Source organism: Mustela nivalis (assembly GCF_964662115.1).
Source record: "Mustela nivalis genome assembly, chromosome: 15".
Lineage (NCBI taxonomy): Eukaryota > Metazoa > Chordata > Mammalia > Carnivora > Mustelidae > Mustela > Mustela nivalis.
The window spans coordinates 88,820,731-88,957,893 of NC_139034.1; the positions used below are offsets into that span (position 1 = coordinate 88,820,731).

Genomic DNA, 137,163 nt, shown 5'->3' on the forward strand with positions numbered 1-137,163 from the left:
CTCTTAACCAGAGAGTCTGGGGACACGAATCCAACAGATCCGCCCGAAGTCTCCACATGTGTGAGCAGAGCAGGGGACATGCTCCCACCCTGTGGCCAGCAGCGGCAGGAGCCGGGGCCTGTCCCCGAGGGCTTGGGGCTGCCGATGCTGCCCAGCACGGTCGGCTTGGCTGCGGACCCGAGCCCCAGCTTCCGAGCCCGTGCGCCCACGTGCCGTGCCAGTGGAGCATAGAGGGGACGCCCTGCACTGCGGGAGGACGCGCCCCTGCCTGAGCCCCGCACGCAGGGGTGCGAAGCCGCGGGCTATGGGGGACGTGACGTCCCTGCTGGAGGGGCCCGCATTGCCTCGGGAACGGGACAACCGAGGGACTGGACCACAGTGCCCAAGAAACCGTAGTGGCCAAAAGGACGGGGTCCCAAAATGCCAAAAGGGTGTGCGCGCGTGCGCGTGTTGGAAACGATCCCGCAGGACACGCGCGAGGCGGCTTCCAGGGCCACGTGAGGGGTCTGGGAGCGCGACCGCGGCTGGGGCCTCCGGCTCTCCACACAGCGCCCCGGGCGCACGGCTCGGGGATGTTGGAAGCCTAGGGCGTCACCTCTGCGGGAGCGCGGGTCAGACCCGCAGGGCTGAGACCCCCTCACCACGCCGTGGCCTCGTCTTCCGCGCGTGCAAGTCTCTGCAGCAAGACGGGGACACGGTCTCCTCCTCTCGGGGGCCCTGGGAATCTGTGCTGTTTAGCCGGCGGGCTGCGAATAGACCCCCTTCCTGACCCTCAAGGACGGCTAGAGTCCTGGCGCCGGACGGGCCGGCCCTGGGCCGCCGCGGTGGACGAGCCCGCTTACCTCCACGGCCTGCGCTCCCGGCGGTCCGGCCGCCAGGCCCCCTGCACGCGGCTTCCTGCCTTTCCCCCCGAAAAAAAACAAAACAGCGGCAGCGGCAGCGGGCGTTAGTCCGTGACTCGGAGACCTTCCTCGCCAGCGCCTCCCGCGTCCGTCGCCTGCCAGCTCGCGCCAAGCCTTCGCGCCCTCCTGGGAAGCGAGGGGTGACCCCGCGGGCCCCGGAGCCCCCTGAAGAGAGCGCCGCCACAGCCGGGCCGGCCCAGCCAAGCTGCCGAAGCCATGTTAAGCGCGAGACGCCGCCGGCTTTTATTCACACCAGATGCTACTTCCGAAAGACGGTGCGGGACGCTGCTGTCGGCCGGAGCAGGTGCGCTCGTTCTCTGCGCTCGCGGGCAGGGACCGGCCACGTCCTGAGCAGCGAGCCCGGTGGAGCCTGCAGTGGCCCAGGCCAGGCCCGGCAGGCCGCGTGACAGCCGCAGACCACACCGAAGGAGGTGCAGGGACGCACGAGGACCCTTTATTTCCCGGTTTTCTCAGGCACTCGTTCCAAAGGGGTTGGTTTTTTAAGATCTAAGATCTAGTGTGATTAAAAATGCCGGCGGAGGTGAAGCGCGTGCTTCCGGCTGCTGCGCCCAGGCCAGGAGCAGGCGGGGCCGCGCGCAGCCGTCCTGGTTAGTGTGGTCGGCACCAGGGAGCGAGCAGCGTTAGTGGTGCACCCAGTGAGACACTCCGACTGTCCCCGAGGCTGTTTGTGCTGCCGCGCTGGGAGGCTTGGGGCCTCTGGCGGGGGCAGTGATGTCCCGGGGCCGCGCGAGGGCAGGACAAACATCCTCGTGGGACGGCAGGTGGGGTTCTGACACTGGGGAGGGGAGGGTTAGATGTGATTCTGGCCGGGGAGGCGTGGCGCACACCAGGAGGGCCGTGGGCCCCGACGGACGGCGGCGGGAGGCTTTACTTCTCCTCCGTGGACAGGCGGTACAGGGCCTCGCCCAGGCGCGACAGCTCCTCCCTGTGCTCCAGGTCCTCGTACAGGCCCGCGGGAACCCCGTCCAGGCCATGCAGCAGCCCGAACAGGCAGCCCGCAATGGTCCCCGTGGCCCCGCTCTCGCCTGGAACGAGAAACACAGGTCCTCAGGGACCTCGGGGTCGAGGCAGGCAGCCATGGCTCAGGGACCGGGCACTAGCCAGAGCCTGCCAGTCCCCCTTGCCAAGGGCTCGTGTCAGAGACCCCCTGGGCAGCTCCCCGGACCCGACCCCATCTTTGCTCCGGGTGCCCGACCTGAGGGGTTTGCTGCCCCTCCCACCCTCCCTCCTTGCACACCCGGACACGCGCGATTGTGTACGGATGCCCGTGCTGTCCTGGGGGCCGGGTGCACCGGGAGCCCGCGTTTGCGGGCGGCACCGGCCCTCACCACCTCAGCCTCGGCACCAGGAACCGAGGGGCTCTGATGCCCATGGAGACTCTGTGCCCCGTGCGAGCTGGTGTTTGCCAGGAACCCCTCATTTCACACCTGCAGGAGAGAGTGGGCACCGGGGGGCGGGGAGATCCCGCACGGCCTCGGGACCGTGACAGCTGCCCCTGCGAGGCTCAAACCCGCAGTGCTGATGCAGAGTCCCACAGAACCCTGTCTGGCCACAGGGTCGGCAGAACCATATGGGGCTGTCGCAGCAGGATGCCCACTCTTCGCCCAGTGGCCTTGGAGGGGAGGGGCGCGGACCCCGTCTTCCCCAAAAGCCCTTTCCTCGTGAGCTCAGGAAAACGGCCACGCGAGGCAGCACCCGCCCCGAGAAGGACACACGTTCTGGGGGCAGGAGGCCGGGCCCTTGGAGACCCTGGGAGGACACTTTGGGGTGAGAACAGGGTGCTGGTCGCCCAGAACCCAAGACCATTAAAGAAGGCAGTCCCACCTCCGTGACACATGGCCCGGTGGCAGAGCTCGGTCCAGCTGTCCCCAGCTCCGAGGAGAGCGTCGTAGGCAATCATGGGAGCATCGTGGCCCCGCCGGCCCCCGCGGCCTTCCGAGCTCCATTTCCGGTAAGCCTGGAGGAAGAGTGGGGTCAAGGTCACGCGGCAGCAAACCAGCGTTGGCTGGGGCACGAGCTCCCGGTTTCTTCCAGGTCACAGGTGTTTACCTGCTGGCTGTGCACTTATGGGGCGCCATGTGTTTGCCAGGCACGGTCCCAGCACTGGGCTGACCGTGCACAGGAAAGACCCATCTTTGGAGGCTCCCATGAATGCAGGCCTTCCCGTGACAAACCAGCCTGGCCACGAGTTGGGGCAACTGCCAAGTCTACGGTGACAGAGCCTACGCGGCCCTCGTCTGAGCAGAGCACGGGCCCAGCGGGCGCCAAGGCCCTGAGGCAGGGTGGGGTGGGGGCTCTGCATGAAGCCCCGTGGGGTGTGCCGCACGTGGTCAGGCTGGCGAGAGCAGGGAGCGGGCAGGGGCCAGGAGGGGGGGATGGGCTGTCACAGCCCCATGCCTTGGGGACCGTCAGCCTTGGTCTGGGGCAGCCGTACCATCTGTAGGACTGCCCACCGGGGCCTTCCTGCATCCAAGCGAGGTCCGCGGGGGCACACAGAGGGGCGGTAAGGACACCCAAGCAGGACGGGTGGCCCCCCTCTTCTCTGACACCGTCCTGACATCGTCCTCACAGCTGGAACGCAGACGCGCTGGCTGGGGCTGGGGCAGCCGGCTGGGACCACAGGGGCGCCCTCGGCAGGCAGAGGGGCCGCCCACAAGTGTGCTCAGCGCCTGACTGCAAGGGGCTTCAGCTTAGCTATGGGATCCCTGCACGTATGGACGACACGTGCGGATCTCGGCCACGCCGCAGTGACTCAGGTCTCTCCCCGCACTACCGCCCCCGGTGCCGACAGCGTCCGCCGGCTGCAGTGTTGGCAGCCCGAGGCAGGGTGATGGCGTGCACAGCCTTGCTCATCAGCCTCGACTTGAAGTCGTAACCCCAGAGAACATGAAGGGAACAGAACGTCTTTAACAACCCTATTTTCAAATTTTCTAGCACATACCATGCTTTTAGTGAGAGAAAGTGGAAGATGAACTTTTATCTGTTCAAACATGCTTCCTCCAGGAAGGTTTGCAACACACACCGCCCCCCGCCGCCGCCACGGCTGCTCTGGGCCCCTCGTTTCCGGGGGGGGGGGAGCCTCCCCGGCCGGGCTCCACACAGAGCTGGAACACAGCCGGGCTGCCGTGGCCCCTCGGCGGGGACCCCGGCCATGACCGTCCCCACCCTTGGACGCGCCAGACTTACCTTGTCCCTCTCCTCTGCGTCATAGCGGTCAGGGAAGACGGCTTTGCTCCCCGAGTCGTCGCTGATCTTTCTCTCCTCCAAGTAAAACTGCCACTTCGCTTCAAAGTAAAACCAGTGCTCCTGGTACTCTGCAGAGAGAGCAGGTGCGCTATGCCAAGGGCCGCCGGCGGGTGGGGGCCGGGCGGGCGGCCGGAGGTGGAGGGCTGAGCCCACCCCGGCCACGGCTTCGTGGCTCCCGCTGGCGTCCACCACTGCTTTGAAACCACCGCGGGGAACGTGGAGACGAGGGACAAAGCAACCCTAAGCCTTGCTCGACTCTGTCTGGGACCCAGGGCCCAGCCTGCGGCCCCAAGACTGTTCTCCTGTGTGTTCTGAGCCTGTACCCCTGCCCTGACACATGCAGCTGGGGTGCAGGTGCCAACAGTGAGCCCCTGGGCGTCCCTCTGGCTGGCGGCTGACACCGCGGCACCTCCTCGCCAGCTTGGGGAGCCCCGGCTCAGGGGCACAGCCGACACCCGTGGGATGGGGGACGGCTCGGAGTCACAGATAGGCCCTAGGACAGGTGTTGGTGGGGCTCTGGGTCCTGAGGGACCTGCAGGCTCCCAGGAAAGCTGGCCAGAGTCCACTTTACAAAACTAACAGCAAAGCCACCGAAGGCCGGGGCAAGGTGACCAGGCCAGACAGGAAGGCTCTGAGGACACCCGGGCGCGGCCCGCGTGGGGCCACTTCTCTCCCGGCCGCTGGGCAGCAAGTCTGGGGACAGATGTCCAAGCAGAGAGACGGGGAACAGAGTTGCTAGTGTCGGTACTACCCACGGGTTTTGTCACCACTAATCAGAAAGCCCTGTACACGATTTTCTCCAGACGGTTTTGGGTTTCTACGGAAAAGGGTGTGTGTCCTAGAAGGTCATAAAACTCTAGGTTGAACACGTTTAAAATTAAACAGAAAGATCCAAGTCCTCCCTGTTCCTGACCAGGAGTGCCCTGACGGCTGCTCTGCGGAAAAGCCTGTGGAGCTCTGGGGACTGCCCCCATGTAGCGGGAACACACCGCGTGGCCCGCACTTGGCCTCATGGACCTGTCTCTCCCTGTGGAAGGACGCGGCCCCAGGCAGCCTCGCCACTGCAGAGAGCCCGGGCCGAGTGACTCAAGCCAGGCAAAATAAGGCAAGTGTGGAGCTCTGTTCTATGATTAGGGTTATAGGGGACACTTGAGTTCATGGTGGACAAGAGGTTCTCTGCTTCCCTCTGGAATGGGCTGGTGGGCAAGTTTCCCAGCTCTACGAGCTGGCAGAAGCAGAGGCAAAGCTCTCCTGGTCACGTTGGTCTGGAAGCTTCTCCAGAAGCATTTATAATGAGTCCCCACTTGTCAAAGGGTGACAGTGGGTTTCCTGTCTCAAGACCTCGGCCTCGGGCAGCCCAGAAGACCACAGCCTGCTCCTGCACCCACACCCCGAGGGCCCTCTGCCCCAGGAGGAACACATACAACTTCAGAACAGCCACGCAGAGCTCCGGGCCCTCCCAAAGGGGGAGAGCCCTGCGTGGGGCCAGCTGCCCGAGGAGAAGCCGTGGGCTTTCTGGCCCTGCGCCTGCTTCTCTGTCTGGTCTGTCAGGTGCCATTTCCCCGACGCCAGAGACACCATGATCCCGAGAGCCTCTGCCGGACAAGCCAGTGGACGCCACATGGGCAGCCAAGGGGGGTGTCTTCTGACCACGGGTTTGGGTAACTGGGACAGACAGACATTTCTGGGTGTTTATGTCCCCAGCGGGCACAGATACCCGTCTGGGCTCTGGGTCCGGCCGTCCGTAAGCTTTGGGAGCAGTGTGGACGTCGGTGTGGGCGCCCCTCTTCCCGGGGACGGGCTACTTTAGGACCATCCGGAATGCCGAAGCCCGGTGTGCACCCTCTCGTCTCTCTGGCTGCTGTCAGACAGCAGGACGCTGGGGTCGGGGTGTGGAGCTCCAACTGCTCTACTGTTCCTGGTCTCCTGGCTACAGGAGTCCCCTGGGCAGGTGTTGCCCTCTGCCAGGGGTGCCTTGGCCCGCTTGGCGGGGTCAGGCCCCCGTCTCAGCTGAGCTGTCTGGGAACACCGCGAGCTGTCTGGGAACCTGCTCTGAATGTGCCCTGAGTGTGCACCAGGCCCGCCTGAGGGGGAGCGGCAGGAAGGGCTGGGCTCACCTGCCAGGTGCCGGATGGTCTTCTTACAGTACTCCTCGGCCAGCGGGACTGTCCGCACCATGTCCCTGCCCCACTGCTCCAGCGGCTTGCCCTGGGCAGCGTACGATGCAAACAGGGCCGTGCACAGGGACCCGAGGAAGCCTGCGGGGCAGAGCGCAGAACAACAGAACAACCATGGCTCTGGGCTCGGGGTCCGGGGCCGTGGCTCCGGGCACACTGCACAAAGGGCTGTGGTGGGGACACAGGAGTGCCCGCCAGGCCTGCCCGAGTCTCACGGGAAGCACAACCGCTCAGAGAGAGGCACGGCCGTCTCGGAACTGCCCTTGGGGGCTCGCTGGCCGCTCTGGGAGGCACTGCTGCAGGCTGGGAGTCCGTGTCCGGTTCTCAGACCTGTCACCACCCTGACCCCCTGCCGTGGCCCTCGCCCCAGGGGTATTCAGCCTCCAGGCCGGGCACCGCAATCCGACACGATGCCTGCAGCCCGCAGTGTCCGGAACACTGGACGGGAGCCCCTGCCTTCCCGGAGTTGCCTGCGTGCCCTCAGACCCTCCGTGTCTCATCGGGGCTTTCCGCAGAAACACACTGTGTCACGCGTTTCCTTCATTCGAGCGGACAGTCCGTCAGCCAATGCTGTAGAGGTTGGGGCTGCAGACCTGGAGTCCTGTGGACCTCGGACTGTCGGCAGACACGCGGCTCTGTCACGCCTGGAGGCTTCCCGGGCTCAGCCCGCCTCCACCTGCACCACGGGCCAGCGGGCACTCAGCACGGAGCCCTCCCCAGCCGCCCAGGACAGCGCCAGCCGCTCCACATGTCTGCCTGCCGTGAGTGCCCCACGCGGGTGCTGCCAGGGGGGCACAGGGCAGCCACACCAGCTACAGCAACATTGAAAGTGGCTTGGAGGACGCCTGGGGGGCTCAGTGGGTGAAGCGTCTGCCTTCGGCTCAGGTCATGATCTTGGGGTCCTGGGATTGAGCCCCGCATCGGGCTCCCTGCTCAGCGAGGAGCCTGCTTCTCCCTCTGCCTCCCCCGTTCACGCACCTGCTCTCTCTCTCTCAAATAAATAAAGTCTTTCAGGAAAAAAGAAAGTGGCCTTGAAAGAGGGAAGTCTCAGGGCAGCGGCGGGCTAAGCAGGCGCGTCCCCTGCCCTGATTAATGCGTGGTTACAGGTTTGCGAGTTTCATGTCATTCTTTTTTTTTTTTTTTTTTAATGTATTTACTTGACAGAGACACAGCGAGAGGGAACACAAGCGGGGGGTGGGGAGAAAGCTCCCTGACTATCAGGGGCCTGACGGGGGGCTCAATCCCAGGACCCCGGGATCCTGACCCGAGCTGAAGGCAGACATTTAACGACGGAGATTCTGAGGCGCCCACGTCAATCTTTCTTGAGCCGACAGCCCTTCTAGGTCGTGACTCATGGTCAGCGCTGGGGCCCCGCCTGCCCTCATGCTGTGTGACAGACCTGCGGTGGGAAACCCCGGGAGCAGCCGGCGTCACGGCTCCAGGAGGACAAGCCCAGAGCTCGGGGCTCCATGTTCTGTCCTCCTGTGCAAGTTGGCCTGGCTCCCAGTGCCACAGTCATCCCCGCAACCGGTGGGGAAACAGAGGCACGGCGGGGATGGGCGCGGCACTCAGCAGAGGATGCCCGACTTCTGTGACACAAAGTGTCCGCCCGAGATGTCAGCCCAGGGCGCAGCTTCCTTTCCCTCCCCCGGCGCACACGGCGCCACACATGCCGGGTTCACCCTCTCCAGAGCTGCCACGTTCAACGCCGAGCCGGCTCTTAGGTCGACCACAGAGCGTGCGCGGTGCGTGCCGGCCGACAGGCAAGCGACCCCGGGGACAGCGTCACCTGTGGGGTGGTTGTGTGTCATTCTGCCGCACTCGACGCTCACTTCCACCAGTGTCTCCAGGCGCTCTGGCTTCCAGTACCGCATGCCGACGCACATGGCTTTGGTGGCGGCCCCGAACCCTGACCCTGGGAGGAACACACAGTACACCCAGTTTCAGACTTGGCTCCGAGAACCCCGCCTCTGGCAGCCGGACTTCCACGGGTGACCGGACACGGACACACACTTAGGGAGCACCGATCCAGTCTCATGAAGGGAGTGGCAGACAGGCCCACGACCCAAGTGCCTGACGCACAGAGAGGACGCGGACGGCAAAGCTTCCGCTTGTCGGAAGGTTGCTCCGGCATCGGACACAGAATTCTGGGTGGCTTGGGACGCACTCCCGCACTCTCCCGGGAAGACGTTGGGCACAGACCCGCAGAGACTGCGTGCTGTAGCCAGACACGTTGGCTCGCTGTGAAGCCAGCTCTGCTGAGCGGCCTGCCACAGAGCGAGGGCGCCGTCCCGGGGTCCCGGGGTCCCAGGGTGTGACGACAAGCCACCGCACTGCCCTCCCACATGCTGACGGACGCCTGGGCCATTTCCCCCGGTGGGGGTGGTGACAGCACCATGAACTCTCCTAACCAAACCTTGGTCCTGGCACATGCTTTCTTTTCTCTGGGGTGGACACCCCGGAGGGACCGTTCAGCTCCTCCGAGCAGTGAGCAGTCACCTCGGAAGGAGCTGGGTGGTCGTGTCCTGTGTCCCCCCGATGGGCCTCACGGTCAGTCTTTCCACACCCTCGCCGACACCTGTCGTTTCCTGACTTAATTCCAGCCCTTCTGGCTGGCGTGAGGGGGGATCTCACTGCGGTTCTGACTGGGGTTTCCCTGACGCCGAGTGCTGTGGAGCGACTTTTCCCGTGTCTGCTGGCGTCGGAAGTCTCCTCGGAGAAGAGTCTGCTCCCGTCTCTGAGACTTGACCACTATTCCTTCACATCGTTTCTCTGCTGCCCTTCGCTCTACGGGGCCCTGCCACAGGCACATGAGGTCACTGTGAGTCGCCCGTGCTTTTGTCCTATTTGCGAATTCTTTTTCTCTGTGTCCCACTGTCGGTTGTTTTTACTGCTGTGCCTTCAGACTCACTACGTTTTTCTTCTGAAAAATACAATTTCACCCAGTGCATTTAGAAACTCAGACGTCGTAATGTTTTTCTGAAAATGTGATTTGTGTACATCTGTGTCCTTAACTAACTGTTTCAGCCTGTGGAATACCTACAACTTTACACCCGTTCCATGACTCGAACAGCTGCCTCAGGCTTCGTGGGTTCTGATGATTGACTTTTCTCTCCATGATCGATTCTGTTTCCTTTCTTTCATGCCGCGTTAGATGCCGTGATAAGGATTAGCCGACAGTGGGTTCTGTCCCCCAGTATGAGTCCAGATGGGGGCACCTGTCCTTAGTATAAGCCTAGAGTGGGGTCCGTCCTCAGTAGAAGCAGAGACAGGGGGACCCCTCCTCAGTAGAAGCCCAGAGTGGGGTCTGTCCTCAGTAGAAGCAGAGACAGGGGGACCCCTCCTCAGTAGAAGCCCAGATGGGGGGACCCATCCCCAGTATAAGCCCAGAGTGGGGTCTGTCCCCAGTATAAACCCAAAGGGGCACGTTTGTCCTCTATAAACCTGGCGGGGCAGGCCCAGGACCCAGGAGCTGGTGCCGTGGAGGCAGAGATCTGGTCACGTAAATATAGCCCCTCTGAACACATTGGAGCATCCCGGGGACAGACCACATGCTGCTAGTACGTGTTTTCCTGACTTTGGTGAAATACAAGCTTAAAGGGAAGGCAGTCGAGAGTGATCCTTAAGATGAACCCAGGACTGGTGTGGATGGATGCCCGGGTGTCGGCCGCAGCACCCGGGAGCCCCAGCTGTCCCCCTGTGCTGCGCAAACCTGCGGTGTTGCTGGTTAGTGGACGGCACACGGGTTAGTGTCCAGGCTGCTGTCCCACATGCACTTTACAGGGAGACGAAAGCGCTCCCTGACCTTTCTCGTTGAAAGGCGTGTGCCAGGCGAGGAGGTAGTTATCTGGCTTCAGCTGCGAGCAGCCTTCCAGGGTGGCCGGGTCCGCCCAGTGTTCTGGAAGCTTCTCGAGGACCTCCACGTAGCGCCTCACCATCTCCCGGTACAGGTCGTCCAGGCACCAGTAGTCTGGGAATGAAAGAGCAGGAGGACAGGGTCAGGCTGAGCAGGAAGGGCAGCGGCCTTGTGAGCCCCAGGGCAGCAGGGACAAGGCCGGTGGCAGTAAGCTTCGTGGCCCCACGTGCGTGGAAGAGGAGGAAGCTTCTGGCGATCTACCGCCCACAGTCGTGGCTCCCTGGGGACATGTAGCCTGCACAGGGTTCACTCTGGCTACACAGCAGAGTCGAGACAAAACCCACAGTTCTACCCACGTGAGGACTGGCCCGAAATCTGCCTGTTCCCTGGGCTTCTGCGAGCCGGTATCTCTGTGCAGCAGGCAGAGCCTCCGTACTCCGTCGGCCGTCTCCCTCCTGGGAAGCAGCCCAGGGCAGCCCCAGCTTGTCCCAAGCTGTCCCCAGTGTGTGAGGGCGTCCCTTGAGGATGGCGGACACGGAGGGCAGGGTAACTAAAGCGCTGCCCAGCAGCTGTCGGGGGGCCGTTGCCCCTGGACAGTTGCAGGTGCCCCCAGCACCGCCAGCTTGTCTTGTTGGGTCACGGGGAAGGCTTCGTGGGTTACGCGACCTGCCCGAACCCACAGATGATGGTAACCAGAGGTCGAGGGCAAGGTCCGAGCACCGCTGTCATTAAAAGCCCAGCCTGGTGGGTAGAGGCCACAGAGCTCCAAATGTGGGGTCCAGTTTCTTTGTTCCATCAGAGAGCAGGGCGGGGTGGTGGAGAGGCCGCTGTGCCAGGCCAGCTGGGCAGGGGCAAGGCGCCAGTGGGACTTGCACAGCTACCAACAGACTCACTCTGTACCCAGACTGCATGTCCGCCCCTCTCCTGGGTGCACACCCCAACGTGGGGTGGTGTCAGGAGGGAGCCCTGACCCCGTCCTGGTCACCCCGGCTCCAGGGAGACAGGTGCACTCGGCAAGCCCCTCCCTGCGCCAGGAGGGAAGCTCCTGCTGCCCTCGCGCCCGAGCTGTGGCTCCGAGACGGGACCTGGTCCTCAGTCCTCCTGCCCCCAGCTGCACACGGCAGGCGGCCTGTGGGACGCGCCACGCATGGCCGCAGTCTGGTGGGGTGTGTAGAGAGTGTGTGGCCAGCCGGGTTGGGGGGGTAGTGGGCTTCGCAGGGCACACGGCTGCCGGGGTCATCCAGATGACCTCCCTTACAAACAAACAGCCTTCCTTAACTCGAAGTGGGGTGAGGGAGCCGGCCTTCCACAATCCCTCAGATAATCCGTTCTATTCTGGAATCGCATCCTTCTGAAGGAAAAAAAACCCTTAAAAACAAAATAACAACAGTCTTGTGTTTCAGCCTAGAATCCAAACCAGAAACAGGTTTTCCGGAGCCGCCGTGCTGCCTCGTCGGACTCTCGCCACCTTGTGACACGGCCTGTGGGCTCACCCTTCTCCGCCCTCCCGCTCTGTCTCTGCAAAGACAAGTCCACTCACGAAACCCCTGCACGGGTCCCAGCCCACGTCAGCGTGAAGAAGACAGAATGCCCACAGCAACTCGTTTTGTAGTAAAAATGTCAGCTTTTCAAAACGCTGTTCCCACCAGGGAGCCGGCGACGGAGAGGACAGAGAGCTGGGTCTGGACAGGCCGGGTGCGTCACACGTGGGCCAGGCCCCCCGTTCCCCTGCGGGTACACACATGCTCAAGACACCTGCTGTGGTCCCCGGTGGGCTCACGCCCCTGTTCCTCCTGCGCAGCCATGGCCGTTGGAGCTGCTGACCCCCAGACCAAGACACTGAGAAAGACAGGTGTCATCTACCCTGCCACGAGCCACCGTCCCTTAATAACTTACGACGCGCCCCGTGCCCTCGCTCCCCACCTCGTCGACGTAAGCCTGTGCCGGAGGCGTCGTCGTCTCAAAGAGCAGGAGGGAAACCAAGCTCGTGAGTTTGAGGCCCGGGAGTGGCAGGCCCCAGGGCCCCCGAGGCGCCCTTGGGCGACGGGCACAGGGCCGCACACACAAGGCAGCTTTGGTGAGTGCGGGCCGTGAGCCCGCCAGCGTGCTGTGGACACCGATTGCCCGCCCGGCCTGCAGGGAGCGCCACGCTGCTCCAGGGCCAGGACTGATCTCATCCGGTTCTGCACATTCCGGAGACGCGGCCCAAAGGAGCAGGTCACACGGGCCGTCTGTGACCCTGTGTCTCCCTCACGACAACAGGAAGGACCTCGCGGCCCCACAGCGCAGAATGGTGGACGCACTGGAAAATGCCAAGCCATGGTCCCAGTTTGTGTGTGGGTCTGAGGAATCAGCGTCCACAGGGTCCTGGAGGTCCCCGTGCGGCCGCTGGCTGCAGGCGGAGGGCATGGCGCGAGGAACTTGTGTGTTGGAAGCAAGTTACTTGGTCTCGTCCCTGCTCAGACCTCACGTGGCTGTGGGGCCCTGGGGCGAGTCAGCTGACCTTTCTGTGTCTGTCCCTCTTCTGTAGAGCAGTGGTAAGGACGTCAGCTTTTGGGGTGACATGAGGGTCAGACGGTGACACAGGCGGGGTCAGCACACAGCACGCCGTGCTCAGCGCCACGTCGGGGCTGGTGGGGCCCGTGGACAGGCCTCAGAGGCTCCATTTTGGCTATAATTTGTTATTTTTTTTTATCTCTCTTTTTTTTTTCAATTTGCTATTTTTTTTTTAATAAAGATTTTATTTGTTTCACGAAGACTGGGCACAAGCAGGGGGAGTGAGAGAGGGGGAAGCAGGCTCCCCGCTGAGCAGGGAGCCCGACCTGGCTCGATCCCTGGACCCTGGAATCATGACCTGAGTCAAAGGCAAAAGCTTCCCCAACGGAGCCCCCAGGCGTCCCACAGTTCGCTATTCATTGATAAAAGATCCAGCTGCTAGACTAAATTTGAATAAATTTCCCCTTAGATTGTTAGTGACTTGAACAAGAACGACGCTGCGCTTTGCGGAGGTTCCGGGCCGGGCGCTCTTCTCCAGCGACCCCTGGAGACCGGCAGGCCAGGCGGTGCTGGGCACGCAGCAGCCCCCGGTGCCCCGGCCGGAGGCGGGGGCTTGTCTCGGCTCAGAAACGAAGCCCCGAACGCCCCTCCCCCTCCATTTCACATCAGGCAGATCCTGCCGTTTCTGTCAAGAGGGCTCAGGCGAATCTCGGAGAGCCCGTCGGTCCGGGGGCGGCTGCAGACGCGCGGCGGGTGGGCTCCACCGTCACGAGACACAGGGGCGGGCGTGGAGAGGACACGGGGACCACGCGGGGCGCCCGGCCACAGGCGCCACGGAGGGAGCCGCGTTTGGGAGCAAGGCCCAGCCGCGCCGCCCGAACCCGGGGGCCGGGGCTGGCCCGGGCGCGGCTTCCTGAGGAGGGTGGGCGTCCTGCTCCGGGTCAGCCCAAGGACAGACACCGGAGACACGGAGACACCCGACGTCCCTGCTGCGCAGACTCAGGGAGGTGCCCCCCGCTCGGCGCCCCTGAGCTATCTTATCTGTGCGGCTCCAGGCCTTGCCTGGGCTATTTTGGATCCAGCGGCAGACGGCATTCCTGCCCGGTGAGCGCAGAGCTAAGCTGGGCGAGCCCCCGGCACGGGCCTGAGGCCTCCTTGTCTCTCTGCCGCCCAACTTGCACCCTGTTAGCCGGAACCGGCCCAGGAGCTGTGCTCACCCCCCGCTGCTTCCCTGAAAGTCGTGCAGACACGCGCCCCCGTCCACCTGCTGCCCAGAGAACACGTCACGCCCCCGGCCCCAGCGGCCAGACTCACCTCGTAGCCTCCAGACAAGCGGTTTAGGCAGATACCTGAGTCCTATTTTGGGAGATGGCATTTAGACTCAAACTCTTTGGGATTATAAGTAATCCCCAAACAATGTTATCTTAATGGGCCCAAATTTCCAGTGGGCTTATTGTTTTTCTCTTCCTTCAGAGTAAAACTGGAGGGCTGACTGCCTACAGGGAGAAGCTGGACCCTCTCGCGAAACAGCCCGAAGCGAGACATTCAGTTGGTTTAACTCTGGAGACACGTTTACAGACGTGAACCAAGAGTCAGATTTCGGAGGCCGACCGCAGACCGGCAGAGTGACACAACCTGGAGAGGCGGCGAGAAGGGGTGCTGGTGGCAAGGGTTGGGGTCGTTGCGGTGGAGACGCTCGGCGCCCGCAGGACCACGGCTGAAGGCGGGTGGCCGGCTTACCTGTGGTCAAGGCCCCGGCTGTCGTCAGGTGCATGATGGTGTTGTCACTCACCGGCCACGTCTCCGGGGAGAGTGGCCGCTGGTCCAGGCTCCCGCTTGTCTGCAGCCCCTCCGGGACCTTCTGTCTGGAGGCACTGTTGTCCTTGTGGGCATTTCTGTGTCCGAGCGCGTCCCCCACGGCCCCCAGCAGCATCGCAGCCTTGAACTTCTCCATCGCGGAGGCCGCTCCTCTGGCCGTTCGGCTGCCCCACGCCCAGCCTTGGTGCTTCACGACCGTGGCCTTCAGTGCCCCCCAACCCCCGCCCCGCATGGTGGTCACAGTGCTGCTGGGAGGAGCCCCGAATGGCCAGGCACGCCCCTCTGTCTCGGCAGGTGGCACCAATGAGAACCTCTCCGGCCCTGCTGCTCCGGGCGCCTGTGCAGGAGCCGTGTGGTCACAGCCCTCCCTTAGGCGTCAGCAGGGCAGGAGCTCTGAGCCGTGACAGCTGCAGCCGCCTCCCCACGGAGCGACAACTCTCCGTGCTCAGCCGGAGCCAGGGCTGGGGAAGGCGAGCACCGGCCTCCACAACTTGGGGTGGAGTCCCAGGGCAGTGTTTCGGGCGCGCCGGGCTCAGGCTTGGGCTGGCAGCCTCCTGCTCCGTGCACCTGCTCCTGCGGGCTCTGCCCCGACAGCCTGGTTTTTTCTCGCATTTCAGGGAAATGGAATCGTGGACTCTGGCCTGACAGCATCATGTCGCGTTCCATTCTTTCCATGCAGTTTCACTTTTTGGAAAACTATTTTGATGACACAGTGTTTGTCAGAAAACCTAGGGAATGTGCAGGCCAAGGAGAGAAGCGCCTGGCATGTCTGTGGGTGCGGGTCTCGCCCTTGGCTCTCGCGCGGCAGCCGGGCTCCAGACCCCAGCCTGTGCGCAGACGTACCCAGGTCTGCGGGGCGGATGCACTACAGGAGGGGAGGCTGCGGTGCGAGTGTGCGAACCAGGCCCTGGGGTTGAAGCCGGGAGTTCAGAAGCAGTGTCCCTGCCCGCCGCTGGCCCCGGGACTGGGTCAGTCATCGGACCAGATGTAGGGCCCATCAGCCCTGGATCCAAGGAGCGCGTCTTGAGAACCAGAGCACTCCTTCCACTAACAAGACACTGAGCCACATCTGAGCCCGGGGACGGTTCAGTCAGCACTTGGGACCCAGGAGGCTGTGGAACATTCTTCCAGCGAGCAGGGTCCTGGGGGGTGAAGCCTGTGCGCTCCCTACCTAGCGGGACCGGACATCCCAGACATGCAGGCCAAGGAACGTCCTTAGAGGGCAGCATGGTCCGTGGCCCATCCCTTCTGCTGGCTCTGAAGCCGTGGGAACCTTCTGTGAAGCAGCCAGGAGCGGCCCCACGCTGTCCGGCCTGTGTGGGCACTGCCCACCGCCTGCGGCAGCTCACGAAACCGCAGGCACCCCCCCCCCCATGCAGCCGGACTGCCGCGCTCAGTCGTGCCTCCGACTGGGAAGACGCGCCCGTGTCCTCTGTGTCTTCCCTACGCCTCTTACACGCGGCTGCTCGCTGCATTCCCGTCCGCTCACAGTGCACGCTCCTGGGGTTCTGGTACAGGAGCCCATAGCTCAGGGAAAGCCTCTCTCATCTTCAATGGAAACAAGCACTTAGTGGGCACACTCTGGTGACAGAAAGGGGAGCAGCTGGCCTGGCTGTCCGCTGTGGGACACGACCATCTAAGCAGGGGTGCAGGCCGCACACGGGGGGTGTCCTGAGAGGGGCTGGGCTCCTGGGGGTCCCGGGGCACCCAGCATCTGAGCAATCGAGAACAGACCTCCCCACACCAGAGAAAATAATTTATTTTAATGTTTCTGAAGCTCCTGGCACTTGCACACAAGCATGCCTTAAATACACAGAAGAAAAAGCTGCCGGCTCTCTGCAGAGCCTCTGCCTGAGCCCCAGGGTTCGGCTGCGTCCCCACAAGCGGCCACGGGAGCCCTGCCACGCTGAGTCTTGAGAAGTAGCAGCTGCCGTGGACCCCAGGGTCTGTGCGAGATGACCATGCTCCGCGGCCTCGTCGGAGCAGAACATTTACCTGGTAGGAAGCCGTGACCCCAAAGGATGCCTTAAACTTGAGGAGGTGATAATTCTACAAAACCAGGGCTCTCTCAGAAACCCCGGCTCACAAGCAGAGACGACCCTGTCTGTCCCCGGGCAGCGGCAGATGTGCAGGCCCAGGAGAAGCTGCATGACTCGGTCGTGAGTCTCACGAGGGGCCACCCCGGCCCTGACGTTGGCGTCCAGGCCCCGAGCCCTCTTTCCTCCCCTCCACAGCCTGCTGTCTCTGTGAAAGACTCCTCTCCCAAAGTACACCCAGTCCACACACAGCAGGTGTGCAAACCCCCGCTGGCCCGGATGCTTCTGGAAACGCCAACTCAAGCACACATGGCAGGACACTGTCCACATACGGAAGACCCGAAGCGAATGTCCTCCCTCCTGTGAAGTGACACCAACTCGTCTGTCCCACGAACTTGTGACGCGAAGCTCCTTCTGCACGAGGCAGGGTCCACACTGTGATTTTTAGAACACGCAGCTTTCTCCAGACGGGCCTTCCACGTTCGGCCGGCCGGCTGTGGGCCCCGTGGGACAGTCTCCTCTGCCAGCAGACAACGAAGAGTCAGACCGTGCTTGCCGAGCTCGGGCTTCTGGCGGAAACGAGGTGGAGGTCTCCACACGGGTGACAGGTGACGAGACGTTGGCAACACGCACGCGGCCCTGGGGTGGGCAGCGGGCCTCCCAGACCGCAGCCAGGAAACAACCCTCGTGCCGTTCCAACGTATAACCCATTGCTTGTGAAAGAAAAGATTTATATGGAAAAATGTCTTTTTAAATGTTATAAAATACATTTGTTTAAAAAACATACTTTACAAAACTTTTTAGGAAACTCATTCAAATGACGTTGGAAGGAAAAGACCCACGACTTGTCAGCAGTTGACAACTGCGTCCCTGGAGTCACAGCCCATGTGTGCGTCACACACCGAGAACCACCGAGTGACTTTCATGTGAGCATCTATGGGGAATTAGAATAAAAATAGATCTAATAAATCTAGATATTTGGTAATTCAGAAAATAGAAATCTTGAATTCCCGGCACCAGGTAGGTTTATAAAATGTTGGCAGCCCTGCCAGAGGCTCGTAAGGGCAGCCGGGCACCAGCTCTGACTAGCAGAAGTGCACGGCACCGCCGAGGACACGGTCGCACGTCTTCAGGAGGTGACAGGGGTGACGGGCAGCCGGTGGGAGCCGCAGTCACCGCTGGCAATACGGTACATCACGAACACAGCAGAAGGCCTGGCCACTCTGCAAACAGCTCCAGTTCCTTTTTCTCAAGTAGCATACAGACCATGCAGCGGTCCCCTCATCGGACGGACGGGGACTGACTAACTGGACTCCTAAAGCGGGCTGGACGCCACGGCTGGCGTCCAAAGCAGCGTCTTCTGAGGTGCTCCTTCCGGCATCCGGCTCAGCCCTTTCTGCAGCCCGGGGAGGTCAATCCAGCACCCTGGCTGGTGAGAGCGACTGCCAGGGCCAGCGTCCTGGGCACAGTGACCGGCGAAGCGTCCCCGTGCGGGAAGCACCTCCTCTCGGCATCTCGACGGATCGTACTCTTCTGCCTAGAAAGGGCTGCGTTTGGCGTCCGTGATGACCGGCCGTGCGTACTCCACGAAATCATCAATGAGCACAGGCCATGCTCCTACATGAAAGCAAACACACAGGCTTTTTTTTTTTTCTTTTTAAATCAACAGTTTAGACCAACAGCTCTATATTCAGACCATTCTCTTACAGTCGATGTCTGCATTCCAAGAGCTCAAGTGAGTTTAAGTGTCCCAGCCTGTTACTCTGAAGGAATCGGCCAGTGAAACCCACTTTTCCTGCTCTGGCCAGAGCTGGGTGTCCTTTTCTCCCGGGGCCGCCCTCCAGCCCGGGCCGCCCCCCAGCCCGGGCCGCCCCCATATCCCCCGTGGCCCGGACCACTTCAGATTCTGGGACCCCCCCGCCGGCAGACACGCGCTCACTGTAAGCTCCTTCTCTGCACATGAGCCACGTCTCGCCACTGCAGCTAAGCTCCCGGGAGCTGGGCTTCTGCCTATGGCCAACCATGCACCCATCCACTCACACACGGTCGACAAGCGGCCGCTCTGTGCCCGGGCGGAGGACAACCACAGACATGCACGCCTGGGCGGTGAGCCTTCACTGAGCAGCCCCGAGAGCAGGGACGTGAGGAGGCGCCCCAGAGGCCGCCCCCAGGTTGGACGCCGAGACTGTGCCTCCCTCCCCAGTGTGGCACGGCACCCGGGATGGCGGGCCCGCAAGCGCTCCCTGATGGGCTGTCCTGAGACAGGTGGCGGAGGCACCACGAGATACGGAGTCGTGGGTGTGTCAAGTTCCCGCTGGAATCTTTAGACCCACGTCAGCAGCATGAGGGGAGGTAAGACAGGATGGTGTGGTGGTCGGGGGGGTGCAGCTTGGCCACAGGACCCCCCGCACGGCCCCCTTGGAAATGCTTTAGTTTAGGGGACGCTCTCCTCTGGATTGAAACCGCATCTGAAGCCCTCTTCTTCCTTTGTGAGGCTGACAGACGCACGAGAGTGGGGCTATCATTACTGCCGTCACCCCCACTGCACGGAGCCCGCGGGCCTGGAGCCGGGGGTGGGGGGGGCACTGGCCGGCACCCCGGGGGCAGGGACGGGCAGCCCGCACGGCCGCGGTTCTGGCCACCATCTGAAACTGCAGGACGTCCCGTACCTTCTTCGTCATAGTTAGACATGTCATCTGCAATCATGTTTCCAAAATCCAGCAGAAGGTTCCAAGTGTCCCTTGGGATTGATCGTTTGTGATGTTCCTAATACGTGAGAGAAAGAACCGCAGATGTGAGAAACAGACCTGACCCTGCAGAGTCCGACCGTCCAGTTGGCCGGGCCCGCAGTCTGGCGCGGACCAAGCAGCACCACATGCGCTGCTGGATGTTAGGGACAGTGGAGGCTTCCGGATGAATCTGGAACTGCACAGGGCCGGCGGGCAAACAGGCAAGAGCAGACTTAGTTAAAACAGAATAAAATGTAAAATGCCAAGATTATATTTCAATCAGATCCTTTCCATGCCTACCTCACGCCCACTGGTTCAGACCCAGTGCAGGACAAGAGGCAACTGCAGTTGAACACGATTTATTTCCCTCTATGCCAGGATGGGGGATGGTCGAAAAGCACGAGATTCACTACCTGAGCTGCAGGCGGCCCCCGGGGGTCCTGCCCACACGCCCGGCAGGCATGGTCCTCTCCGACCCCCCAGGGCTGCATAGCGCTCCTCTCTCAAGGGACCCCGCACCCCACTCAACCAGTCTTTGTGCATTTCTCTAAAGCCACACGTCAGGCCTGGACTCAGCAGCGGCCCCCGTGCCCTGGGACATTCCACCGAGATTCTACCTGCTCTCCTGTCAGGGCTCTGGGGACGTTCCTAAGGTGCCGCCTGCCACCCCATCTCTGGGAACGTCGGCCATGGAGGTCGCGGGTCCCAAACTAGTAATTGGCGGAGCAGAGTCAACGTGATGGGCGCCTTGGCTTCCCCACGCCGCTTCAAGGAGGCCCCTAATCACACGGGACCCCTAGGGGAGGCTGGGCCCCGGCTGGGCCGGGGTCTGTGCTGCAAGAAGGCCCGCCCCCTCACACGTTCATGGAGGAAGTGACACGGTAGGTCTGGGCACAGTGACGTCATGGACTATCCTGCAGCAAGACCCCAGGCTCCACACGCTTCGCACCAGGACACCTGCTTGCCGTGCTCCTCCCGGCGAGGAGAGGCCGCCCCGCTGAGGCCCAGCGCTGCTCAGAGGCCCGCCTGCAGCACAGACAGGCCGTCTCCCAAGGGCCCAGCTAGTCCTCCTTTTTCCTTCTGGGCTTCAAAACCACGTTTAAAAATGTGTCAGACTACGAGCGTGCTGCACACCGGGTAACAGCCCAGTCTGGGCCCAGGGTCATTGTCCAGGGCGTGTGTGCCTGATGCGTTCTTCAGCGATTCCAGGCTTCTCGGAGGAAGCACAGGATTAGTTCGTGCCCCTCAGAAAAGGTGGCGGATGGGGGACGGCCCAGGTCTGTAGGGCATCTGAAAGCCTGCCTGGGGCGTCTGTGCGTGGCTCTCTGAACTGATCGGACACCGGCCTTGGGACAGCCCTGCCTGGAGCTCCGTGGCTCTGCACGGCAGCGTGGCCTTGTGGCCACTGTTCGGAACTCCCATGACCCAGCACCCGTCCGGAACACCTCAATCAGACAACACAGCCTCGTGATCGGCTAACCCCTCCCACTGGGCACACACAGCAAGGGCCAGGAGGACACTTACCAATAAGAAGGAGTTCCAGAGATCTAAAAATTTAAACCTCCCAGGTAAGACTAAATTCCAGTATGCAACAGCCATCTCTAAATCTGGCAAAAAAGAGAAAGAGCAGTTAATAAATCCCAATTTCTCTTTCCACTGCCCAAAACATGACCACTTCCTACCACACTGGTACTCACTCAATCACTAAAACGCCGCACTCTCCCCCAAGGGTGAGATGAGGCCCAACCCCTACAGAACAGATGTTCCTGCAACGGTGATGTGAGAGCTCGGGGGTCTACGCGTCCGTGACTCAGACGTGCGAACGGTCGTCACACCGGTGCCAGAGACACGCATCCTCGTATACGTCAGGCTTTCCTCACACCGGACTGGACCGGCCTGGACACCGTTTGCACACGTTGTTTATTACCAGGGCCTCCCAAGTGGCCCTGCCATTCGCCACCACAGGAGCGGAAAGAGTCAGACTCAGAGGTCAGCCGCACGCTACGAGGTCTCCACCTTTCTCAAGGCCACGGCTGGGGAGAAAATGTCCACTGACGGACACTTAGCTCCAGCCTGGGTATCAGAGTTCACACTGTCCGTCTTCCCCGACACGGACCCTCACTGCACGGCTCAGGGGAAGACGGTGTCTTACAGAACAGGGTTGCTGGAGTTTAGGACTGTAGGAAATGCTATCCTAAGCCCCAGTTTTTGGAATACTGACTCATTCTCTGCTTACTGTAACTTAAACATCTTTTCTTCCTGCACGCTTGACGTAGCAAGTGCATTAAGAGGCTGAGCTGAGCCTGCCCGTTGGAGCGGAAAACCTTTCATCTCAGGTGCACAACAAAGCACAGTCGTGATGAAACGGTTTCCTAATTACGTGTTTACGTCCAAACATCAGGACGCACTAATGTGAAAAACAGACAAATAAAAACTTAAGGTAATGGATTCTTTTAAATGCAAAATACCGAACTAGCCACTTTTCAGAAAATTTTCATCTAATTCTTGGTTGGTCCCACAAGGGCAACTGACTGAAGCAGGAGTGCAGGGACACCTGGACGGCGCAGTCGGTTGAACGTGCGACTCCTGGTCTCAGGGCTGCGAGTCTGAGCGCCACGCGGGGTGCAGGGGTTAAACAAGAGTCAGACAGGAAAGTGAAGCCGTCACCTGAGATGCCCAGGAAAACCGCAGAAGCAAAGCAAAGTATGAGTAGCACCAACTTTAAATAAAATGCCTACATTCCCCCCGTTTAAAGTCAATACAGACTTTCTCAGTCTTAAATACGCTGGAGTCTTAATGAGAAAGAGATGGCCAGGAAGTCTGCAGACTGGCCGCACGGGACAGAGGAGATGGCTTGCTAGCCCTGCCTGCTGCCCTCGGTCGAACACGGAGACCCTCGTGACTCTGAAAGATTGTCAACAGAGATGCACCCCCCTACCCCGGGCCCTGCCCTGCCTCCATCTCTGCCCCTTCCCCTCGGGGAGGGCCTGCAGGCCAGGAGACCACTCCGTGAACTCCTCACCAACGCTGGCACAGAAGAGCCGTGGGCGGAGTTCTGCCTAAATCTGTGGCCCAGAGAATCCGGCAGAACAAGAGATGACCGCTGCAGGAGGCCACCACGCTCTGAGGAGCTGGGCACGTGTGAGGCACAGGGCGAGAGCCCGCACTCCCGGCGGACCCCCAGGTGATGCCGGCTTGCGGGTCTGCGGATCTCGCTGTGCATGGCCCAAGATAAAAAGTCACGCTGGGCGAGTTCCATCCTGGTTCTCCGCCCCGGCAAGGTGGCCCGGCAATCGTCAGACAGACGTTCTCGCAAGCGGCACCTGCCCTGCCCGTGAACGCAGCCGTTTTCCTTCGAACATCAAAAGGGAAGAATCCCGTATGTTGCAAAGTATCAACACGTACAAATAAACATTTCTAATGGAAACTTAGCTACGCTGAAGACCCTACGGTGACAGAATGAAGCAGACACAAGGGCCACCATTTCACAGCCAAGAGTAACTGCTGCCATTTTGAAATTTGGATCAAACTAATCATCACTTTGAAAACCGAAATGAAATAAGATCCAAGAATTAAGCTGCTCCAAACAAAGCACTACCAAAGCTTCCCTTTGGAAGCATAATAATTAGCTCAGACCTGAATTAGCCAAATTTGAGGAGCGCACGGAAGGAGCATTTCTGGTTCCGGTAGTATGACACAGGGAAAAGCAGGAAACAGAAGTCAGGAGAAGAAAAGCAGCTTAGGAAGAAATCCTGCCCGACAGCAGAAAGGGTGCCAGTCCTTCCCAATCGAGGGCCTTCTTACAGGTGCCCGCGGGCAGAGCACGAGCCCAGCCAGACCCTCCAGCACCGAGCGTCGGTCTCCAGAAAAGCCCGGCAACGCCGGGCCCGATGCACTCACAGCACCGCTAGCCACAGTCTGTAAACTCTAACAGTTGCTTCGCCTCAGCCTCCGAGAAAGGAATGGATCGGAACAGAGATGGTAAAGCAAAAGTTTTAGTTCCACAAGTAAAATGTCAGCCCATAAAAGAGTAGTCTTGGGCATACCTATTAGGGCTACCGTAAAAACTGGGAAAACCCCATCGAAACCCCCAGAAAGTAACCGGTGAGGGCAAAGGCGTGGAGACGGCGCCACTGCTCGGCCAGCGTCAAGGTCAAGAGGGCCCGGTGGAAACAGTCCAGCGGCTCCTCGGGAACCTCAGCACGGCCTCGCGGCACAGCCCGCAGTCACCCGTGTGCCAACAAGGCCCGGAGCGGAGAAGCAGGGGCTCGAGCAGCCAAGCGACAAGCTGCGTGCACGGCAGCGCTCCTCACGGCGGGTGAGAGTCGGACGCGACCCGAGTGTCGCCGTGGAGAAGCGTGTGAGCAAAACGTGGCATGCGTGGGGACCGTCTTTCAGCCTCAGAAGGAGGGACACCACGCAGCCATGCGGAGTCTGGAGAACACTGTCGTAAGAGGAATTAAGTCGACCCGGCACAGACCAGGCGCGGGAGAACAGCCACGTGCGCGGAGACGCGGGCGAGGACGAAGCTCGGGAACCGGAAGCGGGAGCGGCGGCTTCGGAAAGAGCTAGGTCAGGAGGAGGACCCGGCAAGGAGGCCCGACGGGCAGGGGCTCGAGGGAAAGCGGCGGACGGGGAAGGCAGCTCGTGCGGCAGAGCGAGCCGCGAGCTGCGAGGCTTTTCCCAAGGACGCCGGGGAAACGGCCCGCGATCTCGGCCTGGGAAAGAGGCACAGAAGCAAGCGCTTGTCCGGCCGTCCCTAGATGAGCCGTGCCGCTGGGAGTGACGCATCGCCTCGCCAGCGTCCTCCACGTCAGACGTGACAGAACGACAGAGGTGGCCACGGCAGGCAGACGGATGTGGGCAGTCGCAGAAGCAGCAGCGGGCGTCCCCAACAGAAGCTGGCCGAGGCGAGCCGACGCAGACGGCCCTCACGGCCTACAGTCTCCCCAGAGGCCGGAAGGCGCGTCTGCGCCGGCCAGGGACAGCCCCAGGCAAGCACCAGCACCACGGCACAGCGGACCAGCCACCTTATGGGGTGTCATGGAGGCAGTTAGTGTTTTACCCATTTTTCTTAGCTGTCCTAACATAATTAAAATGCACTACTCCTTCTGCTGGATAAACCAGAGGCTGGCCGTCCAGGCCTGCTAGCCCAGATGGCAGGGCAGGTGATTCAGGAAGCGGCCTGGGACCCCGGCCTTCGCCCAGCCTCTGCCTCTTTTGCAGACGGCCCCTCTGAGGGCCATGCACACCTCGGAAGCCATCCATATACACCACACTACCTTCCCTGGCGGCCCCCTGACCCTGCCACGGTGCCACGGTGGTAACAGCCACGAGGATGGAATTTTCCGGGTGTGTAAGTCTGTACCGCTGGGAACAGAGCCGCAATCTTTCAGACGAAAGCAAAGCGGAGGTGCAAAGTGTCCTCAGACAGCCAGGGCCGCGGACGGAGTCTTTCCAGCCGGCTCTGAGGCAGGCAGGTAGGAGGCGGACGTTGTCTGTGTCAGAGCGAGAGCAAAAGGCAGGGGCTGATGTCATCGAGACCCCACCGCACAGGGCAAGACCACGTTCCAATCAGCCAATGGTCACAGTGAGCTTGACCAAAGTCACACCACTCCACTCCCCCGGGGGACCGAAGAGCCTGCCCGCCCTCCCCCGCCCGGTCCTGTTCTGAGACAGAAAAGCCTGCCACCCCCATTCTGAGACAGAAGAGCCTCACCCCTCCCCAACTCTGGGACAGAGTAGCTTGTTCCCCGCCCCGGCTCTGGCACAGAAGAGCGCCCCCCATTCTTGGACAGAAACCCTCTCAACGTGCACCTGCATTTCATGTGCTGAAAGAAGGAAGAGCGTCCGAGACAGAAGGGGCCAGGAGGCTCACACGCACGGGGTCAGGAGGCTCACACGCACGGGGTCAGGAGGCTCACACGCACGGGGTCAGGAGGCTCACACACACGGGGCCAGGAGGCTCACACGCACGGGGTCAGGAGGCTCACACGCACGGGGTCAGGAGGCTCACACGCACGGGGCCAGGAGGCTCACACGCACGGGGCCAGGAGGCTCACACGCACGGGGTCAGGAGGCTCACACACACGGGGCCAGGAGGCTCACACGCACGGGGTCAGGAGGCTCACACGCACGGGGTCAGGAGGCTCACACACACGGGGCCAGGAGGCTCACACGCACGGGGCCAGGAGGCTCACACGCACGGGGTCAGAAGGCTCACATGCACATGGCTCACACGCCTGCAAACGTGCATGAGTGAAATTGGGCCCTGAGATCAGCGGTCTCCAGTGGGATTTTCTATCCATCGATTCTCAAGCCTCTTTTGGTTTCCTACTTAAATCTGGTTACTTTATAATAGTGCTTTATATTTGAGAGCGGCTTCTTCAAAACATTCTAATGCACCTGCTGAAGCCTATTTAAAGACCATGTAAGGCCCGGCTCTAAACCTGTAAGACATTTTACTGAACTAACCATATCTGTTACATTAAACAGAAATAAATTATATGGTACTCAGGAGGATAAATAAATGAAAATAAGCAGAATAAAGCCCTCAAAAAAACCAAAACAGACTGAAAATTTAAGTTAGGAATTTCCCAAAATAAGTTATATTACAGCACAACTGTTCGACTTGGCAAGAAGCATGGACATGTGACCCGGGGCCCATCAGAACCGTGTTCTGCCTCCAGACCAGGACAGGACTCCTGGGTCCTGGACTCCGCGGGTCACGCACCTCCTGAGGCAAACACTCTGTCAACACGATTGATTTCTCTGACCTGTGAGTCAATGCAACAGAACAGGGAGCATTTGCAAATCAGTTTACATTTTGACATTTAAACACTGACACCCAGAAGTGGAGAGTGACCACTGCGTGGCGGGGGTGGAGGGCGGCCCGGCCCGGCGGGCCAGGAGGAGACCGCTACGGCGGAGCCCTGCGGGGCAGGACCGACACGGGGCTGGTCAGACCCCTCTCGGTCTCACGAGGATGTGACTTCTCGTGACGGTGGACTTTACACTCACCTAAACCCTTCTGCCCGGGGTTTTTAGCGAAGGAAAAGGTAAACTGATAAAAGTCCTTAAACTTGACCGGGTCCTTCAGCTCCTGCTCCAGTCTTGGCAGAAGGGCCCGCAGCTTCTCCGTGCTGTCGCACCTGCGGGGAGAGACAGAGCGCGCCGTGGCCGAGGCAGCCGCGCCTTCCCACGGGCTGCAGCGGCCCGAGGCTCGGGTCCGGGAGGCAGACCACTGGCGGGCTTCCTGACCCCGCAAAATGGACCCCAGCATTCCAGAACCGCCTGTGGTGACGGCCACACAGCTCTGCTCAGACACCGACCCTCCAACCTGTAGGTGGTCGGTGGGTGAACTCTACACTACGTGTTACACCCTAACTAGAAATAAAGGAAAAAACAAAGCCCACGACTGCTTGCCTTCCCTGTGCGAGCTGGAGCACAGGCCCGCTTTCACCCACACGCAGGCCCAGGCCCTGATGACAGACAGGCACATCGGGCGGACCCCTCTGCCCCCCCCCCCGTGGCACCGAGCCCCTGGGCCGGCCTGCGAGCTCCTCCGCTTGGGGTCACTTCCTTCCGGCTCAGCTCAAAACTCCGAGCAAGATGGGACACAGAGCCGCTGCTGGAAAACCGGCTTTTCCAGGTGGGGACGGGGTGAGACCACGGGCACTTATCAGGAGGAGCGCTGAGTCAGGTGCACGACTGTTTAATCGCTCCGTGGTTCACCTGAAACTACTAGAATAATACATCAATTAGACTGGATTTTAAAAAATAAATTACCTTAAAATAAGTAAATAGATAAATAATAAAACTGGATTTTCCTCCAAGAAGTCAACAACCTTTAAAATATTAAAAAGTGGGGACGCCTGGGTGGCTCAGTGGGTTAAAGCCTCTGCCTTCGGCTCAGGTCATGATCCCAGAGTCCTGGGATCGAGCCCCGCATCGGGCTCTCTGCTCAGCGGGGAGCCTGCTTCCTCCTCTCTCTCGACCTGCCTTTCTGCCTACTTGTGATTTCTGTCTGTCAAATAAATAAATAAAATCTTTAAAAAAAAAAAAAAAAAATTAAAAAGTGGGGCGCCTAGGGGGCTTAGTGAAGCGTCTGCCTTCGGCTCAGGTCATGGTCTCAGGGTCCTGGGATCGAGCCCCGCATCGGGCTCCCTGTGGGGCGGGGAGCTGCTTCCCCCTCTCTTTGCCCCTCCCCCGCTCCTGTTCTCCCTGTCCCATGTGCATGCTCTCTCTCTCTCAAATAAACAAAATCTTTTTTTTTTAAATTATAAGAGTATTAAAAAAGCCTTTAGAGCAGAAGTCTAGAATAAGAAACCGTAAAAGATGTCTTTGTAGCTCGACTCCGCGGCACAGAAAAGTACGAGCAGGCCGCGGAGATGCGTGGCCCCACTTGGCGGGGCTTCGCAGGGGGCAGAACGCCGGACGGCAGTGGCCGTGAGCCCAGGAGGTGCAGGCCTACAGCTCCCGGGACCCCCAAGGAGGGTGGTTGGGGCAGCGCCTTTCCCAGCACTGGCCTTCCCTCTGGGGGGCTGCTCCGGGCCCTCCCACGTGCCTGCATCACCCCCAAACGAGCAGTGCTTAACAGTTAGCTGCCCCGACTCTGTCAGTCACGGAACTCACGGTGTGATTTCCGTGCTGAGTCTATGAGGCCCCGGTCTGCCGGCTCAGGGAAGTCCTCTGTGCTGAGGCGCACGGCCCTGCATTCAGATTTCCTAACTTACGTGTCCCACTGGTGGTAACTATTCTGGCTGTTTCTAGTTTTCTGATAACAAAGACGGCTGTTAAAAGGGTCTCCGTACATGCATCCTGGCGCACACGTACGTGTGCTGGGTTAGGCACAAGCCCCACTGGGCCGGCTGGGTCACCAGGTCCACAAACCTCCAGGGATGTGGTATCACACTGTCTCCAGAAACTGTCCGCCTCACGTCCCCACCAGCAGGACAGCAGGGCTCCTGTTCACCCCGTTTCCGCTGTTACATGTGATTGTCTTACCTTAGCCGTTTCAGTCGGCTGTAGTTTTAACCTCTACTTCCCATACGTCAGTAAGCCTTGTGCTGTGATTGGCTATTTGGAAATTCTCTTTTGTGAAGTGCCTATCAAGCCTCCTGCCCATTTTCAGTTAGGTATCTTTTTCCTATTGTTTCCCAGGCTTTCTTTACATATGAAGGATACAAGCCTTTGTCAGCTAAGCTTGGTTGACGTTCTCTCTCCCAGAACACGGACTGCCTTTTCACTTCCTTGGTGGTGTTTCTTGACGATCAGTTCTTTTAGCATACATCCTATCAGTCTTCCTTTCCACAGTGTTTGCTTGCTGTGTTCAGATTTTCCCTATAGCATGGTCATCAAAAGATATTCTCCTCCTTGATTTTCCCAGAGGCTTCTTTTGCCTTTAGGCTTTCACACAGACAACTACGATCCACTGGGAACTGATTTTTTACACACGGCGTGAGGTAGGGATCAGGGTAAGTTTTCCTCCGCGTGAGTAGCCAAGGCTCACAGAAATGTGTACTGAAAAGGTTTCTTTCCTCACTGCTCTGAAGTGCTGCCTTGGCGATACGTCTGGGTGCCTGTGTACATGGATTTGTTTCTTGTTCCCTGCCCTGTCCCACTGGCCCAATTACCTCCGCAGTAGTGCCCTGTAGTCTTAATTACTGTAGCTTGAAAAGTCCTAATCAGCTTAGAGAGTAAACCCTCCCCTTGCTAAGAACTGCTGGCTAGTCCTGCCTGCATTTTCATACACATTCCAAATCCATCTGTCAAATTACACAAACTACTACTTATTGGGGTTTTGACTGATAGTTCACTGAGTTCAAAGACAAATTTAGGGATAAAATACTGACTGTTCCAATCTACGAATGAGTTCATGTCCCTATTTATTCAGGTTTCCTGTGTCTCATTGAGTTATTTATTCTCTGGAGGTAGCACACATCTTTAATCAGATTTATCCTAGGAGTTTTGTATTTCTGATGCTACTGAAAACAATTTAAAAATTTTTTAAAATTCACTTTGCTTCGTTGTGTTGTTGCATTCAGCATTCTTAAAATAAGACTGATTTTTGTTTGCTGATCTTTGGTCCTGCAGTCTGGCTAAACTCACTTATTGATTCGAACATTCTACCTATGGATCAGACCAGCTAACACCTCCTGTTCAACGCTGATAAAAGTAGGCATTCATGTTCCAGTTACATATATATCCTGTAGGATCTGGCAGGAATTGGAGGTCAGCTTAAGGACAGTCCCTTGTATTCCTGGTTTGTGCCAAATTCTCTCTTTTTTTAAATTAAAAAAATTTTTTTTCAATTTTTCAAGTAAAAAAATTATGAATGGAATTGAATTTTATCAAACCCATTTTATGGATTTGAGATAACTCTCCCTTTTCTGTTGTTAATACAGGACACTGATTGATTTTGTAATGTTAAACAAATCTCACAATCCTGGGCTATAACAAACTTTGTCATGACAAAGTTGGTGGTATTCTCTTCATTAAGTGTTTTGTAGGATGTGCTGGTGCACCAATCCTGGCCATTTGTTTTCTTTTTGAGAAGGTTTTAAATTACAAGTTCAAATTTAAGAGCTACAGAACTACTTATGTGTCCATTTCAGTAAATTGTATTTTTAAGAGAACTCCTCTCTTGCACCCAGTTTTTCACATTTACTAGCAGAGGGCTGTTGGTAATATATTCTTACATTGCACCATCTATAAGATCTACGGGGATGTCTCCTTTTTCATTCCATGTTGGTTATTTGTTACCTAGTATTTTTGTAAGTGTTTTCAAATGGAAAACTTCTGGCTTTATGGATCCTGTCTTTTAGTTTCATTTCTATTTCCTTAAACTACTGCCTGTTTAAGAAAATTAATTCCCTCTGTACTCTTTGAGTTTAATTTTCCTGTTCTTTTTCTACTGCTTGAGATGGATGCTTTCTTTACTGATTTTCAACTCTTCCTTCTAAAATATGCATTTAAGAAGTTGAATTCTGCAAGTTTTCACGTGTAGCATTTTCTTCATGATTCAAAGTATTTTCTAATTTCCACTGTAACATCTTCTTCCTCCCAACGGTTGTTCAGGACTATACGATTACCACACACATTTCAACCTATCAAGTTATCTTTTTGTTCTACCTTAACTGTATTGTGGTCAGAACATACATTGTATCATTTTAATCCTTTGAAATTTGTTGCAACTTGTTTTACAGTACAGTTTGTAATCCATATTTTATAAACTGTCTACTCTTCTGAAAAGAGTATGCGTTCTTCAATATCAAAAGCCATGTTCCAAGTATGTCCATTAGGCCATTGGTCGCGCCGCCCAAATTTCCTATTTCCTTAGTGATTTTTCACCTCCTCATTCTATCAGTTGCTAAGATGTGTGTGAGAATTCCCCATTTTGATTGTAGATTTGTATCTTTCTCTTTAGTGCTTGTTTTTGCTTTAAATAATTCATTGCCTTCCATGTGAAATAGACCTTTCCCCATAATGAAACGTCCTTCATTATCCCTAGAATTACTTCTTGTTTTAAAGCTTATTTTAATATTGACATAGCCACACCCAATTTTTTTTGCTTAAATGTTTGCAAATTCCATCAACTTTTATCCTTCAAATTGTTCTGTGTCCTGATGTTTTAACCACATCTATGGTAAACATATCCACAATAGTTATTTTCTAAAATCCATCCAGGATTTAGTTCACCTACATTTCATGCGATCAGGTAAATGCTGACCCATCAACTTCCAGGCCTCCATTCCACGTGCGTTTGCTGCTTGTCCTACGTTCAGCTGATTTTCCTTATGTTCTTTCTTTATCTCATGTTCTTCTGGGTTGAATTTTTTATCACTTTATTCTTACTCTGTTAGGAATTAGACATAAATTACACACTACCATTTTTATAATGATTGTAACACACACAAAGAGAGCAAGTATTTTCTCCCACTGTTCTGCCTTTTTAATAGTGTCTTTTCTTAAGGAGAGCTCTTAATTGTACCGAAGCCCAACTCAGCCATTTATCCGTTACGGCTAGTGCTTTTTATCCCTTCTCTAAAAATCTGTCCCTTGATCTGGGTTTTAATGAAGACATTCTCCCACATTTTGCTGAAAACTTTAGAGCATTCCGTGTCCTGTACAGGAGTGCAAGCCAGCCCGCACGATCTCTAGCCACGGCCCGGGCTCGCACGTGGGGCCCGAGCAGACGTGGTCTCAGGCTCACCCGGTAACTTCAGTGTCAGCGGCTAAAAGGAATCTTCTCTCTCCATCGGAATGACAAACACCGACAAGCAATCTTCAGATGGAAGTAGGAAGACTCCACGACTTTGCTGCGAGACTTGTGCAGTGCTACAGGAGCAAAGCCTGTGTGCCGCGGGCCACAGGGAGGCCCACCGAGTACAACGCAGTCCAGAAGCGGGTCCACAGCGCGTCCACTTCTTGTTTTCACGACGACGTCAAGGAATCTCTTAACATTTACTCAGATCACTTACGAATCCGCAAGCCTCCAGAGCAAGGATGTAGCATCAACTGTTAAATGCAGGTGTTCCAACCACTGTTAATGGCTGGGGAAATGTGTGAAAAATAGTAACGGAGCCGACGTAAACCCAAAATATTTTTTAAGGCTTAGTGCTACTGAGATGACAACCACCTTTTACATCCCTAAAAGCACCGAGGATGTCTCTACGACGTACTAAGCACTGCACTGCGCACCCGGTCTACAGAGACCTACAGAGGGCCGTCCCTTTCACCCGCCCTGTGAGACGCGGAGCGCAGCCCCTCTGCTCAGTGCTAACTTACAATCTTCAGTCACACTCTGTGTACTCCGCATAGGGAGGCATGAATTTGTCCAACACGTTTTGGGAAGGTTCACACTCAAAATCTTTAAAATATGTTTTTTTTAACTTTTAACACTTAGTAGGATAATAGGACTTTTATAAATTTACCTGTACGACATATTTCTAGATAATGCCTAAGAAATGGCAGTAAGTGTTTCCAGAAGAAGCACTTAATTCCCAAATCTCCCACCTGGGGGAGCTTCCGGCAGCCCGGCGCCGAGAGAATGCTGCTTTAACAGGTGTTTCCATCCCAAACATTCCCTGAGTCCTCCGCGGCGTTCCTGGCGCACAGAACATGAAGCCACATGTTGTCGCGCAGGGTCACCGTGACGTCTTCGGCTTGGTTTTACACAACCAGCGGCAATAGGGTAAGTCCTGCAAATGTCTGTCATCTCACAGACAAGGCTGAGAAATATCACACATTTATCAGTTTAGTAGAAAAAATGAATGTTCTATTTTTTCCCCTGGGATGCTGTATAATCCACGCCTTAAGAACATGTTTAACTTAGACTTTCCAGCTCCTTCAGCAGCTAAAAATAAGCTAGTTTAAGCTGTCAACACTGAAATATCACAGTATCAGCAAGGCAAGCAAGTTGGCATTTATACTACCCTATGAGATAGCTCAGTAAGCTTAAGGATCAGAAGACATTTGTGTCACATGCTTTCATTTACTTCTCCAACTTAACTGACAAGTGAGAAACATCTTAAGTTATTAATGAAGTTTTTATTCCCACCCTGTGAGTAGAACAGAGAAGTGTTACAAGCAAACCAAAATGATATTTTATTGATGATTAACATAGCAACACAAATAATAACATTTAGGACACAGAATCCAGAAATGAATGGCTGAAAACAAACAAAAACACCCTGATGTCTGCTGTACATTCAAAACTGGAACGATAAGATTTAAAAAGAAAAAAGTAAATTACAAAAGGGATTAATCTGAATTAAAGTATTAAATAAAACTTTACTTGGAAAGGCTTAATAGAGCAGATTAGAGGCACAAAAAATTTATAAGATACGCACAGAAAATAAATTAATTTGAAATTAATGTTTATAGGTTGTTGAAAAATAATGTTGAAAGTACCATCCTTTTTAAAAACATTTAAACCAAGACCAATTTACTCACCCAAGCTCTGTCATACCGGCCATAAACTCCTTTTTGCTAAATTCGCACTGCGTCGCCGCCCCGAACCTCCAGGCTATGACCAAAACGCTGACACTGGCAGGATCTAGGCTCAGGTCATCACAAAACTGCTGAATCCCGTCAATTCCGATTTTATTTTCATCTTGTGGGTCTACAGTTAAAATCAAGAGAGAAAGAAATTTTGCTGTTTTGAAAAGTAGCACTAACGGGTGGTTAGAGTCCCAGCCCGAGCAAGTGTCTTGGAGACGTCAACCGATGGAACACGGTTTCTTACTGTGCGTGGAACAGCAATAAAGAGTAATTTACCCAGATAAAAGCCCTATTTTAAACATCAAGGTTACTGGACTTCAGGAGAAGGAAAAAAAGAGTACTGCAGCTTCTTTGAGAAGACTTCATCATTTCAAAAATATTTGATTTCCGTAAAGTAAAATACAAATTCCGGTTTACACAATCCTAGTTTGCCCAAAGGCAAACTCTACCAAAACCACTGCATTGGGGGCGCCGAGGTGGGGAACTTGTGACTCTTAGGTCAAGGTCGTAAGTTTGAGCCCTACACTGGGTGCAGAGATTACTTAGAAATTTTAAGAAATCTGCAATTAAAAAAAAAAATACTGCATCTATAAAGTGTTTACAATATTGGAAGTTTTTGCCACAACACTGCCAAAACAAGAAACTGATGTTTTTCTTTTTAAAGTGATTTCATTTGCTATAATTTTAGTGCTACTGTACATTTAGGTTGCAAAATCATTTAGTTCACGCATCCACATTTAATAGCTTAGAAACTCAGGACTTCCTCACTTCCCATTTCTGGTTTAGAAATGAAATTAAGAAATTTAGAGTTTCTTTATCAGAAAATCATATAGTAAAATCTCTTAGAAAAATCTCAGTGAGACCTCACTAAACTAGGACGAGTAATTTCCAACAGAATGACTCACATGTTAATTCTGTTGGCTGTTCGGAAGGTACCAATAGAAAATTTGTAGCTTCTTTGCTCAAATGAAGATTAAATGTGATACACTTTTCTTCCATCATACAAAATTTAACTGTGGTCACTTAAGTACTATATGCTACATTTTTATAAACATGTCGTCACCAAAATAAAATAAAATAAAAGGTATGCTGTAATTTAAACAAATGAGAGCACAGGCTTCCTGCAGCCTGTTGCCCATATAAGGAGAGAACAGCCGTCCAGTGGCCTCTGCTCCTCACCTTTCCCATTGCCCAGAGCTCCCACAGTCCCAGATGCCCCGAAGGGCACACCTGCCCTCAGTGCCCGCTGGTAAATCTCAGGTGCACTGGGAACTATGTTAAAGGAGCTGCGGAGATGCTCGCTCATTTGCATACATTAACATAACAACAGACTCATCTTCTCCAGTCTTTGAACAACATATTTATTTCTAGACCCCAAGATGACTGCATAATGTGTCCACTTTAAATGAAAGTGCATGAATAAAATTAAATGATAAAAAGATGCTGCTTAAACTACAGAAGCAGCTCTCACTAAGTATTTTTTTTAAAGACATATTTGAATCACTTAAGGAGGGGCGCTGGGTGGCTCAGTGGGTGAAGCCTCTGCCTTCTGCTCAGGTCATGATCCCGGGGTCCTGGGATCAAGCCCTGCGTCGGGCTTCCTCTTCTCTCTCTGCCTGCCTCTCTACCTACTTGTGATCTGTGATCCTGCTCTCTCTCTCTGTCAAAAAAAAAAAAAAAAAAAAAAAGAATCACTTCAGGAATGTGCATAGCACATGATTCACAAAATTAGCTCCACAATTAACTTAGCCAAAAAAACTTAAAGCATATTAAAGCTTATTAAAAACAATGATTTTTCATTTTGAAAACCAAGGTTCATTTTTCAAACAAATCTGGTCTATCAAAGTATGTTTTTGTGCCAAGGATTTAAAAAAAAAAAAAGACGGGCACCTGCGTGGCTCAGTGGGTCAAGCCTCTGCCTTCAGCTCAGGTCATGATCTCGGGGTCCTGGGATCAAGTCCCGCATCGGGCTCTCTGCTCAGCGGGGAGCCTGCTTCCCCCTCCCCCTCTGCCTGCCTCTCTGCCTACTTGTGATCTGTCTGTCAAATAAATAAATAAATCTTTATAAATAAATAAATAAGAAAAGAATACATAAATAAGAATTTAAAGCCCAGGAGTTATTCTGTTTGGGTTAATACTTGTTTAAATGAGGTTTTTTTTTTTTTTTTAAAGATTTTATTTATTTATTTGACAGAGAAATCACAAGTAGATGGAGAGGCAGACAGAGAGAGAGAGAGGGAAGCAGGCTCCCCGCTGAGCAGAGAGCCCGATGCGGGACTCGATCCCAGGACCCTGAGATCATGACCCGAGCCGAAGGCAGCAGCTTAACCCACTGAGCCACCCAGGCGCCCCGAGGTTTTTGTTTTTGTCTTTAAATTCTGTTAATAGAAGGTTAACCTCAGGAACCGGTAGAAAGAAAAAACAGATAAACCCTGGCTAGTTGTTGCCACGGTCTCCAGTGCCGACGGACACGTGAGACGCCACCTGACGTCCCGCCGGGGGCTCCGACGTGAGCAGCCCCGTCGCAGGGACCGACTCCGGCAGCACGGTCAGTCGTGTTCTGACAGGAAAAGCTCCATTCCAAGTGCTGATTTCAAAGAAACAGCACCGGTCCCCAATGCACAGCGCCATCGTTTCCTTGGTAGCAGCTTTCCCCTGTGCTTCCTCAACAGTGCAGGGGCTCCGGGCCCGCGGCGCGGCTGCACGGTGTGAGCAGAAAGGGGGACTTCTGCCCTGGGGCCGGAGTTACTTCTTCACCTGCCTCCTCCCCAGAACCCTCCAGCTCACACAGCAGTGTGCCCGGGACAGCACCCCGCACGGCGAGGACACGGTGCTGCGGCACGTCGTGCGCGTCACGGACCCCGCCCAGGGCGGCCTCGTCTCCGCGGTGTGGGCAGACCCCTGTCCCATCACCCCAGCCCCGCCGCTCTCGGTCACCGGTCCACGTTCCCTTCCAACAGGCTGGATGCTGCAGCTGAGTCCAGAAAGAGGAGGAAGAACCTTCTGGAGGTCTTGAGAACTCAGCACCAGAAGCCAGACGACGCCCTCCGTTCCCCGGAGCTGGAAGCAAGCTGCGGCCGCCTGCCCCGCTCCCCGGCCGCCTTACCTTTGTACCTGTCGTACAGCTGCTCCAGCTTCTTCCTGTCCACCCCGCTTCTCATGGGTGCCTGGAGGCAAGAGTCTGGTTCTGCAAAAAGTCGTCTGTGGCCACGACTACTTTCCGCTCATCCTGCGCTATGCGGCAGGCCACGGGGAGGAAATGCCATAAACCCGGGCCCCTGCTCTTCCGAGATGACCTCTGTGTACGCAGCAGGAAAGCCAACACCACCGGACCAGAGCTTCAGCATCCCATGACTGCTGCTGGTGCTCTCGCTGGACTTGGCTGTTTCCCCTGGGTCAGCCTCACCGCAGAACTCGGGGACGACACGTCTCACTCTTCATCAGTTGGGAAGACTGCAGGGTCTTCTGAAGACTGAAATGACAGCCACGGAAGGACAAATACGCAAAGTGCGACTTTCAAAACGTTATGAGATTCAGTGTTTGATCACCAAGTACACTTTGATCTCTACCCTTCAATTTGCACAAAACATGACATTATTTTTTCCCTAAGTCTCGGGAAAATCCCTCTTTACACAGGAGCCCCAGGGACGCAGTGAGGGTGGGTGTCGGACCCAGGCCTGGCCCCTGACCAAAGCCCACTGCAGGGTCCTCTTCAGCGTTGGTTGATTCCAGGCTCTACTGAGCAGAAGAGCTGCACAGTGTGTGAACATCAATGTCTCGGGTCTTCCCTGTTTAAGATCAGCAGCCACAGTGCTGAGAACATACGCAGGTAACTGACCACAGTGGTGGGCGCTGCTCACCACGGTCCCTGAGCAGCCACAAAAAGCCCGTGAGGACTAAATGTGATCATACGAAGCGCAGAAACATCTGAGTGCGTGAAACAGAAATAAATGGAGAAATAGGGCAGAGGCTGTGGGAGGCCGTAAACAAGGGAACTGCCAAGTCTCTGTACTATATATAGTCCATAAGGAAGGAAAACAGCGCCTGGTCTTCCAGATAGGGCCAGCCAGGTCTGGGCTTGTCTCCGGTGACCTGGGGGGAAGGACAGCAGTAATCAAAGTATCTCACCAGCCTTGTGAATCAACAGATGCGAATGCACCAGATCCAGTGCTCTGAAACACTCCACCGGCCATACGGGAGGGAGAGTTTCACTTGAAAGGATTTACAGTAGTTATGCCCCCCCCAAAATGGGTCCTTGATTAAAGGAGCGAGACTAATATAAAGCGAAGGTCAAGCAAGGCTGTATTTCGCGCCAAGCATCAAGAATCTAATGGAACGTTCAGGGCCACGCCTCTTACAAGAGAGAGTGACCTTTTTCTGTTTCACAGACTAGCTTTTTTTTTTTGCAGGCAGAGAGGCAGGCAGAGAGAAAGGAGGAAGCAGGCTCCCCGCTGAGCAGAGAGCCCGATGCGGGACTCGATCCCAGGACCGTGGGATCACGACCTGCACTGAAGGCAGAGGCTTAACCCACTGAGCCACCCAGGTGCCCCCACAGACTAGCTTTTAAGGGCAAAGGCCATGCGGTTGGGCCTGGCAGCACACAGGTGGCCAATGAGACTGTAACACGCAGAGAAAGCTGCACAGTCATGCTCGGTGACCAACTGAATTACAATTTACCCTAGTAGACATTTGAACCAACCCATCACCTTGGTCAGAATCGGTGCCCAAAAGGTGCCCAAAGGGCGGGGCCCATACTCCTTGGTAGCTAGGGAGACAGTGTGCGCCCCCACTGATCCCCCCCCCCCCCCACTGATCCGTGTCTCCACCCCCCTGACCCACCCTTCTACTCCAGCTTTGTTACCTGGGGCTGCTTTCCAGGACTTGTTTTTAAGTCCCCTGGGGGAAGGGGAGCAGCGACAGTTTAAGGGTTCAACAACAAGGTTATTGTTTAACCTTAATGGAAACCTCTTGCTAAATAGGTCCTTACAACAGTTACTCCTGTTCAGCAAAGGACTGGAGGGTTTGCAGAGCCACACAGAGTGAAGGACAGCTCACAGCGCTCTGCTGTGGAAAGTCGGGTGAGACTCAGACACACAGCACATCCGAGAGCTGAGCGCAGGCTAACCCTTTGGCTCTGAGCTTCCCAGTTGCCAAACCAAAGATGAAAACAGGATTCTGTTTTCCTAAGATTTAGAAACCTGTCAGTGGCCCAGAGGTGACCCAGCTCCTCCCGGCACTGAAACCCAAAAGAGTGGCCCCTGTGGTCACTCCTGGAAGGGTGACTGCCCTGTGCCCCTCCTGCCCTTTGCAGCAGAACAGCCCCTCTGCCAGGCCAACCCCGCAATGGCACGACAAGCATCCAAAGCCTCTTCTGACAGGACCCCTTTCTTCGAGCAGAGGACCTCAGCAGAACACCACGCAGCTGCCCAGGTCCGGTCTGGGCATCGTGGGGTTTACACCAAGACAAAACTCCCTTCACAACAATCCCAAGCCATTATCTGCCTTTCTCATGCTCGCTGGAACACAGTGGAGACCACGCGTGACTTGTGATCTTTGCAAAAATGTAACACAAATATGTGAAGGCTGATTATTGTTATTTTTAAATATACAAATGTTTTTAAACTTTCCATTGTCACTTCTAAAACAGTAAATCCCAATGGCTACAACTCACATAAACAAAAAGTCTTTGGGCTCCAGCAATTTTTTAACGTACCCAGAGGACCCTGTTCTAGCAGCTCTCAGAAGCACCGAGGAGGCAGAACACGGGCCGCCTGGAGCATGGGCTGTTGGTCACCTGGGGTCTTGGGTCCCTCCTAGAAACTGGAGAAAATCTCAGATCCTCTCTCCAGCAAAACATGTGGTTTTGCATAAAACTTGGGGTTTTTCACAGATCAATGAAGCCTATCGACTGGTTTTTCAGAGGGCAAGGGAGGTGAGACTTAAGTTAGAAGACCCAGTAAGGCAGATGAGGGGCTCGTCTCTGTCGCAGCCACCCAGTTCCGCAACGCGCCAATGGCCGGGGAGCCGTGTACCAAAAAAACTTCATTTAGACACATGTGAAATGAGTCTGTGGGCTATACTTTCTAACCCTAATCTAGATTCTAGGGAAATATATAGAATACATATTCTGTACGTTATTTCCTGAAACTGAGCCAATGGAAAGAACTAGACAAAGAGCCTGAAGTTGTATTTTCTGGCACAATCGAATTTAGCTAAATCAGGACAGATCTCATATGCGTTGACAGTAGGCTGACAGAAGGAGAGTGGCGTCTCTGCTGAAGGTGACGGCCTCCCTGACGGAACGTAGGTAATGCCAAGGCCCTCAGAAACCACAGTGGAGAGCGATGTCCAACACCCACCCGCGCGTCACTTAGTGACGCTCGTAGCATCTGTACGAGGCAAATCGCATCTGCGCTAGATTTTAAATTTCTGTCATGGTTATAAAATAAAATTTGGTGCCCATAAACAATGAACCTCAGTCATAAAAATGAACAAGATGCTAAAAAACGCTACGATGTGGATGAAGTTTGAAGACGTTACACCAAGTGAAAGAAGTCAGACCTGCAAGGCCAGATGTCGTGTCCATTACAGGAACTACCCGGACAGGCCAGTCTCCAGACAGAAGCAGCGCAGGGGCTGTCCGAGGCCTGGCGGGGAGTGCGGAGTGGGGAGTGACCCCGCAATGAGTGTGGGGTTTCCCTGAAGGTTGTGAAGTGGTCTGGAGCTCAGCAGAGGTGGCGGTAGCACAGTACTGTGGGTGAACTTAAGACCACTGGATCACACACTTGAAAGTACCCAATTTTATGTTATGTGGATTCTGCGGATTCTGCTTCCACAAAAAGTTCAGTGTGGCACTCTTTTTTTTTTTTTTTTTTAAAGATTTTATTTATTTATTTGACAGAGAGAAATCACAAGCAGGCAGAGAGGCAGGCAGAGAGAGAGAGAGGAGGAAGCAGGCTCCCCGCTGAGCAGAGAGCCCGACGCGGGACTCGATCCCAGGACCCCGAGATCATGACCCGAGCGGAAGGCAGCGGCTTAACCACTGAGCCAACCAGGCGCCCATCAGTGTGGCACTCTTAGAACCTCCAGAATGAATCAACAGTCCGGCACGCTGTTAGGGAGCCAGCGTGCTGCACCCGAGTCACGCAGCTGACGGATCTGCACCAAGTAAATGTTGGCAGACGCCTGAAAGATCTCGTGTCTGGTCTTGAGGGACTTTTCCTGATCAACACCTCTTAGAACTTCTAACACACGACCAAACGGTTGTATCAACAGTGTAAAGAACAACACACTGGACACTCTAGAAAAAGAGGCACAGGAGAACACGGACCCAGCCCGGCCAAGTGGCTTGAATCGTTACTGTGTTGTTACCAAGTGGGTGGGGGGAAGCCAGACAAGCCGCCCTTCTCCGTCCATCCCAAGTGCCTCGCCGCACAGGGCACTGGCTCGGTGTGAGCAGCAGCCGCCCTGGGTCTAGGCTCAGCCCGAAACACGTCTGCTGCCAGAAGGAACAGGAAAGGGATTCTCACGACAGGGACAGCAGCGCGAGTCACGCCTCCCAGGTTTCTCCAGAAAGTCGCTGCGACTAAAACGATGACCGCGGGCTCGGAACAGAGACCGCGCGGGCTTCACACGTCGCAGTTGGTAGAAAGAGGAACCGGCATAAAGCTTTCTAGAAAGAAATAATGTCTCATAAGCTAGAAAATGACAGGGACAGAACGCGCTCTGACGGGCCGAATCCACATCAACTAAGGAAGGCCCGTGTCAGCCCAGGCCTGCCCCTCCAGCTCACAGCCCTCTCCCGAGGGCGTCGAGGAAAGTCAGCAGCTCTGGGGTCGTGGTGTTCCACTGTTTCACTCTGTCAAGGTACATAAAACTCCTGAATGAAAACAGGGACAACCCAATTAAGATGTTTTTTAAATCTCTGAACTATAGGAAAAGTCTAAAACATTTCAACTGTGAAAAATCATCTATATAACCTGGGCACCAAGACTGCCCAGACACAAAATGAAAAAAAAAAAAACAAACAAAAAAAAGGGTTTTTTGTTTTTGTTTTTTTTAAAGGTTTTTATTTGTTTATTTATTTATTTATTTAAAGATTTTATTCATTTATCAGAGAGAGAGAGAAAGGGGGAGAGAGCGAGCACAGGCAGGCAGAGAGGCAGGCAGAGGCAGAGGGAGAAGCAGGCTCCCTGCGGAGCAAGGAGCCCGATGCGGGACTCGATCCCAGGCCGCCGGGATCATGACCTGAGCCGAAGGCAGCTGCCCAACCCACTGAGCCACGACCTGAGCCGAAGGCAGCTGCCCAACCCACTGAGCCACGACCTGAGCCGAAGGCAGCTGCCCAACCCACTGAGCCACGCAGGCGTCCCAAGGTTTTATTTGTTTGACGAGAGAGAGCACACGCCGGGGAGCGGCTCGCAGGGGGAGAGCGAGAAGCGGGCTCTCCACCGAGCAGGGCCCGACGCGGGGCCCGACCCCAGGACCCCGACATCATGACGCAGCCGAAGGCAGACGCTTCCCCGACGGAGCCCCCGGCGCCCCCGCCCAGGCTCTGACCACGACAGAACGTCCGCTGGGGCAGCGGGGCAGCCCGGGACGCCGACCGGTCCCTCGGCGCGGACAGCCGGCGGGGGCGGAGTCGGTCCGCGCCCCCCACGCGCTCCCGGGTCTTCACGCCGGCGCGGGCGGCTCCGTCCTCCTCCGCGCGTCGCGCTCCCGCCGCCCCGGGGCCGTCCGGGGCCTCCCGCCGGGTCCCAAGCCCCGCGACCCGGTCGGGGCTCTCCGGCCCGCCCTCCCGTCTCCCTCCCTCGCCCTCACGCCGCCACCCTCCCCGCACGTCCGTCCGGGCCGCGGCCGCCGCTCGGAAAGCCCCGCCGGCCGCGCGCCCCGAGGACACTGCGCCCCGGCCCCGACCGGTCCCCGCCCCGTCTCCGCCCCCGCCGGGGTCCCCGCGCCCCGGGCCCTGCTGACCCGCACCGTCCGGCCCGCGCCCCGCGTCCCCCGCTCCCGAGGCTTCCGCCCGCCGCGGGCACCTCACCGGCCCCGCCGAGTCCCGGCCCCGACCCCGGCCCGGCGGAGTCCGCGCGGCTGGACAGCGGCCCCCGGAGCGCCGGCCCGTCCGTCCCGCCCAGCGTCCGCGCGGCCTCGAACTCGCCGGACCCGGGCGACCCCCCCGCCCCGCCTCCACGTCTCGTTCCAGAAGCTTCCGCGCCGGCCCTCGCGGCCTCCCGCCGGCCGCCAGCTCCCCCTGCGTCGGCCGCTCCGGGCCCCGGGGTCGCCGGCGACTCGGGCGCCCAGGCCGGGGGCGGGTGGGCGAAGGTCCGTCCGCCCCGCGCTCCCTCTTCACCCCTGCGGGGCAGTCCTCGGCCTCCGACCGCCCCGGGCCGCGCGTCTGCGGACCCCCGCGACCCCTGCCGGCCGCCCCGCCCGCCGCACCTCTGCACGACGGCTGCCCCGCGGTTCCGCCCCGGCCCCGCGCAGCGTCGCCCCGCGGAGTCCCCCGGCCGCCCGGAGACCCCGCCGCTCCCGTGACCCGCGCGCCCCAGTCCCCGGCGCTCCCTCGGCCGCAGCGCGCAGGAGGGGCCGGTGGGAGGCGACCCCGCGGGCCACCTACCCTGCTCCCCGGCGCCTCCAGCGTCCGCCGGCCCGGCCGTCTGCGCACGCGCCCCGCCACGGCCGAGCGGCCTGGTCGTCGGCGTCTGCGCCCGGACACCCGCTCCGGAGAGGGCGCCGGGGACCGCAAGGGGTCACTCGGCTGAACTCCAACGCCCGACGTGCACTGCGCCGCCCGGGGGCTCACGGGACCCAAGCGCACCTTGTCCTACAAATCCCGACGTGCACTGCGCCGCCCGGGGGCTCACGGGACCCAAGCGCACCTTGTCCTACAAATCCCGACGTGCACTGCGCCGCCCGGGGACGGACGGGACCCAAGCGCACCTTGTCCTACAAATCCCGACGTGCACTGCGCCGCCCGGGGACGAACGGGACACAAGCGCACCTTGTCCTACAAATCCCGACGTGCACTGCGCCGCCCGGGGACGAACAGGACCCAAGCGCTCCCTCTCCTACAAATCCCGACGTGCACTGCGCCGCCCGGGGGCCGACGGGACTCAGGCTCCGCCCCCCGAAGCGGGCGCCCCTCCGGCCGGCGGCGTCCTCTGCGGCGGCGCTCGGGAGCGGTGGACGGGCCGTCGGGACCCTCCCCGCGCAGGACCGCGACCGGGTCCCCGCCCCGGGGGCGGCCTTGCGCCCTGGAAAGGGATGCGGCTGAGGCGCGCCCGTGTCGGCTCCTCCGCTGCGGGCGCCGGAGAGCGCGGCCCAGGACGCACGTCTGCCGGGTCGTGCCCAGGTGAGCCGCGCTCGCGGCCGGGGCGCGGGGGCCTCGAGGCTCGGTCCGCGGCGGTCTGCGCTTCCCCGGCCCCTCGGCCGCTGCTGCTCCCGCGGCCGGCGTGCCCGCTCCTTGCCCCCGGGTCGCGCCCTCCGCCGGGGCCCCGCGCTCCCCCGCCCCCGGGTCGCGCGCACGCCCGGCCCCCTGGGGCGTGGCCCCGTCGGGTCCCGCCGCGGTCGCCGCGCGGCTCCCAGGTTCCCGCCTCAGACCCCGCGCGGCCGCCGGAGCCCCTCGCGCGTCCCTGCGGCCCCGGATCGGGGCAGGGCGGCGACCCCCGCCGGCCGGCGGTCCCCGCGGGACCCGGAGCGGCCGTCGCGCCCCCGCGAGCGCGGGCGCCTTCCTGAGGCGCTGCCCTCGGGGCTCGCCGGGTCGTGCGCCGGCTCGGCCTCGCGTCGTCGAGGGTTCGTGGGGTCGCCTCGGGGTCGGCGCGTCTTCCGGGCTCCGAGCGCCCTTCTGTGACCCCGACTTGTGTCGTTTTTTGTTCTTGATCGTTTCTGTGAGAGATTTTCCTCGTTGGCAGCGACATCGCTGGCCGGGAGCGGGCAGGGGTGCGGGGAGCAGGGAGCCCGGCGCGGCTGGGGCCCAGGACCCTGCGACCGTGCCCCGAGCCCCCGGGCGCCCCGGTGGCCTCGGCTGTTGAGGAAGGAGCGCGTCCGCGGCCGGAGTAGGTTCGCGGCCAACGCGCCCTGGCGGCGGGTGTCCCTTGGTCCCCGCCCGGGAACGCAGCCGCGGAGGTCAGCGACGGCCGGAGGTGCTGCTCGGGAGACCGTCCGTGCTGTCGGGTGAGCGGCGGCCTCCGCCGCCCGGTCCGTGGGCGCCCGGAGCTGCCGCCCTCGGGGGACCGGCGGCTGCTGCCCTCGGGGTCTTGGGACCTTTCCCGTCCTGCGCGGCGCCTGGTCATGCTGCATCGGGAAGTGTCGCTGGTGTCACAGGGTGACCCCGGGGGGCTCCGGCCACGGTCTCGGGGTCCTGGGATCCAGCCGCGCGTCCGGCTCTCTGCTCGGCGGGGACCCCGCTTCCCCCTCCGTCTGCTTGCGACCTCCGTGTGGGGGAGAAATAAATACGTGATGTCTGGACGGAAAGAGAAGAGATTCTGATGTTAAACTGTTCCCTCCAAATGATCCTCGTGTGTTCCTCTTTCAGAAGAAGCCGAATGACCGCAGGGACCGGTCGACTGGACCCCCGCCTCCCCGCACTGCACGGCCTGCTCTGGGATCTCCTGCCTGTGGCTCCGGGCACTGCCTGTGGGACCAGGTCAGTACGCCCCACGCTCAGGTCTTGGTTTCGGGGGGACTGGACGAGGCTGGTTCCTTTGCAGGGCTGTGTTGGAGCCCGGCTGGGGTGACCTCGGCCCGACAGTCAGCGGCCCCCTGTACTGCTGTGGTGAATGAACGAGATTGTCGGCTGTTTGATCAGGGAAATTGGAGAAGGTGGGTCCGGTAGGTCCAGAGGTCGATGCGGCACCCTGCGCTGCGTGTGAGCAGGAGGCTGGGAGGCAGAGCTCTGAGGTTTTCACGTTTCAGACCTTGTAGAAAATTGAAGAGAATAGAGGAGTTTCCCTCCCCATCTGCCTCCCCAGCCCCATTCCCCGGAGGGACTTGAGCAACCCCCAGCCTCTAGGGCTCTGTCTCACACCCGATGTCTGAGGAAGTAGTCCCTGTAGTACCTGCAGTGCGGGGGAGCCGAGTTAGGGGCGCGTGGGAGAAATCTGCAGCTCGGCCGGAGCCCGGCTTCAGGCGACGCTACTGCGCTTTGCTTCTGAGCTCTTTATCCAGCGAATGGCGCAGCGTTTACAAATCACTGAAGATGTTCAAGTGGGTGCGAGTACAGTGACTTTCATACGACAGTGAATTAAAGGCATCAGAAATACTTGTAAGCAGATTTACTGGACAGAGTGGTGCGTGCTGGGGGAGGGACAAGGGGGAGGGAGAGAGTCTGAAGCCGACTCCCCGCCTACTAGCACGGAGCCTAGCACGGAGCCTAGCACGGAGCCGGAGCCGCACACCAGGCTCCGCCCGCCACCCTGAGATCCTGACCGAAGCCAGAGCCAAGAGTTGGATGCGGAACCACCCAGGCACCCCTAAAGATACTGGGAGTTTTTCTTGCTTCTGATTTTTTTGAGTGGGTTTACTGGTGAATCCCTTTGCCTTTTCATCCTAAATAAATAACTCCTTATTAAGTACTTGTGTTCTTGATCAAATAATCTCGTGAATTTTAAGATAAGTTTTGGGAATCGTGTTCCGCATTCATCAAGCAAGCAAACCCATTAGAAATTTGGCTAGGCTGTGCAGATACATTGTAATTAAAGTTAAAATATGTGTAAATGAAACCTTTGGGGGTGGGCCGTGTTCAAAGCACGGATTCTGGTGTTGCTCTGAACGAAAACTGACCTTGTGTTTTACCGCAGCAGAGGCATCTTAAAACCTTTGGCTCTGGTTTAGGATGTTTCCTGGTCGTGGATACATTTTCCTTGTTCTGCGGCATAAATGGTGATCATTAAACATGAGGAGGGTTTAGTGGGAAAGGGTAAGCCTCTACGTTCAATTCTTAGAGTTTTACTTTGAGATAAGTATTTTGAGAGAATATACACAGTTCTAAGAACTGATACAGAGAAGTCCCCTAGGTCTTTTACCAGATATCCCCAGCGACAGCTCCTGACAAATCCTATGGTGCAAGTAGAGGGCGGCTTTGGTCCAATCCTCCCACCGACGCAGACGGCGCACTCTGCGTGCACCCGCATGTGCGCTCAGATCTGTGCGACTCTGTCACGCCTGGATTCCCGGGGCCACCAGCGCTGCCAAGACACAGACCCTTTCCATCCACAGGCTCCCTCCGCCCCCTTCCCCGACCCCGGACAGCCCCTGTCCGCTCTCCCCCTCCGCAGAGTGTCACTCCGCAGTGCTGTATAAAAGGAGTCATGAGGCCGGTGTGACAGGCTGTCCTCAACGCACTCTTGAGATCCACTGAGTTTGGATCCGTGAATCGAGATACAGAAATTCTAGAACGCCTGGAGGGTTCGGTCGGGGAAGTGTCTGCCTTCGGCTCCCGCCATGATCTCAGGGTCGTGGGATCAAGCCCCGCTCTGGACTCCGTGCTCCGTGAGGGGTCTGCTCGCCCCTCTTCTGTTCCCCCTGCTCGTGTGCCTGCACGTGCTCTCTCCCTCTCTCTCTCTCTCTCGGATAAATAAATACAATCTTTTAGAAAAAGTATGGAAATTCTAGAAATTCATTTTAAAAACATAATAAATCCAAAAGTGTTTCTTTTATAATTTGAAGGTAGTATAATAAAACACTGGAGATAAAAATGTTGATTATTTACTCAAGAAAAAGCGTGTGGCAGTTTAGTAGTAGTGCATAGGACTTGGTAGCCGCGTTTGAAGGTTAGATGAAATTGAATTTATGAAGGAGTGATTTATGTTTTCGGAGTCTATAAATAATTTCAGTTCCATGTTCATGATACAGATTTGTTTTGGTGGAAATACTGTATGACCACAACTAAAATTCTCCGTGATTTCTCATAAAAATTAATAGCCCGTCCCGTGTCGTGGGGTAGAATCACGCTATTTAACCTCAGCAACTGGTCTGGGGAAGGAAGCAGAGATGAGCGAAGCGCGTCATTCATGAACTGTGCGGCCGGTTATTTGCCTGCAGTTGGAATCCGTACAGGAATCGCTTTCTTAGATCTCTCAGGAAAAATGGGAAACACTGATGAGCTTTGGAAATCTCTCTCTTGGTTCTGAAAAATTCTGAAAAAGCATGCGCTTCTGAAGTAGTGATTGCATTCTTTCTGTCCCCTGGGACAATAGAAGCTTAGCCATAAAATGAGTCATTGAAATGACAGATTAAGTACGTTGCTAGGCATTACTATGACTAATCACTTATTTACTTTTAAGGTGGTAACATTTACTTAAAGTTACATTAAAAGTGTAACCTAAAGTTGGGTGACTTAAGTGGCACGTTCTCGTGTATCCTGCCTCGTTGGAAGGAAGTGAACTGTTGTAGGTACGTGATTCTTTATGTGACCTCGGGAGCTGAGGGATTCAAAAATGTATTGAAACTGAGAAGTTTCCTGACTTTCTGGCCAGAATAAAATTTTTTTTGGTGACGTGATGGGCAGGTGTCCCTCCCGTCCTCCGGGAGGTGGTGTTTTCGGGTCAGCCCTCACTGAACCCCCGAGAGGCTTGTTTTTGCAGAGCTCTTGCGCTGGTTTTTCAGAAGGTCTGTTGGGTCTCCACCTTGGCTTGGCGGTCCTTTCTTGGTATCGCCAGAATTTTCCCTCCAGAAACGTCACAGTCTCGTTTTGGCTGCCTCTGATCTGTTTTGCCTGGGAAAGCAGATTACGCTAGTGAGCGGTGGGGTTCCCGGTGACACTGAGGTACAGCGGCGTGTTGGAGTCGGCAGATGCCCAGGAAGGGAGGCGACGGGCACGGGACGGAATGGCCCGTGGGATGCTGCTATGGACGATCCGTTCATACTTGTGCTTCGTTTTGTTTAAACTGCGAGGCTTGTGTAAAGGGCAGGTTTGGTTTGTTTTCTCTTCTGAACAAGCACTTGTGCCTGGTGATCTAGTCACCAGGTTTCAGTGGTTGCTTTTGAGGGCGTAGCTTGCTTGGCCTGTCTTGTGTTTGTTACTTTTTCCTCCTTTGTTCTCCGTTTTCCTACCTCCGAGGTGATTTCTTCTTGGTGGTCTTGCTGACACTGCTTCTTGACCACTCGCTCCCCTGGAGGACACAGCCCTGCCCTCCTGGTGTAACCGGGAAGCACTGCCGCGGTACCCACTGCTGCCCACGGCACAGCCTGTGGTGAAACTTGCGCCTGTCACGGTCGGTCCTGTCTGTGCTTCCGTGGCCAGGATCAGTGCCCTCGGGGTGCCTGGGCACTTCCTCAGGAGAGGGAGAGAAGGAGCCTACGTTTGGATCATAGAGAATGTTTGAACATTTAGTAAAGCCGTATCGATCCGGGTGTGATGGTGTTTTGTGATTTTCTTTTCCTGCATTTGACATCTGTGACTTTGGAAATTCAGCAAAATATCTAATGATTTTGGTAAGAACACAGTATGCTGGAGTAAGCTAGCAGTAGCTCAGAGGGTTTCATTCAGAAATGTGGAGCGTGTTTCCTCCACGTGATTCACAGATCTGAGGTAGCGGAAGTTGATGGTATTTTCTGGCCTTTAATATGTGGACCCTCTTAAGTCGAGTTGGGTTTTGTGTTTTGCACACAGTAGATTTAGTAGGTATATGAAGCTAAGTTTTCTCTAAAAAGAAAAATTGCCTTAAATTTGGCATAACCGGGACGCCTGGGTGGCTCAGTTGGTTGGACAACTGCCTTGGGCTTAGGTCATGATCTCGGAGTCCCGGGATCGAGTCCCACATCGGGCTCCCAGCTCCACGGGGGAGCCCTTCTCCTCACTCATGCTCTCTCTCCCTGTCTCTCTCTCAAATAAATAAATAAAATCTTTAAAAAAAAAAAAAAAATTTGGCATAACCTTGACTCCCAGTTCTTTACCAGGCGCCGTACTTGAGTGTTCAGTTCTGTTAGGTCCAGGTATAGTAGTTCAGGGATTACTGTTTATCTAGGCAAAGTAACCTCTTCAAAAAAGTGGTAGCTTTCTGGATGTAATTATTTAATACGTTTAACTCTGATCTCAGTGGGAATGAGTCGTTGTTCAACTATGTGTGACAGTAAATCTCTTCTTCAGCTGAAAATGTGTGTGTAAAATGCAAGCTCACGTTGGTGGAGGCCTTGAGACCGTGCCCTGTCCTCTAAAACTGGACCATGAAGGTGCTGGAAGGAAATTACTTGTGGATGCTGCTTGCACTGCTCCGTTTGGCGGCCAGCGCTGCGGAACATGGGCAGGTGGCGAAGCACGCCATCAAGTTACACCGAGGCCGGGGAGCCGCCAGCGCGCAGAGGAAGCAGTGGGTCCTGGACGGTTGCAGGAAGCTCTCCGGGCTTCTTCGCCAAAAGACTGTGGTTCTTAACAAACTGAAAAGTGCGATCAGAGCGGTGGAGAAAGACAGCAGCCTGTCAGATGAAGAGAAGCTGTTTCAGGTGCACACGTTCGAGATTTTCCAAAAAGAGCTGAACGAGAGTGAAAACTCAGTGTTCCAGGCGATCCACGGCCTGCAGAGAGCCCTGCAGGGGGACTACCGAGACGTCGTGAACATGAAGGAGAGCAGCAGGCAGCGCCTGGAGGCGCTGCGAGAGGCCGCCATCAAGGTCAGTGCGGCTGCTCTGAGCCCGGGGCAGGGCCAGCGGGGGTCCGGGGAGAGGGCGGTGGCTGCTCGGGCCCCTGTTCGCAGCAGAGCGTGTGCGGGAAGTGTCCCTTCCTTGTGGGGGACATCTTAGCACAGCCCCCTTTCAGGACTTCCAGCAGTTTGTTCTGGTGCTTTTCTCTGTTCTGGAAATTCCCAGGGGATTAAAACAGTGACTATAAACCGACGTGGAAGTAAATCGATTTGGAACCACAGTCAACATTTTGAGTTTGACGGCAGTTCTTTTTAGTGTGAACGTTGGCTGTCTTTAGTATTATCTGCTGAAGATTCAAATACTAAAGTTCGTTTTCAACAATACGTGCATTTGAAATCAGCATTTTGACAAAGTGTATTTTTTTTTTTAAGATTTTTTTATTTATTTATTTGACAGAGATCACAAGTAGGCAGAGAGGCAGGCAGAGAGAGAGGAGGAAGCAGGCTCTCCGTCGAGCAGAGAGCCTGATGCGGGGCTCGATCCCAGGACCCTGGGACCATGACCTGAGCCGAAGGCAGAGGCTTTAACCCACTGAGCCACCCAGGCGCCCCTTGACAAAGTGTATTTTTAAAACAGAGAGACGAAACCATTGCTGTGTGGGATGTGGTATTTCTGTCTGGTTTTTTAGCCGTTATTCACGCTGTCTGTTACCTCAGACACTTTAATACTGATCTTCCTTGACTCATGATGGGGTTTTGTCCCAGTAAGCCCGTCGCAAGTTGAAAATACAGCAGGTCAGAAATGCATTTAAGTCACCGAACTGCCCAGAGCTGTGGCAGTGTTCCCTGACGTGGAGCCCGCTCTACAGTGATGCGCTGAGCACGTCACGTGCTCTGTTGGGTTCTGTACTGAGTGCTTGTCGTTGTGGCCACTGTGCACCGTGTGGTGGCTGGCTGGTGGGCAGCTGTGGCCCCAGGCCGTGGCCCAGCATCGTGAGAGAGGATCCCGCTGCCTGTGGCTAGCCCAGGAAAGATCACATCAGAATGCCAGGTGCGGTTTCTACTGAGCGTGCGTCACTCACACACCAAGAGGTCAGGAGTTTACGTCCAGCCATCCTAAGTCAGAGACCGTTGGTATGTGAAATACTTCATTTTCATAGAAAGCGTGTGGTATTAACATGCAGTTCGAACAGCAGAGGGTACAGACTATTGAATTCTCTTTACCAAAGTACAGTCTAGTACCCCCATTACACGGTAATGGGGTAGATGGCTGAGTCAGGGTCAGGGTTTTCGGCCCCCTTGACACAGGAGCATGTGTCTTTAGCGTGTTTGACTGTATGTTGGCAACAGACCTCGATGCTCTCATCTGAACGGATGCCACTGCCTTGCCAGTGGTCCAGGACCGCAGGTGTTTCTGGAGTGCGGCCGTCCGTACGTGGTCAGCGTGGCGTCTGCGGTAGAGTCTATCCAGTGAGGGACTCTTCGTGAGTAGATGACCTTCAGAATTTACTCCAGGGCTGTAGCATGTTCGTTGGTGTGTCCATCACATCGCTTTTCCTGACGTTTTGCTGAGCTTGTGACGTTCCAGTGATGTCAGGCGCTCGACCTTCTCTCACGGGCCGGAGCCACACACACGATTACGAGCAGATTTGGCAGCGAGAGCATGTTGGGTGGCGTTGGCCGGGCCAGGCACCCGGAGGGAAGTCCCGGCCTGGCCTTTTTCTTTTTTTTTTTTTTAAGATTTTATTTATTTATTTGACAGACAGAGATCACAAGTAGGCAGAGAGGCAGGCAGAGAGAGAGGGGGAAGCAGGCTCCCCGCTGAGCAGAGAGCCCGATGCGGGGCTCGATCCCAAGACCCCAGGACCATGACCTGGGCCGAAGGCAGAGGCTTAACCCACTGAGCCACCCAGGCGCCCCCTGGCCTGGCCTCTCTCTTAAACCCAGATTTCATTTCTCACCAACAAACAGGAGGAGACAGAGTATGTGGAACTTCTGGCAGCGGAAAAACATCAAGTCGAAGCTCTCAAAAACATGCAGCATCAGAACAGAAGCTTATCCATACTTGACGAAATCCTTGAGGATGTGAGAAAGGCCGCCGATCGCCTCGAGGAGGAAATAGAGGAACACGCTTTCGATGACAACAAGTCAGTGAGTAGCAGTCCAGGGCGCGGCCCTGTCCGCTCGGCTGCGTGCGGCTGAGTTTGCCGGCGCACCTGTCGCGGTGTGGATTGGAAGTGAAGACGGGACCCGAACACCTGCCGGGCTCAGAAGGAGACCGGTTTGTCACGTGGGAGTCCGCTAGATAACCCTTGACTTCGCCGTGCGTTTCTGTCAGTGCCCCACCAGTGGCTTGTCTCTGTCCCGCTTTTGCCTTCAGAGGGACTGGGACTCTGGTTTCAGGAAAGCTTGCGCTGGGACAGTCAGGTTCAGTGCGGATCTGCCCAGGGGAGCTGTCAAGTCCTTGTAGGAAGCGTATCCGATGCAGGCTCTCAGACATCTCGCTTGCTGTGACAGGTTGAGGATTCTCTGGGGAAAATGACATTAATGCCAAAAATTGGTTGTGAGTCCTGAGAAGGACGTTGAAAAGCGTGTGGTAGGAAAGCAGGTGGGAACCCCGCTCCGGGCGTGAGCATGGCGCAGGCCGCTCTCGGACATCGCCGGCCCTGGCAGGGAGGGGCGCGAGTGTCTTCTGGAGGGACCTCTTCCGTGTCGGCCATCGGGCTGTCCCTGCCATGCCCCTCCAGTGCACTTCTGCCCCCGGCACCTTGGGTCTGTGCGACCCTGCAGACAAGGGCTCAGCCCAGCACTTCCCCCATTTCAGAAGTCCGTCACGGGTTCCAGATTTTCGCCTCGGAGGGTCCCACAGCCCTCTCCTCGGGCTCCCAGAGCCCAGGAGAACAGTGTCTTTGCTGGGTGACGGTGGCACTGTGAAGGACGCAGCTGAGGAACAGCCAGGTGTTAAGGGGTGAAGAGTGGATGCCACTCGCCCGCTCGCCGGGGCGGCTCCCTCCTCCCAGCCGGACGCTCTCCGAGCCCCCACGTCAGGGTTTACTGGGAGCCGCCCCGTGTGGGCCTGTGATGAGCTCAGCCTCTCGCTCCTTTCCCTCCTGCAGCCCTGTCCTGTGGGGATCTAGTGGCTTCCTAAAAATGACCCCACTGCCCTGAGCTAGGTGAGGCTACGGAGCACCCGCGAGGTGCTCCTATTTCTCCTCACACGTAGGAAATCACGCGGGTTGTGGGCACGGTCGTCCAGGAAGGGGCCTGAGCACCTAATGCCAGTTTGTTGGTACAGGTGTACCCTGAGTCAGGTAGAGCAGGTGTCTGGAAGCCGTAGAAACCCTAAACACTTGCAGCCTCAAATCATCTGTACTTGAAGTGATTTTCCGCACACGTGTTCACGAGCACGTGTCCGTGTTTCATCACACGACGGAACACTGGAGACGTTTCCTGTCACTTCTCTATGGAACTTTTGCTCTAAAAGTTGAGACCCTTTCCTTGTTTCCAGTGACACGGTGTTGATTATCCTCGCAGGTGAAAGGGGTCAATTTTGAGGCGGTGCTCAGAGTGGAGGAAGACGAGGCTAATCCCAAGCAGAACCTCACAAAGCGGGAAGCGGAGGATGACTTGGGCCTCAGCATGCTGATCGACTCCCAGAACAACCGGTACATCCTGACCAAACCCAGAGACGCCACCATCCCACGCGCAGATCACCACTTTCTGAAGGTCGTCTGTCTGTCTTCTCCCCTCTCACAACCCCACTCCTCCTTCCCGCTTCCTGGTGTTCCCGCGAAGTACGACGGAGCTTTGTTTCCCGAGTGTCACCATAGGATGCACGACCTTCCTCCCCACAGAGACTTCACTGGCGTTCCGTGTTTTCTGTGACTTGAAGCAGCTTCTCTTCATCTTTATTTTTTTCCCAAAAAAATAAGAGAATAAGGCATTTTAATATTTAAAATGAAAATTAATTTTCCTTTTGGGAATTTGGGAGTCTGTGAAGTCAGGAGCTACTCTGATGGGCTCCAGCTCGGCCCTGAGAGGGAGCATGGGATGAGGCCAAGAGGCTTCGGCTCCGGCGTTGTGGGTGGCTTCGTGTAGACGTGGGTGCGGGATGAGGTCCGGCTCCCCCAGAGGTGACAGGCATTGTAGACTGAGCTGGACTCACGTCTGTGCCCTCTGGGGCAGCCAGTGGGGTAAAGAAGAGACGGGATTATGGGAAGATCTGCAGCTGACAGTGCTGTGGGTGGACATCGCTGCTTGGGCTTGGACCAGCGAGGGTAACCGGTTAGGAGTGACTGGCGCAGTCTGCTCAGGGAAGGCTGTTGGGCTCCGGACACCCCGCTGGGTCTCCAGCGGCCTCGCAGGTGCCGGATTCGTGCTGCTCTTCAGGAGGATAGCAGCACCCACTGAGAGGAAGGTCCCTGACCCCCAAGGAGTGCTGGGAGTGGCTGACGCCTGGGGTGGGGGGGCTCAAACCTGGAAAGTCCGCCCAGCTGTCACCTGCCTTCGCTGCCGCCAAGGGAGACTGGGAGGGGCCGGCTCCACAGGGCGCCTGCTTTCTCGGCAGCCAGCCCCTTCTTGTCCTGCCCACCATTATCTCAAGTGTCTGTGTCTGTTTTTTGTTTCTTCCCCTCCAGGACATCGTTACCATAGGAATGCTGTCTTTACCTTGTGGCTGGCTGTGCACAACAATAGGGCTGCCTACGATGTTCGGTTATATCATTTGTGGTGTGCTTCTGGGGCCTTCGGGACTGAACAGTATTAAGGTAAGAGCAGAGTCTAACTGTGTAGTATCCTTTAACAGAACACCGAAGAAGCGTGGACTAAAGGGTTTTGACGTTTTGAACTTGAATTAATAAAGATAGCAGTTTCTTATCAACCATGTTGAAGAAGATGCTCTATAAAATAGTTTCATAAGAAATTTCTAAACCGTAAGGAAGTAATTTTGTTCATTAGTGAATGGATGACTTGACTAGAGAAAAAATCCTGTTACAGGTCTTTAAATTTTATTAGTTTCAGAATTTGTGTCCAGTAATAGTACGAATTATATCATTCAGACACTGAAAACAACTCAAAATGCTGGATTCAATACGTAATTCAAATATTTGTACCATATGGTGAAGCTGGTAAAGTAGTGACAAATTAACAAGCCAAATGTGGGGTGTTATGAGAGCCCCGGGAGACTGTGAGTGTTGGGGTAGAGGCGGCTGTTGCTGAGGCTGTAGCAGAGGCTGTGGCAGTAGAGGCTGTTGTAGCAGGGGCTGTGGCAGTAGAGGCTGTGAGCTTCAGCCTGTGTCGCCGGCACTCTGTGGACTCCCGAGTGTGCCGTCTAGATACACACAGTTCAGACAAAAGGAACAGAGAATGCCCAGAAGGAGTGTCATGTGTCCCGCACGGAAGGAGCGTACGGGGTGGTGAGGAATGGGCAGAGCCCTCAGGAGGAGCACAGGGGCAGGCAGGCAGGGAGAGGTGTGGACACTCCACTAGTGGCCTGTCCCCTGCGTCTAATGGACACACCCTGCCGGGCAGGTGTGCTGCAGCTTCTCTAGACCAGTCAACAGTAGAAGATGTGAAAAAAGTCCTCATCCCCAAGTAATCTTAACAGTGGGTCTCATTGGCAGGGGGATGGGGGCTGTGCTCGGGCTCAAAGCCCAGGACCTTCATGGCAGGTACTCTCGTGGCCTGGGCTCAGCGTGGCAGGGTGGCCTGTGGGAAGAATGATTTTGAGTTTGTTTTTTTTTAAGATTTGTATATTAGAGGGGCACCTGGGTGGCTCAGTGGGTTAAGCCTCTGCCTTCGGCTCAGGTCATGATCTCAGGGTCCTGGGATCGAGCCCCACATCAGGCTCCCTGCTCAGCGGGGAGTCTGCTTCCTCCTCTCTCTCTGCCTGCCTCTCTGCCTTCTTGTGATGTCTTTCTCTCTCTGTCAAATAAATAAATAAAATCTTAAAAAAAAAAAAAAGATTTATGTATTAGAGAGGGCACCATGGAGTGGGGGCAGCGGCAGAAGGAGTAAAGCTGACTTTCCACTGAGTGCAAAGCCCGATCTGTGAGATCGTGACTAAGCATAATGGTGACTTGAGCCAAAACCAAGAGTCGGACACTCTGCTGACTGAGCCAGCTGGCGCCCCTGGAAAGAATGGTTTTAATTCAGTTTTCTGAATAGGGAATCTCCATGTGTTGGAGAACAAAATGGTGTGGGTAAAAAAAAAAAAAATTATTTGTAGATGAAAAATCTCTTCCTGCCCTGGTCCTATCCCTCCCTCTCAGAGTTTTACAAACGATAGCAAATACAGATGCATTTCTTTTAATGTTTTCTTCATAGCAAGGATTGCTTGTAAGAATTGAGCCTAAATGGTAAGTAAAGGCTAAGTAAGGTGAAAACTACATTGGAAGCTACAAATGCTACAGTTCCTAACAAACGTGCTGTACTTTGGGAAACAGTGTCATTACAGTAGACCAGGGGGAAAACCCGGGGCGAACCAGTCAGAAGTGGGAGGCGGTTCACGGAAGAAGTGTGATGGTGCCGAGTATTTGTCTTTTAATAGTAGGAAGTTGATAAGCTTGTGCTCGTTATGGGTAGAAGAACAGGTTTAAGTGTGTTAATCTGAAGCCATAGGTTACAGCTTTGTTTTCAAAAGGGAGGAAAAGTAAAAGCAGTAAGGAAAAGCCAGAAGACGAAGGAGTGGGAGCAGAAATCAGTTATCACGATGAGTAGAAGTGAAATCCGCTTCCCTACCAAAAGATACAAGTTTCTGGTGGTGTCAGGAAAAATGCACCATAAGCAGGATTCGGTGAAACTGAGTAAGAAAGTTGAAGAGAAAGCAGAGAGACGGCAGCGGAAGAGAGGGTGGGGCGCGTCCTGTCCGTGGCTGGCGGACGCGTGGTGTGCGCGTCCTTGCGCAGCGGCTCAGGGTGCGTGTAGACGCGGGGAGGCCTGTGCTTTGCTTTCAGACGTCTGGTTCGTGGCTCCACCGGCAACCACTGGTGTAAGGGATGTAGGTGGTGTCGAGTAGAGCAGGCAGGAAAACATTCTCGGCTACCACGTGTCGTCCTAGAAAGCTAATCGCAGATGGAAAACCAGAACAAACACGGAACACAGGAACACGATATCTCGAAACCTGTGGGACGTGGCCAGCTGTGGCGTCCCGGGGAAAGTAAGGCCACGTAGTCGTGTGCAGAGGCGCGTGAGAGCAGGGCCTTGGGGCTCGGTGCCGCGCCACCCTCCAGGGAGAGTGCAGGCAGAAATGGAGAGAGCAGCAGCGGCTCCTGAGCCTGGAAACGGGATTCGTGAGCCAGTTCTTAGAAAGAAAGATACGAGTCTTTCCCTAGTCGAGGAAATGGAAAAGAACAGTGCAGTCAGGAAGGTCAGGTCATCTCGGGCGCGGACCACACTCAAAGTCGGTTTAAAACACGTGCTGTGTGGGGCACCTGGGTGGCTCAGTGGGTTAAAGCCTCTTCGGCTCAGGTCATGATCTCAGGGTCCTGGGATCCAGCCCCACATCAGGCTCTCTGCTCAGCCAGGAGCCTGCTTCCCCCTCTCTCTGCCTGCTTGTGATCTTTCTCTCTCTGTCAAATAAATAAAATCTTAAAAAAATAAATAAAAATAAAAAACACCCTGTGCTTTGTAGGGGTGGTCCCACTGGCTATGTTAGCATCAGCTTATTCTATGACGCATACTTCCCATGTGAAATACATCAGATTGTGTGGTTTTACCATTGTGTTTGCAGTCTGTTGTGCAGGTGGAGACCTTGGGAGAGGTCGGTGTGTTCTTTACTCTGTTCCTCGTTGGCCTGGAGTTCTCCCCGGAAAGGCTGAGAAAGGTAATGGCTTCATCAGGCAATGACGTTGCCCCCAATTTAATCCTCGTACGGTTTCAGTTTGTTGCCTTTCAGTGTGGGTTCATGATTGGGTTAGCACATTAAACTCTTTTTAAGAGACTTATTTTATTTTGACACACAGAGAGAAAGGTCACAAGCAGGGGAGCAGCCCAGGGAGAGGGAGAAGCAGGCTGAGCAGAGAGCCCGAGAGGGGGCTGGATCCCAGGACCCTGCGATCCTGACCCAAGCCGAAGGCAGATGCTTGACCAACTGATTCACTTGGGCACCCCTGAAATTAAACATTTTAGGGTAGGTTTTAGTTTGATACTATTCAGAAAGATAAAAAATGCTAGAAGAGGTAAAAATTAAATGCATAAAAATTAGCTTCTGTGGGGCACCTGGGTGGCTCAGTGGGTTAAAGCCTCTGCCTTCGGCTCAGGTCATGATCTCAGGGTCCTGGGATCGAGCCCCACATTGGGCTCTCTGCTCGGCGGGGAGCCTGCTTCCTCCTCTCTCTCTGCCTGCCTCTCTGCCTACTTGTGACCTCTGTCTGTCAAATAAATAAATAAAATCTTAAAAAAAAAATTAGCTTCCGTTTGGCTGATTTCATAAACAGCCTGAGAAGTGACATGTTTGAGATCACATAATGGGGTCCTTCCAAAAAGGTCAGACACTGCTCGAGGCTGAACTGCCACAAGCATCAGATGTTCAGTGTGTGACCCTAGAAGAAGGTCTTCAATTCCTAAACAAGTGGCAAACTGTGATTCTGTCGTTCTGTCCCTGTAAAATGCCAGTACCTGTAAGGCCGGTCGCCACTGGGACTGACTGGGTGTGTGTGGAAACGTGAAAACTGGGAAGCGCGTTGGCCCTGAGCTCCGGGGGCCGCCAGGACGGAGGGGGAAGGCAGCTAACGAGAAGCTCCTCCTCGCAGAGGAAGAAAGCAGCCCGCTACAGAGGGAGGGGACAGAGGGGCCGCCAGGCCACTGCACTGCCCGAGGACCCCATGCCAGGCGGGCCCAGCAGGGTGACTGATGAGCCTTAACGTGCTGGTGCAAATGCTGCCTCTCCGTCCAAGGGAAACATTCAAGCACAAGTTTTTGGAAACGTGAACCCACACGAGGTGTCAAGTTTTTGGAAACGTGAACCCACACGAGGTGTCGGGCTCCACATTGTGGCCATTGTGTTTCTGTGTCAGCCTTGGTTCATCCTGTCCCTCTCTGACCTCTCGTTTCTCCGCTGTCTTGTTTTCCCTGGGGAAAGCTCCGCTGGCCCGTCCTCCGGTCGCTTCCTCTAATGTGCTTCTCGAGACGCGCCTTCTCGCGGCCTGCTCTGGGTCACGGTAGCACTTTCTCCAGGTGTCTCGTGTCTGTGTGCTTCTGGCTTGACCTGCGCAGCGGACGTCCCAGATGCGGTGCTGCGAGGACAGTGGCACGTCCCCCCCGCCCCTCCCCCCGCTGTATTGACGGGTGCGTTGTGTGGCCGCGGCCTGGCGGGGATCGGCTGGGTCTGCAGGGAGCCGGGGTTCCGTGGGCAGGAAGGGTCTCCTCGCGGCCGTCCCGCTCGGCACTTGCGTGGCTTCTGCGGCTCCAGGTGTGCGGTCGAGAGCAGCTGGTGGTGAACAGTGTGGTTCTGGAGGTTTGGGACAGAGGGGCGGAGCCTGGCCGTCTCCGCGCAGGACCTCGTGCCTTGGACTTCAGTGTCCTCCTGCGCGGTCAGGGGTTTGAAAGATTCGTTTGTTCGGGCTCTCCGTTTTCATAGTTTCTGGCTTTCACCACGATAGCGTCTGCTGTTAGCCACCTGCGGCGGCACGCGGACATGGCTGGGCGCAGCCCGGACCGCACGCCCTCGGCAGCGTGACTGGCCTGCAGCGCCCCAGGTTTACCATCGCACTGGGCCGGGCGCCCCGGGGAGGGCTCCGGAGGAAGAGGTGGGAGCGTCCGGTCGTCGTAGGATGTGGTGTGAGAAGTGGGAGGGCACGTGGACGGGCCCGGCCCCTGTGTGGGGACCTTGTCTGGGGGCGGCCAGGGCTCTCTCACACGGAGCCCCGCTTGGCGGCCGCCCGCAACGGGCTTGCAGGTTTCTCTCTGCCTAGTAAAGGACGCTGTCAAGTGACCCGTTTGTTTGCCTTTCCTGTTCTGCAGAGGAAGTCACGGGCGTAGTTCCAGGGCAGCCTGAGGTAGCCAGCACGTCTCAGGTCACCCAAGTGCCCTGTCAGGGTGCGAAATCGTTCAGTAGGTTTTTGAAGGAATGGCTGGAAGGCCCCCTTAGGTCTCCTGTGAAACCACCTGAAAGTCTGATTAGAAGCTGTTGCAAGCACCGAGGCCTGGGAACGTCTTCGTGGTTGTCGCTGAGCAAAGCTGCGGTCTTTGTCTCCTGACCGCGGGGCCGGTCAAGTGTCTGCGTCCCTGCCTGGCCGTGTCCTGGCTCCCTTCCCGCTGGCTCGGCCTTCGGCGTGCGGCCCCCACCTGTCTCGCACGCCGGCCGTTCCGTCTCCGTGTGCGAGCCGCGTCTTCTCCCTTTTTCCTCCGGATCTGTCCCCTCGGTAGACCCTTGTTCCAGACGCTGGTGGCTGCTGAGTGTGAGGCCGTGTGCTCAGCTGTGTGGCCCTGCTCTGTGGGCCTCCTCTCTTGGGATTTCAGAAGCATGTGTGGATTGTGGACAGAGACATGAAAACGGAGCTCGAGGGGGTGTGTGTCTGCGGTGCAGATGTGCGGGGAGTCGCCTGGGGACCCTGCGGAGTCGCCAGCTCTGATATGTGTGGCCTGAGGGCCTGTGTGTGGGAGCGCAGGGTGGTCCCGACGCTCTGTGTGCAGCAGGGGTCCTCTGCGGGCACTGCTCACGTTCCCACAGTCCCCGCTCACCGTGCTTCTTGGGCAGACGGATACCCATCCTCCGGACCAAAGTGTGGTAGTGACCTCCGAAATCATCAGCCCGCCTTCGTCTGCAGACGGACGGCGCAGGGTAGAGACGATTCCCTCCCCCGGGTGCGCAGCCAGCTGGCTGGCCGGGACAGAGTCAAGCCTGAGCTCCAGGCTCCACTGCAGGCAGGAATATCCCCGCCACTTACGGGGGGGCTGCCTGAAACTGGGAGCGCTGGGGCACCTGGGGGGCTCTGTTGGTGAAGCCGCTGCCTTCGGCTCGGGGCGTGATCCCAGGGTCGTGAGATGGAGTCCCGCGTTGGGTTCCCTGCTCGGCGGGGGGTCTGCTTCTCCCCCTCGCTCCCACTCATGCTGTCTCTCGCTAGCTCCGTCTCTCTCAAATAAATACAATATTTAAAAAAAACAACTTGGAAATCTTACAGTCCAGCACGCCAGCCTCCCCAGGGGTTGTGGCTAGCTCTGCAGGTGCGCCCGGGCCGTCCCACCGCTCCTGGCTGTGACAGGAAGGGGGAGAGCTGTTGGGAGGCCATTAGCCAGGACAGCGATCACCACTGCCAGGGGCAGGATAAGTAGGGAGTGTGGCGTCCGGACCTTGGAGAGGCAGCCTCAGGGGCTAAGCGTTCTCTGGGCGGGCCAGAGCCACGTGGCAGAGAGCTGACCGGCTCTGTGTTCAGGGCTGAAGCCCAGTTCTTTTGCCTCCATCAGTCTCCCACCATTTGACTTGGGCTCCACGGTGCCAGGAGGCTCTTAGAGTTTGTTCGGGAAGTTGGAATCTGTGGCGGACAAGCAGGCTGCCGGTTGCGGCTGTGGGAAGAGCCGTGGTAGGAGGTCCGTGCCCAGCCTCAGGAAGAGCCTCCCGGCTGCGCTGATCCCCAGAGATGGTGCTGTGATTTTGAGGGAAGTGCGGCTTCTTGTCAGGAAGCAGAGCAGCGGAGGACAAGGCCACATCCTTCAGATCCCCAAAAGGGGAACAGTGTGTTCACACAGACGAGGCTGGCTGGCCCGTGGGGTCTCGGGTGTTGGCTTCAGAGCCTCTGTGCTGAGCCCCTCTGCCCCTCTTCCGGGCCCCCTTGTGCCCTTGCCCGAGGGCCTGGGTGCGGGAGGGCTTGAGAGGGTGTGGGGCGAGAAGAAAATGAGCAGGTGCTGTCCAGTAGGATAGGATGGGTTTCAGGATAATGACTTTTGTCAGTATTTACCGTTCCTGTTGGCGTCAATGTCAGATCGCCTTTACTACTGTGTCTCCTCCACGCAGCTGAAAACCGGAGAGTTTGACTCAAACCTGATTTCTCCCACAGTTTCCATCATGTCTAACAGCGCTAGGGGAACACCGAGGTACTCGTCAGTGTTGGGGTACTGAGCCGAGCTGGCTTCCATGGGACTCGTGTTTCCATGCAGGGAGCGGGGGGGTGGTGCTGTCCACGTGGCGACGCGCTGAGAGGGTTAGTGATATGTGCACAGACACGTATCACACGGAGCGAGGCGTGTTTCGTCCCTGTGACAGCACTGAGCAGTCGGGAAGCCGACAGGAGTGGCCAGTGTTTTTACTGTGTTCAGATCGTGACTTTGGGTATGGGGCTGATGACGTGTTTAGGGCACAGCCCCTCCCTGAACAGCCGAGGCCTGTGGCCAGGCAGCGCGTGTGTGCTCCGCACGTCGTCACTAAACGTGTGTAAACGGACATGTTCTCTTCCAGGTGTGGAAGATCGCCTTCCAGGGACCGTGTTACATGACGCTGTTGATGATCGCCTTCGGCTTATTCTGGGGACACCTGCTGCAGATCAGACCCACCCAGAGCGTCTTCGTCTCGACTTGCTTGTCCTTGTCCAGCACACCGCTGGTGTCCAGATTCCTCATGGGCAGTGCCCGGGGCGAGAAAGAAGGTAGGTGGGGCCGGGCTGTAAGTATGCGTTGGAGCACCCGGTGGGTCGTTGCCTCGGATTCACTCCGAAGGCCTAGCTCATAGGCCTAGAGTCCTAGCTCTGCCCTGTCGAGGGGCGCTCCTGGCAGTCATGGTGTTCAGGTTTCCAGTCTCCACTGGACTGAGAAAGCGGCATTTCCGTGCTTGTCCATTTAGGATAGTCTGAGGACCACGGTTAAGAGAAACAAATCCATGTCGGAAAATGAAAATCAGTGGCTTAGGAGGTGAGCGTGCCGCAGCCGAGCCGAACCCACGCCCGGTCAGCGCTGCGCTCGTGTGGGGTCGCCACGCATGTCTGGAACCTGCGGCCTGAAACAGTGGCTCTCGGACATCATGCCTCATGCTCGTCCTGCTGGGCCTCGGGGCTCACGCGTTTCTGTGACAGTGGTGGCCGAAGGCAGCAGCTTTGGCTCCGTGCGTGAGACACTGGCCTCTGATGGTTACTGGACGTGGTGAGGCCAGACCGGCCCAGAAGCTGAGGGATGAACGTTCCAGCTTGTCTTACGGCGGCACAGCCCGGCTTCAACCGCACCGCCATTTTGTACATCATGTGAATTCGTTACGGTGACGTTCACTGGTTTTGTTTTGTAAAAGAAAAAAAAAAATAGTTACAACGTGCTAGTAACTTTACACTGATATGTGCCTGCACCAACACAGCAGTGAGAGGGAAATAAGAAAAAGGAAAACCAGAGCTGTGGGGCTGGCTTCTCTGGTAAGACCCGCCTCACCGTACACGGAATTGGTTGGGGGCTACGGGCTCCTGGTCACCTGCGGCCACACACAGCACCCCGCTGCCTGACGCCGGGGGTTTTCCCACCGGAGGCTGGGAAACATGCATAGTCCCGTGTCTGCTGCTGCTTCGTGAGCCAGCGGGTCATGGACACAGCCTCCTGGCTTGGAACTGGACTAGTTGGTGGTCTCGTCTGCGGAGGCCCCATGTCCCCATAGCCCCGTAATTAGGACCACCCCTCACAAGACCCACGTGACAGCGGTGAAGTGGGTGGATGAAAACAACGTGCATCAGGGCCCGCGCGCCGGGTGCCGGTGTGTGTGAGGCTGTCGCCAGCCAGGAGAGACCCGGGACAGCCGGAGTCAGGATGCGGTCAGGTCTCCTAACCCTGTAAGCTGAGCATGCTGGAGGCAGACGTAAGGGAAGGAGTCGCACCTGTTCAGTTCGCACAAAGACAGGACACCGTGTGGACAGAAGACGTAGAAAAGAAAGCCATGAGATGAGGCGGGGAGAAGCGCCAAGAGGCTCAGGATGGATCCGGTAGTAGTCCAGGAAGCACAGAGAGGAGGAAACCGCCGTCAGCGTTCAGACTTGGACAGCTGTGGGAGCTTGAACGTCGCGCTCCAGAACCGAGCAGGAAACAGGAGGATGAATGTGCTCTCGGCACGTTCCAGTACAAGAGCAGAGCTCCAGGGACCAAGGGGGAGGGCTTGCCCAAGAACACAGGTGACCCGCACACCTCCTCCACGCCCGGTGGTCATGCCCATCGGAGCTGTCACGAGGAGCCGGTGGCAGGGAAGTCGTCAGACATGTACAGGCTCCAGGGCGTGGCGGCCCGTCCCTCCCTGCACTGAGCGCCGGGCAAGGAGGGCAGAGGAGCACAGTCCCGCGTGTTTCCGGGCTCGCAGATTTCGTTCGCCTCCCCCAGAGCGTGCCCCCTCTGATTCATGTAGGGGCTGTCAGGAGGCAGGCTCTCTCACCTTGTAGAAGGCCGGCCTGGAGCTCTGAGCTGTGGGAACGGGGGTGCTGCCCGGGTTGCAGGTTTGGGAGGCGGGTGGACATACTGGGGCTTTGTGGATGTTTGTGATCAAGCTCACAGGCTCACACGCAGCACCTGCAGGGCCCGTAGAACATGTCATTTGGGGGAAGAAAAGCTTTGACTTACAATGGCCACGAAAAATAACTTGGGAATAAATCTCTGAAAAGATGTGTGTGTGACCTTTGAGGACAAAAGTACTAAATGTTACTGAAGAGAGAGCCTGTGCTCATGAGAAGACTTAATACATAAAGACGTCGCTGCTCCCAAATTTAGAAACTCTCATCTACCTCAGTGAAAATCTGGCAGGTTTTTTCTTGAAACTTGGTGAGCTGAGCCTACAGTTTATTTATTAAGAGCAAAGGCCAAGAATAGCCAGTACTGATTTGAAGTGTGGGGCTTATGCAGCGGATGGCAGTCCCTGAGGTCCTGTCCCTGCGCTCGGGCAGCTCCCTGTGCCCAGGCCAGATGGGGCAGGAGGGGGATGGGCAGCCAGACCCGCACGTGCTCGGGGAGCGTGTGGGCGGCTGGGTGGGGGGGAGTTCGGTGTGCGCCAGGACAAAGAGAATCAGCCCTCCCTGGAGCCCAACACCAGACCAGCGTGATGCGGGTTTAACCCCTCAGTGTGCAGGGCAGAACTTCAGAGCCGCTGCCCTGTGACCTCAGGGTGGAAAGGATTGCTGAACTCGAGATGCAGAACCCAAAAGAAAGAATGTCGATAGACTGAACACATGGAACCTCGCAAAACTTCTACTAAAAAGGCATTTTTTAGAAGCCCGAGCTCTGGGGACGCAGAGTGACCTTGGCCATCCGGGCCCGTCCCGTTGCTGTGTCCACGCCGTCCTCGTGCGATGGTTTTCTCTGTGACTGTGTAAGTGGAAGGTGGTTCCTGTCCAGTGGAGGTTCCTCCGCAGCAAGTCGGTAAGACGTTTCCGTGTTTGCTGTCCGGGAGATCCCGAAGTCGTGCGCAGGCAGGACGGGTCGGACTCCCGGAGAGCCGCGCGGTGCTTGTTCCCTCGGGCCCTAAGCTCTAACCCTGGGCTCCGCTGGCTTTCCGTCCGGCAGGCGACGCGGACTACGGCGCGGTGCTGCTGGGGATGCTCGTGGTGCAGGACGTGCAGCTGGGGCTGTTCATCGCCGGCATGCCCACCCTCATCCAGGCCGGAGCCGGCTCCCACTCCAGGTGCGCCGCGCCGCCCCGCCCCGCCCCGCCCCGGCCCTGGCCCCGCAGCCCGACCCCGGCCCTGCACCCCGACCCCGGCCCCGCCCCGGCCCCAGCGCCGGACCGCCCGACCCGCAGCCCGACCCCGGCCCCGCACCCCGACCCCGGCCCCAGCGCCGGACCGCCCGACCCGCAGCCCGACCCCGGCCCCGCACCACGACCCCGGCCCCGCCCCGGCCCCAGCGCCCCACCCTGGCCCCGCAGCCCCCCGGACCGCCCGGGCCCGCGCTGCTGTCGTCCGGAACGTGCGGGCGGGGGCGCGCCTGGCAGAGCGGCCCGGGGCCAGCGGGTCACGGGAGAAGCGCGCTTAGCGGGGGACGGGGACGGGGTGTGGGGGGCGGCCTGCGGGAGGGGCTGGTGCGTGCGCGCGCGCGCCCCGCGGCGGCTCCGGGTTCGCGTCCCCGCGGGTACCAAGTCACCGGGTCCTCCCGTCCGTCCGGCCCGTACAGTCGTCGCGGGGCGCGGGGAGTCGCGCGGCGGAGGTGGACGCGCAGGCGGGGAGCCCCTGGGAGCGCGCGGCGCCGGCCCGTCCTCCGCTGCTCCCGCGGGACGCCTTCCTGCCCCGACTCGGGCCCCGGCGCGGACTCGGCTGCGTCGGCCGCGGAGGTCCCCGGCGGGCGGTCTCGGGAGCGTCCCGCGTCTCGGCTCCGGGGGCCGCCGGCCGGGCTGCGCGGCCGGACCCGGGGCTGCGCGTTCCCCGCCGCGGGCGCCGTCGAGGGTCCGCACGGCCGAGCCCTGGACCCCGGGCGGCCGCGGCGTGGCCCCCCCCCCCGAGTCCCGCGGTGGCGCTTGGGGCGCGGTTGCGCGTTCCCTGCGGAAGCCTGTGCGGATCTTTGCGGGGATTTTCCCTAAATGACGGATTCGGTTGCTTCGTGCCGCTGCGGCGCTCGGGCCGTGTCCTCGGGCCGGCGGGCCCCGGGTCACCCGTCGGCGCCTGCAGGCCCCGTGCGGACCCGTCCTCCCCGGCCCGTCGGCCGCTCCAGGGCGCTGCGCTCTGGCCGCCCCTGACGGCCGCCTCGGGCCGCTGCGTTTCCGGCTCTCATTCCGCCGGTTTCTACCCGTTCTTCCTCTTGGTGCCCCTCACTCTGCGGTTACTTCGCGGTTGTTTCCAGGTTCTCGTGCTGTGACGTCGGTGACCGACTTGAACCCTTTCTCTCTGCCCTACCGGGGCTGCGGATTTTCCGTGCGGCTGGTGGCAGCCGCGGGTCTTGCACGGTGACTTACTGCAGTTCTGTCCCCCTTGGGCCCAGTCACCGCAGAGCATCTCCTCCGATGCTTCCTCTCCGACGGCCTTATGTCGAAGCCCGATGCTAACTGCACGAGTTCTCAGAGGTTTTCCTGTTCTGCTTGTCTTTCTGGTTTCTGGTTGGGTTCCACTGTGGTCACGGAGCAGACGGGCTGTGTGTGACGTCACCTCTCCTGAGTTTGTCCGGGTGTTCGGCTTCTGGACTCCGATATGGTCGGAGTCCCTTGGAAACAGAGTGTGCATTGTGTGCGGGCTGCCAGGGCTCAGCCCGCCGGCCCCTACGCTGGCCTCCCTCGTGGGAACCGCCAGGAGCCTTCCACTGGGTCGGCGCTCGAGCCGGGCTGGGGCTCCTTGCCCCACGTGATCGGTCGTGTGCAACTTGACGTTTGTGCCCGTGGCTGCGAGTGTAAGCTTCGACTAGCGGTGAATCCCCGCCTAGTAGTCAGATCGGTGTCCTTCCACTGAGAACTTTTAAACCAGGATTTTAGACTAAATCGTTTCATGAATACGATGAACCAAGTTCTCAAAAATAAATTTAATTAAGTTAAAAATATGCGTTCTTCTTGTAAAAATAAACACGCCGTAGTGCCTTTCCTCAGAGTTTTTTGACTAAGATCTAGAATACATTCCGAGAAGTAAATACGTCTTCTAATAGGAGCTCAGCCCCGAATCCTGTTCTCTGCGACGAAGTAACAGACAGGAAATTCAGGGTTCTGGCTTGGCCACAAGGGGCTCTTGGGCGGCAGCTCGCTGGGGTCCTGTGGCTGGACCTCGAGGGCTGAGCCTGCAGGGTGACGGTCGCCCCGGGAGGAATTTCGAGTGGGGGTTAGTTCCTGCTGAGGAGTTCTGTCCCCAGTCACGGAGCCGTGTGAGCTGCGGTCAGGAGTCCTCATGCCCCATAACACATATTTGCTTCAAAGTTGATGGCAAAACAGTCGCGCTTGCATATCTGATTCAAAGAATTAATTTGAACCAAGTTGTTTAGAATTAATGGGATTCATAGGTTTTTAGTATTTGGAAATAAAAATGATTTGGGAAGTTTGTTTTGTAGCATCAAGGAAAAACGAGTGGAACCATTTTATCGGGTGTCAGGGAGGGTGTTCTGGAGGTGAAATAACACCCCTTTCTTCTCTCCTAGCGTTGTCATGGAGACTCTGCGGATCCTGGCTTTGGTGGGTCAGATCCTCTTCTCGCTGGCGGCCGCTTGTCTTCTGTGTCTTGTTGTAAAGACTTACCTCATTGGACCGTATTATCGGAAACTGCATGTGGAAGGCAAAGGAAACAAAGAAATCCTTATCTTAGGAGTCTCTGCTTTCATCTTTTTAATGTTGATGGTAATTCTCAAATACCTGTTACTTACATACGGACTGGAAAGCTTATGATCAGTTCTTTATCTTTTTATTTTAATGTACTTGAAATATTTGAAACCACGTGGCCGTATTTTTCTTGTGTGCACAGTCATTCCTCTCCCTCAGTATTCATACAACAAGCTAAACCTGTTTGCTCCCATACTTTTCAAGATTTTATTTTTGAGACAGAATGAGTCAGGGAGGAGCAGAGGGAGAAGTAGGTTCCCTGCGGAGCAGGGAGCCTGACGCGGGACTCGATCCCAGGACCCTGAGGTCGTGACCTGAGCAGCGGACTGAACGTCCCAGCTGCCCCTGTTCATTAGGCACTTGGTGGAAAGGGCTCCTCAGGTGTGGGACTGCAGGAGGTCGGCCTGGCTTCGACAGCCGCGTGGACTGCCGGCATCACCCACATTACACTGTCCCAGACTTTCGGACAGCTGTGTCCGAAATCGGATTAACCGTTTAGAACAGTTTTTAGTCCCATCCGGTGACGACAAAGCTGGTCAGCAGTGTAGCTTCTTTTGCCTTAATGTGAAAATTTGAAGAAAAAAAAAAAATAGGTTCATTTTAGAAGTAGTGTTCTTACTTAAAGGATGTGCTCCTAGTGAGGGAACGGGGAGAGGCTGTCAGAGCCCCGCAGACAGTCCACGGCGCTAGCGTCACCTGCAGCCCCGCAGCTGCCCTCCCCACCGGATTCACGCAGAAGCTCAGCTGGGAATGTGCGCAGCGGCTGTTTCATAGCAGCCAGACCCCCCCGGTCCTCCAGCAGGTGCCCGGTTCCACCAGCTGTGGTCCGGCCGCACCAAGAGGACCGCCCAGGTCTGAAACAGCTGGTGCATGAGTCTCCAGGGAATTATCCCGAGCAGGAAAAGCCAGCCCTGAGGTCACATACTGTGTAATTCCACTCATGTGACGTTTACGATGACAGAACTTCAGAAATGGAGGGAAGCTTACGGTTGCCAGAAGGTGAGGAGAGGGTGGGGGAGGATCCTTGTCACGGACCCTTGCGTGTGTCAGCACCGTGTTGCGTCCGTAGCCTGGCTGTGATCTCGTGCCCTGATTAGGAAGACGCCACCACTGGGGGGCCCGGGCAAGGGGTGTGTGAGATCTCCTTGGACGGTTTCTCACCCTGCAGGTGAATCGACACTTCCCTCAAAACTAAAAGGTTAGTTTTAAAAGGTTAATTTTAATTTAAAGGACTTCAGCAAAATCTGTTTCCTCGTGTATGATTTAATCGTCTACTCGTATTTTATAATCTTGGCAGAAGTCTAAGATTCGCTTCTGCTCACATGCGTGACGTGTTTCATTTTCTTACATTGCTTTGTCCATTCTGGAGAATTTTTCTTCTTGACAATGACATCCGGCAAAGCCGTGTTGTCCGGACGACTTCCGTCTGTCTTCCCAGCGGCTGCGCAGGTTCCGCTGCTTTGCTCCTGAGAAGCTGCTCGGGTCCCCCGCGCGTCCGGTGCCGGCCGGCTCGCTCATGAGATCGTCTTACAGCTCAGACACCCTCGGTGCCCTGAGATAGTGCGACACAGCCCCTCCTCTGCTGTTGGCTGTTGGGCTTGGTTCCCGTTGATGGCTCCCCTTGGCGTGCTCCCGGCTGGGCATGTGGGCGTCGGCTTGCTGGTGCTGAGGTGGGCGCCAGGCCGCCAGGGTCGCGCTGTGTCCACCCCCGCGCCGCAGAGCGGTCAGGGTCTCCGCACCCCCCTGCACCCGTGCGGTGTCTCCTCAAGGCTTTGACTCCACGTCCCTCCCGAGCTGGTGGACGCCCCTCCTTGAGGCCGGCCCGAAGCCTCGGGTCATTTTCTGTTGCATTGGCTGTTTCTCTTACTCATTTGGAGGAATTTTTAACATATTCTGGGAAACTTTTTGTCTTTGCTTCTTTGTACTAAAAGTACATATAACAGAATCAGCCACTTTAGCCCTTTTAATGGACGCATACAAGTTTTCCGCATGTTGACAGCACCGTGCGCCGGTCCGCGCTGTCTGAACATTTCTGTCACTGCTCCCCAAAACCCGGACTCCCCCAGGCTCGCCCCTCCCCCCAGGCCCAGTGACTGCGCTCCTGCTTTCTGCGCTCGCGGACTCACCCGTGCGTCCCTGCTCTGAGGGGGCGCCCTGGGTTTCCGCGCTCTGCTCCTTTATGGCCGAAATTCTCTGTCCCGTGTGTTTGCTTAGAACCTTCTCGTCCGTGACTGTCCTGTCCGCTCTCTTGGTAGCATTTTTAATAAATGGAAGTTCTTGGTTTTCCTACGCTCCAAGCTCCAGGTGGCAGATGGATGGCGCTCGGCGGCCCCCCGCAGGTTGTGTCTTCCCGGGTCAGAGGCCGTGTCTCCTGCAGGACGGCCTGCTGTGCTGCTCTGCTGCTCGCCAGAGAGCCGCGGCCGTCGGGGGGCCGGGGTACATGGGGTGCGGGGCCGTGTGCGACGTCTGGTGCTGCATGTGGCTGTCCACGCCGCACTGGGGCGCAGGTCACCTTGTCAGAAGCCAAGAGGCGTGTGAGTGCGTGGGTGTGAGCACAGGGGCATGAGTGTGGGCACACGTGTGTACGAGTGTGTGGTTGTACGTGTGCTCGTGTGAAGGGACGTGTGAGTGTGAGTGAGCACAGGCGTGCAGGTCCACCTGTATGTGTCTGACTCCACTTGCCCCGCCTGCAGCCCGGCTCCCCAGCAGCCGCGAGGTCTCAGAGTCCGCTCGGCTGAGCCGCTGCTGCAGGGGTGCAGGTGCAGGGAGAGCCCGGGCACCGGCCTGCGAGCCGTGGCCCGTGAGCGCCCCGTGCGCGGCCGCTCCTGCGCAGGTTTCTCGGGCTTCGTGGTGTTTGGTGTGAGGTCGTGCGTTCTGTCGTGGGGCTCGTCCCGGGCGTGGTTGCGGAGCGAGTTTCTCTCCCGTCCCTCTCTGCTGGCTGCCGGCCTCTGTGTGTGGCTTCGCTTCCACAGAGGAAGACGCCGCGGCTGCTTTCAGGCCGCTGTGCGTCGGGATCGCCTCGCAAAGGAGCGCACCCGAAGCTTTGCATATGACGGCTGTCACCAGGAGCCCTGGAGCCCGGACCTGGGTGGCGGGTCACCAGGAGCCCTGGAACCCGGACCTGGGTGGCGGCCCGGCCGCTGGACATGCGGGCGCCCCCATCTGGGGTCCTGTGCCCTCGGGCTTCGCTGGCCACACCGCCCTCGACGTGCCCTTGGCTGGAGACGCGACGGTTTATGTGAACGTGTTTTCTTGGCATAGTTGGGTAGTCAGAGTCAGGATAAAAAAATCTGCCACAAATATTTAAAATAAACTTTCAAAAATATTGTCATTCAAAAATTTGAATGATTACTTCAAATATTTTAATTTTTTTCTGTATACGGCAGATTCAACTCACATTTACTTGCTCTGTGTGTCTCCGCTCATCCCCACAGAGGCCCCTCTGGGGACTTCAAGACGAGCCTTTGCTGTGACGACACACCTGCCTTTGGGCATGAACCCACCCCCTGGCTGTGAGTGACATGTGGCCCTTCCGTCTCCCCCAGGTCACAGAGCTGCTGGACATCTCCATGGAGCTGGGCTGCTTCCTGGCCGGCGCGCTCATCTCTTCCCAAGGCCACATGGTCACCGAGGAGGTCGTGGCTTACATTGAGCCCATCCGCGACTTCCTGGTTATCATCTTCTTCGCGTCCATAGGTAACCGCCCTTGCGCACCGGGACAGTCACGTGGTGGCTGGGAGACTTCTCCTACTCACGTATTTCTGTCTGTGCAGCCAGAACAGCTCCAGAGTAGTTGGGGTCTGCAGAGAGATCTTATTAGAAAGGGGGCATTTGCACTCGGGAACGTTAACTTGTTGGTCAGCGGCCATACTCCGGGGGTGCTCAGATGCCCTTGGGGAGGACGACCCCACCTTCAACTCCGTGGGAAAGGCACAGGTGCCCGGCAGGTTAGCAGCTTAAAGTCAGCACCAAAACGGGACATTAGGGAGGGAAGATTAACTTTGATGCCAGAAAACTCAGCTGCTCTGCCAGTGCCCCTTTGTTGGGCGCCCCTTCACCTGGCGTGACCATGCAGCGGCCGCCTTCCGGCCAGGAAGCTCCTCACCACCCCTGTACCCGCTGACGGGCTCGGGGCCACCCCAGCGAGACCCAGAACCTCGAAGAGCACGGGCGGCCGGTCCTGAGAGCAGGGTGCAGGGTAGGAGACCGCCCGCCACCCGGCAAGATGAGACCCTTTGCGCTGCTGTAGGGGATGGGTGTCTGCGGTGTTCCGAGAGAACCTTCTCGCCCACACGGGCCCCTCACGCTGCCTTCCCCATCCGTCCCCGCCCCGTCCCTTGCCCGCTGTCCTGGTGTCTGGGTCTGTGTGTCTCTGTCCCTCCTGCCCCAGGTCCCCGCATCCGGCCCCCTCCTTCCGACCGCTGCTTCTCTCGGTGAGGACCCGTGAGGCCAACAGGTGCCGGCTCCCTCTGACTGGGTCCTGGGCCGCACTCCCCCGGGGCTGCATCGCACTGACCCCGTGTGGCTCGCGTCCTGGCTGCGGGGCTGCGGCAGCGTGCGCCGGCTCGAGGAGGAAGCCCTGCAGACGCGCTCCGACAGGCACGCTGGGCTCTTCCGCACGTTAGGGCTCTTGACCCGCAGAGATCGCGGGTGCCCAACGACGAGACGGCGCCGCATGTTTCTGCTTTGATGCATCACGTTCAGCCGAGAAGCGTGTGCACCCTCCCCCCACTCGGGACAGAGCCTTTCTTTTTAGCGTTCTAAGCAACACGGAAGTGTTCTGTTTGGGACGATGCCTCAGTGACGTGCACACGAACCTGGTCCCTGACCCCTGCCCTGCGTCAGGCCCTGTGGGGGCTGGAGGACTGGAGGGCCCATGGGCCACAGTCCGTTCTCGGCGGGGCGAGTGACCCTGGGGTCCCAGAACCACAACGGGGGCACCGAGGGCCCTGATCGAGCTCTGAGCAGTGAGACCAGTGTGACCAGCAAAGGGCAGTTTGGGGCCTGGAGTGAATGAGGGCCCCCCGGGGGCTGAATGCCGAGGTAGCAGCCGCTCGGGGAGGGGGGTTCAGTCCAGATGGCGGGACCCTCAGAGGGCAGGAGGGCCCCAGGTGCGCTTGGTGGGGGGCAGTGCGGACTCCGCCCCGGTGTCCCTCTTGCTATAGGTGACGCTGGCTCCGTTCCTCATCACGGCACAGCTGGTACCTGACTTTGTGTCATTGAGAGACCCTGGACCCTTTTCTTTGTGCTGCTTTGTTTTAAAGACTCTTTATTTGAGAGCACAAGCAGGGGGAGAGGGAGAAGCAGGCTTCACACTGAGCAGAGAGTCAGATGCGGGGTTCGATCCCGGGACTCCGAGACCTGAGCCGAAGGCAGACGCTTCCCCAGCTGAGCCCCCGAAGCGTCCTTGTTCATGCTGTGTTGATGAGTATTTGAGCCATGGCTCTGGCTGCCCAAACGGTTGCCAGCGTCCGGCCGACCATAGAGCTGAGGAGGCCTCTTCCTGGTCTGCAGGTGGCTGTCTGCTTGCTGGGTCCCCATGTGTCCTTTCCTGGGACACAGTGTGCTCGGGGACAGACAGGAGGTGGAGAGACAGACACATGAGGACTCCCGCGTCCCCTTCCCTTACGAGGACACCAGTCCTGCCGGCTCAGGCAGCCACCCTGTGACCTCTTGTCACCCTTAGTACCTCCGGAAGCTGTCTCCGGATGCAGTCACACGGGATTGTGGCCTCAGCATATGAACTGGGGCAGCTTGGTCAGGGCAGCTCTAGAGGCAGAGCGGAGTGGAGGTGACCAGGCCCGTGTGGCCCTCTACCACCTGCCTGACCACAGTGATGAGTCCCTGTCACTTCTCACCTTACGGATGAAGCGCGGGACGTGGGTTTTTTTTTTAAGATTTTATTTATTTGTTGAGACAGAGACAGAAAGCGAGCATGAGAGAGGTTAGAGGGAGAAGCAGACTGCCCGTAGAGCAGGGAGCCTGACACGGAGCTCGAGCCCACGACCCCGGGATCATGAACCAACTGAGCCACCCAGGTGTCCTTTTTTTTTTTTTTTTTTTTTTTTACGTTTTTCTTGTTCTAGACTTTTCGCCAAGGATTTCAGCCTCTCGGATCCCTCCCTGGGACACAGAGAGGAGTCCAGAAGTGGGCACGGCCCCTCCTCATTCTCGGAGGTGCCCTAGAGGCCGCTGTGGGCCCCGGTGGGGTGGGACGGCCCCGCCTGACATCGGCGGGCCTAGTGCACGCGTGAGGTGACTGTGGGGCTGGTGTTGACGAGCAGACCACGTGCCACGTTCTGGTTCCCATGCCGTGTTTGCTCATTCGTCCCGAAGTTCACGTCTGCAGAGAGGTCAGGAGGCTCACGGGGGTCCATGCTTTGTTGGCGGTGGCCCTGGCGTGGGCGTGTGGAGCCTGTGCTCCTTGTGCTGTCCCAGGAGCGTGGGGTCATACTCACCGGGTGGCTTGTCTGGGTCGAGGAGAAAGGAAGCCTGAGTGTCCCGGCCTGGGGACCGGAGGGTGAGGCGGGCGGGCCCGCGAGAGTGACCGGGTCTGTCCTTGCCCTCGCAGGCCTGCACGTGTTCCCCACCTTCGTGGTGTACGAGCTCACCGTCCTGATGGTCCTCACGCTGTCGGTGGTGATCATGAAGGTATGGAGTCTCCTGGGTGCTTTGCGGCAGGCACAGCACTCGTCATTTTCTGATTTATGGGTCACAGAGCCTAACTTCCGACCCGCAGTGACACTGAGTCTGCAAAGCTCCAACAAGGCCACTTACCCAGAGCCCCTCCTGCCTTCCAGCACTCTGGGCACCGGGCAGGGGAGGACCGGGGCCTTGGGGTTTGTTTTCCTTTATTGGCTTCAGAATCGGGTATGTTTGATATGGGGAGTCACGAAAGCGGAGCCAGGAACGTGACTTGCGGACGTCCCAGGAGGCCCCAGGCCTCGGATGTTCTTCCCCAGCGTACGTCTCACTGTTGCTTTGTTTTCAAATTATTGTAAGATTTTTGCCCACTAAATCGGTGGTTTATTGTAGGAGGCTGTAACTCAGGAACAGCCAGCTAGAAGAGGTGCCGCAGGCAGAGCCCTGGGGCGGGGCAGGGGCCACCCAAGCCTGTCCGGGCACCCCACGAATGTCCCATTTAGCAGCCACTGAGGAGTCCCTCCTGGCTGCCGGTCCCCTGTGACGGGAGACTCTCCAGTTGCCGCGTTAACATTCATTTCGGGGTCCCGGGACCTGTCCGGTGGCTGTCTGCCTCTGTAGATGATAGACGTTGACTGAAGATACCGGTTTTGTGAACAGGGATGGGAGGAGAGGGGGAGAATCTCACGTAGCAGACGCTGCCCAGCAGGGGCCCCACGGGGGCTTGATCTCACGACCCCACGATCAGGACCCGAGCCCAGATCAAGAGTCGGACACTGAACCCACAGCCGCCCAGGCACCCCTGACTTGAAGGAGCCCGAGTCCCAGGCGATTGTGGCGCTTGCCCCACGGGTTCTGGGCTGCTCTAGACTTTGCTCACGTGACAGATACGGTGCTGTCCTTAGTTAGGTGTCCTTGAGGGCTGCCCAGTATCTACTGCTGTTGACTTCGTTTGGGGGAAACCCAGCTGTCTGCTAGTGAGCCTGAACCTTGGTGTTACTCGGCGTGGTCTCTGTCCCTTGGGCTCTTCTGCACGTGTCCCCAGTGAGTCAGGCAAGGGCTCCCGTCTGGTTTCTGCTTGGCCGAGGCAGTGACCCAGACATCTTGGCAGTTTGCCCTGGCAGCTCTGGTCTTGTCTCTCCTCCTGCCGAAGAGCTGGCAGTACGTCAAGTGGATCGTGGCCGCGGGGCTGGCGCAGGTCAGCGAGCTCTCCTTCGTGCTGGGGAGCAGAGCACGCAGAGCGGGCATCATTTCTCGGGAGGTGAGTCTGCACCCACGTTCTGTGTGTGTTTGGGGAGCCCCGGCCCACACACCCGACCATGGTGTCTGAGCACCCTTCCCGCCACTGGCGTGGGGCCGGCGCACCGCCTGTGCCCTGGCGTGGAGCGCTGACGCCGTTTTAGATGCTGCCCCGGCACCTTGGTATTTCTGGCAAAAAGAGACAAACTGAGTCTGAAAGCTCCCCGCTAGCTCGTGCAGGGCCGTCAGCCCAGCCAAGAGCCCCGGCCTTCCCGGGACTACGTCTGAGAACTTGGGTTTAAACCCTGAGACTGCTGAAAAAGCAGACCTGGAACGCTGTTATGCGGAAGTCCCTGGTCTGTTTCGGGCTTTTTTCACAAAATACGTTGCAACACTTGCCTCTGCGTCAAAGGTGAGTTTGGGTTGCTGTGAGAGATGCTTCTGAAGACACCGTGTCTCCAAGTTTTAGGGAGTTGGAATGAAAACTTCAATAGAAATGATGAGAAACTTCCTAGGTATAAAATACATGGAGGTTTTTCCTGCGTATCAATGGATCCAAAAGCTTGGGGTGTCTTTGCTCAGCTCCCTCCTTCCCCACCACAGTCTGAAGTGTGCAGGGTGCTGAGCCCCCTCGCGGTGCCTGCAAGGTGAGCCCCCCACCCCCACTTGCCTCCTTCCCCTTGGTCGCTGGTCCGATCATCCTGGGCCTGGCCTTCTCACCGGCCGGCTGGGCGCACGCCCGCTGCTGCTGTGCACTTGCCTCTCCTCCCTTCCAGTCTTCGTTCGTTTGCCCTTGGAAAACTGGCCGTGAGTTAGAACTCGATAGATAACCCTCTCATGACCCCTGGTTGTCACTTTACATTTGGCAAGCAGGACGTTGGTGCTTGGCTGGGGCCTGTGGGCTGTGACCCCCACCCCAGGGTCAGTGGGCCACAGTCTGCCGTCCACCGTGGTAAGGCAGGTCCTTTAGAGCAGGGCCCGTGTGAGCCCCGAGTGATCTGAGGACCGGTGACGCCGCTGTTCCGGTGGACGCAGGGTGGACGTTGAAGGGATTCTGCCGTCGATGAATGGGTGAATGTCGGGTCATGGTGGAGGAGGGGCCAGGAGCCCGCACACGCTTCCCCACGCATCGGAACCACGGGGCCCGTTCACCAGGCCCACGGTTCTCGCTGAGGGACGGGCCGCTCTCCCACTGGGGATGTGGACGTCCAGGCTCACGGATGGCAGCTTCTACTCAGTAGTTCACTCAAACCTCGCGGGACCCCAGCCCCCTCCCGCACCTGACTTTAGTTTCGTCCTTCCTGTGCACACCTGTGTGAGCCGCTTGGGTGGGGCCTTGAACCGGGGCGGGCGTTTGCCTGCTGCCCGCTTACAGCGAGCCTGCCTCCCGTGGGCACCTGCTGCCGGTGAGCCCCCCTTCCCCCCGCCACCAGCCGCCTCCAGTAGCCGGCTCTGCACACCCGCCCCCTGATTTGGGCCAAGGGAGTACAGAAGCTCCTCCGGGTGCCTGGGACGCGCTGTAAGCGTTCAGACCTCCGAGCTTGGCCCCTGGTGCCCGCGCATGAGGGGGTGGGATGGAGCTCGGTTTGAAGAAGCGAGGGCTGAGGAGCAGCATCTGCGCCCGGGCTTCGTCCGAGACCTGCCCAGAGGCCACGTGCTCACTTCGCTGGCGGCCTGAGCCCCTGGGCTCCGGACCCCATCAGGGTGCAGGGCTCCCTGCCGCTCACGTCCACGTGTGCACGCGCCCCCGGCTCTGTGGGGTGTGCGGGGCACCTCCTGGTCCCGCGTGTGGCCACCAACAGCCTTGCCTGTTGCAGGTGTACCTTCTCATCCTGAGCGTGACCACACTCAGCCTCTTGCTGGCCCCGGTGCTGTGGCGAGCCGTCCTCACCAGGTGTGTGCCGCGGCCGGAGAGACGGTCGAGTCTGTGAGGGGAGAGGTGGGGACGCGCGGCTTCAGAAGGGAGACCTGTGTGCGGCCACCCGTCCCTGGGAGCCCTTCGCCTCGGGGACTGAGCACTCCGTGGAGGGGGCTCCCCGTCCGCCAGGCGGGCCGGCCTCACACCGTGGTTTCGGGCCTTCCAGAGTAGCACGCTGCATCGTCGGTCACGCACCGTGTACGTAGGACGCTGCGTTTTGCGGATCGCCTTGACGGTTTTGCCTGGATGTGCCTTTTTTTCTGAAATTAATCTTCATTTTCTATTGTTATTTCATCAGTTCATGATTTTTTGGTATAAAAAAATCAGAAAGGTTTTTTATTTATTCAACTTTTGTGTTGTAATCTGTTGGCCAATATTTGTTATCAAACATTTCTGTGATGTGAAATTTTAATTCTGGCGGTGAGTTTGGGAAGTTAATTCTAGTCCTTACTGTTTTCTAAAATAACAAATCTCTTTCAAATGTCTGTTTTCATTATAATAATCTTAAATGAAACACGTCAGTTTGTCTTATGGATGTCGTTCTTTTAAAATACTTGTTTTGAGGGGCGCCTGGGTGGCTCAGTGGTTTGGGCTGCTGCCTTTGGCTCGGGTCATGATCTCAGGGTCCTGGGATCGAGCCCCGCATCGGGCTCCCTGCTCCGCAGGAAGCCTGCTTCCCTCTCTCTCTCTCTCTGCCTGCCTCTCTGCCTACTTGTGATCTCCGTCTTTCAAATAAATAAATAAAATCTTTAAAAAAAAAAATAAATAAAATAAAATACTTGTTTTGAATCATAAGATGTGCGTGCTTCAATAAAGATCATTGATGATCAAAGAAGTTAATTGATATTTTTTGGAATTTTTTTAGATTTTCGTGTTAAACTAATCTTTGACAGTTTTCAAAGATCAGGATCATTTTATACCCTGCCACGTCGTTCTCTAAGAGACCACGTGAATAACGTGCTATTTGCAAAGCCAAGCTGTCACTTTGACTTTTGAAGTATGTTTTCGTTCCCGTATGGCCCGTTTCCGAGAAACTGGGGCTGGGAGATCCGACCCTTACAGGGCTCCCCGGGGGGCGCCGTGAGTGGAGTGTCCCGTCAGGATGGGCTTCAGCAGCTGAGCAGTTCGACCAGCGTCCTTACTGCAGAGGAGCCGCCTGGGGCCCCCGCGACCACCTGCAGACGGGACCAGGTGCGTTCCCTGTGGGAGTGAGCGAGCAGCGTCCGGTCCGCAGAGAATTGATGACAAGTGCTGCGGCCCGGTGGTCTTCATCTCTGAGCACCTCCGTGCCCCCCCTCCCGCTGCCACCGGGTGAGGACGCGCGGGCAGGACACACCCTCTCACCTGCGCAGCCCCTGTTGCCCGGCAGGCGGCCTGCGCTCCGGAGGCCTCGGGGCGCCTCTTCTTCCATTTTGCATCCCCAGCGCCTGAGGGCAGAGCCGGGAGCTCGCAGTCGTGGTGAACGAGAGGGAACGTAAACTGATGTGCTGCCCGAGTTGTCCCCAGGACACGGCGTGAATGTCGCCGACAGAACGGTGAGCGGAGTCGCTGGAAGGATGCGCCTCGGCAGGCGTCGGTGTGCGGGCGCCCCCGCGGGGTTCCGGCCGCAGCGCGTGGCCTCGTGACCTTCCTCTCGCCTCTCAGGGCGCAGCGTCCACAGCTGCGCCACGCGGCGAGGCCACAGAGCCGTGCCCGCCCCCTCCTCACGCTCCCTCCTCATCTAGGCTGGGGAGCTCCGCTCTCTGCTCCCCCCGCTCCTGTGAGCCCTGCCACTGCCGCCGCCAGCGTGTCCTCTGCGTGCACTGGCCGTTCGCCAGAGGACACGTGAGCCTGACCACTCAACCTCTTGCTGGCCAAGGATGTCCTCACCTTGGATTTAGAGCGTGGTGTCTGGTTTGAGTCTTCCTAGTGGACTGACATCTGAGATGCAGAGCTGAAGGCAGAAGGGAGGGTGGGGACACCACCTGCTGACAGCGAGCGCCTTGCCGGGCCCCCACACACGTCACCTGGGTGGTCACCTGGCACACCGGGGCTGCTAACCCGACCTCCAGCTCCTCCTGCCTCTGGTCCCCACGTGTATTGCGCAGCTTTGGACCTGCTGGCAGCCTCACGTGGCCTTTCTCTGACACAGGAGAGCGTTTGTGTGTTGCTGGCCGCGGACAAGCAGGCAGGGGAGGGTGCCGAGTGGAGGCAGAGCTCGCGGCCTGCGGGGGAGATGTGCCAGGGGACGGCCAAGCGCTCAGGAGAAAGCAAGTGGGTCAGGGGTGCCCTGGAGAGGTGCAGGGCACTGGGCTAGCCGTGCTCAGGGGCCGGAGGTCAGTGTGTGAGGCTGCCTCCCCCGCCGCTGCCAGGCCCCAGATGGGGCAGAGCAGAGCCCCCTGGGGATAGGCGGCGGCCTTGTCTGTCTCCTAGCACTAATCTGTGCTGCCCGAGCCCAAATGGGGAGACCGCAAGGCTTCGCGCCTCCCCCCGACAGAGGGTGCCAGCCCCCGCTTTGGACACCATGTCTCCCGCGCCCAGAACAGTCATGGTACGTCAGAGCCCGGGAGGATGAAGGTGAGGCCCAGGCTCGGGACCAGCTACAGGGCGGCCATGGGGGCCTTGGTGCCCAGAACCTGCAGGGCACAGGCATGGTGGGGCTGTGGCCCTGGGCGAGGCCGAGACCCCCTGGGCTTCTTCCAGGTGACAGGTGAGGAGCACACAGGTGAGGACGGGAGAGGAGAGGCCAGGCGCGGGCTCCGTGGGGCGGGCGGCGGCTCCCGTGTGCAACTGGGGCTCCTGCTGGCTCCCTGCGGTCCTGGGATGAGGCCGCTGCCCGCCCTTGGCCCTCAGTGTGAGGCTCAGGATGCCCACCGCTCTGTGGCTCCCAGTCCAGACTGCCTGTGCCTGTGGGCCAGGGCCCTAGAGCTCTCTGTCCCTCCCGCGTGGTGGCAGCCCCAGCCCCTCTGTGTGTCCTCACTAACGCTGAGCCTGGCCCGCCCGCGTGGCCGCACTCCCTCCTCCCCCGCCTGCCCCGCGGGCCCCGGTCCCTGGCTGCCAGAGGCTTTTTGCTGCTAGGGCACCTTTGCCAGCTCTGGGCCTTGAGCTCGGCTCTGGAAGGTCCAGGCCCCGCGCACGAGATGGTGGGAAGCCAGCAGGCCGGTCTCCGTTCGCTCACATCGGGAAAGAGCGAGGCATGTCTTTCCCGGGGCAAGCAGCTGCCCCGCAGGCCTCCAGCCGTCCTCGCCCGGCCAGAGTGAGGAGGCCTTGGCTTTGCTGGGTTCAGGGAGGGATGTGCTGAGGGTCCAGCGGGTGTCGGCCAAGGACAGGGTCCGTCCGCAGCTGCTCCAGGAGCTCGTGGGGGCTCGGGCTGCACCCTGACTGCCCGCCTGCGGGACCTGCCGACACCATGAAGTGGTGTCGCTTGAAGCATCAAGAAACATGCACGTTATTTAGAAATTTGGGGCGAACGTATCTGGGGGCGGGCGGGGGAGGCCCTCATGAGCATAGCTCGGCTGGCCCCACGCCCGGGCTGACTGTAGACACCTTGTCAGCGCTGCGGCCCGTGTCTGCATGGGTGTGGTCGCCACAGGAAACAGTGTCCTGCCGGGGCACCCCTCCCTCCGCAGCCCTCGCCCTGCCTCCCGGCCCCTCCGAGCTCACCGCGGTCGCTCGCTGCCTTCCCTGAGGAGCCGTTGGTGGCCTGAACGCTTTCGCAGAAGGCTGTGCTCTGTGGGCTCTGACGCGACCGCATGTTCTGACGCAGGATCCTGACTCGGAGTCTCAGGCAGACATCCTCACCCTGTGCGATCGTCCCTTCCGGGAAGATGCCGCAGGGAGCTTCTGTCACCACCGGTGTCCCCATGTTGTCACCACAGAGTAGTTTTGGAGGAAGACGCAGGGCTTCCTCACACGCGGCCTCGGGGTCTTTGACTCCTGCAGGGAGACACAGAAGCGCTCCTGTGGGCGCAGGTGTGGGCCCAGGTCTCTGTGCCACGTCCGCACCGACCTGGCGGTGGTGGGTCTTTGTCACCCCTCCGCGGGTCGCTCACGAGCTGCAGAAGATTCTTCGAGGGCCTGTGTTGAGGTGCCAGTCCCAGAGCAGGGGTGAGGTAGTGTAAGGAGCCATCGGAAAGTGCCGGACCCGTGGGGTGCGGCTGTGTCACGGACAGGCTGTGCGGACGCCCAGTGGTGTCCATGAGTCCAGGACAAGTGGGGAGCTGTCCACCCAGCACGTCCCTGCCCAGATGGAGTCCGGGTCCCTGTCAGTCAGGACTGGGGCCTGAACATGAGTGTTTCTAACGCATTTGCAGGCAGGGCTGGTGCTGCTGGGCCGGGAGCACGTGGGGGAGGCAGCCGTCCAGCTCGTGCTGGCCCTCGCTGGGCCTTTGCTGACGGCACACGTGAACCTAGATGGTGAAGATGAAAGCCTTTGAGCCGGGAACAGAGTCTGGAACAGAGCCGCTGCAGCACTGGGCTCTGGAGACCACTGAGCAGCGTCCGGCCGGCAGCAGTGGTAGCAGTGGCTCATGGGCCGCGGCGGCACGGACACCCAGCCGGGAAACAGTGAGCCTCTGGTTCCGCTACGCACACGCATGTCCCAGGTGCGTGTCGGCAGAGAGTTCGTGGGGTTTTCTCTTCTCAAGAGGGTCCAGGAGGGCAGAGAGCAGGTGTTTCCTGGGATGGGGTGGCCATGGGACCTCGAGAGCAGCTGGGGGACCAGGGAGGCCAGCACTCAGGACACCCTGGATTCCATCACCTTTGGCCCCAACCAGGTGCCAGGCGGGCACCACCGTGGGCATCCAGAGCAGAGAGGAGGCTGGCGTGCAGCTGTGTCCCGTCCGGACTGGGGTGCGGGGGTGCGGGCAGCCCCCTGCGGGAGCACCAGTTGTCGGGACAAAGCAGCTGACTGCAGGCTCTTTTAGTTGATTTAGATTACGTCATGATTAATGAATAAAATTAAATGTGGAGGAATGATCCAAGAACTCAGCACGTGCACACAGGGGAGGGGAGGCAGGCGTGAGGAAAGGAGAGAATGTTCTTAAACAAAAGGGCATCATGATTTCAAAACGAGGAGTGTCTGAGAGGGAGGCCATCGCGCCAGGCACTGTGCTCTCCCTGCGTCATGGAGGCTTGATGGGTCCTGGACAGCCAGTCTCTGGGGGACGTCCCGTGGGGACATTTCACGGACTCACTGTTGCCTCAACCCACTTTAGGGATCAAAGTGTTGCCTCGACGTGCATCCCTCACATGGGGGCTGGACAATATTTTGAGATGTGTTTCCTTCCCTAAAATCCCTTTTCTTGCCTCAAAATGGACTCCAGGGTCTCAGGGTGAATCACAACAGTCCGGAGGACAGAACTGGCATGCAGGTTCCCTGGCGTTTTACAGAAGTCCCCCAAAATTTGGAGGATCTACTGAGAAGGTACAAGGAGGTGAATTTGCGCATCAAGATGGGGGTCAGGGCACCGTGCATGTGCGCCAGAGGATGGGACCCAGCAGCCCCGGGAAGAACCCCACGTGCCTGTGGAGTCATGACTCGGGACACCGGCCGTGACCCTGGGCATCCTGGGCCGAGAGGAGGAAACCCAAGAACAAGAGGAAAGCTCCCAGAAACTCAGTGGATGGGCAAGGACGCTGACCCTAGGGGGCTGGTCAGGGAGGCCGTCTGTCACCCCGGGACTGGCCGCCAGCTCGAGCCCACGGTCCGGCCATTACCCGTTCCAGGTTCAGGCACAGTTCCAGACTCCTCTAGCGGCTGCTTTCCCGCAGACCCTTACTAGAAACGCGAGGGTTAGAGAAGGACGACGGACACAGACCCCGAGGCCTGAGAGGCAGACGGTTGGGTGGTCGGCGAGTCGGCAGGCGTCTGGCCTCACGGCTGGAGCTTGTAAAGCCTGCAGGTCGGCCTGCCTTCCCCCGCCGCTGCTCTGCTGGAGCCACAACTTCGCAAGACCACCGGCCCTCCACCCCCGACACCCAGAAGCCCACCGGCCCTGGCGCTGCCGCAGGGCCGGGAGCTGGGCCCCGGGGGAGCGGGTGGGGGCGCGCTCTGCTGGGATCACGGGGGGCTGCACCTTTGCCGCCTGTGCGTTCGTGGTCCTGAGCGTGCCACGCATTGTCGTCCAGCCCCAGGGACTTCCAGAAAGTACCTGCAGCAGCCCCGCAAAAAGGAAATTTCTGGGCTGGGCCAAGGGCTATGATGCCTGCCTGCTTGTCTGGGGACTCCTGCCTCCCCCTCAGCCTTCCGGGAGGAACGAGGGAGGAGCCGGCTGCTCCCGCGAGCTCGCGTCCGCCTTCTGTCCCGTGAGGGTCTCCTCTGGTGTTCCGGCTGCGCGTCCCCTGACACCTCGTCGCACCAGGAACAAGTTCGTGGCAAGCACTGAAAGACGACAGCTCCATTTTTGACTTCTCCCGGGTGTGTTTGACCCACTTATCAGTCCCCACATCCACTTGCGTCTGCCATCTGTGGTGGTCTAGTTCTGTTATCACGTCCGCTTCGCGCTGACGGTTCTCGGTCGTCCGTGTTTATTCTGGTCTGACATCCACAGCTGGACTCATTCGCAGAGAATATGACCCCCCCAGGGGGAGACTGGGCCACTGAGGCCCCGAGCAGCGCCCGGTGGCAAGTGTGTGACATCCCTGCGGGCTTCCTCAGGTCTAGGAACTCCTCCCATCGTGTGGGCTCAAGCTTCGGCCTGCCTCCCAGTGAACTGCCTTGTTACCGTGGCCCCAGGACACTGACACAGGCTCCCCTCTCGGGCCCTGCATCTGCGTGGCTGCAGGACGACCCACCTGCAGGCTCAGCTGGGACCAGGGCCCGGAGGGTCTGCAGAAGCAGCCGCCGGCAGCCATTCCAGTCAGAATAAATGCGTAAAAGCACTTTATTCTGTGACTGTACTCGTGGGTTTAAAAAGGCACCTTTACTTCCCTTAACGGCTGAATGCCCAGAGCACCTTTAGGAACTCCTGGGAGCCCTCTACTGAACCCTAGTGACCTCTGCTCTCGGCCTGGACCCGGCGACGTTTGTGCTAAAGGGTGAGGCGGGTCGGGGGAAGCAGCTGCCACACAGCCCACTTGAGAGCATTCCCTCTCCCTGGCTACAGCCGAGCCGGTCGCCTTCTCTTCCCGTGCCGCTTGCCATGCGGGGCTCAAGCCCCTGCTGCCCCCGGCGGACCCCCGGCTGAGTTCCCGTCAGCTGGAGCTGAGGCCAGGGCCCCCACCCAGCACACAGCTCATTCTCTCTCCGGCCACATGGGGGAGGGCGGAAGGCCCTGTTTGGGTCACCAGTCGGGGCTGGTTCTGTGGCTGGCTCCCCAGAGGGTGCTGCTGAGGGGGCTCGGGGACCCATTTCCTCCCCACAGCCTGAGGCTCTGAGACCGTGGTCAGCAGGGGTTAGTGGGATGGGGTGGGGGGCAGCCCTGGCCACCAGCCCTGCTGGGTCTGGGGACTCTGGGGACATCACCTGCCAGATGCTGTGTGGAAAGAAGGACACGGAGCAGGTGGGGCTGTTTGAGGCCCCCTGGCTAAAGCCCCCGTATTCCCAGGGGGCTGTGCGGAAGCCTTTTGCCTGGGAGGCTGGGGGTTCCCTCGCCGTCCCGGTGGGGGTTAGGTGGTCATTGAGCGCACGCCGTGTTCTTGCCGTGGGGCCATTCCCAGTCAGAGAAAGGGAAGGTGCCCTGGGCTCGGCCTGGGGCTGTCTGAAGGCACCCCGCCGCTGCCCGCCACGGCTCCCGCAGACCTGCCTGACCTTGACCCTGGCTCCGGCTCCACCCCAGCCTCCCCCCGCCAGTCGCCCTCTGTGGTTCGGGGCAGACCCCCGTGAGGCCTGGGCAGCAAGTGAGAACCTAAACATCGCCTTGGTGCCCCCTTACAAGGCTGAGCCCTGGCCGACTCCGTGGCTCTCTCCTCGCCAACAGCCCCAGCCTGTGGAGGACTCCCTCTCCCCAGAGAAGCTTCTCTTCCCGCAGGTCTGGCGCTTCCCCATTGGCAGCCGGTGGCCATGAAGGACGGTGTCCTCATCCCCGCTCGGGGCCACTTGTCCTCTTGTGGGATGCACGTCACTTTGGTCTCCTCCTGTTGGTTTCGGGCTTCTGCTAGTGTAAGCCCGGATGCCGAGTGTGCCCTGGGTACGCCCCAGAGGCAGCTGGCTGGGCAGAGGCTATGGGAATGCTCAACCTGCTGAAATAATGCAAAGTCATTTTCAGAGGCGAGGGCCTCCATTCGCGTCCCTGCTGGCTGTGCAGATGGGACGCCCCGTCCGCAGCCTTCCCGGCACTGGGTGGTCAGACACCCTCAGACCGCACATCGAGTGGCCACAAACCGATTTCCGCGTGGGGTCTTCGTTTCCTTTTCCCTGATCGTTAATGACTAAGCCTCCATCAGATGTGTGTCTAGTGGCCAGTCTCCGGACTGACGGCCGGTCTCTGAGCAGTGGGTGCTCCCACTTAACTCTTCTGCGGTTGCTGGACCTTCCGTGTAGAGCTCTTATGTGTTTCATTAGCTTTATTCCTGGGTATTTTACATTTTTTATCTATTCCTAAATGGCACCTTAAAAAGCTTCCCATTGTAGTATAACACACCTACTTAAAGGTGCAAATATCACGAGTTTACGGCTTGATGAATTTTCACCGAACACACCTGTTTCACGTACAGCAGCTCAGGAAGTGCCTGGCCAGCCCCCAGAGACCGTGCAGGGAGCTGTCTTCTCTTCCATGCAATGCTTTTGACCCCTTTCTTCCTTTTTAAAATAAAAAAGACTTTATTTATTTATTTGAGAGAGAGCAGAGAGAGAGCACATGAGGGGTGGGGAGCGACAGAGGAAGAGGGAGAAACGGGCTTCCCGCTGAGCAGGGAGCTGACTCGGGCCTCGATCCCAGGACCGTGGGGTCATGACCCAAGCCCACGGCGGACACGTCACCGACTGAGCCTCCCAGGCGCCCCTCTTCCATTCATTTCTGCCCCCACGAGTAGCCACGGGTCACCTGGCTTCCGTTTGCTTACTGGGTACTTTGTCATAAGGGACTCCCACAAAATGGAGTCTTTTGGTCAGGGGGGCTTTGCCTCAATGCAGTGTGAGGAAGCCGACCCAAGTGTGCCTGTATCGCAGCTTCTCCATCTGTTCCGGGGCGCTGGGCCCACGTCGCTGGGGCCGTTACACACAGGGCTCCTGGGCACACTCTCGATGTCTCCAGGGACCGACGTGCTGGTGCATCGCAGATGCGTCCTTGGAACGCAGCTACCGGTCACACAGCGCATGGAAGCTCGACTTCATGAGAAAATGCCAGGCAGTTTTCCAAAGAGATTTTAGCATTTTACTCCTAGCAGCAAGGTCTGACAGTCCCAGTTTTACCACATTTTTATCAACAGGTTTTATTACCAGCCCCTTGGTTTTGGGTGTGAAATGGTATCCTACCATGGTTTTAATTTGCATTTTCCTGATTGCTAAGGAAGTTGGGAACACTTTCAAATGATTCTTTTTTTTTTTTTTTAAAGATTTTATTTATTTATTTGACAGAGAGATATCACAAGCAGATGGAGAGGCAGGCAGAGAGGGAGATAGAGGTAAGAGGGAAGCAGGCTCCCTGCTGAGCAGAGAGCCCGATGCGGGACTCGATCCCAGGACCCTGAGATCATGACCTGAGCCGAAGGCAGCGGCGTAACCCACTGAGCCACCCAGGCGCCCCTCAAATGATTCTTAACCCTTCAGATTTCTTCTTTAATACCGTAAGCTTACAGTTCGTGGCAATTTTAACAGAGCTCTCTACGTTTTATTTACTGATTGGTCATTGTTCTTTGCACATTCTGGATATGTCTTTAATCAGACTCACCCACCATGGGTGTCTTAAACTTGCTTTCCATGAGCAAGAGTTTTAGCTTTCGATAAAGTCTCATTTACACATTTTTTTCTTCTGTGGTTAGTGCCGCATTTGTCCTGTTTAAAAACCCTGCCTGTCAAGGTCTTGTTTTCTTCTGGGAAATTTGAATTGAGCTTTCAGAAATTATTTTTTGAGTTTCGTATGAGTGCAAATCAAAGTTTGTTTTTTCCCATATAGAAATCCTGGCGATTCAGCACCGTGTATCGGAAAGACTTTCCTTTCCCTGTTGAATCACATCGATGCCTTCTCTGAAAATCAAGTATCTGTAAACACGTGGGTCTGTTGGGACTTTCTAGTCTCTCTCCTTGATCTGTTCTTCCTGTGCCACATCACAATGTCTTAATGTGGGATCAAAATCTAGTAATGCCGGGCGCCTGGGTGGCTCAGTGGGTTAAGCCGCTGCCTTCGGCTCGGGTCATGATCTCAGGGTCCTGGGATCGAGCCCTGCATCAGGCTCTCTGCTCAGCAGGGAGCCTGCTTCCCTTCCTCTCTCTCTGCCTGCCTCTCTGCCTACTTGTGATCTCTCTGTCAAATAAATAAATAAAATCTTAAAAAAAAAAAATCTAGTAATGCCAGTCCTTCACCAGTATTGTTCTTCAAGATTGTCTCAATATTACAAGGTATTGGTATTAAGTATAAATTTTGAAATCAGATTGTCACTGGAAAATCTGAAAATACATGGAGATAAACAACTCATTTCTAAATAACACATGGATGAAGGAAGAAATCTCAAGAGAAATTTGAAAGTATTTTGAACTACATGAAAATAAAAACACAACCTACCTCATTTGTGGCGTGCAGTGAAAGCAGTGCTTGGGGGGAACGGACAGTAGTGAGTGCACACAACCAAGAAGCAGAAAGATTTTAAACCAGTCAAGTAAGTTCTCACCTCAGAAAACTGGAAAAAGAGCAAATTACATCCAAACTAAGCAGAAGAAAGTAAATTAACAAAAATTAAACCAGATGTCAATGCAATTGAGAACAGGAGGATATCAGTAGAGAAAATCAGTGAAACCAAAAGCTGTTTCTTTGAAAATATCAATAAAATCATGAAATTCTAGCTGAGTTTAGGAAGAAAAGAGAGAAGACACAAATTACTAATATCAGAAATGAAAGACGGAACATGATTACAGATCCCACGGACATTAAGAGGATAAGAGAGGAATGTTACAGGGGTACATGGTCAGCTCAGTCAGTGAGTGTCTGCCTTCAAGTCATGATCCCAATGTCCTAGGATGGAGCCCCACATTGTGCTCCCTGCTCAGTGCAAAGTCTGCTTCTCCTCTTGCTCTGCTGCTCCCCCTGCTTGTGGTCTCTCTGTCAAATAAATAAATAAAATCTTAAGAAAAAAAAAAGAAAAGAAAAGAAAAAGGAATGTTATGAACAACTCTTTGTCCACAGACCCACAGATATGATAACTCCAGTGAAATGAACTAATTCCTTATAAGATATTGTAGTGTTAAGTGACTGACATTAAGCGTTTTTCTCTTTTTAAAAATTTACTTAAAATCAATTTAATGAATGTATAGTATATTATTAGTTTCAGAGGTAGAGGTCAGTGATTCATCAGTCACATACAACACCCAGTGCTGTCCTTAATGTCCATCCCCCAGTTACCCCATCCCACAACCCCCTCCCCTCCAGCAACCCTCAGTTTGTGTCCTGTGATTAAGAGTCTCTTACGGTTTGTCTCCCTCTCTGATTTCATCTTCTTTTATTTTTCCTTCCTTGCCCCTTTGTTTATCTGTTTTTTTCCCTTAAATTCCACATATGAATGAAATCATATGGTATTTGTCTTTCTCTGACTGACGTATTTCACTTAACCTAATATGTTCTAGTTTCATCGACATTCTTGCACATGGCAAAATTTCATTCCTTTTTAAAGATTTTTTTAAAAAAATTGTTTATTTGTCAGAGAGAGAGAGAGAGCACGAGCAGGGGGAGTGGCAGGCAGAAGGAGAAGCAGATTCCCCGCCAAGCAGGGAGCCCATTGTGGGTCTTGATCCCAGGACCCTGGGATCAGGACCTGAGCTGAGGACATATGCTTAACAACTGAGCCACCCAGGTGCCCCAAGATTTCATTTTTAAAGACAGTTGAGTAATATTCCATTGTATATATATGACATCTTCTTTATTCATTCATCTGACATTAAGCTTTTGATTGCTGAGGCATCCATTTCAAAAAACATCTGTCTTCAATAAAAGTATCTTCACCTGTATGACACAGCTACCAGCCCCCCCAAAAAACAGATGATGAACTATGTCACCTCCAAACATGAAGGTCCCTCATACAGAAAGCTCTGGGTAATCTAGATAACTGAATGGCCCCATATCTCCCTTCTGTTCCCTAATTCCCACTCTTATGCATTAAGTCATCCAATATAGAACCAGAAAACCCCTAGATACCCTGTTCTTGGACCCTAACAGAGGAAGAGCCCTAGGTTCATGTGTTCTCTCTTTACCTGTGATCTCACTGGGTCTGTGTAACCTCCAGGAACTGAGTAATAAATCTTGTTCCTCAAGGTACCTGGTCCTTTTGTGGAAGTGCATCCTGTGACCATAAGAATACAAGGGTCAGTCCCCATACTGGCCCTGGTGGGGGACGTCTGTGGGATCACAGGAGTAACATGAGGCCTAGGGAGTGCCCCAGGCATTCTAGCAAAGAACATCACTACTGATAAGTTGGGACTGACACAACAAATACGGTGCACCAAAACTCACACAAAACTCACTTTTCTTTCACAAGAAGAAAAGACAATCGACATAGGCCTGTAACTGTTAAAGAAATTGAATCGATAAGTAATAACCTCATGTAGGCTCACAGTAAATTCTACCAAACATTTAAGGAAGAAATTACTAAGATCTACAACAGACTAAAGAAGATCATCACATTATCCTATCAATAGACACTGAAAAAGCATTGGACGAACTACAGTTCTCATTCATAATCTCTCAACAGACTAGCAATGGAAGAGAATTGCCTAAAATTGATAATGAACACCTCCGAAAAACCTACAGTTAGCATCATAGTTAATGGTGAGAAACTCAAAGCTTTCCCACTAAGATCAAGAACAAAGCAAGAGGGCCGCCTGGGTGGCTCAATCAGTTGAGTGTCTGCCTTTGGCTCAGGTTGTGATCCTGGGATTGAGCCTCATTCTGGGCTCCCTGCTCCATGGGGGGCCTGCGTCTCCCTCTCCCTCTGCCCCTCCCACTGCTCATGCTCGCGCACTCTCTCTCTTTCTCTTATAAATAAAATCTTAAAAAAAGGAACAGGCAAGGGGTTCTCTCTCAGCTCTCCTTTTCAACATTTTACTGGAAGTCCTAGCTAATTCTTTATTTGTTGTTATTTAGCTAATGCAAAAAGACAAGAAGAAGAAGGAGAAGGAGAAGAAGTGGCAGAGGAGGAAGGAGGAGAAGGAAGGAAGCGTACAAAGATCGGTAAGAAAGAGAAAACCGTCTTTGTGTGCAGATGACACGATTGTGGAGCAGATTCAAGAGTTGCCGATAAACTCTGGAATTAATAAGCAATTATAACAAAGTTACAGGATACAAGGTAGTATACAAAGTCAATCACTTATATGCCAACAATTAACAAGTTGAGTTTGAAATAAAAAAAAAATACCACTTATATTTGTACCCCCAAAATGAAATACTTGGGTATAAACCCAACAAAATATGTATGAATTCTACATGAGAAAAGCTGTAAAACTCTGATAAAAGATATCAAAGAACTGTAAAAATAAATGGAGAGATATTCCATGTTCATGAATTAGAAACCTCAAAGGTCTTCCCAACTTTATTTATAGATTCAGTGCGATCCCAATCAAAATTCCCCAGCAAATTTTTATGTAGATATTGGCAAAACTGATTCTAACATTCATATTTGGAGGCGAAAGACTCAGAATAGCCAAAACAATGTTGAAGGAGAACAACCATCAAGGACCGACACTATCCAACTTCAAGACCTCCTGTAAAGCTACAGTAATCAAGACTGTGTGGTCTAGCAGAAGAATAGACAAATAGATCAACGGCACAGAATAGAGCGCCCAGAAACAGACCCACTGAAATACATACATGGCAAATAAGCATAATGAAAAGGTGCCGCACATCATATGTCATTAGGAAATGACAAATAACACAACAATGAGATCCCACCACACACCTGTTAGAGCGGCCAGAATCAGACATGACAACACCAGTGCGGACAAGGGTACAGAACAGCAGAAACCCTCATTCATTGCTGCTGAGGCTGCAAGAGACAGCCCCTTTGGAAGAGAGTTTGGCTGTCACTGACAAAACTAAACACACTCTTGCCATAAGACCAGCAATCGTGCTCTTCCATATTCACCCAAATGAGCTGAAAACATGTCCGTACAATAACCTGCACGTGCGTGTTTACAGCAGCTTTGCTCACAGTTGCCAAGCCCTGGAAGCAACGAAGACGTCCTTCAGTCGGCGAGTGGGTGAATGGGTTATGGCGCAAGCAGACAGTTGACTATTACTTAGTGCTAAGAATAGTCTGTCAAGCCATGAAAGGGCCTGGAGGGATCTTACTTATTCTTACGTGAAAGAAACCTGCCTGGAAGTCTGCATACTGTGTGGTTCCAAGTATGTGACATTTTGGAAAAGGCAAAACTGTATGGATGGTGAAAAGTCAGTCATTGTCAAGAGTTCGCGGGGAGAGAGTATGAAGAAGTGGAATACGGAAGCTTTTAGGGCAGGATCAGTGTGATTCTACACATGTCATTATACATTTGCCAAAACTATAGGATGTACAAGACCGAGAGGGACCGCAGTGTAAACCATGGACTTTGGGGGATTATGCTGTGCCAGTGTAGGCATGCTGATTGTAGCAAACGTACCATCTGGTGCAGAGTTTGGATAGTGGGGGAGGCGGTGTGTAGGTGCAAGGCAGAGGGTCTATGAGAACCTTCTGAACTTTCTGCTCAGTTTTGCTATGAACCTAAAATTACTATAAATTTGAGGTCTATCCCCCCTCTAATCAGGTTTCTAATTTCTTTCAAAATAATGCTGAGGTTTTGATTGAGATGACATTGTGTATAGGTTAGTTTGGAAAGAATGGGCATCTTAACAATACTGACTCTCCCAATCCAAGAATATGCTATATCTCCAAAGTGCTGGGTCTACTTTAGGTTTTTTAAGCAAAGTTTTATATTTTTTCTACAGATCTTTGCACACCTAAATTAATTCCCAGTAAGTTGATATTTTTTTCATGCTATTTTAAACAATATCTAAAATTGTTTTCCAAAACTTTGTTGTTATGTATAAACATTGGTTTTATTGCATAGGTGTTTTATCTAGAGAATCTGCTAGATTTACATATGCTATCATATCATCTGGGAATAAAGACAATTTAAATTCTTCCTATTCAATATTTATGCCTTAATTTCTTTTTCTTGCCTTAGTGCACGGGTTAGAATCTTCTGATTAATATTGAACGAAATGAGACTTTCTCTCAACTATTTTGAATGTTTCAAAATACAGTGAGGTTGATGGGGCACCTGGGCTCAGTCAGTCAAGCGTCTGACTTCAGGTCAAGTCATGATCCCAGGGTCCTGGGATTGAGCCCCGCATTGGGCTCTCCACTCAGCAGGGAGTCTGCTTGTCCTCTGCCCTTCCCCCCACTCATGCTCTCTCTCTCTCTGAAATAAAATCTTTTAAAAAACACAGTGCGGTTGAGCAAATAGTAAAATACACACCCATATGTAAATAACTGTTATCATTTTGCTGTATTTGTCCCCCTACTCTCTCTCTCTCCCTCTCCCTCTCCTATCTGAAAGATGCACATACATTTCCCCTCAGCCTTCCACAAGTAAAGTATTGGCAGGATGCTTAGTAACTCAGTTCATCACTGTGCCTCCTCCTCCTCTTCTTTTTTTTTTTTTTTAAGATTTTATTTATTTATTTGACAGAGAAAGAGATCACAAGTAGGCAGAGAAGTAGGCAGAGAGAGGCGGGAAGCAGGCTCCCCACCGAGCTGAGAGAGACCGATGTGGGACCTGATCTCAGGACCCTGGGACCATGACCTGAGCTGAAGGCAGAGGCTTAACCCACTGAGCCACCCAGGCGCCCCCACCACGCTTCTTCTAAGGAAAAAAGATAATCACTTACATCACCACAATACCATTGTCATACCTAGCAAAATAACAAAGTTTTCTCTTATCTAATTTTTGGAACATACCTAATGTTTCCCAATTGTCCTTTATAGCTTTTTAAAAGAAAATAGTTTCATTGAGCTATAATTCATGTGCCATCAATTCACCAATTTAGAATGTACAATTCAATGGTTTTGGGTATATTATTAATTTCTAAAATTGTGATAAAATATGCATCATAAAGTTTTCCATTCTGCCTACTTTTAAGTGTACAATTCAATGGTATTAATCAAACTCACAAAGCTCACGATGTTGTCCAACCATTACCACTATCTATTTCAAAACTTTTGCATCACCCAAAATAGAAACTCCATGACTACTAAATAGAACGTCTCCCCTCTCTCTACTACCTTCAGTCACTGGTAACCACTAATCTACTTTATGTCTCTATTAAGTTGCCCATTCTAGATATTTCATGTAAGAAGAATTATACACTTTGCCCTCCTGTGTCTAACTTATTTATTTCACTTACTATAATATTTTCAAGGTTCATCCCTGTTGTAGCATGTGTCAGAATTTCATTCTGTTATATGGCTGAATAATATTCCATTTCATATATTTATAACACATTTTGTTTATCCACTCACCCCCCATGGGCACTTAGATTGTTACCTCCTTTTGACTGCTATGAATAATGTGGCAGTGAACATTGTGGAAGTATCTAACAGATATACTTTGTGTGTGTGTGTGTGTGTGTGTGTGTGTGTGTGTGTAATTCTATTGTGATGTGTTACATTGATTGATTCTCTTATTTTGAAAAATATTTGCACCCTTGGAATAAATCCCACTTGCCCATGGTGTATAATTTGATGAAAGATGTGACTATAAATCTGAGAAGCCCAATGAACTCAAAGTACGATAAACTCAAAGAGACCCACACTGAAACACATTATAATCAAACTCAAAGACAAGGATGAAGAGTTTTTAAAGCAATGAGATGTGACGCATCACTTAATAAGACTAACAGTGAATTTCTTATCAGGAGCCATGGATGCTAGAAGACAGTAGGATGACATTGTCATATTTAAAATGTTGTGGGAGAAATCCCAAACAGCCTACCAAAGGAGGGTTCTGTATCTGTAAACTGTTCTTCAAAAATATGGGAGAAAGTAAGACATTTCCAGATAGACAGAAGCACAATGAGTTTATTTCCACTACAGCTGTCCTACAGGAGATGTTACGGAGAATCCTTCAGGTTGGGACAGACGGATACTAGACATAGCCAGACACCACAAGAAGGAGCGAGGACCTCTGGTAAGGGTGAGTCCATGGGCAAATTATTGTATTCTTGATTTGTAGCTCCACTTTTAATTTCCTATCTGACTTAATAGACAAATGCATTAACGAATTATAAGTCCATATATTGAACAAATAAGGTACACCTGTGTAAACACAGATTGGCAGAATGGATAGCAAGCAGGATCCCGGTGTATGCTGTCGAGGAGACATGATCTTGATCTAAGGATGCACTTAGTGACCAGAAGAGAATGAAGTGGCTGTGCTGATGTCAGACAAGATAGACTGTAAGTAAACAAACTCTTACAAGAGGGGCACCTGGGTGGCTCCCTTGGTTCAGCATCTGGCCCTTGATTTTAGCTCAGGTCACGGGCTCAGGGCTGTGGGATGGAGCCCTGTGCTGGGCTCCACGCTCAGTGGGCAGTCTGCTTGAGAGCCTCTCCCTCTCCCTCTGTCCCTCCCCCAGCTTGCACACGCACACGCACACGTGCACTCTCTCTCTCTCTCGAATCAATAAATCTTCAAAGAAAATGGTTACATGAGACGAAGGACATTCTGTAATGATAATAATAATATCATATGACTGTGATAAAGGGTGAGCTCACAAGAAGATAGAATGATTATAAATACAAATACATACACGAGGGGCAGCCGGCTGAAATAATCACATGCTAAACTTCAGTGCTTCTAGATAAAGCACTGACAGCTCACAGGGGAAGTGGGCAGTTGTATGACAATGAGGGGACCCCAATGCCTTGCCTCCCGCGACGGGCAGAACACTGAGACCGAAGGCCAGTGAGGACTCGGAGGGCCTGCACCGCACCACGGAACCAGCTGCACCGACAGCCTAGCCCCAGCAGCACACACATTTGTCTCGAGCGCTCACGCCAGCCTCCCCCGCGTTAGGTCCTGGGGACTCTGCCTGCCCTGGGTGGGCCAGCAGTGCACTGAAGAGCCTCGCTTGGAGTCTGCAAATCTCCAGGGCCCGAGGTTCTTACCAACCCAAAGGCAGGTTGTAAACTGAACAATTTTAAGGAGGAAGTAGCATGATCATCCATTTCTAACATATCACTCTGGCTGCTGACGAGATAAGAGATCCGAGTGGGACAAGATCGGAGGAAGGAACAAGTTATTTCGAAGTCCTCCGCAAAGATGACAGTCGTGAGGCCAGGGAGTGGCCGAGGAGATGGGGAAGAGGAGACGGATTCAAGATGCGCCACACTGGTGACTGGTTTTTGTTACTGAGAGCATGTGAGGTATTTGACTTCTATCTAGTATCAGGTATTAGACTTCTTTCTACTCGGACCAACGGGGAGGACAGAGTTGTTTCTGCACGGGGGATGATGGACGGAGGAGCGGGTTTGGGCGCAGAGTCATGAGTTCATGATTGCTGTCTCAGATGACATTGTGAAGGGTAGTCATAGCACCCCGTTGCCCTACTAAGAAGCTGGGCTGCTCCAACCTCCTGCCAATGGCTTATGAGGGTGTCCGTGAAGCCAAGAATTTATTTTAATTTTTTAAATGTTGTATTTATTTATTTGAGACAAGCAAGAGAGGCGAGCATGAGCGGGGAGCAGCAGGCAGAGGGAGAGCGAGAAGCAGGCTCCCCCTGAGCAGGGAGCCCGACGTGGGGCTCGCTCCCAGGACTGGGAGATCGTGACCTGAGCTGAAGGCAGGCGCTTCACCAACTGAACCCCCCAGACACCCCGAAGCCAAGAACTTAAATGGTTTTCCCCAAAGGAATCTGTGGTCTAGCTATAGGACGGCAAACCTAGATGGGAGAAAGATCAGGTACGTGTGGTGCGGGAGGTTTTCGGGAGCAGCGGCGAAGAGTGCCCGCTCACTGGCCTAGTGGCGGCTCGCTTCCTGCTGCCCGGCCTGGAGCGCCACCGCCAGAGACGCTTCTTCCAAACTGTCCTGTGTCCAGTCCTCCTGCCCCAGCTGCCCCCACCTGCCTCTCCCTTCCCTGGCCCCACACCCTGGATTGGGGCTCTTGGGTGTGACCCTGCTCTTCCCAACTCCTGCGGATCCTCAGCAGCTTCTAGAACAGCTGTCTGCGGCAAACATTTGCATTTGGGAAGCTGCTGTCAGAAGTAACTCCTTACGTGGGGGAAATCGCTCTCATTAATGACTGGCAGGGGCGGTACTGGCAGGCGCGGAAACTAGGGCACTGCAGGAAGCCCACCCACCCCAGGCTTCTGTACACGATTCTGACTATAGAACAGCCATTCCGGTTTCACTGTCTGGTTCCCGAGGCAGTCGGCATGGTGGGGCTGCTGCCTGCCTTCCCTGGCCCCTGTGTGCTGCTTCTGAGCCCAGACCGTCTGCAGATCTGCCCGTCGTGTGTCACGGTCCCCTCTCGGTCCTCTGGGGCAGCAGAGAGGCCGAGATGACTTGTCCAAGGGCATTGGACTTCTCTCGGTGTCCACCTCATTGGAGCAGGTGGGCCGTGAGGTCCCTCTTGGAACCTACAACATCAGCAGACAGGTAGCAGAGAAGGGAGCAGAGGCATTCAGTTGTACATAAAGTCAGGTTTCCCAGAACCCAGGGTGTAGGGCCCAGTGCTGCATTCCCTCCCCATGACGGAAACCGGATCCTACGGGGGAAGGACACGCTGTGAGGACAACACGGGTATTTCCATGTCACATCGTAGGATTTCGTAGAAAATAGTTTTGTTGCCGTCTTAGCCAGGGCGGCGTGTCCCCCAGGAGAAGGCTTTCAGAAGGGCTGTGGGATGAAATGGCAAAGACTGAGGGGGATTTCTTGCATTGCAGAGGCCAGTGTGCAGTGCGGGCAAAGGGCAAGTAAAGAAAAGGGTCTGAACAGTGAACACAGTAAACAGGCTGGTGAGATCAGCTTCGGTCTAGAATTTATCAGCTCAGAGAAGTGCTTTCCAAAGGGCTGTGGCTTCAGCCTGCAAACGATTGTGCGTCACACAGGTCTCGTAAGAGGCAAGAACAGGGAGCCCAACACGTACGAGGGTCCAGGACAGGCCCTCTTTCCAAGAAGCTGGACCAGAAATGTTCCAAAATGAATCCTGACCTAAGGAAGAGTAGGGACGTCTCCATGGGTCTAGGAGGCGGGGTGAGGGCTGCAGCACTCCTCTGCCAGCAGGGCTTAGGAGAGGTGACCTCTCTGGAGAGGGCCGGGGGTTCATCCTGAGGCTGAGCAAGCCCACGGACTTACTGATATTTTATGAACCCACAAATAAATGGAACCAAGTTTTCTAAAAATGCCCATGAATTTCAGCAAAGAAAAAGTCCCTTGTACACATCAGGAACATTCTCCTGTAATAACTTTGAGCCCCTGTCCCCACCCGTTTTCCCACGTCTTGATGTCACCATGTTGTGACCCAAGAACGTGGAAAACAGGAAGCCTGGAGACAGGACCAGTGTCTTCAAGGAGGGAACCAAGGGCAAGGGAACTTTAAATAAACACCGAGAATTCCAGTTTTCAAGGGATTAGAACACATTCTCTCTTTAAAGGACAGCTTAATGGGATGGGGGGTGGGGATAAGGATTTGTATCACCCCGTGAGACTCAACAGGCAGGGCCACAAGGAGAGGGAGCTTTTGGGAGATGCGGACCTTTCCCGGGAAGATCTAATCACTTTGTTCAAATAAACAGAAGAGTACGGTGGGTGACTGCACAGGGCTGAATGCCAGCCACCGAGATGGGGACAGGCCAACACCCTGAACCCCTGCTGTGCGTGCGGAGTGGGCACTCGAGGCTCAGCCGGGCGAGGGCGCGCAGGCTCGCTGCTCCCCGGGGCCCCATTTCTAATGTCCAGTCTAGCGGCTTCAAGGCAGGTCAGCAGCCAAAGGGATTTGATCTTCAACCAAAAATTTTAGAAATTCTGCTACCTTTTAACACAGAAATGAGGGTTCTGTGGTGTGTTTGATTATAGAGTCAAAAAATAAAAATCCCAGCCAACTCTGCCCTTTTCCCACGTGAGCCAGAGCTCCTGGAGCCACCGCCCGAGGCCGTAGCCCTCGCGCCTTCCATGGGTTTCACCTCAGTGAGGTCTGTGCGACGTTGCTTAAAACCTTCGGGTAGTTTCCCGGTGCGGATGCTGTTGAATTACCAGAACCATTTTATTTTATTTTTTAGATTGGTTTTATTTTATTTATTTATTTGACAGGGAGGTCACAAGGAGGCAGAGGGAGAAGCAGGCTCCCCACTGAGCAAGAAGCCTGATGCGGGACTCGATCCCAGGACCCCAGGACTGTGGCCTGAGTCCCTCAGGTGTCCCGGAGTTCCTGGAATGCTGAGGTCCCGGGGAGGGTTGGGGCTCTATGCTGTGATCTGCTTCTTCTGGAGAGGCTTGGCGCCCTGTGTGCTTGGGTCCACGGGCTGGGAGTCGGGCTTTCCGCTGCTGCTTGGCGGCGAGGATGCAAACACGGTTCGGAGTAAAGCGAAGCCGTGCAAGGAGAATGGAGCTAGGACAGGTGACTTCTAGAGGGACAACATGAAGGGTGCAGGTTCTGACTCCCCAGGGACCTGCTAAGGGGCCACGCACTTCGCCAGCAGAGAAATAAGACCATTCTGCAGGTAGGAATGTGCAGGATTTTGCTTCTCCCTCATGACCCTCACCGTCCACCTTTCCTTGAGGCTCATTCTGTGCTCATCTGCCCAAAGAAGGTGCATGTTTCCGCCGACTCCACGAAACCAGTGTGGAGTCTGGTGCTCGCAGACGGCCGGTTGGAGAAGCAGGAGTGGACGTGAGCCGCGCTGGGGTGTAAGAGAACAGCCGTCCTCACAGTGGAGAGGCCTTCGCTCTGCTCCTCTTGGCACAGAGCCTCGCAGCCCTGAACTCTGGACTCCAGCCCGCCCTCTGCTGGGATCTAGCCTGCGGGGTGGCCCCAGGGAGGAGGCGACTCCGGGCTCGGGGTCCCCAGGCCCACCCAGTGCCGGGGAGCCAACTGGCTGCCTGATTTCCCTCCTGAGCGCCCACCGGCAGGAGGAGTCAGGAGTAGGCTGGGTGTAGACAGGCAGCCCGCCAGCCGGCCGCAGGTGGACGGGGCCTGCTGCGCTGTGTGCACGCACACCCATCTTCTCTGCTCACCTACCCTTGCGCATGGGCAAACACGCTCACTGCACAAACCCAGCCTGCCTTTCTCTTCCACAAGTACACTTGCACACGTGTGTACACACACCACCTCTTCACGTGCGCACACCGGCCTTTCTTCCTCCATGTGTGCACAGCCACACACGCACGCAGCTGGCCTCCAAGTGTGCACACACCTCTGCCCTCTCCTCCAAGGACACGCGCGCCTGCACGTGCACACCGCCAACCCCCTCTCCGCGTAAAGGCCTGTGCGCACACGATCGACCCTCCTGCCGCCCGCACGAACGCACCCCCACGCTCCTGTATGAGCACAGGCACACACCTGGCCCCTCTCCCTCGCGTACACCCGCGCCCATGCACTTGCCCCCTGCCCCCACGGCCGCACACCTCGGGTCCCTCTCGGAGTGTGCACGCACACCGTCACGTACACAGCGTCCTCCCTTGTCCAAGTGTGCGCGCACACCGGCACGTTGCACACCTGTGGCCCCTTTCCAGGGCTGCACCTCCGGCCCCTCTCCAAGTGCGCGCGCACCCCCGCCTCCCGGCGCCAGACTCTCCGCCCCCGTCCCCGCCCGGCGCGCACGCGCACACGCACCCGCACCCGCGCGCGCGCGCAGCCCATCCCCCTCGGGGCGCGCGGGCCGCACAGGCGGGAGGAGGAGGAGGGAGGCGAAGGCGCGAAAAGGCGCGCAGGCGCGCTGCGGGAGCCGGCCCGCCGCCCACGTCACGTCGCCGCGCCGCGCACGTCACGCCGCCCGACGCCCGCTCGCAGGGTGAGCCCCGCGCGCCGGCGCCTCGCAGGGCAGGGACCCCGGGGCCGAGCGCGCCGCCGGGACCCCGCCCGTGCCCGCGCGCCGGAGCCAGCCAGGTGCGGCGGGCCGGGGTCCCGCGGGGGGCGCAGACGCGCGGGCGCCCGCCCCGGTCCCGCCGCCGTCCCGCCGCGTGTGCGCGCCGGCTCCGCGGCTCCCGCGCCCCGGGCTCCGGGCCCCCCAGTCCGCGCCGCCGTCGGGGGCGCCCCGGGTGGCCGGGCGCGGCGGGGTGGCGGGCGGGCCGGGGCGCGGGGCGCGCGGGGGGGGGGTCGGGGCCCTGCGGGCGGGGCGGGGGGCGGCCGGGGCGCCGGGGTCGGGCCGAGCGCCGGGTGCAGGGGCCCCGCGGGCGCGGCGCGGGGTGGGGGCGGCGCTGACCTGACTGCCGGTTCCGGCGCGGGCGGCGCGCGCGCGGCGTCGGGGTGACAGGCCCGCGGGGCCGGAAGCCCACCTGTCACGGCGGCCGGGGGCGGCGGGGGGCGGCCGGGGGCGGCCGGGGGCGGCCGGGGGCGGCCGGCCCTTTGTGTGGGCGGGTGGGCTGTCCCCGCTGGCGGGGGCCGGGGGGCGCGGGCGGGCGCCGGGGTCGGCGCGGGAGGGAGGGCCGGGCCCGGGGCCGCCTGGGCCATCGGGGTTTTCACTCTTACTCATTTCTTGTTTCCGTCCTTCTCCCCAGAACAGTCCGTTTGCTTCTGCGGAGGGCGAGCCCGGACAGCGTCGACGTCGCGGTCTGGTAACATGGCCAAAGATGTACGTGCGGGGTCCGGCCGGCCGTTGCGGCCCTGCGCCGGCTGCGCCCGCGTGGACGCCGGGGCCGGGGCCGGAGCCGGGGCCGGGGCCGGGGGCTCGCTGGGGGCCCCGCTCCCCGCGCGGGGTCGCGGTCGGCCGAGCGCGCAGGGACACGCACCTGCTGGCGCGGAGGCGAAGCGGGCGGGTCTGCGCCACGCACTCGCTGGGGCCACGCTTTCCTTTTCCGTTTTTTGTTTCTGGCTTAGAAGAACGAAAGCCGGTGACCACGGAAATGTGCAGAGTCCGGCTTTGGCTCTCCCGTATTTGTCAGCTTTAAGTGCGTTCCCAGCAGCGGGCTTCTGGGTCCCACAGCGGTCTGTGGCTGCGCCCCGCGGTTCTGGTCGCGCCGCGGGGCCTGGACGTCGCCGCAGGGCGGCTTAGTACGCGTTGCCCGGAGCTGGACGCGCGTCCGCCGGCGCCGCCCTGCAGCGGCCGCGAGCCGGACCACCGCTCTGCAGAAGGCCGCGCTCAGGGCCTCGCCGGGCTCCCGGGCCTGCAGCGGCCCTGCCGGCCAGCGTGGCGGGCGAGAGCACGCGCTGGCACCCCGCCGGCTGGGGTGTGAGTTCAGGTCAGAGTCGGTGTCCCATGGGAGCTGGCGGCGTGAGCGCGGGCCGCATCTGCGGGTGGCCGGCCCCGCCCCGGTGTGTACCCCCGGGGACGCCCGGCACGGGCTGTGTGCTCACTGAAGGAGGAGTCTGGGTGCGCGCTCGGGGAGCCGCGCTTGCGGACTTGGTTAACTGCGATCGGGAGGCCCTCTTGGAGCCCGGGGGACCTCCGCTGTCTCCTGCAGCCGGCACGTCCACAGGAGCAGCCTCTGCAGCCTGCAGGGCAGCCTTTGGCGGCCCTCTGGCTGGTGTCCCTGGAGCTGATGGGGGGTGACACACTGGAGGGGCCAGTGGGGTAGCTGGGGCGGAGAAACAGCGCCCCCAGATAGCAGAGGAGAAGGGCCTCCCGATGCTGAGGGCTGGCACATGGGGTGTGGCTGGAACTGGGTCTCACCGGGCCTGGTGGACTGGCTGGACTGGGGGGTGTGGTCCAAGGAAGGGCCATAGGCTTTCTCTCTAGCTGGCTAGTTTTGTTAAGCCACGGGGGTGACGTCTGAATTTGGGCAGGTGACTTTGGCGCCTGCTGTTGGAGGGGAAGAGCCGTAGGTGATTGGGGTGTCGCTCCGGTCTGAGCTAAGTGTAAGAGCAAGCCTGCCAGTCCGGGTGGGAGCTGAGTCTTGGGTTGAAGGGGGTGGGCTGGGACCCCAGCTTTACGGGGCTCTGGGGTCTCTGTGGAAGTCTGGAGAGGACTGGAGTTAGGTTCTGGGGCTCACAGTGAAGAAGGACAAGTTTAGGGGACAGGGACAGGTCAGCCAGGCGGACTTGGTGAGGAGAATCTGGGGAGATGGCATGGTAGCTCCTGCCCTGCCGCGGACGCTCAGGGACACCAGCGGTTTTTGGGGCGCTGGATGGCTTGAGCCTGTTGGCTGAGGGTGATGGGGTGGTGGGTGTGGGCGGGCTTAAAGGGCAGGCGCCGCCCGTGAGGGAGAGAAGCAGCCCGCTGGAGAGGGCCTGGGGACGGTCAGCAGGCCGGGGTCAGTGATGGCCGTCCTGACCTGAGTGGGGAGCTGTGGGCCATGCCGTGGCCCTGGGCAGGCATCCAGGTGCACAGACCGCTGCTGTAGGCTAACCCCGAGCTGCGTCCCGGTGGAGGGGCCTGGTGTCGTCTGGGAAGGCGGGAAGAGCTGCACTTTTCATTCCTGTTGTGGTGGGTGTCGGTTTAGGATCGACCCGAGCGGGGCCCGCGGCTCCTCTGTGCCTTGTGTGTGCCTCATTCGTCAGCATGCGGGGACGAGGGGGAAAGGCCCGGTCAAGGCCAGCCGGCGCGCTTTGTTCACGCGTCCGTCCTGTCCGTCCTTTGCAGTTTGACGAGGGCCCGTGCCCGGTGGAGAGGGTGAGCTGTGCCGTTTGGCTGCTCTCATGAAGCTTGCAGGGGCCGGGGGCCCGGAGCAGTGTGGGTGGGGGGTGCTGCGGGCACAGAGGAGGCCCCAGGTGGGGGTGTTGGGGCAGGAGGGGAGCCAGGGGCATGAGGGGGCTACAGGGGCTGGAGGGGGCAGGGGTACTGGGGAGGCTGGGGTGTGGAAGGGCTCGGGGTTGGGGTGGCGGGGAGTGGGGTTTGCCCCAGGGGCAGGAGGGCAAGGGGGGTACCTGGAGGCATGGGGAGGCGGGGCAGGGGAGGCCGAGGGAGGAGGTGCCTGAGGAAGCTGGGCTCTTTCCCCTGGAACGGGGGGACAGGAGGAGCGCGCACGTGGGCATGTGGGGCCTGCAGGAGCCGGGCCCGGGCCCAGCTGCTCTGACGCGGACCGCACCTTGAGCTTTCTGTTGCTGACGCACAAATAAATATTTCTGTGTGTTTAAAGGGGTATCTAGACAAAACACTGTCTTTCCTTTGCTTAAAAAAAGCCTTGCATTTTCTAGCAACGTGTGAAAACAAGGCTGGTTCCGTGGTGATTAGTCGTGAGTGTTGCGTCCTGCAAGCGCGTCTCCACCTGGAGGTGTGCGTGACAGGAGTGAGCGGGCTCCCATCAGGGGTCCTGGGGGCAGGACCCCGCCTGCCCCCCCTGCTTCCCTGGCTTGACTCTGGCCTGACCCACAGAGGGCCATGCGGCCTGGGGCAGTGCGTCGGCATGGAGGCCTGCTGCCGCCGTCTCCAGGAAGCTGGCCGGGCCCGAGGGCTGAGTGGGCTGTAGGCCTTTGACCTTGGATTGCAGGGATTGTGTTGGTATAAGCGGGCAACGAAAAATGCAGACGGTAAAAATCCAAATTCTGTATTTGTAGCTGCTGTGGGGAGGAGGGAGCCGGCACAGAACGGTGCGGGAACGTGAGACCCCAGTGCGGTCACTCCCAGAGGTGGCCGTGAGCAGCGGTTTGGGGCTCACTTCTGGAATGCAACAGGAGAGGGATCTGGGGCCGGAGTGCCTTGACTGTAGAGATGGCCACGCAGGGACGGCGTTCCCTCCTGCGGTCCGTGGAGGCTGATACCTGGGGCTCAGTGCAGCCCAGCAGGGCACTGCCTCGGGGCCTCCCACCAGCGCCCACGTGGGAGCCCCTGGCTCAGCCCTCCACGGATGAACGCCGTGGGCCGTGTTTCTGCAGTTCCACGGAGAGAGTCGGCTGTGCAAGGCACATGGCGGCGACGTTTCAGTTGCCACCCTCGGACTGTGTGGGTCTCCGCTCCACAGCCATGGACCGGTCCCTCCGCTGGGGGGTCTCATCACCCCGAGAGGTGAAAAATGTAGATCATGTAGTGATTGATGAAGCTAGGTATTGGAATTTCGTTTTGTGCCAGCCAAGGCTCCCCTGGACACAGATCACCATTGGGAAGGCTCGCCGGGCTGAGGTGATGGTCACATTTTCAGACTGACAAGGGCTCCAGACGCGAACGTGGCCTTCAGAGAAAATACAGGAATTGCAGGTGCTTAGACATGCTCGTGTGTTAGAAGTTGCCCTTGGGAGATGTCGGAAGGGGAAGGCCGCTGACACCATCGTGTGCCTGGACGCACGTCGTGTGTGTGCCCGTGTGCTGTGTGGGCTGTGCGGCCCCAGAGGGGGTCGCGGATGTTCTCAAGGTCACAGGCAGAGCCAGACTCCTTGTGAGCCGCTAGAACGTCCGTGTGCTTGTCCTCGTGCAGTGCTGCAAAGATTCGTAAAGAAGAGGGAGGTAGCCGATGTCTGTCAGATTAGGGAGGTGCTGCTGCGGGGGGTGTTGGGCGGCGGCATCGGCGCTTCCTGGGTCGGCCCTGCCCCTGCAGGCTGCCGGCGTGCGAGCCCGAGGGCCCCCTGCCTGCGGGGAGCCCGGTCGGGCCGAGGGCAGTGCGGTGGCAGCTGCTGGAAGAGGGTGTCTGGGTCCCTCTGCAGATGTGTGGCCTCCGTTTCAAAAGCTGGTCTGTGACTCCACATTGTTTCCTGCGAGTTTGCGGAAAATCCTCTGAACGGTGTCAAGAGCTGGAGGCTGAGGAAGAAGACGTCCGATCTAAGCTCCGGAGAGATGGCGGCACGAGGCCTGCTTTGATTCCACGAGGAGACTAATGAGCTTACCTAAAAATACACGTACCTCGACCCAGACCTTGAGGCTGAAACGGGCTGAAGCAGTAACCGGCGGTTTCCTTGGGTCTCGGCTGGAGTGAGCTGTGGGATCCGATGCCGACTTGCGCAGCCGTGGCGTCACGTTGGACGTGGAGAGGCCGTCCGTGTGCGCATGCAGCCTACCCAGTGAGGGGGGCTGTGGTGGCGGGCTCGCTCTTGCCCGGGCTTCTCAGGGTTCAGAATTCGGGGTGCGCTGGGGAAACTCTGGGATGGGGTCCCAGGCAGGAGGCTCAGCTCGACTGAGAGATCAGCGTGGAACATCTCGCCGTCACGCAGTGTTGGACGGATGAGTTCCTGGGTAAAAGGGCTCTCACAGACTCAGCTCTGTGCTCTCGGTGGCCGACAGTTGGGTAATGGGCCCGCAGCGTTTGTGCCCGGCCTGGCTGGCGGTGCGACTTCTGGGGACACCTTCGTCACAGACCACAGAGCCACCTTTCTGAAAAGCTCTTCTCTTTAACCGTTTAAAACGCCCTACCGGTCTTCAGTGGAGCAATCGGGAAGCTCTTGTTCGGGATCCGGACCTGGCTTCTCCTGCACTCAGCTTCGAGGCATCTGTGAGGAGAGCCTAGGTGCCCGGGAAGCACGGGTGGGAGAGCAGGTGTTGCTGGGGGCCGGTCGCCTGCGCCGTGGGGTGTTGGCGCAGCTGAGTTAGCGGTGGGACCCCCCAGGCACCTTCTGGCTCAGTGTCGTGTGACATGCCAGGGAGCTGCATGTGCTGCCCGCCCAGACGCCGTGCTGAGGTGCCCGAGGTCCCCCGTTCCTGTGCTTCTGGCCAGCTCTCAACCTTGCACCGACCTGTGATGACATCCGGCACGAAATCCCGGACACATGCACTTGGACGCGACACGGCGGACACGTGTGTGCACACGCCGTCTCTGAGACGCTGTCCGGTGACTTCAGAACGACCGTGTGGGTTGTGCGTGCTTCCGACAGGCTGTAGCAGAGAGCGCATCGGCACCCATTTGGGTTGAAACTCAGTTTAAAAGCCCAGAAAACTTGCTCCTTTGGGTAGATAAAATTTTAAATATTTTGTTTCCGTTTGCATTTCTCGACAGAGAAGTTGCGTATTTTCTCCTGCGCGTCTCTGCGTGTTCTATGATCGTTTTCCCAAGTCTGTGTCCTGTCCAGTTGTGTCCCCTCGTTACGAATTGAGGCTGTTAACCCTTTGTGCATGGTTCACGGGGGAGCGCGACCATGAGGTTTGCCCCCGTCATTCTGGCAGGAGTGCGGCTCTACGACCGTTTCGTTGTGGGTCTATGGGAAATGGACCTTGCATTCGTACCCTGAATTTTTAGAAAAGGTCAGTACAGGTGGTTCAGGTGGTTTAAACGTCTGTGCTGTTTGGTGGGTTTGTTTATGTAGCTTATCTTCCCTCAGAGCGACGTTCGGGACCCTCTGAGGCCCGCGTGCGGGGCGGCGGCCGGTGTTCCGGTAACTTCTGAGCGTGAGGGTGGCCCGTCGGGCTCGCGCTGCCCTGCGCGGCATCTTCCTGTTCGGAAGGATTCACGGCGTGGATTCTGCCTCGAACAGGTCTTCCGTTCCTCTTACTTTATTTGCTTTTCCAAAAAATGAGGATTTGAGTGACCATGTCTTATCCCTCCTGTGTCGACAGAACCAAGTCCTAGTTCAGAGGCAGGGAGGGTGAGGAGGGAGCTGTGTATGTCGGAGTCCAACCTGCCAGTCTGTCCCGGGGCTGAGCGGGGGTCCGGTGTGAAGTCCCGCCCGGCTGCTGTGCCGCGCACCTCACGGTTAGCCCAGGCCGTGCAGGAGGCACTTGTCTGGGGGTCGTCAGCGCTCCTGCACTTCTGAACCCTTCTTTCTTTTTTCTCTCTCTTTCTTTCTTTCTTTCTTTTCAAAGATTTTGTTTATTTATCTGGCAGACAGAGATCACAAGCAGGCAGAGAGAGGGAGAAGCAGGCTCCCCGCGGAGTAGAGAGCCTGATGCGGGGCTCGATCCCAGGACCCTGGGATCATGACCTGAGCCGAAGGCAGTGGCTCTAACCTGCTGAGCCGCCCAGACGCCCAACCCCTTTCTTTTTGAAAATTGAGTGATGAGATACAACAGAAAAGACGAACGTTTGCCTTAACGTTGCGTAAACAAGGAGGCTCGCAGTAGGCTGGGTGTGGGTTACGAGCTGTCCCGTCCTTGTTTTAGGGTGCCCTGATGTGCCCTCCCCCAGCACCAGCACCAGCTGAGGCAGGAGGGAAGTCACAAAATTAAACAATGTCATGGGGTTTTGCAACTGCAGGGAGCTTTGAAACCGGGCTTGTAGACGCAGGTGCTGGAGTGCTTCCCAGCCGGAAGTGGGGGCTCTCGGGGGCACCTTCCTCCCCTGCACGCACCTCTTCCTTCGCTGACAGATGGGACAGTTGCCCCATACGGAGCTGCAGGGCCGCATGTCGCTTTGGTGGCAGGAGGGGTGAGGAGGTGGTTAGGGTGCCGGTCAGTGTGTCTGAGGCCTGAGGCGCTGACCTCGCGCGTCCTGGGTGGTTGCAGCGACGCCGTGGCTAGAAGCTGTGCTCGTGCTGTGCTGTGGCACACCCCTTCCCGTTGGGGGGAAATGCCCCGCCTGGGCCCGGGAAGCCCCTGGAGGTGGTAAAGGACTGGTCCTCGCTCACACTCCTGGCCTCGAAGACTGGCATTTTGTTGAAAGGGACGTTGGGGGTCTTTCTGACAGGGAGAGGGTGCCCTGCAGTGACTTTCCCAGGAGAGAGGTCAGAGTAGCGCGCTCTTAAGTTTGCTGGTAATGTGCAGAAATGTCTCCTGCCCTGGTCTTACTCCCAGGGAAGCCTGTGGGCCTGGACCCCACCGCCCTGTTCTCGAAGCCACAGGCCATGGGCGTGTCCTGGAAATGAAGTCTGTGTCCGGCCGGAGGCAGGGTTCCGAGTGGACCCTCCCTGCGGCTCTGAGTCCGGCTGTCCCTGTTGCTCAGTCCTCTCTAGGCTTGGTGACTTGTCGGTAGAATGAAGGTGACAAGCGTCCTGTCCCTTCCTCTCGGGGCAGCGAAGGTCAAAGGGCCAGGCCCAGCTCGTGTCGCGCCCAGCCTGGCAGCACTCGGATGGGCTCTGAGAGCAAGACCTGTGTGTGGCTTTGAAGGGCTCGGGAGCTCACGCAGGCCCGGGCCTCGTCGACACGCTTCGTGGCTGTGAGCGGTTGGTCTCACCGGAGCTCTGGGGGAGGACCCCAGTCCTAGTGAGCGGCTCGGGCCTTGTTAGGGCCTGAGCTTGGGAACCGGATTGGGTTGCAGGGGGCGTCAGGCTCTTGGAGAAGGGACGTAGGGGATGCTGCTTTGCTGTCGGGATCCTAGGGTGCCCAGGTGCCCCAGACGCGTCGTAGCCCTGTTCCTTCCCTCACCCGCGTCTCCCAGCAGACAGCTCTCTGCCCTGACTGCAGTTCGGCCACACTGTGTAGGAGGTGAGCAGCGGGAGCCCCTCCTGGTGGGAGGAGCCTCGGACCCCTGGGGCGCCCCCTTTAGGGGTTGAGGCTGGGGCAGGGCTGTCAGGAGGGTAGCTATGGGGCAGTTGGGGAGCGTGGACTTTGGTTAAGGAGAAAAGCGCTCAGTGTGGCCGTCTGGTGGGTTCAGCCTTTGTTGTTATAAAGAAGGCGGACTCCTGCTCTTCTGGGGAATGACTTGCCGGTCACATCCCAGCTGCTGCTGCGCGTCCCCCTAGGAGCACTCACCCTCCCCCTCTCCCCGGGTGTGCTGCCTCCGAGCTGATCGGCTGTGGAAACACCAGAAAGCCCGGTGTAGGCAACTACTCTCACGTTGTTGTGGACCGTGCTATATTTTCTTCCAGGCAGGTTTGCATTTCTGCGTGCTCTAGAATGAATTGGACATTTTTTAAAAAAAAGATTTTATTTATTTACTTGACAGAGATCACAAGTAGACAGAGACACAGGCAGAGAGAGAGGGAAGCAGGCTCCCTGCTGAGCAGAGAGCCCGACGCGGGACTCGATCCCAGGACCCTGAGATCATGACCTGAGCCGAAGGCAGACGCTTAACCCACTGAGCCCCCCAGGCGCCCCATGAATGGGACATTTTTTTGGCAAAAAAGGCAAAGGGTGAAGTGCAGAGTGCAGTCAGGTGGGGGACAGGCGGTACTGTGGTTCTGGCTGCGTCTGCCTGGGAAGGGCTGTGGCTCTGGGGAGCGAGAGGCGCACCCAAGGAGGCGCACAGACCTCGGGTTCTGGTGGCAGTTGGAGGCCGTGCTGCCTGTGCTTTCCGCGGCGGGCTGGGGGTAGTGGTGTCATGAGTCTGGTGAGGTCGGGCCCGGCTTTGTGGGGAGAGCGGGGCAGAGGTGAGACGGAGGCGCTCCCAGGAGCCCCGGGCTGCGGGCGTCTCTGTGTCGAGAGACCCCACGCGTCGTGGACTGCCGTGAAGCAGGACGCCGGAGCGTGGCCGAGGCTGGGGCTGGTTTTGCTGGCCGGGCGGGTGCGGACGCAGGAGCAGCTGTGCCTTGTTTGTTGGCTGCCGGTGGCGTGGGCCCTGGCGGAGAACCCAGGTCTCACTCGAATTTCAGTGCGCGCCCTCACTCTGCGCCATGCCACGCCCGCTGCTCCCCTTACCCCCAACTTGCTGGGGTTTGCGGATTTACTCCTGTTCCCGGGCTGCTCCTTCCGGACGGGCTGGAGACTCTCTCCCGAGGACGCTGGTTTCTCACGGCTGCGCTCTGGCGTGTGCTCTGGGCACAGGCCTGTGTCTCCAGACCAGCCCTTCGGCTCTCCAGCCAGCACTGCCCTGCCTGTGGCTCAGGGCCAGCTCTCCGTGACCTTCCGTCTCGCTCTCTCCGGTCTGCAGATGTGGGCCTCTGCTCCGTTGACGCTTGCCGCCATCTTGGTTGCTTTTCCCTGGTCGCCCCTCCAGTCCCGACCCCCGACCCGTGACCTCTAGCCTGCATCCTGACCCGTCCCGCGTCGTCACTAATTTCGTCATCCTTGGGACCCCGTATCCTTTGTCCAGCCTTCTGCTTTACCCGGTCATGAAACAGCGTCTCAGGACGAATTCAGAAGAGGTCACAGAGCCGACTGCCGACAGTCGGTCCAGGGTGACTCTCCTGGTGATGTGCGGGACGCGGTCTGGGGCTTAGGCCCCAGTGTGTGTGTGTTTGAACATGCGCGTCCCCAGCGGCTTTCCGTGAACAGACTCCCACGTTCTGGTTCCCTGCTGTTGCATGCCGCGACTTCTGGGTTCACGGGTGTCTGTGGACGTCGATAACTGAAGATCCAGTCCCATGGGACATTTGAGACGTGTGCAGGTGTGGAGAGAACATGGTGCGGACCCCGCACCCGCCCGCATCCCAGGTAGCGCTGCTCACAGCGGCTGGTCCGTGCTTCTCCGCCCGCAGGGGATCGTGAAGCCGGTGGCAGACGCCGTGTGCTTCCACGCAGCGTTCTCGTGCATGTCTCCCGGGATGACAGACGACGGTTTGTTAGTATTGTCGGACAGCGGGTGTCCTGTCGGGACGTGTCCTCACGCATTTGGTCCTGCTGATGGGCCTCTGGGCTGCTTGCAGAGCTTCCTTGGGGCTGTGCCTGCCTCCGTGGGCTGGGGGTGGAGGCAGGGGCAGTGGCTCGTGGTGTGTGCTTTGGGCTGGGCTCCGTGTGAGCCCACTGCTGGGCACGGCGCTGCCACTCGTCTTCACTGGACGCTTTGTCCGCTCGGGGCCTATTCTTTATGTCATGGGCCTTCGCTTTCCAGCGACTTTTTTGCATAACGTGCCACATCTGATTGCTTTGGGAAGTCCCTGTGGTGCCCTTTCTGTGCAAGGACGGAGCCTGCTCGGGTGGGTAAGGCAGGGAAGTGCTGGTGCAGAGTTGAGGCCCTGGGCCCCGGCGTGTCCGCATGCTCCGCTGTTCTTGGCGCGTCTCGCCCTGCTGCCGGGGTTGTTGTTACTAAGGTGTCGTTACCCCTCGGCCACCCCTGGGCTGGCTCTCCCTCCGGGACCCGGGGTGGCCAGATGGTCCCTGTGGGCAGGACCGTGTCTGAGCTCCCTCACCTGGTCCAGGGCGGGATCCGTTCCCTTCTGGGCTGCTGGCTGGAGACTGCCCTCAGTTCCTGGCTTGTGGGCCCTTTCTGGGGTGGCTGATGTCCCTGGGGGCAGGGAACAGCCAGGAGGGGCGTGGGGAGCTGATGGAGCGAAGTGCACACGCACACACACGCGCACACAAACGCGCACACACACACACACGGGGCGAGAGACTTGCCAGCAGGACCGGCTCCTGCAGCCGAAGCCTTTGCAGGTCTCGTCACCAGGTGTGGCCCCACTCAAGAGGGGGATTGGGCAGGGCCACGCAGCTCGGAGCCCGGAGGCTCCGTCCCACGCTGGATGCAAGAAGGACCCCATGGGTGTCTGCGGGACCCGGCCTGTCCTCGACGCTGGTCGTGCCAGAAGCCCTGGTCCTGTTTGCTCTGCAGCCGAGGATGGGTCTGTGTGGGACCCTGGGGAGAGTGGGGGCGGCCCCGCGGAGGGTCCTTCGCCATACCTCAGCTCTGCCCCTGCGCGGGTCCGTCCTAGGGCTGGTGGTGTTGAGGGTCGTCTTGCATTCTGCAGTGTGATTTGTGGTGTGGACGTTTCCGCTCAGTGACGTGCCGTGCACCCCTCGGGGAGGTTGGGCGGCCTCTGCGGGGCGCAGCGTGCTTCTGTCGTGGGATCGCTCCTGGGTGCTCCGTGTCTCTTGCTGTGTGAGAGGCCTCCCCTGCCTTCTCTTACACCAGCTCACTGCTGGTACGAGCAGTGCCGTGGGCACGTTTTCTCGTTCTCCATCATCCCCTCTGCCACCGGCCACCAGCAGCTCCTGTGCGCTCCTTGCTCCCTCGGGCTGCGCATGGCTCTCACCGAGCTCTGCATGTGCTGGTCCAGGGGGGCCTCTGGAAGGAGAGTTGGGCCAGGTCTGCAGAGGAGGGGGGACCCTGTCTCGGCCCTCGTGGGTTCTTACTGGGCGTCTGGACAGCGGCACTTGCCGACGCTCTGTGTTGAGCGTTTGTAAGGAGGAGGCTGTGTACGTTTTTCTCTCTGTGCTTTCCCAGGTCTCCGCGTGACCGTGACGCCGTTGGAGACCTCGACTCTTCGTCCTCATGTTGGCCCCGTCTTGATGTTTTTGTGCTTCTGTCTTGGAATTACATCTGCATTTCAGTTGGCAAACTGCCCGGCCCGCTGCCTCTTCTGGGGAGTAAACTTCTGCTGGGGGAGGCTTGCTGTGTGCTGCAGACCTGCTGTGGCTGCCTGGGTGCCGCTCAGTACTCCCCAGCACGCCCCCGCCCCGGCCGGCATCCGCCTCCCAGGGCTTCTGTTCCAGTGGGCACGGGGCAGCAGGAAGTAACCGGTGCGGGAGTCAAAGCGCGCAGGGAGGTGGTGGGAAGCGTGGGGCCGTCTCTGCCGAGGGGCCCGCCCTTGATCCCACGGGTTAGGGTTGTTCCAGAGAGAGGGCGGAGAGGAGAGGGATCCAGGCGGGCGGCCTGTGGATGCGGCTGGAGCTCGGTTCTGCTGAGCCAGCTAAAGCTCTCCAGCGCCGTTTCCCCGTGCAGCCTGGTGCTTTGGTGCCGTGAGTGGGGTCCTCAGGCCACTGCGAGAGCAGAGCGGCCTGTCGTGTCCCCATGTGGTCCAGACACGACAGGACAGACCATGTCTGTGGGGTTGCTGAGGCGCGCTGAGCCCAACGAGTGCTTCTGTCTCTGGTTTACGTGTGAAACCAGAGTTAGTGTTTCAGTGTTTTGTTACTGGAGGGTAAGAAAAGTTTGCACCTTAAGTTAGAGCTCTTGAGGAAAAATATGGCCCGTGTGCTTATCTTAAAATTGGCCGCAATTTCAGGAATAGCTTTTAAAAAACAGAACACGTCCTGCATTTCTGTGTTTGTCGGGTGCGTTCAGGTCTTGCCTCTGGGCAGAGGATGGGAGGCCAGTGGGCGGTGTGGCCTCGGCCCCTTCCCGGGCCCTCGTCCATGGCTGTGTAACTGAGGCTCCGCCGTATTGGCTGACTAACCCCGTGACAACGGGTTCGTGTTGGAGCATCACGGAGGTCCTGGGGGGCCGAGGGCGTGGCAGGGGCTCAGGACTCTGGTGGGGGGAGCTGCACACCTGGGCGTGGCACATCTGGGCCCCCTCTGGCTGGGTCCTGCGGGTCCTGCGGCAGGAAGGCGGCGTGTTCCTCCTCCCACAGAGACAGGAGGCAGGCCTGAGACCCCAGAGCAGTGAAGAAGGAACTCCGTGCGCGGCACCTTTTCCACGCCCCACTGCACACTCCGCACAGACGGCAGGTTCCTGACTCTGTCAGGTGTGATTGGCGCCCCCCAGTCCACGCGTCCTCGGGAAGGGAGTTCTGCCACGTGCACCCCTCGTGGTCCCGGTCGTCGCTGGTGGGCCGCTCTTCAGGCTGCTCTGACGACCCCTCACAGGGACCACCTTGTGCTGGCCTTCCGTGTGGAGCCCCGGTGGCCCTGTGACGTGGTGAGGGAGGTGGGCTTGCACTGCTCTCGTCCTGCACGTGGGGACTAGCCCGGGGCTGCCCCCCACCCCCGCAGGAGAGCCTGGGGTGGGCGTCTGGGGAGGGAGCCGAGTGCGGCACGAGGCAGCCGGCTGCCCCACGGGGGACAGCTGTGGGGGGTCAGCACCTAAGCAGGGGGTCTCATAGCTCAGGCACAGACAGATCCACAGTGGGGAGCTCTTCCCGGGAAAGGCGATAGTGATTTCCTGCTGTCCTCGGTCGGGTCTTGCCACCCCTTACCACAGTGAGCCCCCTGAGGTCTCTCCGATGTTCAGTGTCCTGTGAAGGGGGTGGTGTTTTAGAAAAGCACCGTCAGGGGAGGGCTGAGCCCGGGACTGGGGGGAGAGTGGGGGTTCTGGGTGATGCCGGCTGAGTCAGTCTGTGTGGTTCAGACAGACCCGCTTCTCTCCGGGACTTCACGCTGGCTACACGCTGCTGCCGAGCGATGCCCCCTGCCCCCATGTCCATGGTGTTGGCTGCCACCCGGGAGGGACTGGCCCTGGGGGCCGTGCACCTGCTTGCAGCAGGCAGGTGTGTCCCCGAGTTGCTCCGTCTTCAGGAGCCCGGTGGGGCCCGGTCGCTGGCTTGTGCTGTGAGTGTGTCGGCATTCGGGCGGGGTGAACCGGTGCCGGCCCCTGTTCAGGCCACCCGTACGTGGAGGCTGGTGGACCTCCAGAGGCTGTCCGGCTCTGGTGTCACTGGCTGCCAGGCCGTTGCTGGCTGGGCCGTCGGTGCGATCCAGCCTTGCCAGGCGCCATGGGGCCTACTCGCTCCTCCTGGACGGTCTTTGTCTGAGGTCGGAAGGCCTGGAGGTGTCGTTTCGGTCACGACGGTTCATCTCTGGTAATTGGCAGTTAGTCACGTGTCACTAGGACACGCGGGTCAAATCTGCGTTTGCTTCAAAAGTGCGTGCAGTGACTTCCCAGTTGGTGAAAAGTAGTACTTTCTCTTATGATCTAGAGAAAAATCATTGACCACTGTGCTCTGTTGTCGTGAAACAGAGGCCTCAGAGCTCAGGTTAAAATCACAGCATTTCTTCTCCCGCACGGTGTCTGTGGCCCGGTTGGGGTGGCCGGGTCACAGGGAGACGCCGCCCAGATCGACGGCAGCCAGAAGGCATGTGCCCGGATCGCTGGTCTCCCCAGTAGCCCCCCCCACCCCGCCCCGCGCCTCGTCACCTCTGCTCACCTCCCCACCAGCCTCCCTCTCTGCTCCCACTCCAGCCCCCCGGGGAGGAAAGGGCTGCTGGGTGCCACGGAACCCTCCGGGTCCTAGAGCCCGGCCTCCCGCCCCCAGCTGGAGCACCTGGGGCCCGGGGGCTCCTGCGTCTGTGACAAGGTGGCCGTCCTGCCGGTGGCCTTGTAGGCTTTCTGCACTGTGTTCTCCGTCTCCCCCTGAGCAAGAGCATTGGCAGTCATCTCTCTGTTTCCCGAGTTCGCCAGCGAGAAGCAGTCTTATACCTCCCGTGATTCTGACATGTCGTGACACGAGCGTTTCTGTGCCTGGGAGACTTGCTGTCGGGTCAACTGGCCACTGTCCCAAGTGCGGGCAGTGCAGGCGTCCGCAGGAACCAGTGGCCAGCCCGTGGTCTTCTTCCTGGGTCTTCTTGACTGTGCCGTCAGTCTTGGCTTGGGCACAGGCAGGTGCATGCTGACTGAACCAGCAGCTCTCTGGGAAGTGCATCCCATGCAGGCGGCATCGTTCTGGAAACGGCCCTGGGTCCCTGGGTCCGTAGCGCCCAGGCTGGGTCGCAGTTGGCAGCTGCCAGTGTCTGGCCCACGGGCTGCTGGCCTGGCAGGGAACGGCAGCCCCGCCCGTCAGGGCCTGCCCAGCCTGTGTCTGGATGCACTGTGGGACAGGCCTGCTCTGGGCAGGGCCACCGTGCATCCCGGGGCTCTCGCTGGGCCCTGTGTGCTGCATGCGTGGTGGGGGGCTCTGCGAATGGGGCTCCCCTCTTGCAGGAGTGCTGGCGGGTGCAGGAGACAGAATGGGTCTTACTGGGCACGAGTGAGCCGCGTTCGCCCTGGGCTTTTTCTGGCTTCGGCGAGCAGACTCGATGCTCGCTGGTTGGACCTGTCTCTCGTCCAGGGCTTGGGGGGCTCCCTTCATCCTGTTGGCTCTGCCAGCATCTTCCTTTCTGTCCTGGTCCCTGTGTTCTCCAGTGACTCCTCAGCTCTGTCACTGAGACGGGCAGGAGGGACTGGCCTCTTCATCCGTTCCCAGACTTCGCCAGAAAGGGCCGTGCCGGTCTGTTCCTGGCCCGGGCTGCCCATTGGATGCCTTCTGTAGGCAGTGCCCCTCCAGGGAGGACGGGCTGCGTTGGCGGATAGTGTGAGTGGACTGGGTGTCCCCTGGGGGAGCTGGGGCTCCCCAAATCGGTTCCTGATTTGGGTTGTGAGGCGTAGGTTGCCAGGGTGGTGCCGCTGCTGTGCCGACCGTGATCGCCATCTCTGGGGAGGGGGATGGCTGCGCGCTTGGCCTTCCTATGAGCGGCCAGGGCTGCCGTGCCCATGACTGCCGCACCGAAGCAGGACGTCTGGTGGCAGCAGGTCGGGGCACATGCCGGGTCCTGCCGGTCCCACCGAGGCACAGCCACGTGGGCAGTGATGGGCCCTGTTCTCCTCGGGCCTTTGTGGTTCTTGTCTCCGTTTGCTCTGGTGTGGACGGGTAGTGGACAAGGAGGTCAGGGCCACTGTCTGTGGGATGGAGCGCCCTTGGGGCCGTGGGCAGAAGGAGCTGGCAGTGCCAGGGATCTGCAAGGCGCTGCTGTCAGCGTGGGGGGCTGAGGCCCTCCCCTGCCTCGGCTAGCTCCTTGCTCTGTGGCCTTTGGTGTCCTGTGGCTCTGGGGTCCTTGAAGCCTGTTTGCTGGGACCAGCCTGGTGCTGCTCCCCCAGCAAGAAGAAAGGTCCTCTTCACCTGCCTCCCGGTCGGTGACCACACAGTCCAGCCGGGCCTCGGAGTGGGTCCTCCTCGCGGGCCTGCACTGGGCTCCCTCCGTTTCTGTTGGAAGCTGGGGTTCGGGAGAGTCCGGGAAACGTGGCCTGTGTGGTGTTGCCAGGTTCTGAGACCGTGCAGTGGGCCTCTCCCTGTGCGGGCCCGACTTCTGTCTCCGGTGAATTCAGCGGGTAGGACGTGTGCTCTGGTTTCTGGTGTCGATTGTGCATTTTGGGTGCGTTTGGTTTGTTCACTGTGCGCCTAGTGGAGATGGTCAGCCTGTGCCCGGGCTGCCGCAGGCCCAAGGTGGGTGGTCTTTTGTGCCAGGCCCCGGCGAGCTTGTCGCTGCTGCAGGTGCACTTGGGAGTTGGCCCTCTGGAGGGCCTGGCCTGGGCTGTCCCCCTGGGGACTGCGTTTGCTCAGGGTGGGGGGCCGTGGGGCTTCCTGGACAAGCAGGATGGTGCTGGGAGCTGTCACATCCCCCCACAGGCTGGCCTGTGCCCGCACAGACACGTGATATGCTCTGGGTGTGTTTGAGGTGACGGTGGACTCAGGCCCCGGACATCTGGGCGTTCTTGGGGGGTTCTCCTGCCGGATCAGGAGCGGTTAGAGGCCTGGGCAGGAGGGAGCTTGTCTGCCAGGCTCGGCTGACCTTTGTTGTGGTTCGTGTGTGTGTGTTTATGCACACGCGTGTGCACATGTGGGTGTCGTACCTGCGTCTGTGTGGACGTGTGTGTGCATGTGGGTACGGGGCATGAATGAGAGGTGGCTGCAGGAGGCTTGGTTTTCTAGGACCCCCCCCAGGCCCTGTGCCGGCTCAGGGTGGCGTGCAGTTGCCCTTGGCTGGTGCCTGGTGAAGGGGGCGAGCTCTGGACCTGGGCCACCTACAGGGGAGCGTGCCCACGACTGCCTCCTTCCATGGGGAGCCGAGGTGAACGAAAGCAGGAGGCAAGGCAGCAGTCGTTCCTCGACTGGACACGACCTCTGGTAGCGTCCTAGAGGGCCCTGCAGGCCTTTTCTGTGCCTTTGCGCACTGTGCGCTGTGACGTTCCTCCCGGTGCCCCCGTGCCTCGTGCTGTGCGGATGTCCTGCTTACGAGGTGGGGGCCCCGCATGACAGGCATGTTCCACGGTGCCGCCGTGCCCACGCTCCTGCCGCGCCCGGGGCGCCGGGGGACCCTCTTCCCAGGTCCCATTACTAGGCTGCTCTCAGGATGGGCAGATGAATTTTCATGTCCACCCGCGCTGTGCCCTCGCCGGGCTCAGGCGGGCCATGGAACGCGCACGCGGACTTCCTCTGCGGAAGCTGTTTCTGTCACGTGTGCAGGCTGAGCTGTGGAGGCGGACGTCGCCGAACGCCTTTTCTCCGCTGAGGGTCCGGCCGGAGAGCTCGGCGGCGGGAGGCCCTGTGCTCCCTGCTTGGTGTCCTGTCCTTGTTTGCGTAACGGTGACCGTTGTGTCTTTACTCTGTGACTTGCAGCCCCTCCGGCGGGCGGCTTGTCACTCTCTCGGACGCGCATTGACTGTCCCTGTTGCTTTCACAGGCCGCTCTAATTGAAGCCAACGGGGAACTCAAGGTCTTCATAGACCAGAACCTTAGTCCTGGAAAAGGTAAGGCGTCTCTTTCTGAATACCCTTCTGTTGATAGAGTGTTCCGTTTGCTGGATCTGCGGGTTTCTCTGGTGTGAGAGGCCCGGTCAGCGGTGGGGGCCCTGCTGCAGGCGGGCTCGGCCCGGGGCCCCGGCAGAAGGGGCGGCGCGCTGTTTGGAGCTCAGCCGGCCGCGCGTGTGTGCGGCGTGTGGACATGCGAGAATGTGCCCAGGGCATGTGCTCCCTCCACCTTGGGGCCGCCGTGAGCCCTCCAGGTGTCTGCTCTGCGCACGGCGCCGGCCAGGACAACCTTGAATCCAGGGCTTGTGGTGCACACGTCGTGTGCGGGTCAGCGTCCTCGCCGTCAGGAGGCCCCGTGTGTATGTTCATGGGCGGGCGGGGGGTGGATTAGTCACAGCCCCTGCTCCCCCCAGGGCCCCACGGCTCCCCCCGTAGAGGGACCGTGAGGAACGTCTGCCAGTGCGTTTGAGCTGCTGCTGGTTTCCTTGGGGAGACTAGCCGTGGAAGCGCCGGGCCGGAGGAGACGGGCGACTGCCGGCTGCCCGTAGCGCTGCTGATGCCTCTGCTCTGTCCGCGTCTGCTGGATGGAGGCCCGGACACGGGGTCTCTTGGCTCGTGAAATGAGGCTTGTGGCCCAGCCCCTTCTCTTCCGTCTGCTGCGGGCAAGTGGGGCAGGAGCCCAGCTGTCTCCTGCCCTGCGGGGCCCTTCCACGTGTGGCTCAGCAGGCCGGCGTGGTTTGGGGTGGAGGGCTCACGCCCTGTCCCTTCTGTGGCTTTGGGTGTCACCTTCAGATGCCCACAGAGGCCCTCGGGCCTTGCAGGGTCCCCGGCCTGTGCCTTGTCGGGCTCAGCTGGTCTCGTCCCGCTGGCCACTCTCCCCCAAGATGGGCTGTGGGCCCGCCCATGCTCCCCTGGTTTCTGTGTTTTTGGAAGGCCGTGGGCAGCGTCTTGCTTTTCTGTGGAGCCCGTGCCCTTCTGCTTCCCATACAAGGACGGAGAGCCTGCTGAGAGGTGTAGACGGTTTATCTCGGTGGCTTTCACTGTTCACAGAGGCTTGGGTGAGACGCTGGAGTGTAACCAGGGGCCCGTAGGGTTTCAGGACTTGTGGGCGTGACGTGTTTTGATAAATTGATGAAGCAGAAGTGATTGTGAAAAAAGTCTGCCAACCTTGCTCCCTTGGGAACGACGGGCATCCTTCGTTCTGGTGTTTGTCTTTACTGTTTGGGGACCGGGGGTCCCGCCTGCTACTCGTCTCCGTTTCCTTCTTAGCCGCGAACAGTTTGCGTCCTGCCGAGTCTGAGGGTGGGGTGGGGGCTTGGGTTGGGGGGTCCAGAGAGCAGCTTCCTGGGTTCCCTAGAACACTCTGGTGTTAGCTGCCTGCACGGTTTAGGTATTTCCTGTCCTCCTTAGCTGCGGCCTGGCGGCTCTGCGGCCGCCGTACCTTGTCCGGGCTCGGTGCTGCGCTCGCGGCTGGACGAGGAGGGCCGCCCCTCGAGGCTCTCCAGGCCTCTGCCTCTGCTTCTGCGCCTCGGCTGCAGCCCGTGCGGGCTCCCAGGTGCCTCTGCTCCTTGCCTTCTTTCTTCTTCCGGGGCGCTGCCCCTGCCCCTGCCCCCGGGGGGGTGACCCAGACCACATGGCCCCGACCCGGCTTCGGCCCCGCCTGTGAGCCGCCCGAGGACCTGTGCACGTCCCAAGGAGTTGTCTGTCGGATGGGACGCCTGCCGGGCTGTCGGGCCGCCCCAGCTCCGCCCCACGCCGCCTCAGCTCCGCCCCAGCTCCGCCCCACGCCGCCTGCTGGGCAGGAGCGGTCCCTCCTGCAGTCCCCTTTGCTTCCGGCTCAGGAGTTTGAGGATGACTTTAGGCCGCGTGCTGCTGACTTGGCTCCTCACTGCTCCCTGGTGTTTCATGAGGTTGAGGAGCCCGTGCGGGTCGCGCGGTGTCGTCTGATTCAGTCGCTGCCGGCCGTTCCTGACGGGGTTCGGCAAAGGCTCGCCAGGGTCGCGCTGAGTGATGCCACACCCTCTGGCACAGACGGGTCTGGGAGCCCAGGGGTGTGGCTGGCAGCGTGTGCCGAGAGCCGTCCCTCTGGAGTGACCACGAGGGGCCGTGGCTGGCTCTCATTTTGGGGGGGTCAGCAGCGGGGTGGGGGGCAACTCAAGGGGGGCTGCGGCCCGGGCCCGGTGCAGGCTGGGCATTGAGGGGCGGGGCCCAGTCTCACTTTTTGTCTGGACCTTGTGCCCCTGTGCTCTATTGCACCTGCAGGGCCAGCTTGCCTCTGCTTCTAGGTCTACCTACTGAGAACTTGGAAACGGGCGGGCACCTGAGCTGTGCGGGGCCCGGGCACTCACAGGGACCCTGCTGCCCTCAGCTGGTGGTGTGAGCCGCTCCTGAGATGAGGTCTCCTGCTTGCCTGCTCCTGCCCGAGCTCTGGCCGTGATGCCCTGTCCCATGGTGGTCCCGTGCGCTCCCAGGCGGGGCTTGCTGCTTTTGCCCTGTTCGTTGGGTCCTGGCTGCGGCTCTGCTCGCCCTCCTGGCCTTTGGTGCCACCCATGCCTTTGCTTTGCCTGCCTCTTCTTGCTGCGGGTCTGGCCCGTTTCCAGATTCTCCAGAGGCAGAGCCTGTGGGAGGCCGTGGCGAGTGCGAGAGAGGCTCATTTTGTGGAACCGGCCCTCATGACAAGGGGGCCAGCAGATCTGAAATGTGGGGGGCTGGCTGGCGGCCGGGACGTAGCAGCAGGGCTCCTTCCTCCCTGAGGAAACCTGGTTCTGCTCTGAAAGCCTTGGACTGGTTAGGCAGTTCTGGAGGGTAGTCTCCTTTGCTGGAGGTCGGCTTCCTGGTCCAGAGCACCTCCAGCGGGCCTGGGATCGGATAGCAGGGGACAGGCACCTTGCAAGGAGGCGTATCGAGTCAGTGGCCCCAGCTCTCTGTACTCACCAGCCCTGAAGACCAGAGCCCTCCAGTCAGAGACGGGAAGTTTTCGTGTGAGCGGGCTCACTTGGGACGCGCTGGGTCTCTTCTGGGGCTTTGCCGATGGCTGTGACACTGTGTGAACCTCGCAGGTGCGTTTGTTTCTGGGGTAGGTCTGCTGCCCCTGAGCAGGGGCCACGTGGCGTGTGGGCATGGCTGCACCGTTTTGCATCTGTGCCACACACGGGTGTGCCTGGCCGTGCACCCCAGCACTGCCTCCCCTTGCTGAGTTTTGGGTTCTGGTGGCCCTGGTGAGTCCGAGCCCCTTTGCCCCTAGGCCTGCCCCGCTGGTGGGGGTCTGTCCAGGTGCTTCGCTGGCCCAGTTCCTCTCCAACCTTCCTACTGGGTTCTCCTCTGCCAGCCACCCAGCCGCACCTTGGGGCTCTGGCTGCCGTCCACAGCCACACGTGCACCCTCCCCCTTGCGATGCGCCTGCTGCCTGCCCATCCCCTGTGCGCGGCTGGCCTGGGGCTGCGGCTCGCGTGCTGCTCTCTCTTGCCGCTTCTTGCTTGCGCTGTCCCGAAAAGATTCTCTTCATGACACAAACGACACATGCTTCCTGAGGAAGCCCCGCGTGTTCCTCAGTGTACAGGCAAAGTGGGCGCTCCCCATTCTGTAAACACTTTCCTGACCCGCAGTGTTGGGGCTCACCCAGTCCCTGCCGTCGTGTGACTTAACACGTGGCCGTCGCTGGCCATTCCTGGAGTTTCTAGTGCTGCCTTTTGTCCCTACGCAACTTTCTGGTGGTGAGCTGTGGCACCTGTCGACTGTTGACAGAGACCTGTCTTCTCCCTGAGGGGCTCCGTGCCCGCGTGGGCTCCAGCCGAGGGGCAGGCCCATCTCTGCGGAGCGCTGCTCCCTGCGTCTGTGGCCGTGTTGGCCTAGGGAGAGGGTGTCTTTTCTTCTGTTTCAGGCTTGCCTGACTTAGAAGGGCGCGGAGGCAGGAGAGATGAAGTTTTGGGGATGCCATGTGGCCGGGGACCTGGCATTGCTGTGTGATTCTTGAGTCATGGTGACTGCGGTCCCCCGGACGTGCATGCGCCTGTACACACAGTGGGTCAGTCCAGGCCGGTGTTCCTGCGGCGGTGAGGAGAGGGGCCCACCACAGTAAGAAATGGCAGTGCTTGCTCAGCCCTGGAGCCCCCCCCCCCCCGGGAGTGTGGAGCAGAGGCTTCAGCTTGTTCTTCCCTCCCACCCCTTGAGCCCAGAGGACAGCTGGAGCATGGGGGGCCGTCCCAGCCTCTGAGCCCTGCTGCTGGGTGTGCAGTGATGACTGGCCATGGTGCCTACCAGAGTGTGTGCCGTGCAGGCGAATGGTGATGGCGGCGTCTGCCCATCTCGGTCCCAGCGGGCATCCTGAGATGTGGTGCGTCTCAGCTTGGACGGGGATGGGGGGGTGCTTCCAGGGTGCTCAGCTGGTGAGCAGTGGGCATGCGAGGCACAAGCCTGGGAGCGCAAGAGTGGGGAGGGAGGCCCTTGCTGCCGCTCCAGGGCCTGCAGGGCCCGGCAGCTCCTGCTGTCGTCTGGGGCCAAGCCGTGCACACCCTGGGCATGATCCGGAGGCCCTTTTGGCTCTGTGAGCACAGAGTATCTGTAGCGTGGTGGTCAGAATCATGACTATTAAGATGTTGGGTTCTCACCTGGCAGGCCAGAAGGAACTGGCGTGATATATTCCGAGCACTGAACAAGAAAAATATGCAGCCCCAAATACTATATCTAGCTAGACTGTCAGGGAAAATAGAAGGAGAGATAAAAAGCTTTCAGGACAAACAAAAATTAAAAGAATTTGCAAACACCAAATCAGCCCTATAGGAAATATCAAAAGAGGTCCTCTAAGCAAAGAGAGAGCCTAAAATTAACAGACCAGAAGGGAACAGAGACAATATACAGTAACAGTCACCTGACAGGCAATGCAATGGCATTAAGTTCATATCTCTCAATAGTCACCCTGAATATTAAGGGCTAAATGCCCCAATCAAAAGACACAGGGTTTACAATGGATAAAAAACAAAACAAGACCCATTGATAAGCTGTCTGCAAGAAACTCATTTTAGACCCAAAGACACCTTCAGATCTAAAGTGAGGGGTGGGAAACAATTTGCCATACTGATGGACATCAAAAGAAAGCTGGGGTGGCAATCCTTATTTCAGATAATTTAGATTTTAAGCCAAAGGCTACAATAAGAGATGAGGAAGGACACTATATCATACTTAAAGGGTCTGTCCAACAAGAAGTTCTAACAATTTCAAATATCTATGCCCCTAACATGGGAATAGTCAATTATATAAACCAATTAATAACAAAATCAAAGAAACACATGGACAATAATAGTAGGGGACTTTAACAGCCCCCTCACTGAAATGGACAGATCATCCAAGCAAAAGACCAACAAAGAATGAAGGCCTTAAATGACACACTGGACCCGATGGACATCACAGATCTATTCAGAACATTCCATCCCAAAGGAATAGAATACACATTCTTCTCTAGTGCACATGGAACATTCTCCAGAATAGATCCTGGGTCACAAATCAGGTCTCAACTGGTACCAAAAGATTGGGATCATTCCCCGCGTATTTTCAGACCACAATGCTCTGAAGCTAGAACTCAATCACAAGAGGAAAGTTGGAAAGAACCCAAATACATGGAGACTAAAGAGCATCCTTCTAATGAATGGGTCAACCAGGAAATTTAAAATGAATTGAAAAAATTCATGGAAACAAATGAAAACGAAAACACAACTGTTCAAAATCTGTGGGACACAGCAAAGGCAGTCCTGAGAGGAAAGTATATAGCAATACACGACTTTCTCAAGAAACAAGAAAGGTCTCAAATATACAACCTAACCCTCCACCTAAAGGAGTGGGAGAAAGAACAGCAAGAAAGCCTAACCCTGGCAGGAGAAGAGAAATAATAAAGATCAGAGCAGAAATCAGTGCAATAGAAACCAAAGAGCAGTAGAACAGATCAACGAAACTGGGAGCTGGTTCTCTGAAAGAATAAGACTGATAAACCCCTGGCCAGACTTACCAAAACGAAAAGAGAAAGGACCCAAATCAATAAAATCATGAATGAAAGAGGAGAGATCACAACCAACACCAAAGAAATGCAAACATTTTTAAGAACGTATTATGAGCAACTATACGCCAGCAAATTTGACAATCTGGAAGAAATGGATGCATTCCTAGAGACCTATAAACTACCACAACCGAACCAGGAAGAAATAAAACACGTAAATAGACCCATAACCAGTAAGGAGATTGAAGCTTCACCAAAAATCTCTCAACAAAGAAGAGCCCAGGGTCAGATGGCTTCCCAGGGGAATTCTACCAAACATTTAAAGAAGAATTAACAACTATTCTCCTGAAACTGTTCCAAAAAATAGAAATGGAAGGAAAACTTCCAAACTCACTTGATGAGGCCAGCATTACCTTGATCCCCAAACCAGACAAAGACCCCATCAAAAAGGAGAATTACAGACCAATATCCCTGATGAACACAGATGTGAAAATTCTCACCAAAATACTAGCCAGTAGGACCCAACAGTACATTAAAGGGATTATTCACCATGACCAAGTGGGATTTATTCCTGGGCTCCAAGGTTGGTTCAACATCAGCAAATCAATCACTGTGATACAACACATTAATAAAAGGAAGAACAAGAACCACATGACACTATCAATGGATGCTGAAAAAGCATTTGACAAAGTACAGCATCCCTTCCTGATCAAAACTCTTCATTGTGTAGGGATAGAGGGTACATACCTCAATATCATCAAAGCCATCTATGAAAAACCCACTGCAAATATTCTCAATGGGGAAAAACTGAGAACTTTTCCCCTAAGGTCAGGAACACAGCAGGGATGCCCACTATCACCACTGCTGTTCAGCATAGTACTAGAAGTCCTAGCTTCAGCAATCAGGCAACAAAAAGAAATAAAAGGCATCTGAATCAGCAAAGAAAAGTCAAACTTTCACTCTTCACAGATGATACGATACTTTATGTGGAAAACCCAAAAGACTCTGCTGCAAAACTGCTAGAACTTGTACAGGAATTCAGTAAAGTGTCAGGATATAAAATCCATGCACAGAAATCAGTTGCATTTCCCACACCAACATTTGCATTTTTGACACCAACAGCAAAACAGAAGAAAGAGAAATTAAGGAATCCATCCCATGTATAATTGCACCCAAACCCATAAAGATACCTAGGAATAAACCTAAACAAAGAGGCAGAGAATCTGTACTCGAAAACTATAAAGTACTCATGAAAGAAATTGAGGAAGACACAAAGAAATGGAAAAACTTTCCATGCTACTGGATTGGAAGAACAGATACTGTGAAAATGTTTGTGCTGTCTAAAGCAATCTGTACATTTCATGCAATCCCTATCAAAATACCATCAATTTTTCTCAAAGAAATGGAACAAATAATCCTAAATTCTATAGGGAACCAGAAAAGACCCTGAATAGCCAAACGAGTGTTGAAAAAGAAAGCCAAAGTTGGCAGCATCACAATTCCAGACTTCAAGCTCTATTACAAAGCTGTCATCATCAAGACAGCATGGTACTGGCACAAAAACAGACACACAGATCAATGGAACAGAATAGAGAGCCCAGAAATGGACCCTCAACTCTATGGTCAACTAATCTTCGACAAAGCAGGAAAGAATGTCCAATGGAAAAAAGACAGACTCTTCAATAAATGGGGAAATTGGACAGCCGCGTGCAGAAAAATGAAATTGGACCATTTCCTTACACCACACACAAAGATAGACTGAAAATGGATGAAGGACCCCAACATGAGACAGGAATCATCCTTGAGGAGAACACAGGCGGCAACCTCTTCGACCTCAGCCGCAGCCACTTCTTCCTAGACACATTGCCAAAGGCAAGGGAAGCAAGGGCAAAAATGAACTATTGGGACTTAATCAAGATCAAAAGCTTTTGCACAGCAAAGGAAACAGTCAACAAAACCAACAGACAACCAACCGAATGGGAGAAGATATTTGCAAACGACATATCGGATAAAGGGCTAGTGTCCAAAATCTGTAAAGAACATATCAAACACAACACCCAAAGAACAAATAACCCAGTCAAGAAAGAAATAGGCAGAGGACATGAACGACATTTCTGCAGAGAAGACATCCAGATGGCCAACAGACCCATGAAAAAGTGTTCCACATCACTCGGCATCAGGGAAATACAAATCCAAACCACAATGAGATGCCACCTCACACAGTCAGAATGGCTAAAATTAACAAGTCAGGAGACAACAGATGCTGGCGAGGATGGGGAGAAAGAGGAACCCTCCTGCACTGTTGGTGGGAATGCAAGCTGGTGCAGCCACTCTGGAGGTTCCTCAAAAAGTTGATAATAGAGCTACCCTATGACCCAGCAATCGCACTACTGGGTATTTACCCTAAAGATAACAAATGCAGTGCTCCGAAGGGGCACATGCACCTGAATGTTCACAGCAGCAATGTCCACAACAGCCAAACTATGGAGAGAACCTAGATGTCCATCCACAGATGAATGGATCAAGAAGATGTGGTTCATATACACAATGGAATACTATGCAGCCACCAAAAGAAATGAAATTTTGCCATTTGCAGTGATGTGGATGGAACTAGAGGGTATTATGCTGAGCAAAATAAGTCCATCAGAGAAAGACAGTTATCATATGATCTAAGGCATTTGAGAGGCAGGGTAGGGAGTTTGGGGGGCAGGGAAGGAAAAAATGAAGCAAGATGGAATCGGGAGGGAGACAAACCATAAGAGACTCTTACAAAACAATCTCACAAATCAAACGGAGGGTTGCTGGGGGTAAGGGGGATAGAGAGAGGGTGGCTGGGTGATGGACATTGGGCAGGGCATGTGCTATGGTGAGTTCTGTGAAATGTGTAAGCCTGAAGATTCACAGACCTGTACCCCGCGGCAAATAATACATACGTTAATAAAAATAATTAAAAAAAAAAGAGATTTTAGGTTCTCAGAACTTAAAAGTGGTTGAAATTGTTGTCAAGAAAACATTAAACATTTTGATTTTGTAATTTAAAATATCATAAAACCTATAGATACTAATGGGTTGTGATTATTAATCAATTTGCTTACATAATGTTTTTAGGGTCCCTTTTCTGTTAGTGGTTACAGCAATTCAGAGCACATATGTCCCTAATTCATTTTGTTGCCAGGAGAGGAATCCTCCGTTTCATGATGTATTGGAAAATACCGTGTTACAGTTCCCTCAGCAAGGGGCTTTAAGTACATCTTACGGTTCAAATGATCTCATTCCTTTTTTTTTTTTTTTTAATCTTATTTATTTATTTGACACAGAGAGAGCAAGATCACAAGTAGGCAGAGAGGCAGGCAGAGAGAGAGGAGGAAGCACGTTCCCTGCTGAGCAGGGAACCCAATGCGTGGCTCGATCCTGGGACCCTGAGATCATGACCTGAGCCAAAGGCAGAGGCTTAACCCACTGAGCCACCCAGGCGCCCCCAAATGATCCCATTCCTATAGTGAGCAGCTCTCTAGGCTGTGACCGTCTTGCCTGTCATAACTGCAGTGTTATCTCCGGAGTCCTGGGTGTGGGCTGTGTGTGGCAGTCTTGGTCGGAAGAGGGTGTTAAACATCTGTGGCCAGATTAAACCCGATGTGAAATCCCACCCTTGAGATTGACCAAAAGGGGTATGCCCTCCGGAGTTGGCAGGTGGCAGGAATGTGGGAGAGGGACACTGGCTGCTGGGGCGTGTGCCTGCGTGTGTGTGTCTGCTGGGAAGTGTGTGTACGCGTGTGTGCCTGTATATGTGCCGGGGCGTGTCTGTGTGCGTGCATGTGTGTGTGTCTGCTGGGGTGTGTGTGCGCGCGGTGTGGACTGTGTGTGCGTGTGTGCTGGGGTGTATATGCGTGTGTGTGATGAGCGTGTGTACATGTGTGTGCATCTGCTGGTGTTTGCATGTGTGTGTTGCCAGAGCATGTGCGTGCGTGCGTATGTTTGTGTATATGTGCACCTGCATGCGAGAGTCTGCTGGGGTGTGCGTGTGCGTGCCTGTGCGTTTAGTGCGTGTGTGTGTCTGCCAGGGCGGGGGTGCGTGCGGATGTGTGCCCAGACGTGTACATGTGTCTGCAGCATGGCCCTCGGGGTGTGCTGGGCTGGAGCCCATGATGCAGGTGGCCCCCGGGACTCAGGGACGGACTGGACGTGTGGACTCCGGGGGCCTCAGCAGGAGGAGGCTCGCCTGACTGTGCGGAGCGTCTGAGCAGGGGCCTCTGTGTTCGCTCAGCAGCCGGCTGTCGGGGGGAGCGGCTCGGCGGTAGAGGGGCCGTTAGGCCTTCCTGTGCTTGGGTCCCAGCATGGCGCGAGCACAGCTGCGGGCTGTCACGGTCTAGACTGCAAAGCCCGCGCAAGCGGTGCTTGTCCCTCTCCGGTTCAGGGGTGTGTGTGGAGAGGTACGCAACCGGTCGGAGCGCCGCCTGCAAGCCCTGGTGGTGGCCGCGGGCGGGAGGGGGTGGGTCTAGGGACGGCCAGTGAGCTCCGCTCCTCAAGGCGAGAACGGTGGTAGTCGTCTGAGGTCGTCCCGGAGCAGGATGGTCTGCCCGCGGATCCCTCGGACTGAAGAGTTTCTCACGCAGCGAACAAGGAAGAGTTTCTCACGCAGGGGCGTCCAGGAAAGGGGCCCCACCCCAGGCTGCCTCTGCCTCCCAGCCCTGCCGCTGCCCAGACTGCCCTCCTGCTCGTTCCCCCAGCTGGGGGCTGTAAGCACGCGTCTTACAGAGGGACGTTGCTGGGCTTCCCGGTGGTGTGTGTGGGGCGGCCTTGTGGGGGGCCTGCAGGCTGCCCCGTCCTGAGTGCCCCGTCCTGTCAGCCCCTGTGCTCTGACGCCATTTACTTGATGTGCAAAATGAGCTTTGGGGCGCCGGGGTGGCTCCGTGGGTTAAGCCTCTGCCTTCGGCTCAGGTCATGGTCTCAGGGTCCTGGGATCGAGTCCCGCATCAGGCTCCTGCTCAGCAGGCAGCCTGCTTCCCTCTCTCTCTCTCTCTCTGCCTGCCTCTCTGCCTACTTGTGATCTCTCTCTGTCAAATAAATAAATAAAATCTTTAAAAACATGAGCTTTAAGGTATGGTGTCATAAGAACCGCCTGTTGCTGGTGTTGACAGGGCGTCGGTTGCAAATTTAAAGAAATAACAATGTTTTTCGAGAATCGGTTCAGTGTTCCCAGAAACCTGATTACTAACCTGTCAGTGAATCTGAAAAGTGGTATCTTTTAAGTCTCTGTGCAAAATAGAGTAACTTTATTTTTTGTCCTCTGAAACCTCTCTTACATATCTAAAGCAGTTGTGAAAAATTTGCTTTTGCTCCAGGTACAGATCTCTGTGTGTAGAGGAAACTAAAAACCCTCAAAGCAAATATTTGCAGAAAATAAATATCTTTTGGTGTCGTTGGTAAAAATGCTAATGCTTGTTGGCCAGCCGGCTCCGTGGACTCGTGCTGTGGAGAAGTCCTGCCGCGTGTCTGTGCAGCGGTGAGACTCGGTGTGGCCTGAAGCCTGCAGCGTGTTCTTTGGAATGTGTGGACGGCAGAGGGCTCAGAAATGAACCTCTAGGCCGGGCGGACGAGGGCGGTGTTTGCGCATTTGGAGGCCATCACGAGGCAGAGCCTGTGAAGCGGAGGAAATGCCACTGGTGTCTGTGGAGCTCGACACCCCCCTCCCCACCCGCGCCCCTGCAGGGTCCCGTGTGCGGCCACGGGAGGCCGGCCCGCTCCAGGAGCCGAGAGTGCGAGGCGTGGTGACTTGGGCAGTGCGGCGGTGACCGGGTCAGCTTCTCCCCGGGGCGCTCAGGCCCTTCTTGGGAGGGCACGGCGGGGCGCACGCTGCTTGCCTTCCCCAGGCTCCGGCACCGCGGCCCACCCACACTCCCTTTGTTCTCTCTGCCTTTTGAGGCCATCAAGGCAAGGCCTTTGTTTCTTTATTTTGAATTTTTATCATTCCTACTTCCTTTGATTTTATTATGTAAAATCAACTGTTTTACCATTTTTGTTCAGTTGTATGCTCAGCACCAGGGACAGAGCTCTTAGCTGACACCCGGAGGAATGAGTATTTCTTCTGTTCCCCGGGTGTCCTTCCTCTTTGCTCTGTGATAAGGTCACCTGTGAGTTCAGTGGGCAGTGTCTTCCTCAGGCATTTCTCTTCCTGGAAGCGGAGATGAGAAGACTGTTAGATTGCTTTAGATTTCTTTATTCTGGAGAGAGCGTGGGCGTGCACAGGGGTGGGTTTGGGGAGGGGCAGAGGGGGAGAGAATCTCAAGGCGACTCTGCACTGGGGCTCAGTCCCACGACGCAGAGGCCTGAGCCGAAACCAGGAGTCACATGCTCAGCAGACTGAGCCCTTGAGCCCTGGGGAGTGTTGGATTTCTGAACTCGTTTCGCAATACAGAAATGCTGGAGCATTTAGGAGACTCTAATTGCCACAGTACTGCTGCTCTCCCCAGACTCTGCGGTCCCGCCAGAACATTCTGTAGGCAGGCAGGCAGCCCCCAGGGGCTCGGGGCAGGTTGGTGAGACACCTGGGCCCGTGCACCCCTGCCCCCTGGACATGGAAGCAGCCGGAGGGGCTGGTGGGTGGATGAGCCGGTGATTGTGGCCATGCGGACAGCTTTAGGCTTAGACGTGTTTGCAGCTGACCCACAGCCCTAAGGTGGGTGAACGATGAATGTCCAGTTAGAGGCATCACTGTCCTACAACTACCCATTCAGCCTTACTGCAGAAGGGAACTAACCTGTTGCCTCCTTGCGTTGCAGGCGTGGTGTCCTTGGTAGCTGTCCACCCCTCCACAGTGAGCACGCTGGGGAAGCAGCTGTTGCCAAAAACATTCGGACAGTCCAATGTCAACATTGCACAGCAAGTGGTAAGGGGCCCGGGCAGGCGGGCTCGCCGGTTCTGGACGGTGGCCCATAGCTCTGGTGCGGAGGTTGGGGTGCGTGGTCTGCCTTCCGCAGTGCCCTCTTGATGTTTGCACGGCTGGGAAGCGTGTGCACTCCCCTGGCTCAGGCCTGCTGCAGACACAGGCCAGGCACCGTCCCCTCCTGGTACGTGTGTCCCGCTGACCCCAAGTCTGCCCCAGAGCGTAGAGTGGTGTGGGGGTGGCAGCACCTGGCCTTGACCCTCAGCGTGGGCGTTACTGCCTGGGAAACAAGGGTGGTGTCCTTGCAGGGCACATGGTGGGCGTAGGGCTCCGTAGGCCGTCAGGGCGCTGGGACTGGAATGCCTCTGCTGTGGCCCACCCTCTAGGAGGGGGCTGAGGTGGGTCTGTGCTCCTGGACCGTGCTAGGTGCCCCACTGCCTGATCATCCGTGGGGCTCGTTGGCTCTTCCTGGTGGAGCTCTGGTCAGATTGAAGCTGCCCCTCCTGCTGGGCCTCGAGTGGCGCTGTGAGGAGGATGCTGGCTGCCCAGCTGTGCATGTCCAGACCTGAGCTCCCACTTCTGGGGGACCCCCGGGGCAGCTGTGCTTGTGCCTGCCACTTCGCCCCGGCATGGGTGTGACTGCTTTCCCAGCAGAGCTGCCGTGAAGTTTTTCAGAGCAGAGCTGTCGGTTGCACCGTATCTGGCTCATCACGGTTTTTTAGTAAACATCTTTTTGATAAAGTTAAATATTTCGTTCTATGTTTTATTCTGCAACTCGGGTTACTTTTAGCTGCTGCGTGTCATCGCAGCTCTAGCTCGGGTGCACCTCCTCAGTCGTAGGAGTCGGATGGTTGTAAGTGTAGGGCGGAGAGTCGACACGCAGGTTTGTCTTTTGGCGCCTTAAACTCTGTCAGCCTGAAAGTCACGTCCCTGGGCTGAGTCCGCCTGTTTCGGGGCAGCTGGTGTCCGCAGCGCCTCCCGCGCAGGCCCCAGCGCTGTGAGCTGCGGCTCACGTGTCGCCGTGTCTCTCGACCTTGCCCACCAGAGGGTTGAGGCCGGAAGGACTGGCTTGTCGTGACCTTGAGGGGCGTGTGAGCTCAGCACGCGCTCGCGAGGGGCTTCCGCCCCGGTGCGGGGAGTCGGTGCCCATGAGCATGGTGCCCAGGAGCGCGGTTAGGACGGGAGAGGAGCGGAGAGAAAATAGTTCCCTGTCACCCAGGGAGCCGTTCCAGAGCGCCTGCGGCGTGCCTGGCCCCCTGACCCTGTCTGGGCCAGTCGCGCAGACAGGTCCAGCTTAGGGAGAGGGCGAGAGCGTGGCTGCTGGCTGTGGGGGCCCAGGCCGCACGTCAGGCAGCCCTCTGGTGACTCTCCTGCCTGTCTGCGTGGGTGCTGGTGCCCTAAATCCTCTCTCCCGGGAACATCACCAACCCAGTCCCTGTGAAACGTGTTCAGTAAGTGCCAGACTGACCGGTTTCCACATGTCCCGAGCCCTCGGCCCTGAGCCTTGGCTAACGCGCCTTTGCCACGGTGAGCCCAGGCCCCGGAACGTACGTGTCCGTTGAGCAGAAACGGAGGGTTCGGGCAGTGCGTCTCCTCCCCGGGGATCTGTTTGCTTTTCGGTCCCTCTTTCCGGAAAGCTACTGTCTGACTTCATGGCCTTTGAGTGAAGCGGCTGACATACAGCTTGGACAACACTGTGATGAAACTTTGATCGTTGGGAATGTGAATTGAAAGAATGAAATTGAGAGTTTTCTTTCTGTGGTTGGTGGTCATTGGCCCTGACCTGTGGCCTGACCTAGGACCAAGTGCCTGGTCAGCTGTCCCCTGGCCACAGGAGGCAGCACACTCATTCTGCTGAGGAGGGGCCCTGGGCATGGCCAGTCCCTGAAGCTGTGTCCTATCCCTGTGAAGGGCTGTCCCAGCACCCAGTGCCCGATGTGGCTCGCTGGGGCACTTGGCTGTGCAGAACCTGGGAAGTCATGTTTCTGAACCGATTCCTGGATCAGCTCTTTGGTGGGGTGGAGTCACGTACGAGACCTGAGGACGCTGAGTGTCACTTGACGGTACACCGCAGCGTCCGTGTGTCCCTCGCGGGAATATTTGCATATTAGTGGCACCAAATTCTGAGTCCTTGTTGAAAACAAACGAGGCTCCTTTCCTTGGGTGAAGAGATGGTGCGGGTGCTCAGACTCGGTCCCCTGCGGTGCGGGTCATGCTGCCGTCCCCAGAGCTGCCTCGGCCTGGCGTGTGGGTCTGTGGCTCGTTGTCCCTGCGCCCCCGCGCTGCCCCGTTCGAGGTGCTGGGTCCCCGCGAAGCCTCCACTGGGACGCGTTCCCCACGTGCAGGTGGGCCGATGGGCACCACAAGTGTGGGGACTTTTTCCTGTTTGTGTTTTGGCGTTTAGCACCCCCTGGGAGAGAGGATTTCATCTTCGTCCGCATCACTGAGCAGAAGGGAAAGTAAACTTGGGCCTGGGGAACAGTGGGGACGTGCCTGGTTTTGCGGACTCTCGAACCACAGCCTCCCCCGGGGTCGCCGTCCGGCGGGCTCGCCGGGATGGAACGGTTCCCGGTGCTTTTGTTGGATCGGGAAGACCCCGGGAGTCGGTGAGGGAAACGGCTCGTGCCGCGCAGAAGTGCCGCTCGCCGGCGTCTGGCTCTCAGTGTGGGCCGTGGTGCTCGCGTGACCGTGTTCTCGCGGTCCTGTGGCTGGCGGAGCTCGGCGGTGCCCGTGGCGGATGGGAAGCGGTGAAGCGGCAGGGCGCACGCGGGGATGTCTCATTGTGTTCTGAATTGTCTCTTTTGACTGTAGGTAATTGGTACGCCTCAGAGACCTGCAGCGCCCAACACTCTGGTGGTAGGAAGCCCACACACCCCTAACACTCACTTTGTCTCACAGAACCAGCCTTCAGACCCCTCACCTTGGTCTGCCGGGTGAGCACATCGCCTAGAATCGTAACCCCGGCTCTCCGGGCCACGCGGGCCGGCCGTCGCGCCCGCGGTAGACGGCGTCAGGGCGCACTTCTCCTCGCGGGGGAGAAGTCTGGCTGCAGGGAAGCCGCTCCCTGTGGTCCGGGGGTGGCGGCATTGTGAGGGGGGCAGCTTGCGGTGGAGGAAGAGGAGGAAGCTGGCTTCTCAGCACTGCGGTGACGGGCGCTTTTTCCGTTGTCTGCACTGGAAAGTAGCGTCTAGGGGACAGTGTGCACGTGTGACGGCCCTCGCGGCAGCTCTGGCTGCCGTTCCTTGGTTGACACCACGGGAGGGTCCCACCACACGGTCACCTGGACCCTTCTTCCCTGTAAAGCAACCTCGTGAGAAAACAATTTTACTCAGAGGTCAGCTCTGTGACTTTCCTTAAAAACAAAAACAAAGCTTTTTGGATTTACGTATGTATTGGTTCTAAAGCAAAAATCGTGATTTCCTGAGTCATTGTGAGAAACTCAGAGCCACCTTTTCCTTGACGTGGTGCTTTAAACAGTTGAGCCGTTGGGTTTCCTGTGCTCTGAGGCTCACTGTGGTCTTCAGGGTCGGGTGCCCACTGCCACGTGGCCGTCATGGTCTCCATACAGCCTTGGCTCGCAGCCTGCTCAAATTTTCTTTAAGAAGTTCTTAAATTTGCGGTAAAATCTCCACAGTTCCTATGTCCGTGGCCATCTTTTTAAGAAGTAGCGTTGGTATATCAGGACGCAGTAGATACGCACTGGCGGCTCCTGCCCTTCTGGGCGAGGCCCCGTGTTTTCTGGGAGCGGATGCAGATAGGAGGCCTGGCCACTTAACCGTTGGTGTCTTGGCCCCATGGCTGTGCCCAGTGCGCTCTACAGACGAGCTGGGTCCCCGGGGCTGCGCGTGGGGCCTCGGCCCGTGCCCAGCTTGCTAGCCTTGTGGGTGAACGTGCGGCCGGTGCGGGGGTGCTGAGGGCACTGCTGTTCCTTTGTGTTTTCTAAGGAAGCGACACAGGAAAGGGGAGAAGAACGGGAAGGGCCTGCGGCACTTCTCCATGAAGGTGTGCGAGAAGGTGCAGAGGAAGGGGACCACGTCCTACAACGAGGTGGCCGACGAGCTGGTCGCAGAGTTCAGTGCTGCCGACAACCACATCCTACCAAACGAGTCCGTGAGTATGTGCCGCGCGGTGGGCACACACCCCAGTGTCGCACGGCCCGCCCTGGGTTTCTCTGAAACAACGGGAGACCCACAGTTCAGAGAACAACCTGAGAGAATTCTCCGGACCTGTCTGCGGCCCGACACCCTCCCCTCCCAGATGTGGTCGTGCGCAGGGCCCGGCTCCCGGCGGGCCGGCTCCCCGGCGCAGCTCCCTGTTCCTCGGGCTCAGTGGGGATGTGCTGGGAGTGTCCTGGACGGTGTGGAAAGCTCATGCTCCGTGCCCAGCAGGCTTACGACCAAAAGAACATACGGCGGCGCGTCTACGATGCCCTGAACGTGCTGATGGCCATGAATATCATCTCGAAGGAGAAGAAAGAGATCAAGTGGATCGGCCTGCCCACCAACTCGGCTCAGGAGTGCCGGAACCTAGAGGTGGCGCGGCCCAGCTCGTTTCCCCTCGCGCCCCTGTGCGCTTGCCCCACAGCTGCTGTGTGTCCCGAGGGTGCCTGCTCAGGGTCTGTGCGTGTGTGCCTGGCCCGGACCAGGGCTCTGCCGCTTGCCCACCGTCCGTCCAGCTTGTCTGCGCTCTGCGGGCACCGATGAGGAGGCGTCTGGCCCACAGTGGGCAGCGCACCCCAACATAGGAAGTTCTGAATCCTGGCTGGTGGGGTTCGAGTTTTAGAGTGTCCCGTCCAGAAGACGAGAGAAGGTGGAGAGAGGGCCAGCGGGGGCGGAGGAAACCCCTGTGGGTCCCGTCCCCGCTCCTGGTTGGCTCTAGGTCACCTGCTTCCCCTCGTTAGACTGGGGCGAAGGGTTCCGCGAGCTCGTCCCTAGGGGGTGCTGGTGGCTGTGTCATGACGCCTCCGTCTTGTTCTGAAGGTGGAGCGGCAGAGGCGGCTTGAAAGGATCAAGCAGAAGCAGTCTCAGCTCCAGGAGCTCATCCTGCAGGTACGGGCGCTGCTCCCCGCCGGTCTGGCCTCATCCTGCCGCCACGGTGTCCCCTGTGCCCCTGGATCTGCTGCCCGGACGCGTCAGAAGGTTCCGAGCAGCGTGCTGGCACACGTTCCGTGCTGCCTCGTGTGGGGCCGGAGGGCGGGTGACCTAGCTGTTGGGTGTTACTGTCGTCCACCTCCTTCGGGCCCTCGCGACGAGCGGTCCTAGAGCCCAGGTGTGGGGCTCAGCACTGTCTGCGGCCTGGGCGCGTGTCCACCGTGGACGGCCTCTGCACTGAGAGCTCGAATGCAATTTCACACGCGCCCGCTGAGCTTCTGTGCGGGTGCTGTA

At 57.2% G+C, this 137,163-nt stretch overlaps 4 protein-coding genes and 1 long non-coding RNA gene across 18 annotated transcripts in view; 2 read left to right on the forward strand and 3 right to left on the reverse strand.

The window, feature by feature from the left end:
- Positions 1–1,329: 1,329 nt before the first annotated feature.
- Positions 1,330–14,867, reverse strand: ADPRHL1 (ADP-ribosylhydrolase like 1). The gene is made up of 7 exons (XM_082701181.1): positions 14,439–14,867; positions 10,152–10,316; positions 8,136–8,261; positions 6,287–6,427; positions 4,110–4,237; positions 2,748–2,880; positions 1,330–1,948 (listed from the first exon to the last, which is right to left on the reverse strand). The coding sequence occupies exons 1-7, from the start codon at positions 14,746–14,748 to the stop codon at positions 1,791–1,793; spliced, it is 1,161 nt and encodes a 386-aa protein (XP_082557307.1). The 5' UTR covers positions 14,749–14,867; the 3' UTR covers positions 1,330–1,790.
- A 1,390-nt stretch (positions 14,868–16,257) lies between these two features.
- DCUN1D2 (defective in cullin neddylation 1 domain containing 2) lies at positions 16,258–43,109 on the reverse strand. Of its 3 annotated transcripts, none has more exons than XM_082701201.1 (7): positions 42,902–43,082; positions 36,392–36,757; positions 33,238–33,406; positions 26,302–26,432; positions 20,806–20,888; positions 19,222–19,318; positions 16,258–18,169 (listed from the first exon to the last, which is right to left on the reverse strand). In XM_082701201.1, exons 2-7 carry the CDS (start codon positions 36,444–36,446, stop codon positions 18,090–18,092), a joined length of 615 nt encoding a protein of 204 aa, XP_082557327.1. In that variant the 5' UTR covers positions 36,447–36,757; positions 42,902–43,082; the 3' UTR covers positions 16,258–18,089. The 3 variants fall into 3 exon arrangements, with proteins under 3 accessions (XP_082557327.1, XP_082557328.1, XP_082557326.1); XM_082701202.1 differs by lacking the exons at positions 36,392–36,757; positions 42,902–43,082 and adding exons at positions 34,757–34,945; positions 35,176–35,324; XM_082701200.1 differs by lacking the exons at positions 16,258–18,169; positions 19,222–19,318; positions 20,806–20,888 and adding an exon at positions 23,778–24,779 and having other exon boundaries at positions 42,902–43,109.
- A 278-nt stretch (positions 43,110–43,387) lies between these two features.
- Positions 43,388–78,358, forward strand: TMCO3 (transmembrane and coiled-coil domains 3). Of its 5 annotated transcripts, XM_082701147.1 has the most exons (14): positions 43,388–43,636; positions 44,819–44,929; positions 49,373–49,893; positions 51,834–52,013; positions 53,397–53,588; positions 54,500–54,628; positions 57,592–57,684; positions 62,254–62,440; positions 65,310–65,427; positions 67,851–68,046; positions 71,574–71,724; positions 74,600–74,679; positions 75,782–75,931; positions 77,727–78,358. In XM_082701147.1, exons 3-14 carry the CDS (start codon positions 49,450–49,452, stop codon positions 77,838–77,840), a joined length of 2,034 nt encoding a protein of 677 aa, XP_082557273.1. In that variant the 5' UTR covers positions 43,388–43,636; positions 44,819–44,929; positions 49,373–49,449; the 3' UTR covers positions 77,841–78,358. The 5 variants fall into 5 exon arrangements, with proteins under 5 accessions (XP_082557273.1, XP_082557276.1, XP_082557274.1 ...); XM_082701150.1 differs by lacking the exon at positions 57,592–57,684 and having other exon boundaries at positions 43,398–43,636; XM_082701148.1 differs by lacking the exons at positions 43,388–43,636; positions 44,819–44,929 and adding an exon at positions 47,617–47,676.
- Positions 78,359–99,187: 20,829 nt separating this feature from the next.
- LOC309849017 lies at positions 99,188–100,676 on the reverse strand. Its single transcript, XR_014303420.1, has 2 exons — positions 100,592–100,676; positions 99,188–99,826 (listed from the first exon to the last, which is right to left on the reverse strand). It is a non-coding gene; the product is annotated as an uncharacterized lncRNA (long non-coding RNA).
- A 69-nt stretch (positions 100,677–100,745) lies between these two features.
- Positions 100,746–137,163, forward strand: part of TFDP1 (transcription factor Dp-1) — a 43,683-nt gene continuing 7,265 nt past the window's right edge. Inside the window, exons 1-8 of one of the 8 annotated variants that reach the window (XM_082701157.1) lie at positions 100,746–100,936; positions 101,643–101,716; positions 118,844–118,910; positions 131,676–131,782; positions 134,591–134,712; positions 135,724–135,889; positions 136,168–136,311; positions 136,759–136,827. In XM_082701157.1, coding sequence (XP_082557283.1) covers positions 101,705–101,716; positions 118,844–118,910; positions 131,676–131,782; positions 134,591–134,712; positions 135,724–135,889; positions 136,168–136,311; positions 136,759–136,827 — 687 coding nt within the window. In that variant the 5' untranslated portion in view covers positions 100,746–100,936; positions 101,643–101,704. Of the gene's footprint in view, positions 101,032–101,642; positions 101,717–118,843; positions 118,911–131,675; positions 131,783–134,590; positions 134,713–135,723; positions 135,890–136,167; positions 136,312–136,758; positions 136,828–137,163 lie in introns of all 8 variants that reach the window. The other 7 variants (XM_082701158.1, XM_082701160.1, XM_082701164.1 and 4 more) reach the window with 7 other exon arrangements.

What these genes read in the sequence shown, in the direction of transcription:
- ADPRHL1 (XM_082701181.1), bottom strand. Translation starts at nt 14,748, where the DNA reads ATGCGGGGCGGGGGTTGGGGGGCACTGAAGGCCACGGTCGTGAAGCAC. An exon ending in CACGCCTTTCAACGAGAAAG is followed by an intron (nt 8,262 to 10,151) that starts GTCAGGGAGCGC and finishes TGTTCCTCCCAG; the next exon opens with GGTCAGGGTTCGGGGCCGCC. An exon ending in GACACACAACCACCCCACAG is followed by an intron (nt 6,428 to 8,135) that starts GTGACGCTGTCC and finishes TCTGCCCCGCAG; the next exon opens with GCTTCCTCGGGTCCCTGTGC.
- DCUN1D2 (XM_082701200.1), bottom strand. Translation starts at nt 36,446, where the DNA reads ATGAGAAGCGGGGTGGACAGGAAGAAGCTGGAGCAGCTGTACGACAGG. An exon ending in GCTGTACGACAGGTACAAAG is followed by an intron (nt 33,407 to 36,391) that starts GTAAGGCGGCCG and finishes TTTTAACTGTAG; the next exon opens with ACCCACAAGATGAAAATAAA. An exon ending in GCCGGTATGACAGAGCTTGG is followed by an intron (nt 26,433 to 33,237) that starts GTGAGTAAATTG and finishes CTCTCCCCGCAG; the next exon opens with GTGCGACAGCACGGAGAAGC.
- TMCO3 (XM_082701147.1), top strand. Translation starts at nt 49,450, where the DNA reads ATGAAGGTGCTGGAAGGAAATTACTTGTGGATGCTGCTTGCACTGCTC. An exon ending in TGCGAGAGGCCGCCATCAAG is followed by an intron (nt 49,894 to 51,833) that starts GTCAGTGCGGCT and finishes ACCAACAAACAG; the next exon opens with GAGGAGACAGAGTATGTGGA. An exon ending in CGGGCATCATTTCTCGGGAG is followed by an intron (nt 75,932 to 77,726) that starts GTGAGTCTGCAC and finishes TGCCTGTTGCAG; the next exon opens with GTGTACCTTCTCATCCTGAG.